Source organism: Magnolia sinica, chromosome 4, assembly GCF_029962835.1.
Source record: "Magnolia sinica isolate HGM2019 chromosome 4, MsV1, whole genome shotgun sequence".
In the NCBI taxonomy this organism is placed as follows: Eukaryota; Viridiplantae; Streptophyta; class Magnoliopsida; order Magnoliales; family Magnoliaceae; genus Magnolia; species Magnolia sinica.
In genome coordinates, this window is record NC_080576.1 from 107965777 (window position 1) to 108091880 (window position 126104).

Genomic DNA, 126104 nt, shown 5'->3' on the forward strand with positions numbered 1-126104 from the left:
TGTCAATCTAACACAACCCCTCCTCAATCCTTCAGAGACCAAGAACTATGAGATTTGAATACGTTTCATGGTTTATAGAGCTAAAAATAAAAATAAAAAATTAAAATTGAGGCACCATACAATTGCCTGGACAAAGGGTTAAAATAGCATGCTAGCATTCAATCCATGCAAGTGCAGCCATTTTTTTTATTTTTTATTTAATGACGATAGGGTGTCCCCTTAATAAGGGGCGACTATTCCCTGCAGAAGGCAATCACCTGCAAACCATGTGCATCAGGTAAAGCAAGTGCAACCATTGTTAAAATCCTTGTGGCAAATATTGGCAATATCTTGAAAATATTGCAACATTATAATGACGAATAATATTATCGCAACAATATTGCAAAATTTTCAAAATATAAGCAGTTTTGAATTTTTTGTATTTTTTTCAAAATTATCTTGATATTAATGTAAAAAATATTTAAATTTTGGATTTCTACCACCAAATCCCCGAGGAATCTATTTTTTACCAAATAATTCCTCTACATTTAGAAATTGCGAGGAAGTGCTTTTTGAGATAAGAAATTACAAAAATACTATCATTTTTTTTTCTTTCAATCAATAGTTAAACTCGATGGTTGTGGGGCCAACTCACTATGCATATAACACCAAGTTCATCAAACATACACACCACATTATGGTGATAACATTACCAAAATATCAAGTCAATCAGATCAACAAATGTACTAAACTTGATTTGGAATATTTTGAATGGTGTACATTATTTTTTATGGATTGGCCCACCTTATGATTGGAACCGTTGTATTTTTTTGTTCGCCTAATAATAATTGGATGGGTTGGATGTGAGATACATACCACGCGAGCCACACAACTTACCATTCTCCGCTTTGTGGTAGAGAAAATGTAATTGCCCCTTTAAAAAGGCATTACCAGGTAATAACAGTTCCTAGAAGCACTATTTGGTAAAATCCCTTCAAATTTTAATTAGCTCATTATATAATTTATATAAAATTTAAATTTATTGTATTAACTTAAAATAAAAGAATTTTACCGCAAAATTCCTCCACCAATTGGTTTTTACCAAATAGTGGCTCGAGGAACCTACATTTCTAGGTAAGGCTTTTCAAGATGAGAAATTATATTATTGCCTTCCTGTATTTTATTTTTTTCTTTACAATAATGTGGAGAATTGAAAATTGTGATGCCCCTGTGGCACGTCTCACATCTAACTTATCCAATAGATGCACACCAACATTATTATTATAGTGGATCGAATTATACGGTAGGCCAATCCATAAAAAATAGTATACACTATTCAAAACATCCCAATTCAAGTGTAGCCCATCTGATGATTAGATCGGCCTAATGTTTGGTTTGTGTTATCAGCGTGGTGGATGCATACACTGGAGGTGTTGGATGTTATACACATACCACGTGGGCCCCACAAGTCTAGACTTTTACTACTTTTTAAAGAAAAAATGAAGATATTTTTGTAATTTCATTCCTCAAAAAGCACCTCCATGTCATGTCAAATCGGCAAGCATTACTTGGTAAAATATAGGCTCTTGAGGAATTTTGCCATAAAAATTCATAAATTTAATATCTTTAATTTTTTAAAGCAAGCCTTTCTCCATAATATCCCAAGAAAAAACTCAAATCCAAAGATCTCCCAACAAATTCCAAAGAACAAGGTTTTTTTAAATAACCAAATCATGTATATCATGTACTGTGCTATAGACATTCAGTGCATAAAAATCTCCCAGAATGGAAAGTGCAAACCATTAACCCTTTTTTTTTTCTTTTTCTTGAGAGAGAGATACAAACCCTTATTTTTGTTGCCTGTAATATATATTTAAGAAAGGAAACATAGTAACAATCCACATTCTTTGGATAACATTGGATGATTAAGATCTTCCAATCAGGAAGATTTTTGGCAGCATGGGTCATCAATGGGTGGGCCATCATACAACTGTTTGGACCATTGAACCATAGACCCCATATCTTAAAAATGAGAAACGTGCCTACTGTAGAAACTCTCGCCCCCAGCATTGTATAACACATCATTCCCAATGGTAGAGAGTAGAGGCTCCTCAAAGTGACAGCATGCTAGACAGTTATAACAAATAAGTGAATTTTTGGGGGCATTACAAGTGTCCTAGAAGTAATTTATTCTACATAAGACTAAGAGAGAGGGCTGTATCCCAATTTTCCTAGTGAATACTCACTGCCATCGCTGCCACCAACTTAAAATTGGTTTTTTTTACTCAGCGACTTGGGACCCACCCAAATCAGGGGTCAAATCTGCCCAACTCCCCCGAGTCAGGGGGCGAGTGGGAGGGACTTGTAGTGCCATCCCATACCCATCCAAATCAAGCCCAAGGCAACTCATCTGAATTGGCAATGGAACACTCCTAATTAGCATAGAAGACTCCCCTACAGTGGGCCTGGCAATGGGCCAGGCCTATTCAAAATTGGGATTTTTACAGCAAAATTCCTGCTGGGTATGAATTTTACCAAATGGTGCCTGGCGGAATATTCCCGAGCAGTGGTTTCTCAGGGGAGAAACAGCATTACTGGCCTCCTTTATTTTTTCTTTACAACAAAGTGGAGAATCGAGAACTGTGGGGCCTACATGGTATGTACCTCACATCCAACCCGTCCAACGGATGCACACCAACATTATTATTAGGTGAACCAAACATATGGCAGATCCAATCATAAGGTAGGCTAATCCATAAAAAACAATATAAACCATTCAAAATATCCCAATTCAAGCGTAGCCCATCTGATGATCTAATCAGCCTGATGTTTTGTTTTACCACCGTGGTGGGGCATAAATTGGACAGGTTGGATGATATACACATACCACGTAGGCCCCGCAAGTGTCGCTTTCATTACTTTTTAAAGAAAAATTAAATGAGAGCATTTTTTGTAATTTTATCCCTCAAAAAACACCTATTTCTGAACTTTCAGACATTATTTGGTAAAAATATAGATTCCTCGGGAATTGTGGTAAAAATCCCTTCACAATTTTGGTTGTGGGCCCAGGCCGAGGCCAGGTCCATTGCCAGCCTTACTCTAAAGACATTACATACATTGTTAGAAACGTTGCATGGAAAGCCCAATGTGATCCACCAATCATCTTTGCTAAGCCCGCACATATGTATCAGGCAGACCCACATGCAACTGCATCTGTCAGCATGGCATATACCAGTATGAGACCAAAGCTGTGCATCCCACTGCGTGGTCCCCTGCCCCAAAAAATCACATCAGTCTGTGGATCATGATATTAGATAGCAGATGGCATATAAGAACTTGGCTACATTCTTTTCAGCCATCAATTCGTTTAGCAAACCATGTCCCGCCTAATGAGTGGACAGGTATGGTTTTCAGGCTAGTTAATCTATACAGTCGAACCAGCAAGAGCGATGGAATCAATCTCACACCAGTGCAGCATGTTCACACATGTGGTGGCTTGCAGATTGGAAGCCTCATAGATGCAGCCTTGGCAAACCTCTCCACCAAGTGGTAAGCTCCATTCCTCAAAAGTCATCACCTTAGCAAATCATCCTTCCCAGTATACATATAGCCAGTTTACCTAAGCATAGGAATCGAACACAAGCGAAGATCGGCCATTTTTTATTTTTGGGGATACAGCGAAGATTGCCCGTTACCCTCCAAAAACCCAAATTCACAAGATACTGGTACAAAGATTTTCTACAACTCATAAGCTCCATTCCTCAAAAGTCATCACCTTAGCAAATCATCCTTCCCAGTATACATATAGCCAGTTTACCTAAGCATAGGAATCGAACACAAGCGAAGATCGGCCATTTTTTATTTTTGGGGATACAGCGAAGATTGGCCGTTTCCCTCCAAAACCCCAAATTCACAAGATACTGGTACAAAGATTTTCTACAACTCATAAGCTTATTGTGTAAAAATATTTCCCCACAATCCACAAGACTCGGGATTATAGGTGCACCAAACATGACATAAAATGGTAACATATTGGGGTGCAGGAGCAGGGAAATGTTAGCAAGTATAAATAGCTAGGAAGTGGAAGTGGAAGTGGAAGTGGGAGTGGGAGTCTAAAGAACGATTCAAACTACAAGTGCACCCGGTTAGAAGGATCGTGCAGCTAACGTCGGGATTCTAACCCAATTCCAAATAACTGGTAGGTCCACAGTTGGAATGTGGGTCGATCTAACGTTCTAAAGTTAGTCTTACGAAGGAGGATACCTTATTAAGTATCTAGACTCTAGTGATCAAGTCTTTCAGACATAAATATAGTAACCCTAAGTGTTAGTCACAAATTCATTGTGATCTCCTATTCTCCTATAGGTACCTGGTCTTGACCTTGCATAACGGTAGAACCTGCCAAAAAAAAAAAAATATTCTTACAAAGGAAAATACATTGATTGGGATAGATCGTCTCCCATGCGCAACTGCACATCTGTGATCGGTCTAATAAACTGCATCAGCATACAAATATGTGATATTGTACATCTCCAGTGACCTAGCTTAGTGCCATGGCGCTTGCAAGCTAACATGCAAGAACTGATACCATAGTCACCACTTGTAAAAATGATATGTTATTCCTTCTCACAGTTTTCTTTTTTCTTTTCTTTTGGATATTTTTCGTGAATTGTGTTAATTGCTAACCAATTTACCAAGAAAATGAAAGAAGGAATACGAACCTTTTAAATGCTGATCTCCTGTAACTGAGCACAAACGTTGTGAATGAGATTCCATTAGCTCAAACATCCTCAAGATTCATCCAGACACATCTGCTTTAAGAGGCTTGAAATCATCCTCCAATTCATGTTAAGCATCTCCAATCTGTACCTTCAGACTGAACAAGGACTCTGCCATGTGGATATGTCTGTAATAAGATCACGAAGCTGGTCTATGAGAAGCTTGAGATATTTGTTCTTATTTGCAAGTTCCTGCATTCAAATATGATATAAATGGATCAGATATTCAGCACTGATTGAAAAAAGGAAAAAATAAAAAATAAAAATCAACAACAACCACACATGTTATTTTTGCAGGAAACAACGTAGGGCTAACAATGTTACTGTCAAAGACTCCAAATCATATTCAGATATGCTACTTATTTATGGATTACTTTCAGAATGATATTATGATGCACGCTTCATAGAAATTCTATGAAGTGCCAGTTTTGCAATACAATGGAATATGGGTGATCAGAAGTCAGGACCGCCAGAATATTGAGTCCTTCCTGTTCCATGTAAAAAAATTTCTTTTTTCTTTCTTTCTTTCTTTTCTTTTGGAATCAAAAGTAGCAGGGGGTTTAGACAGTGGAACACATTTTGAGATAATCGTATGAAAAGTAGCACATTGCTCGAGATAACCGTCCATTTTGCAGGCCACTGATGGGATGTCTACCATAGTCTGATCACTTTGCTTTTTAAGCAATGGCCCATCACAAAATTAACAGTCCGGAGTCCTGATCACCAAAAAGTGTTACATAGACATGCAGATGCTTTGCATGCTTCATGGAACACATGCTTTTTGTAGTAGCATTCCCCTTCTTAATTCTGAACGGGTTAATCAATGGTAGAATTTTATATGTGTGACTATAACAGTTCTAACTTTCAAGCCAATGAAGGACAGAAGATCAAGTGAAACTGTAGAAGCCAAAGAAGCTGCCATCAACTGTGGCTGGAGAAAACAGAGCTGGAATCAAAAGTAGCAGGGGGTTTAGACAGTGGAACACATTTTGAGATAATCGTATGAAAAGTAGCACATTGCTCGAGATAACCGTCCATTTTGCAGGCCACTGATGGGATGTCTACCATAGTCTGATCACTTTGCTTTTTAAGCAATGGCCCATCACAAAATTAACAATCCGGAGTCCTGATCACCAAAAAGCGTTACATAGACATGCAGATGCTTTGCATGCTTCATGGAACACATGCCTTTTGTAGTAGCATTCCCCTTCTTAATTCTGAACAGGTTAATCAATGGTATAATTTTATATGTGTGACTATAACAGTTCTAACTTTCAAGCCAATGAAGGACAGAAGATCAAGCGAAACTGTAGAAGCCAAAGAAGCAGCCATCAACCGTGGCTGGAGAAAACAGAGCTGGAATCAAAAGATGTCGCACAATAGAGGTCTAACTCAATGAGGCCGCATTGGAGTGATAAATTTGATTGTAGGTAGTAGGTACTCTGTGTTGCAGAGAATGGCCACTCAAAGAATGTGCATTTGGCATAATGGGCCTGCAAGCTTGCCCCGAGGACTTTATTGGCAATTTTTTCTGACATCTACGATAATTAGGGGTGTCAGTGGGGCAGGCCTGGGCCAAGAAAAATGAAGATTTTGAGTAGGCCCAGCCCAAACAGTTCAAAATCAGGGCCAAAGACAGCCCCTAGCCTGGCCTGTTGACAGCCCTATTGATAATTGTATGTGGGTAGAGATTCCAAGCGCGGCAATCCTCCATGCTCCAGAATTTAAGGAAATGGTATGGCAAGGACCCAGGTGGGTTCTAAATAAGAATATATTTGTAATATCAACAAACATAAGTGGGATTTTAGATAAAAATATATTTGTAATATCACCAAAATAAGGGCTATAATCCTCTAATCAATATGATATGAGGGATTGTTCCATCCACAGCAGAGCCACCAATTGGATGGTTCGGATTTTGGTAATTATGCACCACATTTATATCTAAAATCCACAAGCATTGGGATTGTCCCATGGTATCCACGTGTACAGGATTGTCCAAAAGGAAAGAATCGGTTCTCCCTCCCTCCCTACCCCCCAACGCAGGATTCGTCCTGCCTGACCGATGCAAATATCAGACTTCAATATATGTTTTCTCACCTTCTTGGTGATGAACTTGTGCATGCACATACAGGGTACTGCAGAATCATCTCATGGTGTTGACTGTTGCATATCAGATCAATGCATGGGCATGACCTTGGGTATGTGACCTTTTTTCCTTTGAGAGGTAACAATAATTTATTGAAACGCCACAAAAGCAGACTAAGAATACAACCCCCAACAGAAAAATCAGAAAAGAGCACCGCCCATGGCGGCCTTAACATAAACCACCCAACTATACACCAAACTTTTAAGTTTGTAGATACCCTCTTCTAAACCCACATCCTTTAAAGCAACAGAAATTCTGGGCTCCCCGTAAGACCAAAATAACAGCCATTAGGAGCAATCTCCAAATCGCCTTCCCTGATTTACTAACTCCTCCGCCATGCCACGCCCAAATTAATTTTCCAACCATTTTTGGCGTCGTCCAAGCCACTAGCAAACCATTCAAGAAGTGATCCCAAACTCAGCGGGCAAAGGAGCAATGGATGAAGAGATGATCTACGGACTCCCCATTTGCCATACCGCGTATGTAACCATCATCTGGAGCAAAAGTTGCAAGAACCTTCCACCCAAGGTTATGCTCCCATTCCCATTAGTGCTCCAGGAACACATTAACACTCTTATTGCTTCATAGGCTTTTTTTTTTTTTTTTGAAAGATCACGACGATTGTATTAAAATCGAAAAGGGAATACAGGAAAAGGAAAAACAGAAAAAAGGGAAAACAGAAAAAGGAAAGAGAGTCTGCTGAGGAAGCAGACTCGACTAAGTTCCAAGAAACAGAAGGTCATAACCCTTCAGAAAATCGACATGAACAGCCCACTCTAAAATTAGACACTTGCCTTAGAGATAACAGCCTGAACATAATTTGAAATATCCCTGAAACATCTCCCATTTCTTTCTACCCAAACTGACCACCAAACGGCTAGGATAGCCATTCTCCATATCCGGGATCTTTGCTTACCTATGCTGACCCCATGCCAAGCCTTGAAAAGTTGACCCGCCGATTGAGGAGTGCACCAACAAATACTGAAATGCACACAGAATTCTGACCAGATTGAGGCAATGAAAGGGCAATGCACTAGCAGTTGATCGACCAATTCTTCTAGCCAACTAACTAGCCAAAGGCAGCTATCTTGGGGGGACCGAATATTTCCAAGTATGTTTAAACATGTAGTCATCATTTCGGACCGGGATGTCTAGCTGATTATAAAGCGACTTAACCGAAAACTTGCTGGATTTATCTATCGTCCGAATCAATCTGTCTTCGGAAAATTGGTTTGGCAAAAATCTGTAGATGCATTCAAGAAGATCCGCATACTCCTTGATCTCCAAATCTTGGAGATTCCTCCTACATTCCAGATTCCATTCTAGTTTCCCCATTGAAACAGAATAGCAGTCGGCAACAGAAATAGCTTGATTTGGGGTGAGAAGGAAAATGTTCGGAAACACATATTTCAAAGGAGAATCACCCACCATTTGCTTCATAGGCATTTACACTTGCATTTGGAATAAATGTTTCCCCACCCACATAGGAATGACAATGTACAAAAAAGCTATTCATGAGAAATGCTATTGTTTCAAAGCCTGGCAAGGGAGTAGAAAGAATGAAAATTTTAAACAATATAAAAATACCAAAAAAAGACTGCTAAGAAAGTAATGAGGCTAAACGTAAGGCTATGATGAACTCCCGCCCGAATCTGCTCCTGCTCATCCTGCAAGCAGGCTGCAGCTAAGGTCACAAAAAGCACACACTCCGCTTTCTTAGTGAGTCATTTGACCTAGAATGGATGTTTCTAAATATAGCCAGTCCAAGGCTACAATGAGGATGGGTAGGAGCTTATGCACTTAGACGTGCACAAATCCACAAACCCACCATCTGTTTCTTACTTCCACCCACCACTGAGATTAACCATTCAAATCAACTACAAAGGTTGCTTCTAGTTCATACCAGAAAAATGAACTGCAACAATGACAAGGGGCAAAGAGGAAAAAGGAAAAAAGCTACCAGAACCATCCCTAAAAAAAAGGAAACCATATAAACAAAGTCAATTGCAAAACTTGAGCAGTTAACCTGCTCAACAAATTGGCTGTTTTAGCAGCAGTAATGCCAATCTATATCATCACTTTATCCTTTGTTAATGTTTCAGCATAAAAAACATTGCTAGGCTGTACCATTGGCTATAGCTAAATCAAGGAGAAAGCCTGCTGGATGCTTCTGAGTCTGATATGACTCGTCTGAGTCGACTTGGATTTGGTATTACCCAATCTGGTTTCGTACCGCAAGTGCACCCCCCAAGTCACCCTGCCTCAAGTGGGTCGGGCCGATACACCGCGACTCGACTCAAGACTGAACGAGTCAATCCGAGTTGCCGAGTCTAAAAAACATGGTCAAAAGACTCAAAAACATAGAAATCTCTTTTACTGGATTAAATTTTCTAGATGCATTATATAGTACCTTCTTTAAATTAGCAGTGCGCTCTTCTAGTCTCTCAATTTCAGCTGGATCTGTTTTTGAATCCAGTGCACCGGCTGCAGCACCCAAGTCATGTGGTTTTCCCTGCATTAAGAAAATTTGCCCATTAATTACCCAATCATAATTTATTCTGCTATGAGAAGTGAAATGATTTGGTGTACAAGAACTACAACATAGGTTTTCTAGGGGTAACTCTGTTGGCTGTTGAGGTATCGACTGCTGCTGTGAAGTGGGATCAACTTCATCTATCACCTCCTGGAATATCAAAGCAAGCAGGAACCACTTCTAAGTACCATATGATTGCAACCGGCTCATGATAAGACTACCCCATCAAATCTCCAAAATGGATACTTTACACCAGATCATTCCCCTCATACAAAAGTAGCAATGAGATGAAAATAGATGTAATGGTATGATAAGTGAAATGAGTGCAGCAGTGCTGGTCTAATTTAATCAAAACTCACACAGTACAAAGAAAATTAATAAATGGTGGTGGAGAATTTCTTCCATCTAAAATTTGGTGATGGTATATAGAGGTAGAAAGTCATTAGATGCCAAGCTTTGCCAGGTGGGAACTCGTCAGAACTCACCGTTAATACATTTGGATCATTTTCTATTGATGGGTAGTCGAATACCCTGAATTTTTACTTCAAACAGAAATGCACCTACAGGTAAACCGCCTCTACTCACCTTACCTGTACAGCAGCAAGTCATGACAGAGCTGCTTTCATTAATTCATTCTGCCAAAATTAACAAAGACAAAAACAATACCAGTGCAAATTTCCATTTTTCCTGACAGGTAACCACAAAAAATCTGGAAAAAAAAAAAAAAAAAAGGCCACCTTTTTTCTATAGGTAAGCTGGGCTAGAACCCAAGACCCCGACGTTGAAACACCATCTACCAATGAGCTATGAGCTCATCTAGGTCTTTTGTTTTCATTTTTACATCAGGGTTTGCAAACTGATTCTTGCCTATCAAATCATTCACCACCAATATAGGGTTGTGTCGCCCTGTATCAAGCTGTTTTGAGCTGATACAGCCGTATCGAACAATATATCAAACCTCGTTCCACATTCTGAGAACGTGACATGGTAATGTGTTTCAATCCACTCATCTCTCCAAAAAGGGCTAGACTGGTATGCATATGTGTTTTTCACCATTTCTCAAATGGTAGTGAAAACATGTCGTAATTGTACACCAATCCAGACCTGCCGCCTTCTTGGCCCATTGAAGATGGTGCATACCCTGAAAACATATTAATTGCACGATTCTAACCATCAGAATGGTGTCCTTAAGATGGAGGGCTAGTAAAAAGATGGCCAATGATCCAAATTCAAGCCAATATCTGATGGTTATGAGAATCTGATCAATGTAATTTTGGGCTGTGCTCCATCAATAATGTGAGTGGTCTGGTTTGAGGAAGGTGCCACATCAGTCTCCAGTCCCCGCCATTCAAAAAACAGTGGGAAAAAAAAAAAAAAAAAAGACAAGCTTTTCGAAATGACCACAGAACACAAGAACCACCCAATTATCCTTCTCACCAAATTAACAAACAGAAAAACAATCCACAAATTCAAATCGTCTAGGTTTTCTCCTTAACCACTAAGAATGGGGGCATGGTCATTTATAAAGGTGTTCCGATCAACTCAATCTGCCAAAGAACAACAATGACAAAACAAAAACAACCCAATCCGTCAATCCTCCTGATGGATAAGAGCGAAGAAAATCTAAAAGAAAAGAAAAAAAAATTATGAACGTCAAGGTTTTCATTTTGCCATTTTGGGGATTGGGACAGTCATTTTCTGGAGGCATTCAATCAGTTCAATCTGGGGGGGGAGGGGGGGAGAGGATCTATGTATGAGATGCTAACCACATTTGGGAAATATTCTCTCCTAAGATTGTTTCTTTGGATGGTTGGTTGGTAAGAAGAAGATTCTCACGGTTGATAATCTGAGAAAAGGGGGGATGATTATAGTTAATGTCTGTCTTTGTTGCATGTTGGATGAAGAATCGGTTGATCATCTTCTTGTACACTATCCTTTTATCAACCTTATTTGGTCAGAATTCTTAACTCGGTTCAGAGTCAAGTGGTGCCTCCCTGATTCAGCGGGTCAACTGCTAAAAGCATGACATGGGGTCAGGTTAGGCAAGCAGAGGACTCGATTATGGAGAATGGCTATTCCAGTTTGGTGGTCCGTTTGGAAAGAAAGAAATGGGAGATGCTTTAGGCATGTCTCAAATTCTGCTGAGTCTGTAACTAGTAAGGCTAAGCGTCTAACGATAGAACGGGTTGCTCATGTAGACTGCCTTAAGGGCTGTGATTTCCTTTTTCTTGGAGTTTAGTTGGGTTTGCTTTCTCAGCGGCCTTTCCATTCTATTTCTGTAATTGTTTTTTTTCCTTTTATACAATTATCGTGACCTTTCCGCCATGCATGTACGTCAATCCAGACCATCCAAATCATGGGGCATCATGGACAAATCATATCCTAAAAATTAACCTAATTGAAGAGAAAAGCCTAACTGTCCAATTATTGCCACCAAATGAAGCCTAAATAATAATGAGGCTGGTCCACTGCAAAGCTTTGTAGGTTAAGCTTGACAAATAGCGCAATGTGTGGGGGCAAAGTGTGATGTACGTATGGCATCCAATCCATTCATCAAGCACATTGTGATGCATGCATGACATCCAATCCGTCCATCATGCCCCTCATGTTCTCATTGGGCCCAAAAAACAGGCCAATCCAAAATCCAGTTGGCCACACCACAAGGAACAGTTGGTATGGGGCACCCACCATTAAAAACTTTGCAAATTATGCAACACCCACCATGCTCTTCATATTCCATCCAATCCATTTAGAAGATGTGCCCCACTAGGATGAATAGACAGACCAAAAATAGGCCATTCCCAAACTCAGGTGGGCCACACCACATGATTTTAGGCATGACTAGACATTAAAAACTTTCCAGATTATGCAGCACCCACCATGCTCTTCATATTCCATCTAATCCATTTTGAAGATGTGCACCACTATGATGAATAGAAAAACCAAAAATAGGCCATTCCCAAACTCAGGTAGGCTACACCACATGATTTTAAAGGCTTTGGGCATGACTTCACATAGTGTGGCTGACCCGAATTTCCTATCTACCTCATTTTTGGGTGCCAAGGAAAACATGAGTGGGCACAAATGATGGATGGATTGGATGCCACACACGCATCACGTTGGGCCCCACACACCACATTGTAGGTAACAGGTCGTTTGGATACCTATAAGTGTTTAAGTTGTAAGTGACTTTCACTTGTTGCCTGTTTGGATGTAAATTGTTAGTCATATATAGATAAGTAGTTTTTAGGTGTTTAAGCAGCATGTAAGTCACTTACAGTTAAAGAGTTTTTTTTTTTTTTTTTTTTTTTAAAGCCAAAATGTCAGTCACTTACAGGTAAGATGTTTTATATTCACACCGAATAGAGCTTGGAAAAGGGAATTGTTCTAAAATCTTATAATCACATAAGAAAGTTTGGCATAAAATACCCCATTAAATTTAGCCCATTGAGATGAATCATTACGCTGATTCTTAGTCTAAACCAATCATCTGGTAGGTGAGGGAAATGTGGGCTGCGAAGGGGCGGAACAACCTTGAGTGCCCAAAATGCCAGAGTTCGTTTGCAAAATAGAAGGCAAAAGGACTGGGCACCACCGAGGGGATTTGGTAGCCCTGACGGGACCATCTTTCAAAAATACAAGCTACGATAAACAAAAAAGATTACAAATCAAACTAAAATCACATATATTTCCAATTGGCAACACCGGATCCAAATTGCACAGCAAGGCCAACAATGCTAGGCATCTCTCACTCAGTCCGACAGGCATTTCACTCACATCCTAGAATTTTACTCATTCCCAGGAACGGACAAATGTCAGCTATCAATTTTCCAAATCTTCTCTGTCTAATTTCCCAGAAAACCTCTCACAGATCAAATGCCATTTTTGCAGACTTTCATATGAAACCTTTTCCAACAGTTCGAGAATGTTACATCTGATCTCCGATCTTACACAACGGAAAAAAATTCTATCCTCTGACATACTTAGCTCAAATGCAAGCAAAAGAGAAAGAAAAATCATTTCCCCCAAAATCAAAGCAATTGAACTCAAACAAAATATGACCAAGATAGCTACAACGAGATCCATGGAACAAAAACCCATCAATCACACCATAATTTGAGAAATTAGAGCTGAAACTCAACAATCCGAAGCTTGGGAGAAGCAAGATTTCTAGGGTTTTGAGTCAAGATTGAAGAGTTTACTGGCAACAGGAATAGAGTGTCTCGCAAACTTGTCAAAAATCAAACAAGTATTAGGGCATCCTATGAGGCATAGGATTTGTTTGCCTATATCAAGATAGAGGAAACAAAAAACTTTCAGCGGGCCATAACACCTATTACAGGAAAAATTGCCTATAACGGTCTGTAATGGCGACAACATCTTCGACAAACTGTGATCCTGAAGGTGACGACATCTGTGATCCTGAAGGTGTCGATACTTGTGATGGCAAGGACATCTCCGACGTTAGGGCTGAAGGTCACAAAGCGATCAGCAAGGAAGCAGGTGAATGGACGCATGTGCTCCACAGAAAAGGAAAACGACCCCTAAAAGTTAGTAGTGGAAGGAAATACGACTCATTTCCTACGCTTTTTGTCAAGGGATATCCAATAGGACGGTTTCCTCTCAACCTGGAGAGAATATTTGGCCAGGCAAGAGCTGTCATAGACGTAGTTATGCCCAGGAATAGGGATGATGGCTCTTACAGAGGTTTTGCGCTTGTTCGCATGAGCTGCGAGGAAGAGCTTGCAAGGGCGGTGGCGATGCTTCACGGTATCAAATTCGGGGGGAAGATGATGTTGGTCCAACGGGCATAATTTGGGCTCGAGCGGGGTAATAACGTTTTTCCCTCTGCTCGGGCCTCCCAGAAGCAGGGTCCCTCCTTCAAGGAAACACCCACAGTTAATCACCACTGTCGTCTCCATACAGCCTCCGGACCCTCATTTAAAGAAGCCCTAATAGAATCCGGTGCTCCATCAAGGTCGCTGCAGACTAAGGACCAGCCGCAGAAGTCAGATACAGAAGAGGTTGGAAAGAAAGATTCAGACCCCAAATATTTACAGGACCCCTATTCGATGCGATCCAGTGACGAGCAACCAGAGCAACCAAAACAAGCTATGCGGGACTCGATGGTGACTAAATCAAAAGAAGGCGTTTTATCCCCTGTTCCTCAATCGGATCCCTTTTCTCTGCACATCCCCCAGGAAAGGTTCGATATTTCTAAGGAATGGCTCAGGGAGTCGGTGGTTATTCACACCAGGGAGGGGGCCTCCATCCCTCAAGTTCGTTCCTGGATTGACAGTGTTTGTCGTATCTGTCCGGGTCAATACACCATTAAGCCTATCAGATATAATGTTCTCTGGGTGAAGCTTTGTTTGGGATTGAGCTCTGACATTCTGATCATGGCAGGCTCGATTCATAGTGAGGGACCTGTCGTTAGCATTCAAAGCTAGGACGGATTTTCGATTTTTGGATGGGAGGAGGCTTGGTTCCTTATCTGGGATATCCCTTTAGAGCTTTGGGATGATTGGTTTTTCATTCAGGCAGCTAAGCTTTTGGGACCCTTGATCGAATTAAACAGCAAGATAAAATTAGGGGAGGAGATAGGTGTAGCCAGGTTGCTTATCCGCAAGAAGAAAGGAGATCCTCTCCCGTAGCATCTTCTGGTCTCCGTCGACGGCCGACAAATTTCTCTGCCTTTGCAGAAGGAAGATAGGAGTTCCCCCTCGCCTAGATGGGGGGATTATTGGCGCGCCAAGGAGCAGTCCTCTCCTCCTATTCCAGCGGTTGTGAACATCGATAAGGATGACGGAGCACGGCCTCCATCCTCCAGGGGACTACCGTTTCGCTTACCTTGGCATGAGTCTCCTCCATCGCGTGTGCAACAGCTCAGTCCAACACGTGGCGATTTTAATTTTGAATCTCGCCCTTTCCTCGATCGAGGAGAGCAGCGTTCCCATGCCTGTTTGACGAGTGTCCCTCAAGTGCCTCCCTGTGTCAGTCCGCTTGGCACACATATCTCGAGGCCGACGCGCATATCTTCTCTCGCCTCCCATTGCTTGACACTTTCTCTCTCGCCTCACTCCTTTCCTCCACGTGGCCAGCCTACCTCGTTTCCGGCCATCGCGGCAGTCGAGAGGTCTAACAGCATGCAGTTCCAGGGACATCCGATGCATCCAGGGTAGATGAGTGGCTCCGTTCGTCGCGCACCCGATCGTGATGGGAATCCAGTTGTCCCTCATTCGGCTAGGATGCAGCCACGTATTCTCCAGCGTTTCAGTGGCAGAGATCTCCCAGCGGATTCATCTCGTGTCTCCTCAGATTTTCAGCCTCCGCTCTTCGATTTCGATTTCGGGTCCCAGGTTCAGCTCGGGGACTCCAGGTCTCGAGCTCTGGTGGGTCCCCAACTTTCGGAGTCTTCTTCTTCGTCTCTAGGGCCGGGGCAGTGTACCGAATTCGATCAAGGTTCCTTCAGATCCAACAATCCTCCTCCTCTCTTCGATAGGCCATCTTCCCCAGATCCTTCCAAGGATTGGTCTGATCGCTGTCTCCTGACTTTATTCCCTGATCAGCCGGATCTCGATGTCATAGAAGTTGAACCTCTCCAGATGCGTTTTGGAGATTCTTTCTCCCCAGAGCCAGCTTCTGTGCGACATATTGCCGATGACTCGCATCGGGCCAACCTCTTACATACCATTCAAAAGAAGAAGTGGATCTACGACGCGGTAGGTCATGTGGGCAGATCCTTGGGTCTCACTTTTGGGGACTATCCCAAAGATTTACTCGCGCTCTTTCAATGTGTTGAGACATGTGACAAGCCTCTCTCATCGTCGAAATCGCCTAGAGGCAGATATGGCCCTGCCAGATCGCTAAGCACCAAGGAAGTGCGTCGGTGTGCTACGGGTGGAACAGAGCCTGGTGACTCTTTAGCTGCTGTGATGGGTCTGGATATTCGGTGTAGCGAGGTTGCCCAATGAAGATTATTTCATGGAATGTCAGAAGTGTGGGGTCCAAACAGAAACGTTGTTTGATTAAAGATTCCTGTGATAGATACCGTCCAGATATTGTTTCCTTTCAGGAATCCAAGGTCAGGGGTTGTGACGTTAAATTGATGGGTACTCTTTGGAAGGCTAGGGATATCAAATGGATCGCTTTAGACGCAGTGGGCAGTTTGAGTGGTATTACTCTCGCTTGGAGATCGTCTCTTTGGGCAGTCCAAGATAGTTGGACTGGGTCGTTTTCAGTGACGGCCAAGCTTCAGCATATTTCTTCGGGCCTTGCTTATTCTGTGCGGTGTATGGTCCTAACCAAGACGCGCAGAGACCTCTATTCTGGGAAGAATTGTCGACATCCATCCAGGCTTTCGACGGCCCCTGTTGCCTCATGGGGGACTTTAACATCATTCGTTTCTTGGAGGAGAAGTCTCACGGGAATTCGTTGTCCACTGCTATGTCCTCTTTCTCCCAGTGGATTGAAGATCACGAACTTGTGGATCTCCCCTTAAACAATTCCCGATTCACGTGGTCTAACGGACGCGCCATTCCTTTTATGTCTAGACTCGACAGATTTCTTATTTCCTCTTCTTGGCTTGATCTTTTTCCGTTGTCTTCCCAATCCGCTCTTCCCAGGGTCACGTTAGATCACTGCCCTATCCTGCTGGAGGTGGAGGAACAAAATTGGGGCCCAAAGCCTTTTCGCTTCGATGTTTCTTGGTTGAAGATTACGAGATTTCATCAGATGGTTTCAGACTGGTGGGCAGGGTATTCAGTTGAGGGTCACGCCGATTTCAAGTTGAGCTTCAAACTAAAACGCCTTAAGCAAGATTTGAAGAAGTGGAGCAAAAGTCTGTACCTTGACAGGGAGAAGGAAACGGATTCCCTCTTATTTGAGCTACTTCATATTGATTCTATGGCAGAGGAGACTCTGATGTCTCCTAACATTATGTCCCGTAGGATCCTTATAATTCAGGACTTGGCGAACAGGGTGCTAGAGAAGGAGATTTCTTGGAAACAGAAAGCTTGCATCAGCTGGTTGAAAGAAGGTGACCGTAATACTAGATTTTTCCACAAGATGGCAAGCATTCACACTTCCTCCAACAGACTTAGCTCTCTTATAGTGGATGAGGTCCGGATTGATGACAGACATTCCATTGCGGTTGAAGTTGTCTCTTATTTTTCCAATCAGTTCGCCGCAGAAAATTGGCAGAGGCCGCTCCTGGACGATCTGCACTTTGAAGGCCTCTCGGAAGAAGACGTGAACCTGCTTGAAGCCACTTTCTCTTTGGAGGAGGTTAAGTAAGCCATTGACAACATGGAAGGAGACAAGGCTCCTGGGCCGGATGGTTTTCCTATTCTGTTTTTTCAGCATTTCTGGGAGATAGTCCACGATGATGTGCTAAATTTTCTTGTTGGATTCTATGGCAATGGTAAGATCTCTAAAAGTTTTGGTGCGTCATTCATTGCTCTTATTCCTAAGGTCCCTGGCGTTGCCTCTTTGAAGGAGTTCAGGCCAATTAGCTTCTTGGGTAGCCCTTATAAAATCCTAGCAAAAATTCTCGCTATTCGGTTGAGCAGAGTGATGGATAAGATCATCTCTGGTAGTCAGTGTGCGTTCATCGCCGGTAGACAGATTGTGGACACTACCCTTATTGGGAATGAATGTTTGGATTCTGCCTCCTCTTCCGGGACAAAGTCAGTCATGTGTAAACTAGACATTGAAAAGGCGTACGATCATGTTGATTGGTCTTTTCTGCTATATATTATGAAGCGTATGGGTTTTGGGTCGAAGTGGTGTCTCTGGATCAAGGAATGCATAGGGTCGGCCTCCTTCTCGGTGCTTTTAAATGGCTCTCTTAAAGGCTTTTTTCAAAGTTCGAGGGGGCTCAGGCAGGGAGACCCCCTCTCCCCTTTGTCGTTTCTCATTGTTATGGAATCTCTCTCTAAGATGCTCCACAGAGGTCAGTTGGAAGGTGTGGTGAGTGGTATAAGGATTAAAGGGATGAGGAGTCCGATTTCGATAATGCAGTATGTTGACGATTCCCTTCTTTTCTCGGACGCCGAGGTTGACAAGGTGCTTAATTTGCATACTGACATTCACTGTTTTGAGGCAGTTTCGGGTTTAAGAATAAATCTGAATAAATCTCATATGTTTGGCATTAATTGGAACAGTGATGAGCTCGCGGTCCTTTCTGGTCACTTCGGATGTGCTCCTGCCTCCCTTCCCTGCTCGTTTGTTGGTCTCCCCCTTTGTATTGGAAGACCTCGTAAACGTATGTGGGAAAAAGTGGTTTCCAGGGTTGAGAAATTATTGGCTAGATGGAAGTGTCGATACCTGTCTCTTGGAGGTCGCCTAACCTTAATTAAAGCTTCCCTCTCCAACCTCCCTATCTACTTCATGTCGCTCCTCAGATGTCCCAGCTCAGTGTTGGTGTCTATCGAAAAATGCAGGCGCGATTTTCTCTGGCACGGGAATGATAGTGGCAATAAATTTCATCTCCTCAAATGGAAGGATGTTTGTAGGCGGACTCTAGACGGAGGATCTAGTTTAAGGGATCTAAAGTCTATGAACCAGGCTTTATTAGGCAAATGGATCTGGAGATTGGGGACGGAAAGGGGCAGATTCTGGAATGTTGTTGTTTAGCACAAATATGGGGAATCCATCGGGGTTTGGTGGACTAATCAGTCTTCTACCTATAGGGCTTTTGCTATTTGGAAGGACATTCTTAAATCCAAAAGAGAGGTTCTAAGCGGCATCTGCTTCGACCTCGGCGACGTGGCTAACATTCGGTTTTGGGAAGACAACTGGGTGGGGGGTTGTTCTCTCAAAGTCAGATTTCCTCACATATTCTCTCTCGCCCCTGCCAAATCTGTATTTGTGAAGGATTGTTATGAGTTAGTGGGTAATAGCGCTGTCTGGAACATTGCTTGCAGGCGCAATCTTCAAGATTGGGAGGTTAATGAATTCACTGAGTTACTGGATTGTATTTCTCTGAGCATCCCCTCCACTTCGTCTTCTGACAGGCCGATCTGGATCCATTGCAAATCAAGCAGATTCTCGGTTCCCTCTCTGTATTCTCTCATTTCTTCCTCCATATCTCAAAATCAGGCCAGAGGGGTTGGTTTTCTTTGGAAATATGCGGTTCCTCCCAGAGTTTCGGTCTTCGGCTGGTTAGTGGGGCATAGGAAAATCCTGACCATCAACAATCTTCAAAAAGAGGGATGCCTATTCCTAACATCTGCTTGTGTTGTATGCGCCACGAGGAATCAGTGGATCATCTGCTGGAGCATTGCTCTTTTATTTCCAAGATTTGGGCTGATTTCTTAGGCTGTTTTAACATCAGTTTCTGCTTCCCCGAGAAGGTGGACCTTCTCTTGCAAGCGTGGCATGGGGTCTATATCGGCAAAGTTAAAACCAAGATTTGGAGGATGTCGGTGCTTGCTATTTAGTGGTTAGTTTGGGAGGAACGTAACAATAGATGTTTCAGGGACAAAGCCCATTCCACTTAATTCGTTGCTTCCAAAGCCAAGAAGGCCCTGATTGAGTGGGCTTCTCAGGTTGCAGTGCTGAAGGGTGCTGATTTGCGGTTTTTAGGGTCCTGACCTGAGTTTGTTTGATCTGTTATCTCAGCGGATCTTCTTTCTCAGCTTGTTCTGTCTTGTTTTGGCTTCTGTTTTGCTGTTTCGCTGTTTTTTCTTTCTGTTTTTCTTTCTTTTGTTTCTGCTTTCTCAGTTAATGCATTTTCAGTTCATCTTTCAAAAAAAAAAAAAAAAAAAAACAGGAATAGAGTGTCTCCCCCTCTAGTGTTTAATTTCAAGCATTCGAACGTTGCCTGAAAGTCACTTAGGGGTCATTTGGATGCCTGTAAATTCTATAAGTGGGAAGAGACTTACAAGTAAGTCCCTTACAGGTAGTGTTTCGGGGAGAAAATTCACCTGAAGGTCACTTACACTTACATTCAAAACTGCCAGGAAACTTCATAGGGCTGGGGGTGAGAAGTCACGTCTGTGACTTGAGCTGAAAATCACTTATAAGTGAAATTCACTTACAAGTGCCCAAGGGGTCATTTTGATGCCTTTAAGTTTTGTAAAAGTGGGAACTGACTACAACTAAAAGTCACTGTCATGTAATAAAAGTCATAACTTAAAAACGTACAGGCATCCAAATGAGCCTTTAGTAAGGTAAGTGACTTCCTACTTCCTACCTCCTCCCTCCTGTTTTCAAATGAGACTGGCAGCTGAGTGACTTACAGGTAAAAATCCCCCTCCCAAACATGATGCAATCGGCCCACATCCCACACATGCATGCTCTGCATGTGTGTACAAGAAAAGAATCTCTTTCCCTTTTTAGCCCTTCACTACTCTCCTTTTCTTTAAAATCTCCACATTAGGAAATTTCATTTTTCTTTCATATCTTTATATTAAGCAAATAATAATTTTAAAATTTTCTTATTTAAGTACTTTCTTACATAGGTGCTTTCTTATTCAAGTAGTTTCCTATTTTCTCAAATCTTGGCTGGCTAGAAATTCTATTTTTAGATTCAATAACTTTTATTACAGATTGTAAGGACTGATTATAAATAAGGCGTATGCCATATGGCCTATAGAATAAGACAAGTTGAATAATATTCTTTTTTATGAAAATTCTCTTATTTTCCCTGCGGTAGTTGTTGAAGGGGAAGTGATCTTTGGATTAAGACTAGAGGACTGTTGAACTTGTTCACAGTCTTGCATTCGCATTTTCTAGCATTCAGCTAAAGGATTGTTGGGTCCTTTCCCACAATCTCCTTCTGATTTTCTTTAACCTATCTGCTTCCGCTTTCGGTGTTTGCATTAAAACACCCCTTGCAAGTGACTTATACAACTAACCTAACTTTTTGGCATCCAAACAATCCCTAAGCTTAGCCTACAAAGCTTTGTAGTGGATCCGACTTCAAAATAAACTTGAGAGCGGTCCAAATTCAACAGATCAAAATCAGACGGTTAATATCAGTTGGCTTTTGGGCTATACACGATTTACGAGGGGCCCACAATTTTGGCAGTATGATTAATGTACACGCATGTCTAATGAATCACCACCATTTTAAAATGAAGTAATCTCGATCTTTAATTTACTATCCTTTTCTCTCTTTTACCTTCTGAGAATTTGGAATCGCCGTGAGAACGGCACGAAGAGCAGCAACAGCAGATTTATACCGAAGCCGAGCGTCTTCGAGAGCTCCACCTCCCAAGTCCATCTGATGCGACAAATCCGAGCCGTCCGTGCCGTTAGAAGTCTGAGCCCCAGACGAGCCGGGCGTGGATCAGAGAGCAGGATTGCAGAGCTCGTCGTTCATAGAAGAAAGGATCTGGAATGCAGCTTCGATCGTGTCTTCCAAATGCTTTTGCCCCTCTACCGCCAGTTCCTGCGCGCTTTTGCCCCCTCTTTCTTCCATCACTGTAGAATCAGAAACCCTAGCTCTGCAAAGCTCTTCAAAACCCAAATGGATTTGGTTTGCTGGCGAAGGGAACGGATTGACAGTGACCCCTGACACAAAGATATCTCTGTGCCAGGGGCTGTGTGGGGTCCACATAAATGTTGGTGACAAATCCACTCCGTCCATCTGTCTTGAAAGACCACAATATGACAGGATTCTAAAAATCAGACAGACCCAAAACTCAGGTGGGCCATAACAACAAAACAGTGGAAACAGCAACGTCCACCGTTGAAACCTTACTGGAGCTAACCATTATGTGTATATGTCATCCAAACCGATCATAGAATTATTACCACTTAAAAAACTGTAGGAACAAATGTCATCATGATACAAAACTTCTGTCACTGACAAGTGTTCAATTCTCACTGTTTGGTATGACCCAAATGAGTTTTGTATCCGCCTATTTTTAAAATCCTATCCTTTTATGATCTTTCAAAAACTATATACGGATTGGATTGGTCAGGGACATCTCTATGGCTACGCTGCAGGTAATCCGCTCCCGCTGGGAGTCATTTCCCTTGTTTTATGACACGATGGTCCGTGGCTTTGGACAATACGAATAGGTTCTCAATTCTTAGTATTGGGCCACCCTTTTTTTAATCCAGACAGTTGATCCATTGATTCCCATGATAGATGGAGCAGTAATTTTTTTTTAAAAAAATAAGTAAATTGGATTGTAAGATCACATTGACCAATGATTGGAAGTTTCTAAGTTGAATGTAAACCGTCGTTATTTTTTTCTTCTTAACCGTCTATTTTTAGGCTACAAATCGGATTGAAAAGAATGTGGATATGCTAAAAAAATAATAAGGGCATCATTATCATATAACTCGCAAGCATTGTCAACGAAATGTCGATAATATCAGTGTCGCTACACTAGCAACACCGAAACCCCAATCATCGATATTTTTGAATTCTTTGCGATAAATTAGGAAAAAAAAAAAACCTTTGATTTCTACAATACCTGTTTGATGGTTGATCGAAACTCGAAAGAAAAGAATCTCGTGGGCAGCAATCGACAGCTCTCGTCTTTGATAGAGGTAAAGAAATCTAAAATTTTCCTTTTTCTTTGTTCGATTGGAATATTGATGTCACAAATACATGATTTCGGCGAAAAATCAAGGATTTTGGAAGATTACCTTCTTATTTTTATTGGAGATCAGATTTTGAAACCCTCAATCAAAAATCCCCCCACTTCACCGAAAACCCCTCTTTGCAGTCGAAATCCCCTCTTTTATTTTATTTTTTCTTTTATTTTTTTCTTTTATGCTTCAGAACTATAGAAGCAGATTGCGCGCTTGGTGCGCTTCAACGTACTGAGTAAACTCTCCGAGCCCACTGTGAATGCATGTGATTTATCCACGCCATCCATTCATTTTTCTAGTTTATTTTAGGGGTAAATCCCAAAATTAAAGCATATCCACAGCTCCAGTGGACCACACCACAAGAAACAATGAGAATAATGATTTTCACCGTTGAAACCTTCTTAGGGCTCACAGTGATGTTTATTTGTCATCAAACCTTTTTGTAAATATAAAAAGGCATGGATGAAGAGTTAAAACAAATATCAATTTGATTCAAAATTTCTGTGGCCACCAAGAAGTTTTTAATGATATGCGTTCAATTAACACAATTTCCTGTGGTGTGGTCCACTGAAAATTTGAATGTGATTCATTTTTCGAATCACACACTAAAATAAGCTATCATATATGATGGACGGTGCAGATATAAGGTACATGCTTCATAATTGGTGCCACAGTTAGGTATCCACCCGAAGCAGATTGGTCAGTGTACCTCACAACAGCTATATAGCTGCCGTAGGTATGTGTCGTGCGAAGACGAATACTGACGCTGATCAAGCTCCGAGTTATACGAACGGTTCAAAGGAGATCAAAATTACATTGGACCCAGAGTGATGTATTTATTATATTTACACCGTTCATCTGTTTTTAGAGTTCATTTTAGAGCATTAACCAAAAAATGAATCATATCCAAAGATTATATGGACCACATCATAGATAGCAGCGGAGATAATGATTTTCACTGTTAAACAATTTGTAGGGCCCACCATAACGTTTATTTTGCATCCAATTTGTTTATAAAAACACAAATATCTAAATGAAGAGGAAAAACAATTTTCATATTGATCCAAAACTTCTGTGACCCCAAAAAGGGTTTCAATGGTAGACATTCAATACCCCACTAGTTTTTGCAGTGTGGTCCACTTGATAGTTATATCTGGCTTATTTTCCGTCTCAAGCCTTGAGACGAGCTCATCAAATGGATGGACGGTTGGGGCATAACACATATCTCATGATCAGACCCACAAAACTTGTTGACATCAATATAGCAGCTATATAGCTGGTGTGAGGTACACCAGCCAATAGGGGTGCACATCGAACCGGTAGAACCGTTGAACTGGACCGGAATCAAGACCGTTTGGTTTGGTTATAGAGTGTACTAGTTCCGGTTCCGGTTCCAAAAATCAAAGAACCGTTTAGTTCGGTTTGGTTCTGGTTTAGGGGTATGTAGAATCGAACCGAACCGTGAATCGAGCCGTGGAATCGAACTGTGAACCAAACCTGGAACTACTTTATGAGTTTACAATATATTTTCGTTGTATATTTGACTCATGATTTATGGTTTACAATGCACCATTTGATCGTTTTCATAAATGTATTTTTTCACACCATACACAATATCTAAACCATTCATCAAATGGATCACAACACGAATATACATGAACTAAATTATAAAATAAAAATATGCAATTGGGCTAGATTTTAAAAAGCCCAGAACCGTGAAACCGATCCGGAACCGAACTGGTATTCACGGTTCGGTTCCAGTTCCGAAAATCCTAGAACCATATGGAGCGGTTCGGTTCCTGTTTCACCTTAGAACCGGACCGAACCAACCTATGTGCACCCCTACCAACCAATTTGTTTCTGGATCCATCGTAATTTACATATTTGATCCACTATGTCCATCCATTTTATTAGATGATTTTAAGGCACAAACCAAAAAATGAAGCATATCCGAAGCTTAGGTGGACAACACCACATGAAACTGTGTGAATTGAATGTTTACCATTGAAAATTTCTTGGGGGCCACAAAAGTTTGGTATCAACCTGATATTTCTGTTTTTTATTCATCCGTGTCCGTGTGATCTTATGAACAGTTTGGATGACAAATAAACATCACTGGGCCTAAGAATCTTTCAATGGTGGAAATCATTATTCCCATTGTTTCATATGGTGTGGTCAACCTGAGACTTAGATATACTTTAATTTTAGGCTCAAGTCATAAAATAAGATAAACAGACGCACGACATGGATAAACTAATCACATTCGGGATGGGCCTAATAGAGTTTACTTGAAATGATATACTACTTACATTTTCCTGTACATGGATGGGGGATTAGCTGTTACCCGGTAACAGCTCCGTGGGTGTTACTCTAACCGTGTCGGGCCCACCTTGATATATTTTCTGTGTATCCATGTCGTTCATCTATTTTTACATCTCATTTTAGGAGGCGATCCCAAATTGTGACGCCCACTTGATGGATGGGGTGGATTTAATGTTTGTCCCAACTCCCAGGTAGGATCAACATTCTACATTACCGTTAAGAAAAATACATTTAATTTTTTAATTCATTTACTTTTACATGTATTACTTATTATATGCTAGCTGCATTATATAAACTTATTTTGGTTATTATTAAAGTAATTTCTTATGACAACGTATGTTTTTTTGGGCCCCATTAAATGAAAACTTATTATTTAATACATTTTTTTACAAATTTTTAATTCCTAAATATGCAAATACATGTATTTAGGAATGTCCTGAAGTTTCATTTAAAAATTTCACCATTATCCCCATGTTTTCATATTTTTTCTCCGCATTTCCGGTTATCGGCGATAACGATATTATATCTTTATCTCTGGCCAACGAAACTTGTACCGATATCGACATATCAAATACTGCAAGCATCATTAAATAACCATAGGTCACCAAGTCATTTCTTACCTCTAAATATGGAAGGGAAGGTTGGGTACTACCTGCCCATTCCTAGGTCCAAACGGACAGGAGCTCTAGGGCCACTGTCATATTTGAGTTTTAAGTACATGGTACATTCATTTTGGCATATTATTTTAATATACAAGCTAAAAAAATAACGCAGTTCTAAAGCTCATGTGGACCACATGGTAGAGATTAAACACATGTTGAAATTTTTCGAGACCCACAGAAGTTTTGAATCAAGCTATATTTTTGTTTTCCCTTCACCAAGGTCTGTGACCTTATAAATGGGTTGGATGGCAATTAACCATCACAGTGGGCCCCAGGAATGTTTCAATGATAAGTGTCCTTATCATTGTTGTTTCTAGTGGTGCAGTCCACTTGAGCCTTGGATCTACCTCTTTTTCTTTCTTTTTTTGTTCATGTACCCTAAAATGACATGCCAAGATGGTTGGACATTGTGGATAAAGCGTAGCCCATGTCTGTTCCTAACTAGGGACGGGAGGGTAGTACCCAATCTACATATGTCATTTTTAACTTAGTATTCTAAGTTAACCCACAACATTTTTATTTATGTCGTGATATGACTTGTCATGCTTGTGTAACATCTAATCCCATTAAAAGACGCACCATCGCGTAAAAGATCATTTGGGATGAAAACTAGATGATATTGTAGACACCCCGCCCAGGTTAGCATCTTGAGAAGGCAAAGACAACCGGGAAACCCTGACCATATCCTAAACCCTATCCCAACCAAACCCTGATACGAACCAAACTCTAATCTGAACCAAACCCCAATCCCAGCCTAACCCTAACCCAAACCCCAGCCTAACCCTAACCTAAATCTCAGCCTAAACCTTAAATCCAGCCAACCCTAACCCAAACCTCAGCCTAAACCTTAAACTCAGCCTAACTCTAGCTTAAACCCTAATCTGAACCTTAAATCAATACCCAAGCCGAAACGTACATACAAATCAGTACAAAATACACCCATTTGAGCCCAAAAGTCCGAAAGAAGACTTCCGAACGAGCCAGAGCACCAAACAAAGCCCAATGACTAAAGCCCGGACCAAACCAGGCCCGAGCAGTAATCCGTCCAAGCATGGCTCTATGGGGCCCATCGTGATGTAAGTGTTTTATCCACGCCGTTCATCGTTTTTCTCAGATCATTTTAAGGTAAGTTTGTAAAATTGAAGCATGTCCATAGCTCCGGTGGACCACACCAAAGGAAGCTGCAGTGATAATGATAATGACACCCACCGTTGAAACCTTTCTAAGGGTCACTGTGATGTTTTTTTTTTTTTTTAAAATCATCCAACCTATTAATAGGTCATGTAGACGTGGATGAAGTGAAAAAACGAATATTTGCTTGATCCAAAACTTCTCCAGCTCCCAAGAAGTTTTTAATGGTGGACATTAAATCCCCACTTTGTGGTCCACCTAAGTCCTATACCTTACTCAGTGTTTGGCCCATACCTTAAAATGATATGAGAAAAGCGATTAACAACTTGGATAAAACACTTACATCACAGTGAACCCCACAGAACCCTGGTGGGACGCAATCGGCATCCACCAAATACAAGCTGCATCATTAAATGGATTCCAATTCATACCAAATGCAAGCGCTACCATAAATGAGCCCTTAAAGGTGCATCATTAGCCGATCCCCATAGGGTAATCAGCTAGGGTTGGGCCTTGTTAAAAGTAAATTTTACAAAATCTAGGCCAGAGAGAGAGAGAGAGAGAGAGAAAGAGAGAGAGAGAGAGAGAGAGCTGGTTAGTCCATTTATCATATCGAGAGAGTTGGACATGCACGAATAAATGGACAGCTTTAAGGAAAATGGTAACTAATGATCTACAATCAACCGTCATGAGCGGCCACTCTAAATTTTCAATAGGATCGACATGCAACAACCGGAGCCCACGGATGAAATTTCCAAGTGCTGGTGGGTTTGTGGGGACATAGATATTTGACCAGCTTTTCTTTACGAATGACCAAAGTTCAACCCAACGGACGGAGTGGCTTATCGAGCACAGGGCTTAGGTGTCTAATGTAGTGCTTGAAACAAGTGTAGTAGAGGACTACAGTCCTTACTATTCTCTTCCTGCTGGATCTCCATGTGCGTCGGCTATGGTTAGAGAAATTCAATCTTTTCTATTCCATACAAACCAGAATTAAAGGAATATATTTGATATTTTCTGATTAAAAAGAGTACAATATAACAGAAGCAATTTTCCCTATCAATATTTATCACATTCCTGTTTGTATGCTCCTCATCTCCTCCGTTCATTCCTACAAGGCCCCTCTCGCTCTCTTGATCCTTGAGAAATCCGAGGAAAGCAAGCAGCCAAAGAAAAAGAACCCACCTGACCATCCATGGCCGCCGCCATCGTCACGTGGGGGGAACCCGGTTCCACCATCATCAAGGTCGGGTGACTTTTCCTTGCCTGAAAACCAACACATGAGGCGCATCCAGAACATGGAAGAGATGTTCACATAGAAGATTCATTTCTACTGAACAACATGCAAATGATATGATATGCTGCACCATAAGATCTCATCTAGGGTGAATCAGACCAATCCACTTGTTATGTGGGCCACACTCGTACAATTGAGTCAATCATCGTCCGTCTATTCATGTTGATGGTGTAGCTTTCCTGATGAATGGATCACCTTGGTTACTGCCCCAGGTGATCTTTATAACGAGACCCACCTTTTGCATGGATTGGATGTTATACACAACTCAGTGAAACATTGAGAAGAAAGAAGAAAGCTTTGCATGTGAATGTTCACATACACTGTGTTATGGGAACATTTCTCAAGATGAAATTAAATTACATGGTTTCTGTTGCCATGAAAATAATACAAAACAAAGATTCAAAAAAGAAAAGGGAATAATACAAAATAAAAATATTCATAATCACAGATAGGAAAAAAAAATGATTTATGAGACTCCACACTAAGACTCATGGTTAGTGGGTGCACACGCATGTTTTGAAAGCAACTGATTTACGGAGATCAGAAAACATCGAATAAAGACAACCATATTCGGCCAAGTCTTTTTAGCATTTTGACTTCTTGGGTGCAGAGGCCTGTGATCTGCTTGATTCTTGGGCCAGGTTAGAAGGTGAAACCTACTGATGGATGGCCTGGATCGCATGTGTGCCATGATGCCACGTGGCGGCAGACCAACACATGACTCAGATTAGCAAAACTCCAGCTCACACTATATTATCCCAGCCAGTAATAACTGGTTTCAACTTCAAGAAAATAAGACAGGAATATATATGCTCTTTTATCCATGCTTTATGCCGAGGATAATGCTCTTTTAATTAGCTTTTTATATATTTATTTTTTTAAGAGGGGTGCACCAGGCCCATGTAGCAGCGTGTGGGTCCCAACACCAGCCAGCCAGCTGGTGTCAAAGCTCCGTGGGTCCCACCATGATGTATTTGTTTCATCAACGCCCGTCCATTCATTTTGACAGGTCATTTTGGATATGTGCCCAAAAATGAAGCTGAACGAAAGCTCAGGTGGACCACACAATAAGAAACAGTGGGGATTGATCATGCCGTAAAATGATATGGCAAAATGGACAGAGCGTAGATACTCGCCCGGACTCAGCTAACCGGCCATGGTGGACCATCCCCCACAATAAATTAATTTAATATCATCGGACCTGATGGGGCTAGGTATCAATTTTTTAATTATTTAATTATTTATTTTTAATGTCATTTTTCTCTTCTTTTTTTTTTTTAAAAAAAAAACAAGCACCCCAAACTTGATCAGATCCGAGACCGAGTCCAGCAGGGCTGACTTGATCCGATCTGAATCCTTGTTGGCCTAACCTGAACCGAGTCCAACTCCGCTTGGAAAACTGAATCGAGTTTGAGGAGATGTGGGAAACATGGAGAGAGAAGGAAGGAGAGGAGAGGTTAGGGTTCGTTCGGATTTCAGATCAAATCGGTCCGAATTGACAACGATCCAAACTCGATCCGATGCATGATCGGATTTGAGTGGTCCTATTCGATCCGCACCGATCTAAGCCTTCGGTTCGGTTCGAATCGAGTTGGATTCGCCAGATTGGGTCGGATTCTGCCCAGCTCTACCCGACACACATACACACCCACGGACGCCATAGTGGGGTTTCACCACCTATGGGTAGCGAACCCAAGACCTTGTGTTGAAACTCCTCAGAGTCTACCACTGAGGTAAGGACTAAAACCTCACGTGTCAAATATTAAAGTATGTACCTAAGTTAGTAACTAGGCAGTCATATCTACATCGTTGTGGCACACGTGCAAGATCCAAACCATTCAGCCTCTGCCATTATTATAGATCCATCATGCCTAGAAATAAGAGGGACATCGGGATAATTACGCAGGATGAATGATGGGTTGATGCCTTGTACAAGTCTAGTGTCACTCACCCAAGAGGACTCATACTTAGGGGTGTACACGAAGCGAGCTAGCTCGGTTAGCTTGCTCGACTCAACTCGAAAAAGCTCGATTCGACTCGGTTCAAAGCTGAGTTCAAGCCGAGTCAAGCTGATTTTTTGAGCTCGAAAATGAGTTCGAGCCGAGTTCGAGCAGGCCCCAGCTCGACTCGACTCGGATCGAATCCAGCTCGAATTGAACTCGGATCGAACTAGTTCAGTGACTCGGTTACTTTGCCATTGATGTTGCTCACCAACTGTTTGATAAAATGACTCAACGAAATGTGGCCGGTGGTAAGGAAGGTATGTACATGAAACAAATACCTTTTTTCTCTTTGTTTTTTGTTTTTTTTTTTTATAAATGTTATTTAGAAGGTGTTTGAGAAAATACTTGTAAAACCATTGCATCTGGTTGTAAAACAGTGAGATTTTGAAGTTGCAGTTAAGGTGTTTGTAGAAATGCCTCAATGGCAAACTTGGCTCGAACTCGACCCGAGCTGGCCCAAGCTGCTGATCGAATCGAGCCGAGCAGGCCAGTCAGGCTCGAGGACCGAGCCGAGCCGAGTTTGAGCTGAGGTCAGCCACTGTTCGAGCTGAGTCGAGCTGAGGCCAACTCAACTCGGTTCGACTCGATGTACACCCCTACTCATACTCGATCAAATCTGGGAAGCCGATTGCATATTGACTAAACGCTATTAGGCCCACTTTGAATGTATGTGGATTATCCACGGCATGCATCTATTTTTTTAGCTCATTTTAAGGGTTTGAAATCAAAATTGAAGCATATCCAAAGCACAAGTGGACTACACCATAGAAACAGTGGGGATAATGATGTCCATCGTCGAAACCTTCTTAAGGCCCACAATGATGTTTATTTGTCATCTAACCTGTTTATAATGTCATGGATGAAGGGAAAACATACATATAAGCTTGATCTAAAACCTTTGTGGGCCCGTTAAGATTTTAATGGTAGGTGTTCAATTCACAGTCTCCTGTGGTGTGGTCCACTTGACCTTTGGATATGCTTCAATTTTGGGCTTGTATCATAAAATAAGCTGGTAAAATGGATGGATAGGGTGGATAAGACATAACTCATGGTAAGCCCCACAGATTTAATCAGCTTTCCTATTGGTTTGCACTATGGGTCCTCTTTGCACTTGCAAGCCAGATACTTTACTCCTAGTTTGTACATGAGTCAAGCTTAGCCCAGCTCAGCTCGGCTCGGCTCGGCTCGACTCAGCCAGCAGACTATCTTAGCTCAAATTTGGCTTGACTCAAGCCTGACTATGCAAATCGGCTCGGCTTGGTCAGTAGTTTAGGCCAACTCAAGACGAGCTCAAGCTTGAGCTCAATCTTCCAAGCCCAATTCGAGTTTAGGTTTTATGATTTTATATATATATATATATATATATATATATATAAAATACATATTATATGTAATTTATTTAAATATATAAATATATACAAAATATTTATACTAAGTGAACCCGATATGAGTCCAATCAATTCGAACCGAGTCAAGTCAAGTTTCGAGATGAGTTGAGTCAAGTTCAATCTAGCTCAGACTCGGCTCGAAATTTTTTCGAGCTCAAAAAATCAGCTTGACTCGGCTCGAATTCAATTTCGAGTCGAGTCAAGCTTTTTCGAGTCTAGTCTAGCGAGTTAATTGAGCTAATTCAATTTGTGTATAGCTCTAACTCTATATGGCTTAAACTTCCAAGAAAAAAAGATGTCAATCTTTTTCAGTGCTCCTCATATCTAGGGTTGTCAATGGGTCAAGTAGTCTTGATTGGCTTTCGGGTTTGGCCCGTATTGGGCTAGGTTTGGGGTGGTGTATCAGGCCCGATGATTAGGCTTGGGTTTAAATCAAGAGCCCGATTGTAATTTGGGCTGGACTCGGACTTAGCACCCTAAAAGCTTATAAATCCGGCCTGGCCCAATAAGTCTTTTTCTAAACCTAATTTTTCCCTCTTCTTTCATTCCCTCTCCCTCTCTCTCACACATGAGGCACATCAAAATGTCATTTATCCACATACATATTCAGGGCTCGGGCATAGGTCAAGTTTTGTGTAAATGTATTGGGCCAGACTCGAACTGGACTATTTCAGCCCGTCACAAGCCCAGGTTAGATTTGGGCTTAGGTTCAGAACCGCAAGTCGGACTTGAACAGAGCTTGGCCCAGCACTACCCCTGCCCATTGACAGCCCTCCTCATTTCTTATAAACATTTCATGTGGGAGACCAAACTTTTAAAAGTGCTTATAAAAATTTTTTAAAAGGGCTGCAAAAGGCTTGCTTGACTAGTAAAAAAAAAAAAAGAACCTTAGCTTTAAAGAATTTATTTGGCTCATATGGTAGGCCAAGATCACTAGCATGCCCTATTTGGGCCCACATGTGATATTTTCTGATGATTGAAACTGACCATATTCCTGATACTACGTGGGCCTTAATAAATTTATTCTAAATGGATAACTTTGGCCGCCACATTGTGCAAATGAACGTAGAATACTGACAAGATGATTTTTAATGGCTCACACTCAACTCCATTGAAGAAGTTGAGGATCATCAACAAAAGTGTAACCTTGGGAGCTTAGCTTATGGTAGCATAAAGAGAAGAAGACCGATGGTTCTAATCATGAAGCTGTATCTGCATGTGGACTAGGGATAGCAATGGGCCAAGTATACGCAATGGGTCCTAAGCCCGACCCTAAATGGGCTGGTTATGGATATGATTAAATAGGTGTGGGTGCAGGTTATTAATTTGAACTTGATTAATAATTGAGTGTGGGTATTCCTCTATCCATACCCAAACTTGGCCCAAATCATATATATATATATATAGTAATGGTCTTCTGCGAACCATACCGCAAGGAATTTATATGCGAGCCTTCATGTAAGCCGTAAGATGAGGAGAGCAACTGGGATTCAACTACATTGAGAGAGGGAGAGTCTTAAAAAAAAGACTCTCTCCTACACTCACGGAGACACTCTTGGAATTGATTTCACGCAAAAGCCTTTGCTTGGAAGATCATGTGCAAGGATTCTATGTGGGGCCCACTATGATATTTGTGATAAAATGAAATTAGGTTTTTGTCGGAAAATAATTTTTTACTTTTCTTTCGGAAAATAAATAAGTGCAAATAATTTATTCTTGTCGGCATTTGCTAGAGTGACATATATCCATGCGATTTAATCCATCCATCAAGTGGGCCCTACCCTATAAATGCTCTTATTCATCCTAATCCTATCTAAATTCAAAGACCCTATGGTGCCTCATCGTAGAGGTTCAAATGAGTTAAGTTCCATCAAGATGAGCTTGGACTTGAATCATTCATGAATCGTAGCAGGATTATGGGTCTAGATCTAACACATTAAAGTTCAGGATGGGTCTAAGTCATGTCCAAGTAAAAAATAATTGACTTATTTCTTTAATGTGTGAAGCATAAATATTAGAGTTTACCGTATTTCCTTTTATTTAATAGGTCGGTCTAAGTTGAGTGAAGAAATTCAATAAATTTTCATACAAATAATGTTTTAAACAATATAAATGATGACAATTATTAATTTTAATGGTAAAGAATAAAATACAATATATCTAAACAACCAATAAAATTAGATAAATTATTATATTTTTTTTATTAACAATGAGACCTACAATTTGTATAATTTAGATTGTCGTGATTATTAGATAGGTAAGGTATTTTACACAAAGGAGGTGAATCATTGTTGTAGTTTATCCTAGTAGAAAAAGGCTCCACGTGCTTAATAAACTTATTTTCTTTGGGCATAGGTTGGGTCCATTTTATCATGATCCAAAATAGACCTATAAAAAGGGGTCCAGTCTAGGTCAAGTTGGTTGACTTTGACAAAGTCCCAACTCCCAACCATTTAAGGGGCATTTGGCGCACGGTATTGGATGGGATTAGGCAGGATAGAATTGCATTTGGTTCTGTGTAAATTCCATTTGGAGAGGATGAGAAAGGTTGGGATTAGGTGTGATGGAATTGCATTTGGTCTCATGCATAATTTATGTGGATTTTGAAATCCACTACACATGTGTGCCCCATATCGATGCATGCGTTTATTCATGTCGTTCATCCATATAAACTATTTACACATGACATTCTAGTTATATATGTGTATAAGTGAATGACATCCGTGTGAATTTGGTCCGTTAATTACAATTTCATGGTCCACCAAACAAAATTTTATCCCAAATATGGAATTGAATGGCTAAAATATCATGGAATTTCTAGAAATGCAATCATTATGCAATAACAATGTTAATCCCATTTAATAAAATTCAATACCATTTTATTCCACATACTCACTAATTATTAGGGGTGTACATCAAGTCAAACCGAGTCGAGCTGGCCTCAGCTCGACTCGACTCAGCCACTGGCTGACCTCAGCTCGAACTCGGCTCGACTCGGTCCTCAAGCTTGACTAGCCAGCTCGGCTCAGTTTGGTCAATAGTTCGAGCCGAGTTCACCATTGAGGCATTTCCACAAACACCTGAACTAAAACTTCAAAATCCCATTATTTTACAAACAGAGGCAATGGTTTTACAGGTACTTTATCAAACACCTTATAAACAACATAAAAACCAAGAAAAACAAAAAGAAAAGGAGTATTTGTTTCATGTACATATCTTCCTTGCCACTAGCCACATTTCGTTGAGTCATTTTATCAAATAGTTAGTGAGCAACATCAATGGCAAAGTAACCGAGTCACTGAACTGGTTCGATCCGAGTTCGATTCGAGCTGGATTCAATCCAAGTCGAGTCGAGCTAGGGCTGCTCAAACTCATTTTCAAGCTCAAAATATCAGCTCGACTCGGCTTGAACTCAGCTTCAAACCGAGTTGAATCGAGCTTTTTCGAGTCGAATCGAGCGAGCCAACCGAGCTAGCTCGGTTCATGTACACCCCTATTGATTATTATTTGTGGGTCGGGTCCAATGAGCTTTTGGGCCAACTCGACCCATCTGCACCCTTACTGATGGGTACCCGAAACCTGATAACTTCCTGCTCTTCAAAGAACAAGATCTGGACCCGAAAGGTCATGGACCTGGCAAGACTCAAACCCGGGTATGGGTAGTACAGGGCCGGACCCGTTCACCGTCCTAGCGAAACGGGCCTAAGAAGCCCATTGAGACGTGCTCTCGCGCGTGTTGCAAAACCAGACTAGAAAATCCGAGTCGGACCAAAGCTGGTGGGGTCTCGCCTTCCTACTAGGGTTTTGAAGCTCTTCGCCAAAACCCTAACCGTAATTTCGCATTCAGATCGCGGAAGATGGACAAGAGCATGCTTGGAGACCTCGATTCTCTTCCTGAAGAAGACAAGATCAGAATGTCCGCCATGATCGATCAGCTCCAGATCCGCGACAGGTTTTCTCTCTTTTTCTTTTGGGATTTTCCTGATTTATCTTTGATCTTTGGTTTTTTAAAAAAAAAATTTTGACTTGAGATTTCTGATTTCTCTATTTCCATGCGCTAAATTTGTAAATCGTAGCATTTCTGCTGTTTTTGCTATCTAATCAACGAATTCTTCTTTCTTTCGTTGAAAGTTTCATTCACAATCGAAAAACTAATTAATTTTTTGGATAAGATTTTGATTCGAGATTGGAGTTCTTGATAAACCGGTTTATTTTTCTTGGGAACTCGTCCGGTTCGACTCGGACGAGTCGACTCGGATGCTAGCGAGTTGTGAGTTGTGCTCGATCCGATGCCAATAGTGAGAAAAGAGCTGAACTCGGATTCGAGGAGTTATCAAGGAAAGAGCAAAATGGCTACTCGAATCTCGACGTTTGCTCGATGGATTGTTTCAGTGAGCTTGGACTGAGCACCTATTGACTCGGTCTTGTGAGTCACTGAGTCCGATCCTTCGGGTTTTTTTTTTTTAGTCCAAGCATATGCGGTGATTCCCTTTGTAGGAATATCTGTTGGTTTTTTAGAAGGGTTTTTTAGGGTATGGGGGGCGGGTTTTCACCCACAGTTTGCATTTTAAATAATGATTTGAACCATTCATGTTCTGGATTCTATGCTATCCGGGACAAGGCAAGAAAATTTTGTTGGATGGGTGATTGTGTATGAAGATGAATGTTTAATGGCTTATATTCAAATCCAAGATCTTGAGGTCAAGATGATCAATGAAGCACGATTATGAGACTGTAGCTTCTATACCGGGTATTGTCAAATGAGCGGTTTGGATCAATCTAAGGATGCAATTTGGGAGTGGAAACCAGCCACCTTACCCTAGCGAAAACCTTTTGAGAGACTGGGTGTTTCAGTTTTTGCAACTATTAAAGGCCACCAGCTAATGACAGTTAACTAAGGACTTTGACTTTAATGTTATAATGGTTAAAACCAAGGTTCGGAAACTCGAGGATTCAACTCAAATGTTATAATGCTTAAAACCAAGGTTGGGAAACTCGGGACCTCAACTCGGCTTGGTCCACGTACCAAATTTGACTCAGGACCTTCTATAGTTCTTGATCCATGTATATAATTTGTATGTGATATAAATTGAGCTGTGTAAGTATGAATGACATAATTTTTAGAATAAACCGCGAGGAGTAGAGGGCCCATGTGTGCCAATGCATGCAAGATCTATGACATTTATCAAGCGGGCCATGAGCATATGTGTGATGTGTCTTATACCAAAAACTAGGTGAGTCCCTGGTCGTTTGCCATTCCTTGCTGCGAGTCTATGGTTGCTCATAAATTTTTTGTCTGATCATGTCAGAACTATAGTTGCTGATGGAAAGTTGCAAGCCCAAATCATAAAAGACATAATGCGATAAATGGAATGAGATGCAGATACTCACTCTAAGAGCTTTTTAAATCATCATACAATTATAAATCATAATATTATATTTTAATAATTATAACTCAATATTAGCATATGACTCGTTGAGTAACTTTCATGTGCGAAGTGAGTGGGGTGTTGTAATGGATGTATGGTGTGTGGCGAAGGACCTGTGTGAAGACCGTAAGAGGGTGATGCCGTACATTGGGTGTTGCCCTTGGCGATAAAAGATCAAATCCTCTTTATCATGCACGCTAGTCCATTGGCAGTGGGTGGTTGAGAAGCTTTCCTCTGTCAGAGAAATCTCATACAAGAAATAAATCGATACAAGTTTGTAATGTAAGACTTCTTGGTGGGATAATTAGTCAGTTGCTCTGCGACGGCCTGCAGTTTTGCATGTTGCCATACCTGGCATCTGATTTCTGTGACTGACAGTCTGACACCAACATTTGCCCAAGTTCCATGGCATGTGACCATTTAGCAATTCTCTGGCAGATCTTGATTTTATCGTCGTGTTTGGTTTCGAGTCATCTGTCATAAGCTTGTAGAAGATATGCAAGAATTTAAATTGCGTGCACTGTCATTCAAGGGTATGATTGAGTGGGATCCACTCTACTCCTTTCTCCATCTGCTAACTTCTAGTTGGATTAGATGTCACTCAGATGCTGAGGAGAAACCCACCTTTTCTGGATGCAAATAGCTAATGTAAGTTATGATGCTAACCCGTGGCTGAAAACCCACGCCATTTCGGTGCAAATACGAGAAAAGGCACCCACCCAAGATACACCCCCAAATAGATATGTATCTGAACCACCATGGATATCTGATCTGATGGTGATTTGGGACACATCCAAATGCTCACCTAATTAGGCGTCTCAATATGAATCAACTAGCAACTGCATCTAAGATAATATTCTCATAAAATTATGTCTTCAACTGAAAATTTTATCATAAAAATGGCGGAACGGCAACCCTTTTGAAATCACAGATTGGTGGCAGCTTGTCTTATTTCCTGTTAAATCAAGACGAATTTTAAATGATACCATCTACTAGCGTTTCGGACAGATATTGTGGTTTTTCCTTTAGTTGTTTTTCTTTTTTGTATGGATTACTTTAGTTGCACTACAATTGCATACAATGTATTTTATTTTATTTTTCTTTATTTTTCTTTTTTTTCATTTTTTTTAAAAAACTTAAAACTACTGAGATGATAGAAATCTTAGTCACAAAGCACTTTGTTCTTTAATAAATCTGCAGCCTAAGGATGTATAATTCACTGGTGGAGAGATGTTTCTCTGACTGTGTGGACACCTTCCGCCGGAAGTCCCTAGACAAGCAAGAGGAGAAGTGTGTTCGTCACTGCGCTGAGAAGTTCTTGAAACACTCCATGCGGGTTGGCATGAGATTTGCAGAGCTTAATCAAGGTGCTGCAACACCTGATTAACTTCCCTTGATTTTAGAGGAACTTGGGTAGCTGATCTTTTGCTACCAAAGCATAATTAGTTTGGATAAGAAAGCAGTGGTCATTCTTGTTTTGTTCTCTCCCCTGCTAGAATGTTTCAGCAAGGAGCGATTCTAAGATCCTTAGCTGAGTGTATGCACCGTATATTTGGGTTTTCATTTTGTACTGAGGCCTATGGTCCTGTGTCAATGGACTGCCCCAAAATGTCTCCTTGAGTGGAAGATCCTATCCATCAATCCTTGGCCTTTCATCAGTTGAATGTGGACTTTTGCTGTATTTCATTCTCGACTGTTGATTTGTAGGCCTCAAAATGGAAAGTCGTGGTTGTCCTATTGTGGAGATTTTTAGGGGACCACCCATACATATTGTGGCCCAAACAAACTGATGGCTGGACCATTGAACCATAGGCCCCACTTTGACAGAGCAACAACCAGTATATACTGTGCATGCCATTGATCAAAGATTTTATATATATTTGAGAGATAGATCAAAGATTATATAATTCTGTTCCAGCAAGAAGGGACATGGGATTTTTGTTTCAAACCCACGGAATATCAACCATGAATTGTTCTGGTAAGTTGTTGAAATTAAAGAAACTTGGGAGCTTGGGTCATTGGCTTCAACAAAGGTCTTTTGTAATTCCAATTTATATGCCAGTTTAAGTATTTTATTTAGTCCTTTTTCTAGAATATCTACTGAAACGATTCATTTTCTATAGGTGGATGTGGTATACATCTGGTGATTGTGCCTGTTGATCTGGTGGGCCATGTGTTGATGGTCTGTAGGCCAAAAATCGCAGCGGATGGACCGCTCTGACCACCCAGCTGTTGCGACTTGCCCAGTGTTAATGCCTTAATGGCTTAGCGTGGATTGCTGCTATGACCGAGCCTTGTGCAGGCCACTTATTGGAGGAATGGCTACACAGTTCACTCCCTTGATTTCTACCACCTATCCACGTGATGGCCCATCAGAACGGTATTGTTCAACACATGCTCCGCCAGTGCACACTGGTGCTGTTTCTTCAAGCCATGAAGCTAGCCTAGCTGCCATGAGAGAGAGAGAGAGAGAGAGAGAGAGAGAGAGAGAGAGAGGTTAGGTTCTACATGCAATCCATTTCACCAAATTTCTGGGCATGGCATGTATGAGCGACAGCTTAGACAGTCTGAATTGTGGCCTATCCAGTCTGTTTGAACTTGTGGCTCCTGCGTCATAATATTTCTTTAGACTCTACGTGCATTTCGGTTAGGTGGTTTGACTCCTTCCTAGAACCATTTTTCTATTACAAGTTTACGGGTCTCAAAGGAAAGTTTGAAACAAAACCATCTTTAGGCAAGAAAGAAAAATATGGTAGACTACAACCTGCCATTGTTCCAGGAAAAAAAGGGCCTGTGGTATACGAAAGCACCGTTTTTGGGAAGAGCTGTTTTCCTTGATTGTTCTTCAACAAGATTTTCTTGAAAAATAAAAAATAAAAAATCTTCATTTATAAATCTGTTGTTTGGAAAAAGGAAATTTTCATGAAATTTTTACTCAAGAGGAAGGTGAAAAGTATGTGTTGAAATGGATTGTGTCACGTGTCATACTGTCACACGCAACACATTCACGTGTGATGTTGGCATGATTGGGATGCTTGAAGATGAGGGTGGTGCATGTTGTACATGTGGCTTGTTAGGGCACATGGCACGCTGACACGCTTGACGATGAGAGGTTTTAGATGGCACACATGTGGCACATTGCATATGTATGGTGGCGCTTTAAGATGGATTGTGGCACATTGCCATATGTGAGGTATTTGAATGGGTGTTTGCACACACGGGACACTTGAAAGTGATTGTGACACATTTTGCGTATGTAGAGCGCTTAAAGATGGACGAGGGCGATTTTTCATATTTTTCTCAATTTCTTGAAAATGATATTTTTTTGGTCCATGCAAAAAAAAAAAAAAAAAAAAAAAAAAAAAAAAAAAAAAACAAGAAGTTTTTCAGGAAATGAGAAATGTAAATAGCGTTTTCAAAAAAATTACAAAAATAAGTAATAAAAAATTCACAAACAAAAATACTATTTTTATGGAAATTATGTTTCCTCAATTTATATTTCAACAAATACATACAAGCCCTAAAAGAAAATGAGCTAAATTTTAAGTTGAAATCACCAGAGAATTTCTAGTAGCCTTTGACCCTTTAAACCATTGAGTAGTTGCATAAACTATTGGAATTTTGGCAATTCTGCTGCAAATTTTCCGTCTTTCTTGTTTAAATTAGCTAGAACAAATGTCAAGTATTTAGCATTAAATTCGCTAGCTTATCTTTATTTTAGCCGGTCTCTATTGATATTGTTAAGGAAATAAGCAAATTATGATTCCTACAATGTAGTCTCTTGTGATTTGGTAGCTTCAATATTTTATTCTTTGATTAAAGCAAACATAGTTAGTGGGGGTATGGAAACTATCAGCGACTGACATACATTTCGGGTAGGATTTGTCAGCCTTAAAAACTGCTAGAAGATGTTATTGTTATGTGAAATTATCTATATGAATAGTGGGTGGAAATTGTTATGGCATTCTCCTGAAGGATGCTGTGGGAGGGCATTTTTCTAATGACAGAAGTATCCTTTCAACTATAGTTTCTCGATCTCTGAGATTTAAGGCATGTAATAAATTGTAAATAGATGTCTTCTATTGGGAGCCTTGAAGTGTTTTTCCTTCTGCGAACAAAGCAAGATGAAGCGGGGAGAGCGTCTATTGCAGCAAGAGTTTCCCCACATGCGAACGTGTATGTGTTCTAAAAAAAATTTCTCATGTCTTAGCAAGGTGGGATACAAGATATGGGATTGTTTCCTACAGGTTCTCTTAGTTGCATAGTGAGGTTCCCTTTCCTGTTTATGTAGTCATGCTGTGACAAATCAAATTATCTCGTCTCCTTCCATGCATTCTCAATCCATGGTGATGGTTATCTCAGATTATCTTTGCACAACCAAACATGCACACGGTGGAAGAGCTTCCTCAAAAAGAAACCTGGTTCATTTCTTGATTTGATGATGGTTAGCTCATGAATTTATCTCAACAATCAATTAATTTGCAAAAAAAAAAGGTGAGTTTGATTTATTTCAAGCTTTTTTGAGCTCAGAATACCAGTCCAGGGATCTTAAGAAACATGGATGATCCAGCAAAAGACCCATAGTTGGATTTCACCAATGAAATATTTCAACTGCTTGATGCAAAACCCAATTGGGCCCATAACATCCTGAAGGCAAATGAAGCAGGCCCCACCAGCTTGCCATATTCAAGTCACGATTGATACACATGCCATACCGATGACATGCTAAAAGAAAAATACACATGCATAAAATGTACTGATCAATGCATGCAATATACTCCTGCTGCTCTCTTTCTTCCCGCCTGGCCTCTCTTTTGTTTGGTTTTTCTGCTCTGGGTATATGATAGTGAGGGCCGATTTCTCTTTTTGTCCATCGTGGCCCCACCCGAATGGTTGTAAATTCATCTTCATCAATACAATGCTGGTGGCAAGTGCTCCCCTTCTTTTTTTAAAAAATAATTTAAATAAAAAATAAAAATGCATGCAATATACTGATGACATGCTACAACCTTACCACATTCGGGTCACAAAGAATGCATAGCCTCACCAAGCAAACAAGTACAGGGTAGAAATATCGGCCAGCACATGACATGTAAAGACTATGCACATGCACGAAAAGTACCGATCAGTGCATAGTGAAATGCAACACTCATCTGATCTCATCGATGAAAAAAAAATAAAATAAAATCCCCCATAAGATCACATAAGCAGACTTGCTATGAATTGAAACAACATCCGACCAAAAACTAATAATGGGCATTCTTAGAAGAAGATATCCAACCAGGAATATGTACTCGAGGCTCCTTTCTCTTCATTCTTCCAACCAGTATAGCTCTTGCCTATATCCTACTTATCAATCCCTCTCTACAATAGCCTGCTAAGTGACTTGATAAGCAACTTCAAGTTCTGCCTCGTAGCATTATCGCCTGTGAAACCTGAGACGTGGAAGCTGATACGCTGCCATGGTGAAATCGAGAAAGACCATTTAGAGAAGAGTACACATGTAGCATGCTTGGTCCAGTCATATATGAGGTAATATACAATGATGGACCCGGAGTTTGTTTCTTAGGTAAGCTCGGGTTGCCAGTTCGTACAAGTGGGGCTTATGGTTCAGTTATTCAACTGGCGGCCCAATTGCCCAACTCTTGGATGACACACATTAAAAAAATATCCCAGTTGGTAAAAATCTTAACTCTTCAACTGTGACCAGCAAATAGATGGTAAAGAATAAAATGCAGCAGCGGTCCACATTTGACCAAAATAAGGCCAATTATTTAATGGTTGGGATCTTTAATATGGAGGATTTTTTGGTACATGAGCCATCCACAGCAGGGTCCACCATTTCAACAATATGGATCACTGAACCGCGGGTTGTCCATTGTAGAGACTGAAACCCCAAGTGGGTTGTAGAGACACAGGCTGAGCATTCTATTATCAACTCTTACATAAGTATGATAACATCAAAGAAAATCACCTCGACGTTCTTCAGAGTGAATATGAGGTGGTAGACAGACTGATGGATGAGCTCGGCATTCTCCGGGGTCAGAATGGATGAATGCACACTTCTGCAGAAAGCAAGAAAATGGAAATATACATAGTTTTTCATGAGACCTGAAGAAGGGGTGTCATAATGCATTTGTGGAAGTTGGCCCATTAAAAAAATATGCACGACATGGTGGCCCACATAATGGACATTTGCACGCACGGATAAGTGCATGTTGTGCTGTGTCAGAGGGAGCTGTAAGAAAAGGAGTAAGTGATGACAGGAGGACATGAGTCTGAGATGAATACAATAGTGAGCCTGGATGAAAATGATAATTGATTTTCAGAGATTTGGAGCATCAATGGAAAGGCAGTGGCAGTTATTCTTTTGCGAAGCGACCATGAGAACTCCTGTTTCAGATCTTGATGATTGACTAAACAGGGCTCCTAAAGCCAACCCCAAACAGCTGGGGCAAGGCTATTTGATGATGACAACAGCAATGGTGATTGATGTTTAGAAAACTGGACCAAATCCTGATCCAATTTTGTGGGCGGTTTGGTCCAACTGTTCACATCCGTTCCGGCCAGGAAATGTACCTAGGCAAAATGTTTAGAATAAAGGTATTAACAAATCATCTGTCTATCAGCATGGTTATTTAGTGATGTTGCGCTTTTCAGAAAACAGTAGACCACCTACTTTACCCAGGTAAATGGTAACGTGGTCCCTTTCATTCCAGTCCAAACCGATCTGATCAAATACGGTATCTTATACTGCTTGGGCTGAAAGTTTGCACATCTGTTTGGTTTTAAGTTTGTACAAGTGGGGCACATGGTTTAGAGATGCAAACCATTCATATCATGGGCCCATTGTTGATGACTCGAGCACCAACTGAGAAACTGAGAAAGAGCCAAATTGTATAGCTAAAATGTTCCAATGTGGCGGCGGATTTTTTTTTCATGGGATATCCAAGGCTAGATTAGTCCTGTCATATCAATGGTTTGGGACCCCACTTTTACAAGTTGAAAACCTGAACGTAGTGTTCAAAGTCTCACCCAAGAAGAGTATAGTACCCCATGACAGCACGTGGCAGCAGATCTCATTTGGTCAATGTTTGGGGGTGCTAAAATGCATCAAGCAATGTATAAAGTATATGCAGGACAATTAAACACTTGTTCTAAAAGCTCGAACTGATAGAGCATGACCAATTAATACTTTTATCTCATAGCCCAGGCCCCACATCGCATGAGTTAGGACCTCGGCCGAACTCCCCTCACGAGCCCCACATGGGTACCGCCTCACACGAGCCACCTACCTCACACGGGTGGGGTCCACCTCCCACGAGCCACCTATCTCATACGGGCCACCCACCCCAAGTGTGCCCCTACATCCCACAGGCAACCCTACTCGAGTCCGGTGTGAAAATGCCCCTACATTAAAGTACCTCATGACAAAATGTGCAGCAGATCTCATTTAGTTGATATTTGGGGTTTGATAATGAATCACAACCTCATTCACACTTTCTAGGCATGTACACCTGCTACCATTTTAAAACAGCACTCAAATGCATTCTCAATTCCCCTCATTGAGTTATGCAAATAAAATCATGACAATTCTATTCACTCCACCTTCTCTAATCTAGTATATAACAACCGGTGAAGAGAACATTGCGGTGATATCGAAAGAAGGTCATATCATAGATAGCTGCCTATGCCCACCTCTACATGCGGACTAGCACACGAGAGATCTGATTTGTGTATCACATGCAAGATTGTTACATGACAGTATCAGCCAGTTTGCTAGCTGATACGATAGAGCCTGTACCGGAGCTGATACGGTCTTATAATTGGGTTGGGCAGCTGGGGATGGGAGGATAAAAAATTGTTGGTAAAATTCTAAGAAATGTGAAGATCCCGAATATGGTTTCTTTTTTTCTTTTCTTTTCTTTTCCTTTAAAAAAAAAAAAAAGTTTTGGCCATGTCCATGATGGCGTGATGGTATAACAAGCCATTCTTGGTAAGAATGTGGTTTGTTGGGCAATATCAGCTTACCTGCTGAAAGTTGACCAAATAGACCCTAATTGAATACCAATCAAGCATGATTTGGTGGATTATGGCCTGTTCTATATAAATACAAATAAAAATAAAAATTGATGATTTACTCTCTTTTTTAATATGACTATTTATTAAAAGGGCCCAAAGGCCAAAGGCCAAAGAATTACACCGCAACCCAAGGAGTACAAGAAAGATCACTGTCACCAAGACCGACCAAGATTGAAGCCCATTCCATAATGTCCACCTTAACCTTCTTCAAAATTCCCGAAGATTTCCCGCAAAGATTGTGGAAGCACCAATTGTTTCTTTCCCCCCGTAAGGCCCACAAGCCAGCCAAAAGAGTCATTCTCCACAACCTCCGCCCTCTCTTGCCACCCTTGCGTCCGTGCCACGATCGGAGGAGATCCTCAACGGACTTTGGTAACACCCATGACGCCCCAAATAGACCCAACACTCCTTCCCATTCCTCCCTACTGAACGCACAAGGAATGAAGAGGTGATCGACCAATTTCTCGCCCTGCCAGCAAAGCAAGTGGATGTTCATAATCACAAGTTCCCTCTTTTGAAGATTATTGACCATTAACACCTTTTTTTCCATTCCACCAGCCAAGCCAGGCCATAACCTTGGAGGGGGGCCCATAGGACCAGAGGGCATAGGTGTGCAAGCCTTCTCTACGCAAGGGAGCCCTGGTGAGCAACCTATAGAATGAGAAGACAGAGAATTTCCTAGCGTTGTATTTGAGCCACACAATGGAGCCCAGATCCTATGGGAGCAAGATGCCTGAAAGCCTCCTGGATAAATTGAACTCTTCCTCTCCTCTTACCCAACCACACATCCTTCTAAAATCGAACCCTTAACCCATCACCTACCGAGGACCCCACCCCCTCCTCAAATATATCCCTCGCGCTCAAAATAGCCTTCCACACCCCCATTACCCTATATAAGGACTTCTTAGTATACCAGCCCCTTTCATTCAAAGCATACTTGCTACCACTTCCAAAGATTTTCCATCCTCCAAACCGAACCTCCAATGCCTTTTTTCCCAAAAGCACCATATTCATTGCTTCCAGCTTCCTAATACCAGCACCCCCATCCTTTATTCAGTCTACACACCACATCCCACCTCATGAGGTGAAATTTGTTTTGCCCCTTGCCATAAGAACTCACGTTTGAGATTCTCCAAATTCTTCAAAACACCTTTCAGACATTTGAATAGGGCTAAGACTTAGAGCGGGAGATTTGAAAACGTTGCTTTAGTAAGGGTGAGACTTCGCCTTAAAGAAAGGTGTTTGCGCTTCCAAGCCAAGAATTTCTTAACTTTCTCAATGACCCTATCCCAAAAATGCTTCGTGGGCTTTCCAATGCAAAGCAAGACACCCAAACAAGAAGAAGGAAATGAACCAGCCCTACATCCGCACATGTCCGCCAGCTTTTTAACCTCCTCTTCGGGAATGCCAATATCTAGCATCTCATTCTATTTGATGTTTACCTTTACACTTGAAACCTTTTTGAAGCACCATAGGATCTTCCTCAACTTATCCACCTTTGACTCTCAACATCGCAGAAAAGGATTGTGTCATCCACATACCAAAGGTAGGAGACGAAATTCCCCTTGCCCACCTTGAACCCATTGATAAGCCCTGTCATCTCCCCCTTTGTCATGCATTCTGGTGAAAGCTTCAGCTACCATAACGAACAAAAAAGGAGATAACAGATCCCCTTGTCTAAGCCCTGTTGAAGACTTGAAAAATCCTTTGGACAACCCATTGACATGGAGAACTTGGCCCAATTGACACACGCCCCAATCCATCTCCTCCACTTTTATCTGCACCCAAACACCTTAACATGCAATCCAACAAATCCCAATCAACATGGTCATGCACCTTTTATAGATCAAGCTTACACACAATACCACTCTTTCCTTCCCTATGGCAATAATTAATACACTCATGGGCGATCAAAGTGTTGTCCAAAATCTGCCTCCCTTCGACAAAAGCACCTTGAACTTTAGAGATAACTTGCTCGAGGATCGACCTAAACCTTGTGTGACAATGCCTTTGTTAAAATTTTATATGGGGCACCAATCAAACTAATAGGTATGAAATCCCGTACACCTTTAGAATTAGCACTATGAACAAAGCGCCGAACTCGACAGGAAGCCGATTGTTTTAAAATTCAAAGATGGATGTGAGCACTTCTTTTTTTACCAACTCTCAAAATACCCGGAAGAATAAAGGGGGAATCCATCTAGCCCTGGCACTTCTTCCAATATTTTCCAAAATGGTTTACTTCACTTCGATTCATTGAATCCTACTCAAATGTTATATTTTGATCCTCAAAGTAGGTCTAGATCTTAGTTTAAAATTAGTTTCTAAGCTTCCTTCAATCATGGCTAAAGTGAAGAAAAATGCAGGGGAAATGAAAGAAATTTGAATAAAAAAATAAATTCAAAATGGGCGGCGACAGAGAACATGCAAACGATTATGGAAGCCGATAAAGGTAAAAGGATAACGGAAGAATCAAACAGGGGCATCGGCGATAAGGAGTGGAGTGTCGTCTATTCCAGGAACAGGATTAGAAAATTGGTGGTTGAAGGTCGTAGGAAATACTCTTCATTCCCCACCTTATACGTGAAAGGCTATCCCTATGGGTGGTTACCCCTCAATCTGGAGTGGATTTTCGGGCGCGCGGGTGCTGTTATGGATGTTATCATGCCGCGCGATAGGGAAACAGAAGCGTATCGCGGTTTTGCCCTAATTCGCATGGGCAGCGAAGCAGAACTGGCAAGGGCGGTGAGAATGTTACATGGAGTTAGCTACGATGGTAAAAAAATGCTCGTCCAGAGGGCACGATATGGCCTAGAATCTCTAACCGCCAAAAACTCTCAGAAGCGCTCCTCCCTCTCATCGACCGCTCCGCTGGAGCATCAGGCTGCTGGTATAGCTACCCGCCCTCCATCTCACTCCCAAGGAATCTCGTTCTGTGATGCCCTGCTCAACGGTCCTAAGGATTCCGTCTTGCACGCTAAGGAGTCAGAAGAGCCTCCTAAAGATCAACGCAACCCTAGTTGTTCTGATCATGCCAACGATCACTCGGACCACACGATCGTGGTAGACCAGGTCATCTTTGAGAAGAACCGAGCGGAGTTGGCTAAATTGGAGGTCATCATCACTGAAGTCGACGTGACTATATCAAACGTGAAGAACTGGATTAGAGATTGCAGGCTCCTCTGACTTCAAGCCTCTAAGCCACGACGCTTTATGGGTAAGGGTATGCCCTGACCTTAACCCTGATATTCTAACAATGTCGGACCGGTTGCATATTGATGGTCCGATCAAAAAAATCATGTCCTGGGAAGAATTTTCTATTTTTGGGAAAGAAAATATATGGATCCTCATTTGGGAAATCCCTATGGAATGCTGGTATGACAAGTTCCTCATCAAAGCGGCTTCTTGTTTAGGTTTCCTCCTCGAAATCGGTCCCAAGACTCAGCTTGGGACGGAACTTGGGGTCATTGGGGCAAGGATTAAACGAAAGAAAGGCTATCCTCTCCCGACTCACTTGCAGGTGCAGGTTGACAACCGGACCATCTCGCTTCCGGTGCAGAAAGAACCCCCCCAATCCATGCAACCCAGATGGGGAGATGTATGGAGAGCAAAGGAGTCGAGGATGCAGCCATTATTACACCTTCAAACAACAAGTTGGGAAGAAGGAGCTCAAGCTGCATCCTCCAGCGGACCACCAGAACACGGGCCTGTCAGACCTCCTGCCAACACAATACACGAAGTCGGCGTCTGGCCTCATCAGAAGACGTGTGGCTCCCCCTCCTCTTCTCCTGGTCATTATCTATCAGAAAATATCGGCGACTCTGGCGTGAAGCAAGGTGTCCCGTATCCGTTATGATACGGCCGTATCGGCCGATACGTAACGGTAACGGCCGACACCGTTATGCGATACAGGGTCGGAACGGCCGTTAAAGAATTATGTGACCGTAACGGCCGTTACGGGCCATAATGGCTGTTACAGACCCGCAACGGCTATTACGGGCCTTTTTAAAAAAAAAAAACTTACCTCTTTTCCTTTCTTTTCTTTTTCTTCTCTTTCTTCTTCTTCTTCTTCTCGGGCAGCTGCGGCTGCGGCTGCAACCTTCTTTTTCTTTTTCTTCTTCTTCCTCTCTCTCTCTCTCTCACTCTCTCTCTCTCTCTGTGTGTTCTTTCCCTCTTTCCCTCTTTTTTCTTCTCTCTTCTTTCCCTCTTTTTTCTTTTCGGTTTCCCTCTCTCCTTTTTTATTTTTTATTTGCAGGTGTACACCATACCAGCTAGCTGTTGTAGGTACGTGTCACGCTAAGACGAGCGCTGACAATCCTCGAGCTCCGAGTTGTACGAACGGTTCAAAGGAGATCAAAGTTACATGGGCTCCACAGTGATGTATTTATTATATCTACACCGTTCATCTATTTTTAAATATCATTTTAGAGCATTACTCAAAAAATGAACCATATCTAAAGATCGTCTGGACCACACCAAAAATAGCAGCGAAGATGATGATTTTCACCGTTAAACAATTCGTTAGCTCACCATAACATTTATTTTCCATCCAATCTATTCATAAGGTCAAAAAGACCCGAATGAAAAGGAAAAACAAATTTCATATTGATCCAAAAGTTCTGTGATCCCAAAAAGGGTTTCAATGGTAGACGTTCAATCCCCCACTACTTTTTGCAGTGTGGTCCACTTGATAATTAGATCTGTATTATTTTTCGTGTCAAGCCTTAAGAGGATCTCGTCAAATGAATGGACGGTTTAGATATAACACATACCTCATGATCAGACCCACAGGACTTACTGATGTCAATACACACAGGTACACCAAGCGGACTCTATGGAGTTACGCAACACGTTTTGTACACGTGCAGCGTGGCCCCACCATAATGTATATATTTTATCCATGCTGTCCATCCATTTTGCCATATCATTTTAGGTCATGATCCAAAAAATTAGTAAGATCCAAATCTCAGGTAGACCACACTATAGGAAACAGTGGTTATATAATGCTCACCATTAAAATTTTCTTAGGGTCCACAGTAATGTTTATTTTTCATCTAACCTGTTAATTGGGTCACATTAACGTGGATGAAGGGAAAACACACATGTCAGCTTAATTTAAAACTTTTGTAGCCCCTAATAGATTTTTAATGGTGGACGTTTAATTATTGTTATTTCTTATGGTGCAGTCCACCTAAGCTTTGGATGTGCCTCATTTTTGGGCTCATGCCCTAAAATTATTTGGCAAAATGGATGGATGGGGTGGATATAACACATTCATCACGGGTGGGGCCCAAAAAACTTTGACATGTGTGCTACACTTCACGATCCGAGTCCCGCCTAATTCAGGCCCTTAAAAAATTGTACACGAGACATATATTAACTTAAAATTTACCAATTAAATTATGGACTGCAATTGCTAACTCACAATGCCAAAATCAAATTGTTTGAATAGTTTTAATTGTTAATTTGTGGACTTTTATTTTTTAAAATAAGGCCTTTTGATTTTATTTTTTTTTCATGATTCACTATCCAATAAATGTCCACCAATTCATAAGTGGGATAATGGCAATAAATTGCATGAATTTGATGTTGATTTGGAGCATAGATTGGTCCTCCAAGTCAACCCCAAATTGGCAACGCCATCTACCTAAATTTAATTTCATTTTTTTAAAGAACTATTAGGAGAAATGATATCAAGTTGTTAAGTATATAAATTAGATATTTAGAAAATTAAATATATGAATTTTGTAGTCAAATTCGGGTTACTTGGTTAAAAAATTAATCAGACAGTTCGATACAACTTCTCACCAAAGAGTGGACCGTTACACTATCATAAATATGTTCCAATTTATAAATGAATGCACATTTGGAATGCTTAGAATATTCCGGATTTAATCCATATTTTTTCATATTTTTTTTGCAAAAAAAAAAAAAAACACCGTTACGGGCCGTTATGCCCCCGCATCGCCGTTACACCCCCGTATCCGTATCAATATCGGAGGGCACCGTTACGCCAACCAATACCGATACGGGATACCTTGGCACAAAGAGATCCGATGCATTCGATATCTCGACACGTATACACAAGTCTGATCTATCTCCTCGGCCAGCAGACCCCCTATCTCCTCAGGCAACTCCGATATCGACACGTGGCTTCTCCCTACTTCGTCGAGCGCGCAACATTAATTGCGATGACACTTCCACATCAGGATCGCGACGCGTGTCGCCTGATCAACCTCTCAACAGCTGTTAGGATGCCCAGATTGATGACCGAACGTCAGATCCCAAATTGACGTCTCTCCTTGATGTCAGGTCCTTCGAATCGGGTCCGTATTCATCCCATATCCGGCTCTACCCTGCTAAATGGGGCTCGTTGAAGGTATCCGATTCTATCCCTATCAACCCCAATCTTCTCCCTGCCTCACACCCGACTTCCAGACTCGATAGGCCCGGCGGTCTTCATTCTTCCGATTGCTCCCTACATGCCCGTCTTGGTCCTCCACCCCACCCTCCTCCCATCTCCACTCTGTCTGATGATATTTCAGGAGAATATATGTCAGATAATCCCACTATCGACTCCAGGTCTGCTTCATCAATCCCCTCTTCTCCCATTAACTCCGCTTCCAAAAACTGGGCGGACCTTGGCCCCCTTATGCTGTTCCATGAGGGAACTTCTACGGACATCATTATTGCAAAACCGCTTCAGATGTGTTCAGAGTTTCCCATCCAACAACAGGGTAACGAATTAATGGCCTATATGGAGGGCAAAAGCAAAGAGGAAACTTACAAGAAAATCCAAGATAAAAAATGGATTAGAGATGTTGTGGGGAATGTGGGGCGATCGCTGGGCCTATCCTTCGATAACCGGATTGAAGATTACACGGCCCTTTTCCAATTCATTGAGCACAGGGGAATACCCCTACCTCCCCCTAAGACTCCTGTTAAACTAGTGGCTCGCTCTCCTTCTAACAGGGAGCTCCTCAGACTTCAATCTTCGCCGGCAATTTCCTCCATGTCTTCGGCTAGATGTGGGATGAAGGGTACTCGGGGCAGTTCGGTTTTCCAATGATTGTTCTCTCTTGGAATGTAAGGGGGGTTGGCTCCAAGCAGAAGTGGAGCCTCATTAAATGGTATATTTCTAGAAAAGACCCGGATGTTATCTGCTTACAAGAAAGTAAAGTTCTGGTCTTCTCTTCCAGTCTTCTGAATACGTTATGGGGAGCTCAGGATACTAACTATGTCACTTTGGACGCATGCGGATCTTCAGGGGGGATCCTAATTACGTGGAAATCCTCGAGATGGGATCTTATGTTTTCTCTAAAGCTATCGTTCTCCAAGATAAGTGTTCTTCCTTTCATTGTATTCTCATTTTCGTTTACGGTCCTAATGATGACTCTCTAAGACCCTCATTCTGGGATGAGTTGACTGTCATCAGACAGTCTTTCTCAGGTCCTTGCTGTTATGCGGGTGATTTCAACGTGATCCGTTTTGCGAGGAACATTCTCGCACTAGGAGATCCTCTCTCGCCATGCAGCTATTTTCTGAATGGATTCAAGCTTAAGAGCTTGTGGACCTGTCTCTTTTGGGTGCCAAATATACTTGGTCCGACGGCCGCAGATCCCCCACTCAGTCGCGTTTAGACAGATTCCTCCTACCTACGGACTGGATCGAGGAATTCCCGACGATGTCTCAAATCGCTCTTCCCAGATTGACCTTTGATCATTGTCCCATCCTCCTCTCAATCATAATCGACGATAGGGGTCCCAAACCTTTCAAATTCAACCCTGCTTGGCTGAACATCGAAGGTTTCAAATAGCAAGTTGTTGATTGGTGGGTCTCATTTTAGGTTGCTGGGTTCATTGGGCACCGGCTAATGTGTAAGCTTCGCATGCTAAAGGAAAAATTAAAAGCCTGGAACTACGATCACTTTAAGAAAAGAAACTGCGACATAGAGGCATTATTTTCTGAATTGCAGATGATCGATAATGGCCTTGATGGCCATGATATCCCTCTAGAGGCCCTTGCCAGACGTATCCAGATCATCCAGTCCCTTTCTTCCAGATCCTTGGAGGATGACATATATTGGAGGGTTAAATCGAGAACCAAGTGGATAGCTGCGGGTGACAAGAATTCTAAGTATTTCCACAACCTCGCCAATATGCGAGCCCGGGCTAAGGTTATCCACAACATCTCTATGGACGGTAGACAGATTGATGACAAAGATGATATTTCGGAAGCTGCGGTGTCCCATTTCAGAACTCTCCTCTCTTCTGAAGGTTGGTCCAGGCCTAGGCTTGATGGGATCCATTTCCATCCTCTTCCTTCATCTGAAGCTGATCGGCTAGAAACAAGGTGTTTCGTAACGGTAACGATGGCCGTAACGACCACCGCCATTACAGCCCCCATATCGGCTGTTACGGCCATTTTTTATTTTTTGAAAAATGTTCTTCCTGGACCATTACGGGGCCGTTACGGCGCGTTTTTCTGTAACGGCCGTTACGGCCGTTTCGACCCCATAACGCGTAACGGTTATGACCGTTACCGTTACGTAACCGATTTGGAATACCATGGCTGGAAACCCCCCCCCCCCCCCTCGACGAGATCAAAGCTACCATAGATGCTATGGATGGGGATAAATCCCCTGGGCCTGATGGCTTTCCCATGAGTTTCTTCCATTCTTTTTGGGACACCGTTCAATCGGACGTGGTTGATTTCCTTAATGAATTTCACGCCAGGGGAAAACTCTCTAAGGGTATAAAAGCTTCCTTCATCGCTCTCATTCCTAAAGTGTCAGGGGTTAACTCTTTCTCTGAATTCAAACTCATTAGTTTGATTGGCAGCCTGTATAAAATTCTGGCTAAAATCTTATCCATTAGGCTTGCTTCAGTGTTGTAAGCTGATATCCAAGCATCAAAATGCCTTCATCAAGGGACGACAGACCGTGGATGCAGCGCTTATTGCCAAAGAAATCCTTCACACCTGTCATACTTCTGGGACTAAATCAGTTTTTTGCAAACTTGACATCGAAAAGGCTTATGACCATGTGGACTGGAATTTTCTTCACTACATACTTTCCCGATTTGGTTTTGGTCAGAAATGGAGAATGTGGATGAAGACCTGCGTTGAATCTCCCCATTTCTCGGTTCTCCTCAACGGTGTCCCTAAGGGTTTCTTCACCAGCTCAAGGGGCTTGCATCAGGGTGATTCTCTATTGCCCCTGCTTTTCCTCTTGATTTCTGAAGCTCTTTCCCAGATGTTGAATATGGGCCAATGCGCTAGTCTATTCAGAGGCATTTCCATGCCAAGGGTCCCTGCACCGATCTCTCATATTCAATTTGCAGATGACACATTGATCACTTGTGAAGCCGATTCTGAAGCCATTGCCAATCTGCTCACGTCGCTGCGCTACTTTGAGGCTGTCTCGGGTTTGCGCATCAATATGGCTAAATCAAAAATCTTCGGGATCCACATTGCCGACCAGGAACTTAATTCTTTCGCTCAAATCTTCGGCTGCTCCACTGCTTCCCTGCCAACTTCTTTCGTGGGTTTACTGCTAGCCATTGGCCCCCCTCCCCTTTCCATGTGGGACAGGGTGGTGGAGAAATTTCAAAAATCGTTGGCTAGGTGGAAATGCAGGTATTTGTCTATGGGGGGCAAGCTTACGCTTATCAAAGCTACTTTGTCTTACATCCCCATCTATTTCATGTCCCTTTTCATCTGTCCCCCAACTACTCGACGTCGGACCGACAATCTGAGAAGAGATTTTTTGTGGAGCGGCAAGGAAAATCAGAACAAATTCCATCTTCTGGACTGGGAGGAGGTCTATACTCACTTTAAAGAGGACAGCGCAAGCGTAAAAAATCTGAGGGTGATGAACAAGGCTCTCCTGGACAAGTGGACTTGGAGACTGGGAACAGAACCAGAAGCTTTATGGAACCGCATCATTAAAGGGAATTACGAGGCCTCTTCAAGAGGCTGGTGGACTAGGGACTCTTCTGCTTACAGAGCTTCTTATATCTGGAAAGGAATCCTTCGCTCCAAAAATCCGGTTTTGGAAAATATTTATTTTCAGTTGGGAGATGGGTTGGCAATTCGCTTTTAGGAAGACCACTGGATTGGGGACAGATCTTTGAGGGAGAGCTATCCCTCTATATTTCGTATTGCAATCTGGAAGGATAGGCCCATCAATAGTTTCTTCTCGCCCTGAATTTGGTATAGTATGGGACATCAGTTGCCGCAGAAATCTTTACGATTGGGAGCTCACTCAGTTTGCTGATCTTCTGGAGTGCTTATCCAGGGCCACCCCTTCCCTCACTGATCCGGATCAAATCATCTGGACCAGGGATAAAACTTCCCAGTTTTCAGTGAAATATCTCTACTCTATCCTTCTCCAATCCCTTCCCCCTTCTGCGTCGGTCTCCCTGTTTACCTGGAAATACCCCGTCCCCCTAAATATATCCGCTTCACTTGGTTGGCCTCTAGGAATCAAATTTTAACTGTTGACAACCTCATGAAGAGGGGTTTGCAGCTCGTCAACATATGTCTATGTCGTATGGCTTCGGAAGAATCGGTTGATCATCTTCTTGTGCACTATCCTTTTGTATCTCAGATACGGTTGGATTTTTGCTCAAGATTCAGCGTCAGCGGATGTGTGCCTGCTTCAGCTTCCTCCCTCCTTGCGTATTGGCACGGGCTCAAGTTGGGTAAAATTAGATCTAAGGTATGGAAAATGGCAATCATGGCCATCTGGTGGGCGGTTTGGAAGGAGCGCAATGACAGGTGCTTCAACACTGTGCACGCTTCGGCTCAAGTTGTCGGCTCGAGAGCCAAGCAGCTGCTTATTGAATGGGCTTCTGTTGTGCCTTCTCTTAAAGATTTTAATTTTCTCTTTTTAGGTTTCTAGTTCCTTCTGTTGTTTCGGCTCCTGCTATGTCAGCAGCCCCCTTGTATTTTCGTTTGTTTTTAATATAATCTCGTTGCTTAAAATTTAAAAAAAATAATAATAATAAATAAATAAAAATGGGCTTTCTATCACTGTAGTGGCCCTGCAATTGTGCTGATACAGCTCATTTTTTTTCATAACAGACTGCTTCAACCCCCGTATAGCACAACGGGGTGACAATTTCCTTCATGTATTGGCTAACACGCAACCGTTTTTTAATACCATGATCAGGCGTAGCCCACCTTGCAGATGAACTTGCCCAAAAGTCAGGCCTGTCAACCTATCAGGTTGGCAATACATGAACCGAATGCAATGGCAATTAAAAAGAAATTGCCGATGATCAGAATAAAATGTGGGCGTTTGGTCCATATGAATATCAGCCTGATTCTTGGGCCAGGTCACACCAACAATGGGACTGGCTTCATACAATGTTCAGATGTCGCAAAAACATTTGGCAGGCAAGGCTGTAGCCATCACAAAACTAAACAGACAGCATGTCAAAAGTATGCCTCCTTTTCATAAAATCCTCAAAGCGAAACCTGACATAAAAGACTTGGCAAGTTTACCTCAACTCATTAGTTGCTTCTGTCAGGCTTTTGGTTAAACTCTCAAACTCCTGCAGCAGACCACTACTGCGAACCTCAGCCAGCAATGGTTGAACGTCTTCAGCCATGGCTTCAATCTGTGACATCACTACATCGAAGACATCTTTTTCATATGAGAATGCATAAAATTGTTGAGTAAACACAGCACCAAGAAGACTTTGCCTGTCCAAAGCCAGAGCTACAATAATTGTATGTCCTGGATAACAAGTGCCTGAAATTCGGAACCATAGGCTAGATGAAATAAAGAGGAACAGTGCCCCGATTCATCAGAACAGGAAGTTTCCCGATGCACCCATTTCATACATGTACGCCGATGTTCTGTGGTGAAGGTGGATGAGATGGAGGGCCCACATCGCTGGGGGATGCCCTGAAAAACTTCCAGCTTGAAGATCTTTTGCCTGAACTTGGCCTTTTTTTCTGGACCAGTTCTATATTTTATCCAATAACATCTATGTTTTTAGGGCACAGTTGGAAGCATCATGATCTTACAAGCACAAGTTTTTGGATAATTCTCCATCCACAGTAAGCCCATTGGATCAATGGTCTGGATCACCAGAACATGCACCCCAACTGTATGGAGGGATGCATCAGCAAACCATTCATGTACTGACATAACAGTATAAACAATTTCTCAAAGTACAACGACAGAGAATGCCAAGAGGCAGGAGGATAATGTAAAGTGCATAATGCCAGCTAAACATGCAAAAGGTAAACTGTTCATACCTTTGCGAGCAGTGGCTTTGCTTCTTGTAAAACAGATGCAACCTTTTCAGCCAAGATATAGCTTTTGGAAACACCGATCTCCTCCACTTCTCGTCCAAGCCGAGCGAGTATTCCCACCAATGCATCCAAGCTTACCCCCTGATGGCCTGTCATCTTCTCCCTATCACACACAATCAGACCTTCTTTAACACAATCTGGGTCGAGAGGGCCCACTGAAGGTGCTGGAAGGGGAAGTTGTGGTGTAATGTCGATCATAGTCTCCATAAGAAGGCCAGACTGATTCACCTCAATCAATGAATTTCTAGGTATTATTATCTTATCATCATCCACCTGCAAAAGGAAAGAATTATGCAGGTACAAGCCAAATTCCAACAATAAATTTAAATGCCAAAAGTATCATCATCCACCTGTTTGGGTGCCACCTAAAAATGAGTCCATCTCATCTTAGTTAATCAAAAATGTGTTAGAGGTCATATTTCATTTTGGTAAGGATTAAAAATGATCTTGATAATCAACAATCATGATTTCTAATAGAAAATTACAATTAAATAAAATGAGATGAACTCGTTTTTAAGTGGCACCCAAACAAGCCCTAGGATTATTATTTTTAATGACGCCAGGGTGTCCCCATCCCATTTTAAGGCGAGACTATTCCCTGCAGATGCACGCAATCACCCGCAAACCACGTGCATCAGGTAATCCCAAGGAGGGGAATCGAACTCTCTCGTTTGTGGGGAGCACACCCACAACACTTGTCGTTCGCCCAAACCCCATGCGGGTAAACAAGCCCTAAGATATGTGAAGGGTTGTATACTAATCCATTTTAGGGTTGTTCAGGTGAAGAGTTGAACACAAACCAAGCCAGCTCGCTCGGTTTGGCCCGATTTAGCTCGGGCCAGAAATCCCAACTTGTTTCATTGGGCTGAGCCCGAGTTGTATGCCAGCCCGGTTTGTTTCGGCTCGGCCTAGTATGAATGTAGTATAAATACAAAAAATAATAATAATAATAATAATAAAATCCTAACTTGAATGTTTGAACAAGGTATTGCCTTAACTTTTGTTTAGTTGATAATAGATTCTGATTCATAAGCTTTGGGCTTTATTGTTCATTTATTCTCCACTTTACTTCTTTTGTCTACAGTTACAAAATCAAACCAATCAAACGAGCTAAACTCGATCCGGCCCAAAAAATAGAACTCGAATCAGCTCGAAACTGGCTCAAACCTAGCTCGATTCAATTACCAAACTAGGCCGAGACCAGGTCGTCTCGGTGATCAAGCCGAGCCAAACTCGAGCCAGGCCCCTTGGCTGAACGAGCCGAGTTGAGCTGGGGCAGAATTCGGCCCGGATCGGCTCGTGTATAGTTCTATTCAGGTGCCACTTAAAATGACTTCATCTCATTTTTGTTAATAGTGTTTGTATATTAGAGACTATAGTTTAAACATTGTTGGTCATCATCATTATTTTTAATCCTCAAAAAAAATCTCTAACACATAATTACTATTAACTAAGATGAGATGATCTCATTTTTAAGTGGCACCTAAACAGGCCCTAAAAGAAGAGTGAACTGTGTACTTATTTTTCTTAAAAAATTCTATTTGCTTCCACACGAGCTGCCTGTCCAATATCCCATTCCTTTCATAATTGATGAACAAAAACATATCATGATCTCTAATTAGTTCATTTTCATAAGCAATGACTTCCAAATAACCATTCAGTCTCAATAGGGCAGTCAACAGGCCAGGCATGGGTGGGGCTAGGGTCAGCCCAAGGCTGATATCCTTATCAAGCCTGAACCTGCCCGTAGACCTGACAGTCATGTCCAATCTGCACATGGCTGCCAAAAACTGGCCTATATTTGAGATTGGGCAGGTTTTAATTTCATAGAGAACGTAGTTAAATCTGAGCCAAGGATTGGTTCACATATATGTTGGGCAAGAGATCAGGCCAACGCTGGCACATGGAGCTGAAAGCTAAATCAGGACCAAGCCTATAGTAGGCTTAGCCTGGGAGCTCGACGAACCAACCCAGACAAAAGGTATGCAAATCCAAGAAAACTGATGTCCTATAAAATGCCATGGACAAACTACAATCATATGAAAGAATGATTTCCATGAAATAACATTCATGTTCGATGTCATGTCCAGATAGCCCTGTAAAGTGCCTGCAACATCTGAGACACCCAAGCAAAAGCCATTGTTACAGAGCAAGAAACAGAAGCAAGCACTCACCTCAACAACTGCATTGATACTCCTCAAAGTAGGAATAATGCGAACCACGCCACCAACAGTCACTCCTCTGATCCTCACTGGCGTTCCTTTGCTAATACCACAAGCCTGGGTGAACTCTAACACCGCCTCATATTTCCTCAACCGGGACCTCAGATGGAATCCCCTCAGCCAAACCAAAGTCAGTGCAAATAGAACAGCTCCTGACACAAAAAAAAGCCCGACACCTCCTTCCCAAATGCTGCTCTTACCAAACCCAAAATTACTAAGCGGTTGCAACGTTTGCTTCCAGATACTTCCGGGGATACCCCAAATAACTGCAAGAGGATTCTTCCTTTTTGCTGAGGGCGGTGGAATTTGCTCAGAACTTGCAGAACTCGCTCGTAACGGAACAAGCTTTCTCAAAGGTCTAATTGGGAGATGTGGAACAAAATTCCGAGACTCGAGCACAGTTTTGCAACTACAGACCTGAACCAATGGAATCCCCACCATCTTGCAAAAGCCAAACGCTCCAAAACTCAAAGCAAACCCCTAGAAAGCCCACGAAGGTTAATACTTTTGATTTTTCACCCGCATTATACACTACGCACTTCTTGATACAAAACCCTATGTACAAAACATGGAGATGTCTCAAATCTTCAAGACCTAACTACGAAAAAACTTGAAACAAGATCCAGGATAGCTAAATTGGGATATCTACAGCTTTTTATTTTTCCTCGGAATCTGAAAGAGATCCAATTAACTAATCCTAAAGCAAAACCCTAGAAATCAAGCATGGGCTTCTATTCCGCAATCTCTTGCAAATTGCAATCGTGGTTGAAACTCAAATGAAAACCCAGACAGTGAATTTCAACTGTATATGAGTTTTTTACTTTTTTGTGTAGGAAAAAAAGGGACCCGATCCAATTGAGTAAACCTCATATCCAAACCCTCGAAATGAAAACTAGGTTTTATCTCTTGCAATCTCTTGCAATTGAAATCAGGTATATTAACTAGAACCAAAGAAACCAAACTAGGTTTTTTTTTTTTTCGCGAGGAAAGAACAAAATGTGCCCAATTTAGAAAAGCTCAAATCAAAACCCTAGAAATTGAACTTGAGTTGCACCTCTACAATCTCTTGCAACTCAAAGCAGACCAAATTGAGTAAAACATAGAACCGATTCGGGTTTTCTACAATGATCTTTGAAAAGAACAAAAGGACCCAATTGAGCAAATGTTGCCCAAAACTGACAATCTTCAGCAAGCAAAGGCAGACCAAATAGATTAAAAGCCTAAAGACCCTCATCGATGAAACTGACAATGCATCAAGGCAAAACCTTCGATATCCTATCATAAGTTTTCCCCAGAATCCCTACGAAAAGAAGAACAGATACCCAATTGAATTGAAAATAACCACACAAACAAGAACCACGTTGGGGAGAACATGCATGAGATGCGTGCCGTCCATTAGGCGCTGTCTCCTGTTCATATTTGAAACAAAAAATTGGGCTGCTTTAAAACTCAGGTAGGCCACGCTATAAGGAATAGGGATGGGACGCCAACAGTTAGTTGTGTATGGGGCCCACTGCAGTTCATATAGGCCATCAAATCCATTCATATGACTCTTCTCACCAAGATGAAGGTAGTCTCCAAAATCTTGCTATTCTGAAACTCAGGTGGACCACACCACGTGAATTTCGAGATTTTAGGCAGATTTTATACTGTTTCCAATGGTGTGGTCCACCTGAGTTCTGTATCAGTGCGACATTCGGGATCAAGGCCTAACATGGGGTGGCGCACCTGACGGACGGTGAGAATCTCATGAAGTCTTCCATCCACGTCAGTGAATTGTCGCGCCCCTCGCATGACTCGTCGTAGTCACGCAAGCGTTTTCGAATTGGGAAAAAACTAAAATCAAAATCCTAAAGCCGTCTCTCTATATATTAGGATGTTCTTCAGAAAACAGAAAGAACAAAATCAAAACGTGATAAAATAAAATCAAAGATGGCCAATTGAGCAAGCAAAATCTCTGACGAAAACCCTAGAAATATCTGAAGAAAACCCTAGAAATCGATCCGCAAATGCAAAGAAATGCATACCTGGAGATGTTTTTTTTTCCCCCCTATTTATGGAGCGGGAGGAACTTCAGATGGTTTCATATGGCAATTCGATGCCATATTGGGGCATTCTCGGAAGCAGAAAAATGTTTCGCGGCTTATTTGATACTCTGGCAGCGTACGATGCTTCATACGCAGGCACTGTACCGTTGCACGCATCAACTCAAACTAAACCGGCGCCATGGGGGTGACCGTGATGCATGTATTTTATCCGCACTCTCCATTCGTTTTTTAAGATAATTTTAGGGCATAACCTTAAAAATAAACAGATATAAAGCCCAAGTGGACCACACCACACGAAACAATAGTGATTGACCGCCCACAATTAAAAACTTCTTGTGGCCACAAGAGTCTTGGATCAACCTGATATTTGGTATTTCCCTTCATCCAGTCTTTTTGATCTTATGAACAGGTTGGATGGCAAATAAACATCATGGTAGGCCCTAGGAAGGCTTCAACGGTAGGTGTCATTATCACATGTGGACCACTTAAGCTTTGGATTATTTTTTTTTTCATTTTTGGGTTAATGCACTAAAATGAGCTGGCAGAACCGATGGACGGCGTGGATACAAAACACATGCATCACAGTGGGCCCTACAGCGCCTTCCACCAGGGATATCGCCGGTGCCACCCGATAATCCGCTTATAGAACCCCATTCCCTCTGACGATCCGAAGCTCGCATTCATGGACGCGGATTAGCTACTGACAGGTTGAGTAGCGAGACTGGTTACTGAAGTGACGTCACCGAGTTCTGTGGGCCCCACAATGATGTATGTATTGTATCCCACCGTCTATCCATTCGGAGAAATCATTTTAGGGCATGACCCAAAGAACCCAAAGAACAATGCAGATCCAAAGCTGTAGTGGACCCACCACAGAAAATAGTGGGGAGAGTGACACCCACCGTTGAAACTTTACTAAGGCCCACCATTATGTTTATTTGAGATCTAACCTGTTCATATGTTAACAAGAAAGAAGGGAAAACACAAATATCAGCTTGATCGAAAACTTTCGTAGACCTTTGAATTCTTTAATGGTTGCCGTCACTCTCTCCACTGTTTTTTTGGTGGGGTCCACTGGAGCTTTGCATCTGACTCATTCTTTGGCTAATGCCCTAAAATGATCTCTCCAAATGGATGGACGGTGTGGATATAAAACATATATCATGGCGGGGCCCACAGAACTTGATGACGTCAGTTCAATAGCGACTCAACCTGTCAGTAGCTAATCCGCGTCTCCGATTCATGGGCACTTGTTTGTTGAAGCACGCCCATTGCATATTTTTCATTTTCATAAAGGCCCACCAATCCGATGGCCAGATAATTAAGCTGGGCATTGGATTGGATATCAGGCTCGGGTCAAGCTTATTCACACATCCTAATCAAAGATTTATTAGATCCAACCGTCCAGATCATGATCCGAACCAGCTACCGGCAGTGTTATTCGCTAGGACTTCATCAAGCGGTCTCAATCGTCTTAGTTGGGAGATCTTGACCAATAGGATAGCCCTGGTTGATCAAGCACGAGGGAAAATGCAGGCAAGAATTGTGGGTCATGCAACAAGTAACATAGACATGGAGCGGATTAGGTCAGGCCATGGCCTCACACAAGATGGTGGGGCCCACATTGACGTATGTATTCTATATAGATGCCTTCCATCCGTTTTGCCATATCATTTTAGGGGCATGAGCCCAAAAATGAAGCAGATCAGGTGGACCATGCCACAGGAAACAGTGGTAATTGAATGTCCCACCATTAAAAACTTCCTAAGGCCCACCGTAACCCGTAATGTTTATTTGCCATCCAACTGTTGATCAGGTCACAAATACCTGTATTAAGGACAAAAATAAATATAAACTTGTGGCCCTGCAAGAAAGTTTTTAATGGTCAATCACCACGGTTTCATATGGTATGTTCCACCTGAGATTTGGATCCGCTTCAATTTTTGGGCTGCCCTAAAATGACCTGGAAAAACAGATGGACAGTGGATATAGAATACATACATCAAAGTGGGCCACAATGTAGGGATTGCACATTCTTTGGGGAGGCAGGCCACACCTAATCCACTCCCAAGGAGAAAGGAAGAAGAGCAGTTTATAGAAGAATAATAAGATACATGAAGCAAGTCATAGTAAGGGCAAACAGTAATATGAAAAGATGAAGAGTTCTATATCAAATTCATTCAACTCTTTAAAAACAGATATTCATTTGCCTTCCATTAAAAAAATCACCACTTGCTGTCAAACTCTTACAATTTAAAATCCATTGCACCCCCAATTGGATCATTCAAGCAAAATCCGATCTTGCACTATGATCCATCTACGCTGGTCGATGATTTTGGGACAGCTTTTTATTGCCATAGGTATATGATTGATGTATAGTTAACACCACATGTACACAGAGGCTGATGTTGATTTTTCAAGTTATAGCTGCAGTTTGTCATTGCCAAACACACCCACAACACCATCCACCAGCGGCTCTCACAAGTTCTCCAATCAGACAATTATGATCACCCACATTGTAGTTTTGGACTATGGCCCATCCATAAAGGAGCCAACTAGATGAATGGTCCACAATGACTCCTGCATAGGATGATGAAATTGAAGCACCAAGAACTATTAGGGAGGGAAGAAAAATGCTTCCAAATGCACACCTTTCCTGCTAGCAAAGATATGGAGTGCTAGCATCCATATAGAATTCAATTCGCTTGTCCATCCAAACACAGCCTTAAGGTTTGAAATGGAGAAAATTATCAAAGACCCTGGATGTGTTTGGCTGCACCACATATCATGAAATTTCATGATATTTTACACCAGATTAGACTGCTTAATCATAAAATATTGTGAAATTTCATGATAATTGGTCCAACTGAACGCACTCCCCAGGAAGTTCATCATATAAAAGAAATCTCACATTATTAAAGAAAAGTTCATTACAAAGAATAGCCAAAGATCAACCCGGCCGAAGATTCCTTACACAATAACCATCCTTTTTGAACCGTTGATTATTCTATTAATAACACATCCACACTCACAAAAAATGGCATAGCAATCAGGCACATTTCAAATGTTTCCAAAGCTTTAACAACTCAATGGCATTGATTTTTCATTTCATTTCATTTCTTTCTTTCTTTCCTCTTCTTTTTTTTTTTTTTTTTTGTCTTTACTTACAGAGCTGTGCTTGGAAAGGAACCCATTAGGATAACAGGGTTAGTCTTTCTGGGCCTCCACAGATCAGAGAAAAAACCAACGGCTGACTTCGAACCAGGCTTCCCTGCTGACGTATCCAAAAACCCACCAAGCTCATTGCTGTCTTCGTGCTTCCCACATTCTATGGAATCACGTTTATCACCGACCTCGGCAGTACTGCACGGGCAGCCTGCAAGCTTTCCAAAGCAAGGCTTGTGAAAGACCGCGTCGCACGAACTGCATCTTGTTATTTCCAATTCCTGCTGATTAGTGGCAAGACCAGGAAGTCATGAATCATCATCGACTAGTATCTTAAGAAAGGAACACCAGCATTCAATATTTCCACCCCACAACATTGTTAGTTTTACACAGTTTATGGCAAGTTCGGCATTTCCTGAATTAATAAAAGCATGGTTTTCAGACTCTGACTAGTCCTGTGAGACTCGCCCGAGACAACTTGGCCTTGGTAGGACTTGATCCGGTTCAATACAATTGAGTCACCCCAATGAGCCACCCCCAGCTCGGCGAAGTTGGACAGATTCATTCCTGAATCAGGCGAGTCACGACTTAACTCGAGACCAGATGAGCTGGTCCGAATAGCTGCGTCTTTTAACCATGCATAAAAGCCACCCAGAGAAAAGCCTATTATGAGCAAACAAGAACTGAACACCGGCAAGGTGATAGCTGTTTTTTACAAGCATTTCAACCTGGAAAATATACAACATTTTCATGGACAAATTCGGAAGCCAAAATACTGAAGGCACAAATCAGTCATAGATTCCAACCGGCTATAGGTGATCTATCCTTGAAACAAATTACCCCATAGCTGGGTGGAAATAGCAATATCAGTGGGTGGAAAAAAAAACATTCACCTAAAAGAAATGCCCACCTGAAAAGGGAAAATGAGAGAAGACGGATCTTCACAGGCTTGTCGAGCTCCGCATGGGATGCCAACATCACAACAAACAAGACACCGCTGTGCTATATGCTCTAGGATTTTCCTTGATACAGTTTCCACCATAAATGGGAGTGCTGCCAAGCAAGAAAATGCAACAGTTAGAATGTAAAAGACAGCATGCATATACATAAGGGTTCATCCATGCAAAAGATGTGCATGCATGGTGATATGTCATACACATGATACTTGAGTGGGCTTGACAGATGTCAATGAACTGATAAGGTTGAGCTGGAATAGCTTTAGATGGGTACTTGGGCAGGTTGGGTCGGGTAGAAGGTCAACCCGAACCCGGCCCACACTCAAGAGGACCCAACCTGTGACCCGACCCGACCCTAATTCAAACCCGAGGTGCCCAACCTGAATTTGTTCTATCCTGCCAGACCAGACCCAAGGACATTTGACCACCTGACCTAAACTCAGCCTGAACCCGAGTTGCAGCCCTAGCTTTAGATGAGACAGATTGAGTCTCTTCTAACAAGGGGGGAGGGGGTTATATGGGCAGCTCAAAGTGAGTTGCCAAAGGTCCCCTACTCCTCTCTTATCTTGACCATGTAAAGGTATGTACGCATATTCCCACATGCACCATAAACATTCAGCATCATGTGTGTGCATGGAAGAACATGTAATATATGTCTAGCAGCCCAAGAGCACTACAGGCTTGCAAGTCAAAACCACCTTGTTTAGCTCCTACTTCAATTGGATACAAAGAGATGCTCAGGCAATAAGTCTGAGGATAGGCGCTGTGGCACACATGCAAGATCCAGGGACCCCATCATGAACCTTTCATGATCCCAAAGTCAGGATGGTCCACTCATAGATCAAATATAGACCATTGATTGTTGTTTACTAAACATGAATATTCTAAAACGTGGGCCAAGAAGTGTTCATGGAGGAGCCACCCAAAGAATTCCCATATTCTTGCATGCACGACAGGTTGGCACAAGTGGCATGAGATGCCTCTCCAACATACCCTTGTGCATATCGCCTTAGCATTGCCCTTGGATACAATTATTTTGGTTGTTTGTTGCAAAAACAGGTGGTGCGCTGATACTGCCTGATGACATTGTCCTTAGGCGAGACTCAAGAATTTGATCACTGAAAGACTGATTGACATAAAAATCAGAAAGAAGAACTGGATAGCCCTAAAATAAGGCAAAAGAAGACTAGGTGCTTTAAGGCATCCAGGGAAGAATGGCACGTGAATGAAATATGCCTCCAGTCTTAAAGGAACCATTGAAAAATAAGGCATTAAGATATCATAAATGATGTTCCTGAACTCATCAAAGAGCCTATAAAAGCTAGGATGCATTCTAGACAGTTATTGCATGAACCCAAGAGTTCATTTGAGGTATCTAAGCAATGGTTTGTGTCAAAACACAAGTCAGGAAAACTATGCTAAATTTTCACAAGAGATTTTTTTCATGAGACATTATTGATTTCTGGGGGGGAGAAGGGAAGAGAATTAGATTTTGGGTAGATCCCTGGATAGGCGATCAGCCCTTAATCTACTCTTTTCTGGATTTAGCATATTTGAGCTCCGATATCAATATTCCTGTGGCCTCTTGTTTCTCCCCTAGTGGGGAAGAAAAATCCGGCTTCCCACATTTGGAAGAGATCTGCACAATAGTGAAATTGAATCCTTTGCGTCACCCTAACTCTTTTGCTGGGTCAGGTCTTTTCCCTTCTCCAGCAAGACTCTATATCTTGGAATTTATCAGCCTCAGGATCCTTTTCGGCATGATCTTTTTACAAGGATTTGGTGCATTCTGGTCTCTATCATCATCTCAGTCCTTCTCATGAAGTTTGGGACTGCCGAGCTCCCTAAAAAGTTGCAGCTTTTGGATGGCTGGTGGGCAGGAACAAAGTGTTAACAATAGATAATCTGTGCAAACGGGGAATGGTTCTGCCCAACATCTGTCTGCTTTGCTAGAGTCAATCGGAGTCAGTAGACCACATGTTCTTGCATTGTCCTTTTTCAACTGGAGTCTGGGTTTGGGTCCTCACTCTAGCATCTGTCTATTGCGTTATGCTTCACTCCATTGAAGATCTTTTCCTTGTGTGGCACTCAGCAGATGGAGGGTCTCTGGGAAGGAAAAGATGGAGGCTTGCCATGCTAGCAGTTTTGTGGTTGATTTGGGGAGAAAGAAATGAGTGATGTCTCCAGAATAAAAACATTGCGATTGCCGGGGGTTTTAGTAGAGTTTTTCAGCTTTTCAGGGATTGGGCGCCTTAAGGGGTATTTACTGTCTGTGTTTCCAGCTGGGGAGCTGGCTGTTGTTGTACTCTTTGTAGCCTAGGTTTTTTTCTGTTTGTTTTGGTTTGCTGTTTCAGGTTTTGTCTTTTTTTCCTTTTTGGCTTTGGCCTAATAAAATATCACCTTTCAAAAAAAAATTTAAAAAAATGGTATTCAATGCTCAAAAGAAAGAAACGGCTTTTCTTTTTGCTCAACCCAGCAATGGTATGGGTTGGCCCACCTTTCAATAGTCTACTTCTTCCACCCCGTGGATTTCATCATGGGATGGGCCCTCAGTTGCAGGATCTTTCTACAAGGTGCTGCTCCCACTTCTAGTCGCATTTTGGATTCTTGCTCCTGCTTCCTCCCTATTTATACTTGTTTACATTTTGAAACAGAAGTTTCATCGCTCCCAAGCTCAAATCTATTGCTGCTTCAATTCATACTTTGTACGACTATAGATGGGTCATGTGCCAAGATCTCCCCTGTCAGATGTTCCTAGCCAGTCGACGAAAGTGGATGATTAGGTACAATATTCCACATTTAACAGGGGCCCATTGGATGGTGAGGATAAGCTGGAGGTGGAAATTTTGTGGTATTTCCTGTCCGCCGCCATATGAATTATGTGGATGATCAAAAGGTGGGTCCAACATAATGATCAATGAAATTTTCAGTTAAAATTGAATATTTCTTCTTTATCCATTGATAAAAGCCACGCTTCTCCCATTCTGCAAACAAAATCCTCTCATTTCTTAAAGGATTGGCAGCATGAAATGTCACGCAGAAAGATACTTCCATGACACAAGTAAAAAAAAAGAAATGAGTGCATGTATTAAAATGCTCACCTGCAAATGCTCCTTTTGAGAGATCAACAAGGTCACGAAGTGCAAAAAATTCATTGCTTTCAAGAAGATATCTGCGAGTTCCAAGGCTCCTCTGGATGGACCTTCGAAATGGACATCGAAGGTATGGAAGCATAGCTCCTATTTTCTTACGGATACCCATAACATGAAGCAGGGCCGGGACTTTTGAAAATAGAAAAGGATTGACCGCACTGACACACAGCATGGGCTGCAACAGGAAAAAAATTTTAGGGTTAAGATATAGTGATGATGACCAGGAACAAGGATATTCAGTGGAAGTTGTTAGCATGCTTGACTGTAGGGGAAAACATCATCATCATCTAAGCCTATCCCAACTAATTGGGGTCGGCTAGATAAAAAACAAAAGGATCAATATTCTAAAACCTAGACCAGACAGCCCGGCCTGAATGCACCCTGGATGAGCCAAATCCAAAAAATGAGTCCAACAATGGTCTGGCCCAGGAAGGCCACTGGTTCTGGTCCAAATGACCGGTCAGGCCAGTTTGGACCAGAACCAGTGGCCTTCCAGGACAAGGCACCTTAGGGCAAATCTTTCTGGATTTGGATCTTGCAGGTCGCACAGTTTTTTTTTTCCTGTCAAACTGCTGCTATTAGAACTAGATCGTCTAAACCCAAACCATCAGCCTACTTTTAATGCAATTACCTTTGACATCATGATGATGCCACAGGTTGACCGGGTTAAACAAGCAGATCGGTTTGAAGCGGGCCATGTGGAAATAGGTCGGCCTGCAGCCTGGGTTTAAAACATTGATAATGCACCTCTATATGCAATGTAGGACATCCACGCCATGCATCAGATGGGCCTACCATGTTAGATGACCTCGCCCAAGATTCAGTCTAGTCCAATCATTGGCAGGGGCCATACGTTTTTGAATGTAGACCATAGAAAATTTTAACAGGTCCATCATTTTCACTTTTGCAGCCACCTGATGAATCAACCAGCCTGATGTTGGAGCCAAGTCATCTATATGGCAGGGTCCATTTGATGCACAGCTTGGACATCCCAAAAGTGTGCCGGTCTAGAGAGAGAGAGAGAGATTTGTTCAAGGCATGCATAGTCTAAAGAGGAGTTATATGATGCTCAGGCATGCTTGATTCGCAGGCACCCAGAAATTGTACGTGTTACGTGGTATAACTCAAATAAAACTGACTACATTGTGCCACCCACTATCACCACATCACAATCCCAAGATCAGATGGGTTGAACAAACTAACCTCTGATTCTCGAACACCTGTTTATGGAATGGCACCATTGGAGGGTTAAGACAAGGTGATCCTCTATCGTCGCTTCTCTTTGTTACTGTTGCAGACGCCTTAAGTATAATGTTGGGGAAGGGTGTATCATTGGGGCGTGTTTGGACGGACGGATTGGAAGGGATTGGAGGGGATAGAATGGTAAAATCCCGGGATATGCCAAACGTGCCAAACAGACCCAGTGAACTTGTCCCGGGATATAGCAAACCCATGGATCTTAAACCAATCCACTGACATCACCATCATTACCTTAAAATTGATCCCATCCCTCCTAATCCCGTTCAATCCGGCCGGCCAAACAGGCCCTTAGAAGTTATTAGTGGCTTTAGAGTGGACAGGAGCAATCTTTAAGTTTCACGTCTCCGGTTTGCAGACAACACTGTTGCTGTGCGATGCGAATGAATCCCATGTTGATAATTTGAGGAAGATTATCTGTTGTTTTGAACGGGTATCAGGTCTAACGGTTAATCTTCTAAAGTGTGACATGTTGGGTATTGGTGTATCAAATGAAGAACTAGAAAAGTTGGCAACAATTTTGGGTGTCAAGTGGGGTCTTCCCGTCCACTTATCCCGGGCTTCCATTATGCGTTGGGAAGGCCCCTAAACATCTGTGGGATTGGATAATTGAAAGATTTGAGAGGAAACTGTCATCCTGGAGGCGACACCACCTAAAGTGTGACATGTTGGGTATTGGTGTATCAAAGGAAGAACTAGAAAAGTTGGCAACAATTTTGGGTGTCAAGTGGGGTCTTCCCGTCCACTTATCCCGGGCTTCCATTATGCGTTGGGAAGGCCCCTAAACATCTGTGGGATTGGATAATTGAAAGATTTGAGAGGAAACTGTCATCCTGGAGGCGACACCACCTATTGTTGGATGGTAGGCTGATGTTGATTAATGCTGCTCTCTCAAACCCTCCACTCTATTTCTTCTCCCTATTTAAATGTCCATCGGCTGTATTGAGGAAATTGGAGAAACTTAGAAGAGATTTTCTTTGGAAAGGAGCAGAGGACAAGAGGACGTTTCACCTTATGAATTGCGATGATGTCTGCCGACCGAAAGAAAGAGGTGGAGCATGAATTAGAAAACTGGCCTCAATGAACAAGGCATTGCTAGGCAAATGGCTATGGAGGTTTGGAACCGAAATCAACAGCTCAAGGAAGGAAATTATTATTTTAAAACAATATATGGGTCAAATATATCAGCTTGGTAGCCTCAGAAATCTTCCTTGTATAAGGCTACGGGTCTTTGGAAGGCAGTTGTGAAGTAGACAGCTTTAAGGTTATTGTGAACTTTTCAGTAGGAAATGGGGAACGCATAAAGTTTTGGGAAGATACATGGCTGGTAACTCGTCTGTTGAAAGAAGTCTTCCTAGGAATAGCCTTGGTATCCATGGAAACTGATATTTCGGTTGCAGAATGCTTTTCTCAGCTAGGCCGGTCTGGGGAATGGACACTGCCTTGTAGAAGACACTTGACACCAGAAGAGGAGAATGAATTTCTTGCTTTGCCAAATTATCTTTCGCTTGTAGCATTAAGTGCAGAAATGGGTGTGATGACATGGGCCCCAGATAAATCTGGCTCATTCACAGTGCGATCTTTCTATAATATGTTGAGTCATTGAAGGGCTCCCATTTGGATGTAGACCTAGCGCATTCCTATTTCTTATGGTCTTGTGCTGCTCCATGGAAAATGGTGGCTTTTGCCTGGCTGGCGGATTGGAAGAAGATCCTTACCATTGATAGTCTCCGTAAGCAAGGCTTAATATTAGTCAATGCATGCCCCCTCTGCTGGTTGGATAGCGAGACGGTTGATCATTTATTTTTGCTTTGTCCTTCTGCAAGGGGAATTTGGGACAATTTTTTCCTCTTATTTGGTGTTTCATGGTTCCTCCCAAAATCCATTTCTGATTTCTACTGAGCATGGAAAGGAAGAGAAGAGGGTAAAACCAGGAAGAAAGTGTGGAGACTCTCTACTTGCAGGATTATGGTCGATATGGCTAGAGGGGAATTCTCGTTGTTTTAACAACAAATCTGGTACTATAGTGGGAGTCTTTGCTAAGGCGAAATACTTGGTCATCAAATGGGCTACGTTTGTCCTGCAATGGAGGACAACCATTTTGTTATAGAGTGTTGGGAAAATTTGTAAGTATGCATATACTAGGAATGCCGGTAGGGAGTTTTATATAGTGTATCTAGCTCTTGCTTTGCCTTTTTTTGTTTTCCCTGTTCTTTAGCTGGCTGCTTCTGCCTCTTCAATCAATTTTCTGTTATCTCTCCAAAAAAAGAAAAAATAAATAAATAAATAAAAATGATTAAGATATAAGATGGATGAGTTTATAAGATAGCTACAAGACCAGCCATGCTTTATGGGACAAAATGTTGGCCAGTTAAGGAACAACATCTTCGTTGGATAAGTGTAGCTGAAATGAGGATGTTGAGATGAATGAGTGCAAAGACAAGGATGGATAAAATTAGAAATGAATGCATTCTAAGGAACTTGGGAGTAGCACCAATATGTAATAAGACGACGGAAAGTAGATTTAGTTTGATCGTGTGCAATAGACACCAAGAACTGTGCCAATTGGGAGTGAGTTGGTGCAAGTTGAAAGCTCTAACAGAGCAAGGGGAAGGCCCAAAAGGATGTGAATGGAGGTAGTAAGAAAAGACTTGACCGAAGGTCTAATTGAAGTTATGGTCCTTGATAGAGTGGAATGATAGAAAAGGATTCATGTCACTGACCGCAATTAGTTGGGACAAGGAGGTGATGATGATAATGGAATTTTTGGTTCATGATACATCTACAATGTAAAAAGTAATTTGGACAGTTTAATTTGACCACCCATATGCCAATGTGCGATTTCTTTGTAATTTCAAAGCGCCTCCATATCATCCATCATGCTCTACAGAGAGTCAAAGTTCTTCTCCAATCTAAAATATAACGTGAATACAAACAGCCAACAGCAACTATGGTCATACCAAGGTTCCTTCAATTGAAAATAAAGTGAATTTGAGGAAATACCCGATCCTCCATTTAGAGCATTTCTTTTTTCTTTTCTTTTTTTTTTTGAAGGTTGAAATCCAGTGAGCCGGCACGCTAGAGTGCTGCAACTCATCGACTGTGCATGTTGCACACGTGTATGCCAATTTGGACTGTCGAAATTACAGGCCACTTTGGATAGAGTATAGCCCCAAAACCACAATGATCGGAAAATCCCGTGTCCCATTAATGGGTGGTTAAATGTTAAAACATGGTAATCAGTCCAAAATCAATGGGGGAATCCATCTCCATATACAACTTGGATGGTCTGGATTGGTATGCATGCATGATAATCATGGCTAAAAGAACAAAGCATTCTAGCTTCAGTCGTACACGAGAAGAGGAGAAAAAGAAGATTACCTGATCATATATAGATTCCAAATATGCTTTAGCCAGCTGAGAAACTGGATACAGAGAAAAATCCCAATGATGCAAGACTCTAGCCGGCAGAACGGAAGTCTCATTCGTATGGCAGGAAGCACAAAACAACTGACCAGTGTATTCACAAAGTCGAGGTTTTCCCCACCCAAATGTCTGTACGAGTCCCCGCATCAGTGTTTTTCCAACATCCAAGGGTTTGTGGCACCCCGCACATGTATAATATTGCGCTTCGAGCAGCTGTTTCACAGACTTACGAGGCTGTACTTCGACCAGCAGCGATATAGTCTTCCCCAACGTGAAAGAACCACCTTCTGTAGACGCATCTCCACGAAACAAAGTCGGTTTTCCATCATCCGCCAATAGAGGCAACCTAGTTTTCATGACTGAGGAACTAAAAGGGTCTTTGCAAGGGGATAAAAACCAACCCAGAGAAGTTGGTGTTCCTAGAGGAGGTCTAGAATGCAGAACGGATCGGATACATTCTTGAATAAGAGCACTCCTCTCGCTGATAACACTGGGAGAAGCGTTCCCGAAAATCTTTAAGGATTCACGTTCGACACTGGACCAGGAAGTGGGAAGATTCCAACCATGATCGGCAAACAAAGCTTTCAGCTGGCGGTAAAGGGTAAAGAAATCACGATATCGGCGCTCGACCTCCCATTGATCTTTGCCACTCCACACTCTTAGTACATATACTGTATATTCCTTGACACCAACCAGTCTTTCCCCAAGGGAAACATCACCCCTTTTCTGCTTTGCTCCAATTACTTCGACCCAATCAATTTTCTGAGGATATGGGATTGGTAAGCATGCATAATCTGTACTGGATGTAGAAGCAGTTGAGCTACCATCTCTGAAAGTCTGAGACTGCTGTGATGAAGATCCGCGATTACTCTGAGGGAACCTCACTCCATGAGATGCCTCTGAATCGAGTAAAATTTCCTCCATTTCATGAACCATGTCATCATAGAATTCATCTCCATTGAGTTTCTCGACCTGCAAAAATATGGTGAAAATGACATGTTCTAGTTGTATTCTCCAAAGCCACAAAATTTATTCATATAGGGGCACCGACTTTCCTCAAAGAAAACAAAGAGAATTGCAAAAAAATAAATAAATAAATAAATAAAAATAAATAAATAAATAAAATTCAAATATAAGATGATGGAGTTGAATACCTTATACATATGCAGCACATGTGAATTAAAAGATAATAATGGAAGATCCTTACCTCTCAATCAATGGCCTATGAATCGATAATCAAGGAAAAAAATCCAGCAATGATCTGGGAGAAAGGCCAAAGATAGTATGGGTGGGATCTTCCAAATCTTGAATATTGGGGGCCCATAAGATCGATGTCTATATCACTGAACAATGGGCCCCACTATTGAAGATAACAAGCACCAGGACTATATACGCCAATGGTCTGGAAGAAAAGCAAAATATAGGATGGGTAGGATCTTCCAATTCTAATATTGAATATGGGGACCCATATGATCATGTCTGGATCACTAAACCATGGACCAGCCTAGTAAAGACAACAAGCACCATGATCATATACATCAATGGTCTGGAAGAAAAGCCGAAGATGGGATGGGTAAGACCTTCCAAATTCCAATCTTGAATATGAGGGATCCATAGGATCCATGTCTGGATCACGAAACCATGGGCCACACTAACAAAGAAAACAAGCACCGGGACTATATACGTGTCATCGTGCATCAGGATCCTATAGTTCCTCATGAACAAGTGTGCATAAGAGAATCGAACTGACCTCATCCGGTGCAAGGCACTCTTTGCCCAAGTCAGCAGTAGCAGCTGATTCCTTCTCAGCCAGTGGCGGGAATGCATCCAGCTCATGGTCTTCACCAGACCCCACTTTCTCTATACCTTGAAATGCTTTGGAATGAAACTCATCAATGATAACATCAGAAAGAGGGTCCAGACAAAGCTCTGATCCACCCAATATATCTTTTTCTAGAACATTGGCTTTCGTAGGACCGATGACTTCCTCACTAGATACACATCGAAGTTCCCTTTCAGCAGCATTGTCTTCGACATTCAAATGACTGTCGACTACATCCATGTCTTCCATAGAGTAAGTCTCCGCCTGAGGCTTTCTTGAGCGTGAATCCTTCTTGTCTTCCCGATAGTTCCCGTCTGAACAGCCTTTTAGATCCTCAACAGCTTCTTTGATATCTTGGACTTGGAAGCTAGCAACGGGTATATCACGCACATCCTCTTCTTGCTCGGTTCCTTCAAGAATTAAAGAATTGGCAGGAGCCATATCAGCAGAATCTGTCATCGCCACAAGGTTATGTTTGGTTTCTAAATGCACATGCTGTCGTTCAAAAGGTTTAACTGAAAATACATGTGCTAAGCTGTTTTCCTCAGTTTCTTGCATGAACTCATCCCAATCATCCGAACCGAAGGCCACAGATGAGTTGATGAGCAATGGATTCTCATTCTTGGTTTTTATTTCCTTCAAATATTGTAAGTTTCTTCTTTCAAACAAACGGGTCCTATCTTCATCATCTGTGCCATAGTCGAGCATCGAATCGTCACCATCCGAATGTTCATATCTGGATGAGGTTTCCTCATCCAACTCTGGCACTGTCCCAATTTCCCTTCCATCAGCTTGAACACCATGCACAGAAGTTGACACTTCCAAGCAACCACCCGAATTTCCAGAAACTTGTTCAGTGAAACTTTCAATGTCTTTCTCAGTGCAACCATCTGCACCTAATTGAGAATTTCCATCACAGCTTGGCAAGAACGCTGGCGCATTTCGAGTCCTGAATGGCATCAAATTCCCAACATAACTTTCTATCTGAACGGCCTTATGTGATTGATAATTTTGGGAAGGGCTTGGGAATGACTTGGAATTTACGTCAGAACCTAGAACCGATTCCGACCCATTCTTAGCCTCTCCTAACAAAATCCCATTCTCGGAATTTTCATTATCATGTTCTTCGCAAACACCCCTATATGGATCAGTATTTTCATCAAGACCATATAAAAACTTCAACCCACTTCCAATCCTCGTCTGTATCAAACCATCCTCGCTGTTCTCTCCATAATTACCCCCAATTGATGAAGAATTTGCATCTGAATCTGACAACAACTTCGACTCATTTCCAATCGCCTCTTTTAACAGAAAGCCATTTTCCAAATCCCCATTTTCTCTACAAAAACCAATCCTACCGTCGGCTACACAATCAAAACCACCTGAAACTGCAACCCCGCCTCTTTTTCTATTATTCCTCCCAAACTGCCCCCGGAACCCAAAACTTTCCGAAACACAGTCTTCTGCCCCAAAACTCAAATTCCTAATAGATCCGAAATCCGATCCCAAAAACTCGCTATAGTTTCCGACCGAACTACACACACTCGGCGTCCCGACAACCGAGTTAGCACTGCAGTACCTCTCAAACTCCGATTCCTCGCAAGAAGAGTAATTCGACGGGGCTGGTGAATCGTCACTGTCCGATTTCTGACCAATCCAGGATGAATGCCCATCAAACGGATCGATGGAGGTGGCGGCCGTGGCATCGGAGGAGTTTGAATTCTTCTGGATGTTCCTCTCCATCGATCATCCGATGTTCAAAAGGATCGCATTTTTTCCTCGGTTCAAAGAATTCAAACGAAAATTGGAAATATTTGATGGAATTTAACGGCAAAAAATGGAAATTTTCTGGGTTTATGGGTTTATTGAGATAGGGTTTTGCGCGATTTTTCAGATATAGAAATGGAAAAGAAATTTGAGAAATTCAACAGATTTCAGAGGAAAAAAAAAAAAGAAAGATAAGAAAATTGCATAGGGTCAAAATGGTAATAATAGAAAATCACAGAGGGTAAATTTGGAAATATCCGACCTTGGAAATTTGTGTCTGAAAATGAGAGAGATTGAAGAGTTCTGCTGGGAATTTTCTTCTGTTTTGGGGGAAGAAAGACGATCTTCCATCCATCGGTATATGGACGGAGCAATGTCCGTACACTCCTCCCGTGTCCATGTACCTTGCATATGACCACGCATGGACGTCCCTGACCGTCTATCTGATGATCCTTACCGTGAAGGACCACCGTTATTACTTATCAAATTATTCTAACCGTTCGATTGACGGTTAAAAATGGAAGGTTAGGATCATTAACATATTTTAGAGACCAACGGTACATATTAAATTGGCAAAAGGCCCATTGGTTGGATGATATGGGTTGGAATCTTTATGTCGGAATAATCTTTAGGTCTTCATGGATCCGTTGTGCATCCAACCTGATATGGATCCTGCACACGTGGCCATTGTCTGCGGAGCGGGAGGAGCGTATAGCTTGAGTACCATCCAATCTCGATGTATAGGAACCCAGGTTATACCTGGCATGGGAGCTAACTTCGCCCAGTGCGTAAATTCTCTTTTTAAAGGTTTTGTCATGGTAAGGCTACTCGTGCAAGCATGATTGCTAGCACACGTGCTAGTGTGGCAAAGGTGTGCTACTTCAAGGCCGTTCATCCTCTGTGCAGGAGCCGTATATGAGCGTTGGCTCGAAAACTAGGGTGGTCCGTCCGTCGGGTGGGCCTCACATAGATGAAGATCCACACTCACCCAAAGGATAAATGGACGGTTGAGAATGATTGACCAACTGTCCACGTTACAATCGCGAACCTTTTCTTGCTCAACCATGGTTGTTGCCACTTGCCAATATTCATTTCCACCGTCCATCTTGCAAATCTGTGATCAGACGGTGACGAATGCTCGATAGGAGAGGCATTTTCTTAGCAGCTGGCCATTGAAAGTTAGGTTATGGTTTGTACGGGTTTTAAACACGAGATTCTTAAGTATTGCGGACGACTGCTGTGTTAGTTTTACGCGTATTTGAAATGATGGTGGCTCATCCTCCTCTCACGTGTCACTTAATTACAGCTATCCAGACCGTCTAAAATGTGGGTTCCACTGTGGATGGATCATATACCTGGAATTACACGTTTCAGAAAAAAATCATATATATGGCCATGCCAAGCGTGCGGCTGAAGAGTTAGTACCATCTTAGGTGGTGTGGGAACTAACAACATAACATAACGCTCATAAAAGCGGGGGAGGACACGGTTTCGGTGTATACATGACTGTGGCACCTGCCGTGATGTATTTAACTTAAATCCACTCCGTCCATCCGTTTTGAAAGACCCTTTTAGATCATTATACGAAAAATTAAGTAGATCCAAAAACTCAGGTGGACCATACCACAGGAAACGATGGTGATTGAATACCCACCGTTACAAACTTCTTGGAGGCTAACAGAATGTTTATTTGCCATCAAACCTGATGATAAGGTCACAAGGACCTGGATGAAAGGACCACACAAATATCATCTCGATCCAAAGTGTCGATGACCCACAATAAGTTTTTAATGGTCAATCAATGCTGTTTCTCGTGATATGGTCCACCTGAGATTTTGAACGGATTTATTTTTTGAATCATTCCCTGAAATGAGATGTCTCGGACTGATGGACGGCGTGGATTTAAGGTACATGCATTAGAGAGCAGCTGACGGTTATGATCCACCAACCTCGGTGGATGGTTGGTGGATCCAGAGATTACTCGTGCTGGGTACCTGTGGCGAGTGATCCCTGAATGAATGGGATTAAAATAATAATAATAATAATAATAATCATAATAAACTAAGACTGTGTGGCCCCTACTGCGGGCCTACGTTGACGTAGATATCATGTATCCATCTACCCATCTATTTTTCCATATCATTTTACGGCATATCTAAAAAATGAAGGTCTAATGTCAACTACACCCTACCTTTATAAGCTTCTTAGAGTGCACCTTGATATTTCTGCAGTTTTTATTTGCCTTCCCATCCATGATATTTCTGCAGTTTTTATTTGCCATCCAATCCATTGATAAGGTCACATAAGCATGGATGAAAAAAAAAAAAAAACAAATACCAACGTACTCCAAGACTTTTGTAGTCCATTCATGGTTTCCCATGGTATGGTTCACTTGATATTTGGATCTTTTTCATTTTTCGTGATCATTCAATGGAATAATTTGGAAAAAATGGACAACTTGGATACATAATAAATATATCAAGGTGGGCTCCATGGTAAGGGTTGCACCGTTTTATAGACAATTTACATAAACTATTAAATATCACTTGACTGTAACCAACTTATACACTAGAATACTACATTGTGCCTATGGTAAAGTTGGGCATCGAGTCAGGCGAACTGAGTTAGGGTTGACCTGACTTGACTTGATTTTGAAATAAATTTGACCTTGACTTGAATCGACTCGATATGGAGTCTAGCATGCTTGACCCGTTATGGGGGTCTGGCCGACTAATACAAACCAAGTTTGACCCGATCAAAGGTATCGAGTCGAGTCTAATGGGTATTCGTGGATTGAAATCACAACTCATAACCTAGGTGCAAATGCTGAAATTACAACCTCTTCATCAAGTATATGGCATCTCAGATCTGAAGTATTGAATTTAGAGTTTTTTTTAAATGCATGAGTCGAGTTTTGAATTGAGTTGAGTCAGTATCGAGTTGAATTTCGGGTAAAGTCAAGTCAAGTTACGGAGTGACCAAACTCGACTTGGTTTTAGCTCGGACGAAGTCTACTAAGTTTGGAGCGACTCACCCACTTAATTCGAGTCAAGTCAAGTTTGAATGAGTTGAGTCGTCCCGTGCCCAACTCTAGCCTACTAGAACATTATGCCTCGAGAAGGTTTTAATTGTGGAGGTTTACCTCCCTACTGTTTTGAATGGTGCGACCCCACTAAGGCATTGGATCTACCTCAAATTTTGTCTCCCATCTTTATATTAGACACTCTTATATTAGATGGAGAAATTAATTGATAGATGGATGGATGTTGTGCATACATCATAGTGGATCTCATGGAGCTTTAGATCATAAGACCGAACATGTGTAATGCACACAACCCAACCCTTAATGGCTATATATGACAATCAACTTGCGCATGATGCTTATCAGCACTCAAAAATTGCACACGTGGCATTTATCAATGGATAGACCTGACAAGATTGCACAACTCATTTCGCCCAGTTCACCGGACCACGATTGAACAATCCTAACCTCATATTTGGGGACACTTGTTTGTGGAAATGGGACCGTTGGATCTATTCACCTTTATATGTCTAGTAGATGTCCTCCAATCCAACAATGAGATGATTAAATGAGTAATATCTGAGTAATTTATAATACACACCTTTTTTTCTTTCTTTTTTTTTTAAACACGCACACACGCACAATCACACACTCATGCTTTAGTGGGATTTCACCACCTATCATACTCAAAACCCTTGACCAGGTGTTGAAACTCCTAAGAGTCTACCACCGAGCAAGAGTCTGCGACATCGTATTAAGTCATGCATATTTCTTAAATTTATGGGCTCACCTTTTGTCACCTACATGATGATTAGTTTAACTTAAAAATCAGCTCAAAATTTTATATGGATAAGCTTAACCTAATAACACATCTTATGTCAAGTTTTTTAGTGTAATTTGACAATTTTAAACTAATTGTTTGCTCCAAACTCTATTTGTCATGGATACTTACACTTTCACTTCTAAATACTTTGTAAGTTATCCCAAAATATATATATATATATATATATATATATATATATATATATATGTGTGTGTGTGTGTGTGTGTGTGTGTGTGTGTGTGTGTGTGTGGAAAAGGTATTATACGCTCAACCTCACAAGTCCACAAGTCCGTCCCATGAGGTTGAGTTGTGTGGGCCCTACCGTGATGCGCTTCGAACATCTAACCCATCAATCAGATGCACCATTCCATCATGGGCCTAGGTCTCAAAAATGAAGTCAATCCCTGACTTGTGTGGGCCACACCACATACAGAAGTGGAGAGGGGCCATGCACCATTAAAACATTCATAATCCATTTTTTGGGCCCACCGAGATGTGGTTTTCAAATCCAGCCCATCCATTATGTGTGTCCCACTTGCATGAGGGTTCAGACCAAGTTTCAGCAACATTCAAAACTCAGGTGGGCCCCACCAAGTGTTTTATATGTTTTAACGGTGTTTCACATGATTTTAGATGGTATGGTCCACCTGAGTTCTGTATACGGCTGATTTTTGGGATAGCCCATAATTTAGAGGGTACCCATCAAATGCACGGTGTTGATGGTCGACACACATCACAGTGGGGCCCACACAACTCAATCTCACGGGAGCTAATCGTGGGGTCGAGTGCACGGTACCTTTTCCTATATATGTATATATACAAGTGACTTACAAAACTTATATTTAGGGATTGTTTGATTTTTCACTTACCTTGATAAATAAAATAAGCATGTAATAATGACTTACTCCATTGTATGCAAGAGATGGGAACTGACAATGATTTTCACCTCAAAACTAGTGTGATGTTGTTAATATTGATTTAAATTTGTGACCCTGCCATGATGCATGTGACTTATCTATATCATCCATATATTTTACTAGCATATTTTAGAATAATATTATCTGAAAAATGAGGTAAATCCAAGGCTTAGGTGGACCACACTTTAAAAAGTATTGGTCCTAAAGACACCCACATAGATATTTACTTGTTATCCAACCAGTTCACGGGGTCGCACATCCGCTGTCACCCATAAAGAAAAAAGAAACAAACTGCAATCATTCAATACCCATTCTTTCCTTTGGTGTGGTCCTCCAAAGCTTTTGATCTACCTCATTTTTGGACTCATGCCATAAAATGAGGGGGGCAACATAGATAAAGACACATGCATCATGGAAGGCCTTATTTTTTTAGGTTTTCCTCCTAGGCGATGTTCAGGAATGCAAGTGGTGCGTCACATTCAGAATCGGTCAGAAATGACAAAAGTAAATAATAATTATTTATTTATTATGAATTATAATAGAAATCAGAAAATCAAACGGCCCCCTTAAACAGCCATATGAACTTGGTATTAAGTAGGCATAAGAATCACATACTCTACAGTGGTGAACGCTGCCTTATATGCTACACCCCATTTCAAATACTGCAAGCTGTCCACCGTTTTAAATGCCGTCATCCCTGTAATTATCGCTGATCGCATCTACAGAGCGGGACCCACCCGGGGAACGGCTTGGATCATGTACCCACGCGCTACACGTGTGCATGTGGTGGCGTCTAGAGGGTCCGCTGACTCACCAAACACAAGACAGAGAGAGAAATTGTAATACTCCTCCGGCCAGAGAGAGTGAGAGTGGGAACCCCCGATTCGATTCTCCCGATACAGAAAACCTCTGGAGACGAAAATCAAGGGATTGATGGGCCTTGTGAAAAGAGTCTAGTGCTAAATTTTCACGGGAGTTTGATCGGACAATTTCGAGATTTCCTCATTTCACGTACGCACGGCCGTAGATCTCAAGATTCGGGGTTTTTTTTGTTGAATTAAAGCCAAATATAGGTATTTTTCTAACTTTCAATCTCACTTAATTAGTTTTATTTTAGTCTGACAGATTTAGGTTTTTTCTCTCGACATTTTTTTTTTCTACTGCAGAATTAGCTTGTTTTACAGCCATTTGTTGTGTAGGGCTACTGTGGTGTGTGTTTGTCGGGCATGGCATCCCACCCGTCCAGTCCGTCATGCAGGCCACCATGTTACAGTGGTGGTTTTTGAGTGGCTGTGTATTGTTTTCTATAGTGTGGCCGACGCGATGATTGTATATGCCTGATTTCTTATTCTCTATGGCGACTGCCTATCGTTTCTATCATGTGACCTGATATCCAATTCATACAGTCCAACACAGTTGATCCAACCATCGTGTGGGTCACCATGCGACAATCGAGGTGACTGTCCATTGTTTTCTTGGTGTGGCCCACCTGATATTCGATAGGCCTAATTTTTGCGGCATCCCATCATTACAGCTGGGCTCACTAGATGCACAGGTTGGATGACATCCCAACAATGCCATCTGCTTTTACATGTGGTGGGCCCCATAGTTAGTTTCATAAAATTTACATGTTTTTTGAACAAGCTTTCTAGGCCATTTTTCTTTTCTTTTTGCTAATATCTGTATGTATTTTCACTATTTTGCCATATTTTTACCTATTATTTTAATTTAAAACCAAACTCATTGATTGTAATAAGTTTGTGTAATAGATTATTAGATAACAGTCAACTGTAATCAACCATGTAATAGTATATTACATTGCGCCTGTGGGAGTTTTGTGCTCTCATTGCCGGTCCCCAGTCCAGATAAAGGGAGGCTGCTTCAGGTTGGTGGCCTGTCATAACTTTCATCGTGAATCCAAACAATAGAATGCCGGAACGGAATGCATGTTGCCAGCCCCAATTAATTAGGATAAGGCTTAGATGATGACAGTGATTTTAATTTTAAAATATAAGTATCATGTACCTCATGATACATGCAATTTAGCCTACACTATAGAAGGGTAAACACTATGGTATACCTTACCTGCTACAGAGGGGTGAAAACTATGTTATATGCTGCACGCTATTTAAAACAATTTAGCCTACACTATAGAAGGGTGAACACTATGGTATACCTTACATGCTATAGAGGGGTGAAAACTATGTTATATGCTACACGCTAATTAAAACATTGCTAAGCTGTCCACCTGTTTCAAATGCCGTGGCCCATGCAATGAATGGCCCATTCTGAATTATAGCTCATGGCATCTACAGAGTAGGACCACCTGATGAATGACCATTATGCTTTTGTTCCTCTGTATCTTGGATGATGTCTGTTATCCTTATATATAATTTTCTTTTCTCAATAAGATTTTGGTATCCTTCGAACGAAAAAGATTTACCACTTGTCGATTTTATTGGCATCCAAATGACCCTAAATGATGGATCCATCTGATAATTCTAAAAAAAAGATAGGACCCACCTGATTGACCGCTTAGATCTCTCTCTCTCTCTCTCTAACTATTCTCTAGTTACGCAACACTCCTGCAGAAATGGAGCAATGGATACAAGTGGAGCCATGGATAGATCAATCGAAGCAGCAACTAGATCGACTGATGGAATGGGTTCAGCGGCAACCAGCAGCACAATTCTATGCTACTTTTGCTATTCTGTTCCTATCATCCATTTTTTTCGTGTTGGGTAAGCTGCTATCTCCTTGTTGCTGTTAATAAAAAGGGGCCAAATGCATGCTTGATGAAATGACTGATCTGCTACCATTGCATTCTGTTATTGTTGCATTTTCCAGATGTTCCAAAGAGGCTGTAAACTTTGTAACATGTTTTAAGTTGCAGTGCATCATCAATTGTACATGCTAGATATATGTATGGCAATCCAAAGTGCCCAAAATTGCAGGCTCCATTGTCAGTGGAGCATACCTTGAATTCACGGTGATAAGGTGATCATGACAATCTGATTTTGCTCACTAAATCAGGACAGCTGACCATTTTATTTTTGGAACCACCGAGCAATTGGATGGTTCCGGTGCCTGCCTTATACCCTGAATATGTGGCGTCCATGTATTGCAGTCCAGACTACCCAGCCTGTAGGGTTGCATTGTGCAAGGAGAATAGTTTGGAATTTACATCGATGGAATGGTGTTAACCATCTGATTTTGCTTGTTGAATCTGGACTGCTAGTTAAGGAAGCAGCTTAAACTTTATTTCAGCATGTAACTAATTGGATGATAAAGTTATCATTCAACTAGCTTGTAATTAAAAACATGTCATGTGTGAATGATGTCCAACCTGTGCAAAAGGTTGGCCCCCTATGAGCATCACTTACCTGGCTAAAAAATCAGGCTGATCCACTCATGAGGTGTGCCACGTGTTTGCTTTGGATCACGTCCGTTGCCATCCATCGTTTGTTTTGTATAGTGTGACCCAAATGATGTGTGGATTGGCATGATTTTTGCTTCATGTGTTCCTCATGGTGGAGCCAACCTTTTGGACTGGTTGGATGTTGTCCGCACTTGACACAACCTTTTTGGACCGGTTGGATGTTGTGCGTGTGCGTTCATACATATTCTAAGAGGGTTGAATGTGTGGGGAGCTCCCGTGCATTTTTGCTGTAGGGCCCAGCATGATTTTGTGTGCCATCCAACTGCCCATCAATTGTGCCATCCAATGTTAGGCTTAGATTAAAAAAGTCCGATGCAAAGCTCAATTGGGCGACACAATGGTGAACAACGCTAACCATTTGGGGGCATCCACCACAGAAACTTCCAGATTCTTGCTCAAGCCCAAGATTTTATCCGATCCACTCATCCAATGTAACCCACCAGGATATGTTGGGACACCCCAAAAATCATGTCTTTGCAAAATTCAGGTGGCCACACTACATGAATTTAGAGGTTTCATGCATGATTTTATGTTGCTCCACATGGTGCGTCCTGCTTGAGTTTTGGATCTACCTGATTTTGGGCCATACAATGAACATGAGGGGCCACAATTGATGGATGGAGTGGATGTCTGACTCACATCATGGTGGCCCCCACAAGAGGTCGAACATACTGTTAAGTTACGGTACAATCGACCTGATTGGAATATTGCCCTATATATGTTTTTGTGCGTGTAGGTTAATGATCACATGGTAAAGTTGCCACCATGATTGTGGTGGTAATGACATGATTCAGCCCCTTCGTAATGTGTTCCTGACATCCACATCGATCATTAGATTTGCCTCCCATTTTGGGCGTCGAGCTAGAAAATTAGGTCATTCCATGGCTTTGGTGGGCTAGGGGCCATAGCATGGGGAACATATGAAGGGGATGCCCACCATTGGTTGTGTGGAGAGCCCACCATATTATGTATATGCATCCAATCTATTCATTTGACACATCCGCCCCATGTGAATGAACACCTCAAAAATCAGGCTACTCGGAAACTGTCTGGCCCAGGCAAACAACAGTGGGAGTCCCCTCACAACAACTATTGGTGTAGCCCACCTGATTTTGGAGTTTGACTTGGTTTTTGGGTCCTGACCAAACATAATGGGGCACACCTGATGGTAGGAGTGGATGTCCTGAAAGCACCACAGTGGGGCCCGCAATAACCATCACCAGTGGTGGTAATGCTACCACGTGATCATTACCCATACACACACGTGCACACACACAAGCAATGGGGCACACTCCGTGGTACCGGTATCCCTGTGAGCTATGGCAGTACCAAGCCGATGTGGGCTCACATGGTTTGTGAATGAGATGCAACCCCTCCTTCAGATGCCACCTCAATTTACCCCCAGAGACTGAAAATCAGCTTGATCCAAAACTCGGTTGGGCCACAACACAAGGAACAAGCTGGGAGGGGAGGCCTACCCTGATTTTCAATGGGGCTCACAGGAGTTGCAAGAATGCTTTGCTGTACCCTTAATCTAGGGCAGATGAAGGTCTAAATGGCCTGGATTTTGCATACACAACACGGTGGGCCCCTCATTGAGCTTATTTTTGAGGAATGGTCAACTTGTTCCTCTACTTGTTCCCTGTTTTTTGGATCAAGCATTGGGGGTAACTTGAGGTGATGCATTAACAGATGGGTTGGATGCTATATGTACATCACTTGGGCCCCACTTCAAACCTTTACTGCTAGAGCGCACCCCTAGATATATGTAGGTATGCATGCATATAAACTGGTAAGTACTTATCCTTGCATACTTGTACATAGGTATAAGAGACTATTCCTTATATTCTCTGATTATCTTCCATGCCAACACCAAATTACTAGGAAGTCTAAGATGATGATGATGAATCTGAACCATTTTATTTTTAAACTGTTTGATTGATAGCTACCAATTGTATGGTTGGAATAGCTCGATCGGTTTATTTTGGATCTATGCATTGCTCAATCCACTATGGCCTATGATTTGGACATTATGGATTAACATGCATGTGTGCAACATGTAGATTGAGCTATTAAGGCTACGCTCCATCCACTCAGGCCCTACAACTTGGACATTTTGGATTGACATGTATGTGCCACGTGAAGGGTGAACCCACCATATTCTTGTCTGCTTTTGAATAATTACTAATATTTCATCTGTTGCTTTACCATTTGCAGTCCGTGTTCTCAAACGCACAAAGTCTAACACCATAGTGCTTGCGGGTTTAAGTGGCAGTGGAAAGACAATTCTTTTCTACCAGGTAGGTTTCTAAATTAGTGATTCTCTTCTTTTGAAGTGCTTGTGATTGTATCAATCTATTTATGGATGTTTCAGTACCTCTGAAAGCTCTGCAAGTAACTGCAGAAACCTCTCTTCCATGCCTCTTTTGGACTGATCTAACTAAACTGTGATGAGAGAGAGAGAGAGAGGATAACCTTTGTCACCTTTGTCTTCCATAAATGTGATTAGTGGATGCCAAGAAGGTCACAAGTGGGTCCATCATAGTGAGAAGGATGGGCCATCAACGGTGTGCCCCACATGATGGATGATCCATAACAATGATTAGACCTTTTCTATTTCAATAAATACATTTTCATCCACTGATTGGATGGTTTGGGTCATTCGTTCAAAGTGAATTGAGAGGGATGGGCCATCAAGTGTGGGCCTCGCACAATGGAATGGTCCATAGAAAGTATAAACAATTGATCAAACTTTTTTGTTAATATCAATATGGATTATTTGTCTCCATAGCCATTGATCAATAGTTAAGATCATCCTATCAAAGTGATTTGAGCATGGGTGGGTGATAAGGGTGAGAGGATAGAGGGAGTTGGAGTCTGGGTATGGAGAGCGAGGAGAGAAACAACATGTAGATGGGGGCATTTGATGCTCTTGTGTATATGAATCTTGATACGCAGGCTACTCAGTAAAACCTCCACACACCTTTTGCATGTAGTGCACATTAAATCGGATTAAACCGACTAAATCGTGTGACCTCCAAAATCTAGTTGATCAAACAATCCTAGCCTCTGGCTTGTGGACGCTTGTTTTCTTAAACAAGATTGGATATTTGTGTGCTGCCACTTAATGTGTTAGCATAGATCAAGGAGTGTGATCTTGGATTATGGCTCATTCACCATTTGGCCCATCAAATGAACACTTTTGATCGAGTATATTCATGCCACATGCTCAACAATAGCATGGAGAAGGAATTAGATTTGATCCAGTCAACCTGAGCTTTTACACGGCATTAACTCATACAATTCTTTACTTGGAAAGGAGTTAGGTTTGGTGAAATCTACTTGAGCTTGTTGTATGCAGCACGTGCAACACCCAAGGTCTATGGGGCCAACCATGTTGTAGCATGGCATCCACTTTGTACATCAGGCATGCCTCTCAACATTAGGTGGTGAGAACAAAACTCAACCTGATCTACAAATTAGGTAGGCCACACCACAAGGAACGACAGGTATTGCATAATGTATTAGAAGAGATCAAAGGCCCCCCAAATTTGACATGTGTCTGCCAGCTGGTTATTAGATCGGCCTGATTTTTCAGATAAAGCATCTGCTTGGTGGGATTCCCCTGATGAGTGGCATAGATCTTACATATGTATGCTATGTTTGTATGTGTGAGAGTTGAGAGACACAAATTAGTGAACTACAAGCTCTTGGCCCAAGGAATGATAATTCTCATGTGATTCTTTAGTCGGAAAGGAATTGGGTTTGGTTAAATCTACTCGAGTATGCAGCGGGTGCCACCTCCACATGCCGTCGCATGTAAACAATTTGACATGTGTGTGTGATATGAGCTTTCCATGAAGTAATCTATACTATTTAGATCTTCTAGCATAAAAACCCAGGCCATTTCACACCTCAGGTGGCCCACATGTTAACAAATGAATGGCTAGGAAAAAGTTTTAACTGTCAATTTAGTTTGTACACCTTGGCCTACCTTGCAAGTGGAATTTTTTGTTTTCTTGGGTGTAGGATCTAAGTATTATTTCCAACCTTGCGGAAAGTTCAAATCTCACACGTGTTTCATATTTGCCCATGTGCATGTGCAAATGTGTACAACTTTATACTCGTTAGGGATAAGCAAACCTTCGAAGGAGGAAAGAGTGATTTTCGTAATACAGAGAGATACGGAGAATGATCTTCATGAGTCCATAGAAACGGAAACACCTCTCAGAAATGGGGGCTAAGCACTTCAGGAAAAAGAGTGATCTTCGTGAGTCCATAGAAACGGAGACACCTCTCAGCAATGGGGGCTAAGCACTTCTGGAAAAAGTGGAAATCTGGGTGCTAACCAAACACACTTAGGGTTTGTTTGGCTTTGCTAAAATAAGTGCTTCGAAGCGTTTTTAATTGGTATAAGTTACTTATTATCAATTAAACAACTTTGGTTAACAACCAGATTAATTGCTTATTGAGAAATGATTAACAAAAATAATAATCATTATTTTCAAAAAAGGCCCAGGGATGTTTCCAAGAATTGCTTCAGCCCTGAGCAGGTGGAACATTGGGTGAGGGATGGAATAGATTTCACAAACCTGTTTGCACTTAACACTTGTCATAGATATGAGCCATTCATCAGGGTGTTTATATATATATATATAAGATGAAGAATTTTATTAGGCAGAGCTGGAAACAGAAAATGGACACAAGAAAAACAGCAAGAACACACAAAAATAAGAAACAAAACAAGAAACAACAAAGGCTAAAAATACAACAAAATTAGTCCCATGACTAACGAAAAACCCAAAAACCTAGAAGAATTCAAGACACCTAGTCTCTGAATAACAGGAGAACCTATTAAACACCCCGGCTGAGGAGACCTTCAAGTTCTGAAAGCACCGATCATTCCTCTCTGCTCACACAACCCAGATAATGGTAAGGAGGATTCTCCACTTTTTTCTCCTCTTCCCTCCAGAATCCACATGCCAGGAACAAAGAAGCCCATCTTATTGAGGAAGGCATAAACCAAACAACTTCGGCAAAAACCAAAAATTCTCCTGATATCAGAAGAGAATGAGTAATGGAGGAAAAGGTGATTGACAGATTCGGCATCTTCCAAGCATAGCAAGCACACCTTAGTCAGGGGTAAACCTCTCTTCCTTAGATTGTCAATCGTAAGCACCCGGTTCCTGCCAGCCAGCCACGTAAAGGCAACTACTTTAGGAGGGGCCCCATAGAACCTTACAACACCCAAATGATAACAATGCGTTGAAGGGCCTGAAGACGAAAGGGAACCATAGAAAGACCAAACTGTGAAAGAAGCCGAAATAGCTTGATTTCAGAACAGCGAATCTTTCGAATCTGGAGAGGGAATATAACCCTACAATCGAGAGAAGAGAGCCTTGCTTTTTTTAAAATTCAGAGTCCGAAGGTTCCCCCTGAAAGGATGGGAGCCAAACACTACTCTCACCCTCTCCAGAAAAGCATTTTGCTACTGTAATGTCCAAAAAAGGACAAAAAGCGGCAAGAGCAGGGAAATCAATAGAGGGGTGACTAACACACCAAGGATCAAACCAAAATCTAATCCTCGATCTGTCACCCAGAGCAAAACACAATCCTTCGAAGACTTTGGGAGCCATCATCCATCTTAGTTATGCTGCTCCAAAGGCTGGAAGCGCGGTACAGAGAGGAGGGTTTAGTCCACCATCAAGGTGTACTTTGAACATGCAATATACCAAATCTCAAAGTATCATGCGTATCAATTGATCCGCACGTATGTTGAATCTGGACTGCTGGACTTCTTTAACTGCCTCATTTTTTCTTTTTTTCGTACAAATTTGACTTTCTTAAGCAACAGACTGACATCTTTTTTGGTCCATGACATGTTCACGGTGCAGCTTGCCTAATGAATGGCTTAGATCTCTCATACATTATACATATGCCTTCCTCACAGTATCTAACCCATGTTCTGCTCCCATACAAAATTATACGTTTGTGTACGTTACTGAAGGATGCCAATGTGATCGACTACAAATTGGGGGAGGCAGTATTTGATACTCTAGGCGGACACCTATTCGGCAAGTGCTACATGTGGGGCCTACTGGGGCACATGCATGACATCCAACCTGTCCATCAGGAAAGGCCCACCATGAAAATTGGATGCTCTAAAAACTATGCAGATGCAACCATCATGTGGCACACCGTGTGAATTTGCAGGTTTGGATGGTTGTCCTTTTTTCAATTGTAAGGCCTACCATGTTGTGTGTATGTCATCCAAACCCGTGCATAGTGTGAGCCCAACCATGATGATGGGATGACCTAAGAATCACGACTACAAAGATCATTAGGTGGACCACAACATAGAAAACAATGGACAACCATACAAAAAACTGCAAATTCACGTGGGGGATCACATGCTGGTTGGACGGCCTGATTTTTGGGGCATCCAACTTTCACGGTGGGTCTACTCTGATGGACAGTTGGATGCCATACACAAGAGTTGTGAGCCCTACCCACACATCACTTGTAGGGGACTTGTTGAGGAATCAATCTCCCTTCTCCGATTCATTTGGTTACAAAGTGGGGGGAGTTAATTTGATACTCTATAAGCTTATCAAGCTTGATTGACGGAAGCACCCTTGACCGATACATGCACCATACATTAAGTCAAAGTAAACTGTCTAAACTGTGGATCACATTGCCTCTAAGTAACAGTCTCAAAATCACACCCAGATCCATAGCTCAACTGGCAGACTGAGTGGAGATACCTCATTTCAACACTTGAGGTCTCGGTATCGATCCCTAGCGGGGTTGGCTAACATGGAGTGTGTGTACTGACATGGTTGTGTACTAACAAGCTAACCCCGAAAAACACACACACACAAAAAAAAGTCAGTCTCAAAAGCAGATTGGTTAATCAATCCTAACCTCTGATTCATGGGTACTTATTTAACTAGTATTTATCATTTTAAACTATCCAATAAATGTCCAGTAATTCAGTAACCAGATAATTAAAAAAATGTAATTTTTGGTTCACGACACATCTGAACTCTGAACATAATTTGGACAGTTTAATTTGATTTAATTTACACATGTATGATACATTGGGCCACACCAGCAGCAGGTTTGGCTATGGGACCCACCGTGGTGGGTATATTCTTTATAAACCATTAATCATGTTTCCCTCACTAGTGTGAGCGAAATATTAAAAAATAAATCAGCATGATCCAAAACTCATGCCAGTCAAATCGTGTGAGGCGTTAATGTGATTTTACACTATTCCCGACGATGTGGCTTGGTTGAGTGTGAAACTGGTTTATATGTACAGTGAAAATGTGGAGACGCTAATGCTAGCCTTAGCTAGCCAGACGCCTGAGCGACTCTGGAAAAGAACATGAAAAACTTCAATGCCATTTTTTCATAGTGGATATCAAAAACGCAAATGGTGGTCTCACAAAGCTCGAATGCTGTACGTTGTATAGTTGTCCTATACTTGTTGTAGAGGATTCCAATCCTTTCCTAGAAAAGGTTCGATCATTGATATCAACTGTCTATCATGTCATGGGCACCATTCATGACCCTTCACTCTCAGGTCACTTTGATATCTATGATCTTAACCATCCTGCAAGAAATTGTTTAAATCTTATGCTTGCTTACCAAACATGTTTATTGAGAATCATTCAACATGCAATTATCAATAAACAATTCTAGAGAATTGTTTGTTGGGAATCACTTTTGTCATTGCTATAAGCAACCCAGATGGGCCCCTAGTGGTTAAAAAAGTGATTTTTGAGATTAAAAATCAGAACAAAGGGAAGCCAAATAGGCCCTAAGAAAAATTAGTTTTTATTTTAGGATATTTATGTCTTGAGGGATCTTTAAATGGATATTCAGTGAATAACGGTTTTAAATTTTGAGAGATTTGTCATAGAAGAAGAGGTGGAGACTAGCCCTGCTTGCGGCTCTGTGGTTAATCTGGTTGGAGAGGAACTCTTGTTTGCTTCGATAACTAAAAAAGGTTCGGTCAGGGGTAGTGTTATGTAGAGTGCCTCAAAGTTTAAGGGAGTGTTGCCCTTGATCTCTTAGGGCTGGGTTTTTTATTTTTTAATTTTTTCAAAGATAACGAGATTTTTTTAGGGCTGGGTTTGAGTTCTGCTCCTGTATTTTCTTTTAGCTGTTTTTTCTCTTTCCGTCTCTTCTTGTTCTCATTCTGGTTCTCTTTCTTTCTTATTCTTCTTCTTCTTCTTCTTCTTTTTGAGAAATTTGTCATAGAAGATTGTTAATAAGATATATTAATATCTTGGGGATCTTCAATTGGATGGGAAAGAGATAGGCACGAGAATAAAAGGAAGGGACTAGGGAGGGATCTAGGATGAGGGTAGCTGAAATGAGGATGTTGAAATGGATGAGTGGCAAGATGTGGAAGGATAAAATTAGAAATGAATGCATTCAAGGGAACTTGGGAGTAGCACTGATAGGTGATAGGTAGTAAGCCGAGAGAAAGTAGACTTGGATGGTTTGGTCACGTATGTTTTTGTTTTTGTCTGAAGTAAGGGGAAAACAAATAAGGGTGTGTGTGTCTGTGTGTGTAGGTGTGGGTGTTTGGGTGTGAGAGTGGGTGTGTGAGTGCACATAGGTGGGTGGGTGGATGATGCATGCATGCATGGATGGATGTAGGTATGTATGTAGATGGATGGATGGATGTGTGCGTGTGCTTGTGGCTTTTGGATGGATGAATGTCTGCGCGCGTATGCATGTGGCTTTTGCTATTGTCCTCACCTTCCGCAAAGCTATTGACTCATGGGATTCCCAATCATCAGCCAGGGACAAAGCCATGGTGCAAAAATAATGCCACTAGGATGTTCCTAAGCATCCAATCAATTGCATGGAAAATGTGCATTCAAGATTGAGCTTAGGAACAAAATAGGTCCAATTATCATCTTGAACCATCTATCCAATAGATCTCACATTGTGTTGCTTATGATGCCAAAGTAGCACTTTGGGTTGATGATTCTAACCATGTGATCTCTGTCTCATAAAGAACAGATGGCCTTATTCATCAGAATGAAAGGAAGTGGATCAAAAGATAAATGATCAAAAGCAACATTTGGGTACTGTTCCTTTTGAGTGTTTGGAAAATGAAATTCAAATACAAAATTCAGTTAATGGAGAATAAGAAAGTTGAATGTTACAAACAAAAGCTAGATTGAGGTAGTGATGGAGAGGTGATCAGGGAGGATTCTGTAATGGGGATGGAATGTCAAATCTCCTCATATGACACATTCTGCTGTCTCGAAAAGTCTTCAGCAGGAAAAAAATGAAGTACCATTGTCTTCATAACAACTTGGCACAGTGCAATGCGGAGCGTGCAAGTGCGTTATTGACAATGGTAGTTGCAGAAATTATATCAAAGATGATGTGGAAAATTGAAGATAAATGTCAAGAGGCTTTGTCAACCTCACTGAGTGGCATGGTTTCAGTATGAGAACAAAATCAACTTGAATCAATCAGATTTCAAGCCAAGTCACTAGGAAACTCGTTCATGAGTGTGATTAGGTTCCTTCCACAGTTGTCTTTCTGTTCTGGTATTTAGTGTTTATTAATGAGATCGTCCTCTTAAAAGAAAAAAGAAAAAGGAAAAAAAAGAGTGTGCGACTAGGTCCCTGGCCGACATGACTCAATTGAGTCAGCTAACTGTTGTGGTCTGCTCATTGCAACTTGCGGTCGCTCAAATTGAGTCACATGCTACATCAGCTGATTTTTTCTTTGTAGAAGCTAGTAGCAAGTTCCAAACTCATGACCTGTGCTGAGGGTGCAAAAATCTGTAACCAGCAAATAAGGGGATGTACCTCATGTTCCTCATTTGCTCTCTTTTATCCGTTTGCACATGTAGGCCATTAATCAGGAATTGCTTGTCAGATTTTATTTATTTATTTATTTTTAAGTTGCTTGTCGGCCATATGATGCCTCAACCTACAATCTGAATTTTTCCCATGTGTTTTTTTCAATATAATCTTTTTCTTTTCTTTCTTTTGCTAGCTTCGAGATGGCTCGTCACATCAGGGTACTGTTACGTCAATGGACCCAAATGAGGGGAGTTTTGTGCTGCATTCTGAATCTGAAAAGGTAAAATATGATAGCTAATATTCATCTTCTGTCTGTACTATTTTAGTCAACAAAATGTATGTTGTTGGGATTGTTGTCCTGCTGCATACGCAAATGTCAGTCACAGACGCATGTGTGTGTGTGTGTGTTCTTTACGATGCTGAACTTTTTCTTCGTACGATCTGCACAGAAGGGCAAAATAAAGCCAGTCCATGTTGTCGATGTTCCTGGGCACTATCGGCTTCGACCCAAGCTTGACGAGTTCTTGCCACAAGCAGCTGGCCTTGTTTTTGTTGTGGATGCCTTGGACTTCTTGCCAAACTGTCGAGCAGCTGCAGAGTAACTAATATACCAATGCGTACTCATTTCTCATTTTTATTTAACAAGTAGACTGATTTTGTGATCTTTTATTGGTTTGCGATTTGAAAGGTATTTGTATGATATTTTGACAAAGGCAGCTGTTGTTAAGAGGAAAATCCCACTACTAATTGTATGCAACAAGACTGATAAAGTGAGTGCTCACTCCAAGGACTTCATCAGGAAGCAACTGGAAAAGGAAATGTAAGGCTTAGAACTCTTCTATTCATTTCCATTTTATTAGATAGATTGAACTACGGCTGCAGCTTGGGTTCGGGTCAACCAAACCGATTGACCCAACCTGAGTTTGGGTCAGGTTTCAGGGTCCTTGGGTTGGAAAAGGCAACCCGATTTGGGTTTGGGTTGGGAATAATCTCATGTATTTGGGTCAAATCAGGTCAGGTTAGGTTGAGTTAAGAGGAATTGGGGTTGAGTCGGGTTGGGCACCTCAGGTTGTAATTCGGATTGGGTTGGGTTGCAGGTTGGGTCCTCTTGAGGTTGGGTTGGGCTCGGGGTGACTCTCAACCCAACCCAATCCCCACTTGAGGTGCACCCCTAGATTGAACTCCTTGACCATCCTAGCCTTTATTTCCATCCTATTACCATTTGGGCATTCAATCCTATGCATTAACCTTAAGGCGACGAATCCAGCCTCATCCCAGCATTTATTTTCACTTGTGGAGAGTTCTTATTGTTGTGGGGAAATAGGATTGTGATTCTCACACGAGTATACCTTTGACATCCGAGTGCCTCTTTGGATGTGAGGCAGGTGACACTATGTAGATGACCTTGTCCAAAAGTCAGGCTGGCACAATCATCAGGTGGGTCAGGCCTAAAGAATAATTGTTAATGAAAAAGTGCTAAAGATCCATGATCAACGCACACATTGGATCACCTGATAAGTGGACCAGGTTTTTTGGGCCAGATTGTCAATGCAGTGGGCCCCACCTGAAGATTGTCTTGGATGATTCCATGTTGGCACATGCACCTCCATGCAGGGTCGTGCATGTGGGATCGCAAACCTTGATAACTGGTTAGGCCTTGTTTGGTAGATGCCTAAGAATGAGTTCCTCTCATCCTAGTTAACAGTAAATTTGTATTAGAGATCTTAATCTCTATTACTTCATGAGTTCATGTTAACAGTAATTATGTATTAGAGATGAAGTCTGTAATAAATAATTATTTGTTAACTAAAATGAGAGGAACTCATTTTTAGGCATCTATCAAACATGGACTTGGCATGTTTATTTTATTTTATTTTATCATTGAAGGCTAAGTCTTTGGTGATTGGTTTGATGCCCGAAAAGGCATGTTTTTTTGTGGAGTTTCATTTGCATTGCCTATCGATCTTGATTTTCTTTATGATGTTGCAGAGACAAGCTACGGGTGTCAAGAACCGGTGCTTCAGCAGCTGATATAGCTGATGAATTTACCCTTGGTGTGTCCGGGGAGCCCTTTGTGTTCTCTCAGTGTCTTAACAAGGTGATGCTCGCAGAGTCCTCAGGTTTGACAGGGGAGATATCTCAGGTTGAGCAGTTCATTAGGGAATATGTTAGATGTTAGCGTCCTCACAGCTCATTTGCAGCTCTTTCGGAATCAGCATCTTGTCTTCCATTACTGAGGGTAACAACCATTTTCCTTCCGTGACTAATGAAGGATTCCAGGTTTTGCATCGCTTTTTCCTCCAAAGCTCATGTAACCCCCACCCCCCCCCAAAAAAAAAAAAAAAAGAAAAAAAAAGAAAAAAAAGAAGGAGATTCTGGGTCATTCATCAGGCGGGGCCACGTTGGTTGTAGCAGCATGTCAAAATCTACTTGGATTTTTGTATGAAAGATCAAAATCCATTGGAACTGTGGATGATGGTTGGGATGTGTTTGTATGGTAGTTTTACTAGGATGCTATGTCATCGACAATTTCCAAGATGTTATCAGATTATTACAGGTGGAAGTAGAGCTCTGGCTGCAGTTCGCATGTGGCCTTTCAGTCGTAGGCCCAGCCTGATATCAATTATGCTTAAATAATGCACTGGCCGGCCTGGCCCCAGGAGGAACCACATGCACCCTGCCTAGCAATTATGCCTAGATCATTGCGCTGGCTCAGGCCTTATGGCCTCAGGAAGAACCCAATGTGGACTGGGTGGGTGTCAATCTGGCCCACTTTCACTCCTATAATATTCCAATGCAGTTCAATCTGAAAGCTTCCCCGCTACAGGCATTTAAAGAGTTTGATCATCCGTCTTGGCTAACCGTTTGTTTGAGTTCAGTTCATTGGCTGGGCCATGTGATCAGGTCCTGCCCGACCCCAAACCAAAATGGACCAAAATCTTCTGGCCTGACCCAATACTGGTTAAAAATTTGCCTGTTTCTACCAAGGCTGTATTAGCAATATCTACATGCTAGTAATGAAATGCAATATGCAGATTGATGAGTCTGATCAGGAAGGCCTGAAGTCTATGGGCATTGCACCACAGACTTACGAGTCTTGATACCCAGAGCAGCTGATTAATTTACAAAATGGGTGGCCTGGATTTTGTTGTAGCGAAGGAGAAAATGCCAATTCAAATCACCCTGTCCATCTTGTGGGAATTGGCGGCCGGTAAAATACGTCATCAATGGTTAGGGTTGGCTCTATTGGTGTGCCGAGAAACTAACTGGCAGACCAAATGACAAGGTCATGCCAATAGTCGGTGCATCCTCTGCCATTGTATACTACAAATTCTCCAGCCATGGTTTTCAGCATGGCTTGCCCCCACCTATTGATCTAGACTCTTCATTCATTCTTGCGATTCAGCGCAGGCCATGGTGAAAAGAAAAATCACTGCATATTTGAAGTTTAATACTCCATGAATTTCACAAGGAAATTTTGTTTTATGTTTTTTTATTAAAATGCCTAATATACAGAAATACAAATACAAATTTTGTTTTGTTTTTTTTTAAGGCCAAATATACAAAAATACAAATACAACTACACCCAACAAAAGTCCCCCAAAGGACAGAAGAAAAATTGAAAAATAAGCAGACCAATTTAAGTTCTCCTTTCGAAAGAATGGGCTATTTTAATTCAGAAGAAAAATGTGGTTGATTTTAAGGATGGATTGATAATTGGCATCCATTGATGCGGTGAACCAATTTAAATGAGGCAAAGAGTGCCCATTTGATTACCTGCTCACATTACCAAGTCATGTAAAAACTCTTAACCAATTCAATCATATGATTGCAGTTTAACCTTTATTCATATACACCCACCCCCCGTACACAACATTCCAACATTTTGGCATTTTCACCTTCAATCGAAATTTTTTAACTATGCTAATGAACAAACCGAATCATCTCAAGCAGAGCATCTTTCCTGGATCCAAATCTCATGACTACAATGATTAAAAAATTGCTCCCTCATTCTCTACCTTGAGTTAGAGTTTAGCAAGTAGAAGTGGATCGCCTCCAAGATGCTGGAGGTACCAGCAGCCCACTCATTAGGTGGTCCACACCGTTGGAATCAATGGACAACCGACCATCAATTTACAAGTGTGGCCCAAACAATGAGGGGATCAGCCAGATTTTTTAGACTGAGTGATCTTCTTTTGCAAACTACCATTTGGGATGTTCTACGCATGGTGCATATTGGCAGGAATGAGAGCTGCATGACAAGTAGGTGATCCTGGGCTAAGTATGATCTAGAACCATGGTTTTTAGACACGTTCCTTCTCGAGTCAAGGCACGCAAGTCTTAAAACCCTGTCCAGAACAGTTACTTAAAGCCCAGCAGTTACTGGTTTTGTCCATAAACCATACCGCTGTGTTATACAGCTCATTACAGGCCCAGATAACCCAACATGGAGCATACAAGTTTTGGTAGTGACTGATACAGTGCCCAAAAACCGATTTTCAATCCCTGAGTTAGTCTACCACGGTAGCTATTAACATAACAACATATTCCTCAATAAGTTCCAAGTTCTTCTGCACTGATAAACTTAATCAACGGCCAAACACAAAGGTCCCTGTTTTGACCATTGAACTCGCATACAAAGTGGGTCACCAAGACCACACAAACCGCATAAGCTTCCAAAAACTTTCAATAAGCACGCCGCCATTTCAATTGGGTTCACTTTTCTCCAGAGCTGTAATAAAATAACATGCATTAGTGAAACAAATCCATATAGAAGTGAGAAAAGGGAAACAAGCTGCTTGGAGTTGACAAGAATAGCACAAAATAGCTATTGGTGAACCTTGAGACCGTTGGATCAAGATAGAGTGGTGGGAAGAGGCAGGATGCACTAAGATTTTTTAAGTAGGTGCTTGCTTGACCAAGTGTGCCTGCTCTTGTCACTAGCTCAACGTGATCAACGGTTACAAGCTCTTGACTTAGTGAGCAGGAAGGGAGAGATTTACTGTTGTAATTGAGGAGCTTCTCGATGAGGTCGACGTGGGTCATGAGCATCCGTCTGCAACAATAGCGGACCAAGCCCAAAGCATCAAGAGCATCTCTGCATGCATCACGGGGAATTTATTACCAACCACTGAACTCCATAACCTTTTATATAAGCAAGATTGAGGGTGAATTTGGAAGTTATTATATTCACATTGAGCAGAATGGCATGGTTGCCTACTTGCTGCATTGAGCGGGTTGATAGACATCCTCCATTCTGCTCAACGGACAGTGGGATTTCCGTGCTTTCCCAACAAGGTGCACTTCTGATTTAAAACCAGTGTTCATTAAAATATATGGTGCAATGCCATTTGCATCCTTCTCCAAAGGAGCCACCTTAATGGAAGATGAAAATGTGCAAGTGTCTCTGTACATGGTGTACATACCAGTATACTACACTATTAGAAGTTAAAATGTATACTCAGATTTCATTTTTAAAATCATTTATTTTATTAGAACTTTTACTAGACCAAAATAACCCTTAATTTATATGACAAAACCACCACCACCACCACCACCACCATCATCGAAGCCATATACCAACTAGTTGGAGATCGGCTACAAGAATTCAAGGCTGGCAATGGCCTGGGCCCAGTCCTGGCATAATAATTTTTTTTAATAGGGCCAACCTGGCCAGTTCAAAATCCAGGCCCAGCCTGGCCACGTAATTCCACACTATCAACAACGACATCCTCAATTAAACCATAAGTCATCAAATCTTTTCTCACTGCCTCAATCCATATCCTTTTAAGCCTTCCCTGACCATTTCAGAGCCTTCAACTTGAACCAACTCACTCCTAGTCAGTTCAATTCTTGTTCTCCACAGCAAATTTCCAAACAATCCAACCATATTCTTATTACACCTATTTGAGCTACCCTAAATTCCCCTAATGCGTTCATTTCTAATTCTATCCTTTCTCATCTTGCCCCTCAACCATCTAAACATCCTCATATGAGCTACACTCGTCCTATGAACATCCTTCACCCCCCTACATTTTGTCCCACAAACTATGGCCTGTCTTACAAGTACTATCTTATAAAATCTCCCATTCAGTTTTAATTGCTATCCGGTTATCACATAAAACTCCAAGGACACATCTCACTTCCATCTACCTAGCTATAATTCTGTGAGTAATATGACAAAACCATGCCCACAAAAATTGTGCCTTCTTACTTTTCTCTAGCCTATGAAAAAATGCATATTACCCTATTGAAAGAATCCCCTCTCTAAGCTACAACTTTACCAAGCTCTGGTTTATCCACAGACTCACATTTACAAGGGAGCCATATATATGCATGGCCAACATGTGGTTCAATCCAACCATCATATTAATTCTAGACAGTATATTCTCTTCCAAAAAAATTGGGGCACTCTACTAATCAGTGAGCTACAGTTTGCAAATAAAATGGATGTATAGGAAAATTTTAGGCTAACATTGTGGACCATTGGATGTGCAGACATGGGACTGGCCTACTTTTTACAGAGGCATTAGACAGTGAGAGACAACTGATGGACTGGCCTAGTTTTGTACAATGGCATTACAGTGAGAGACAACTGATGGACTGGCCTCTTTTTGTACAATGTGGGAGTGCAGAGGTGTTTCTTTCAAATGTAAATTAGTATAAATAGTTAGGAAGCGGGAGTAGGAATAGGAGCAAAATTTTGAAGCGGGAATTCAAAGCAAGAGCAACACCTACTTGGAAGAATCCTGCAACTAATGTTCAAACACCAAATGTTATGCACCAACCCCACTACGATGCAAGAGAGACACGAGAACTTTTTCCTGCTTTCGCTTTCCTTATTTTACAAACTCTCTTCTTATTGATAGATAGTTTTAAAGTCTTTAAAAAATTACAATTGATTGTTACGGGATTGAAGTCTTTTTGTGATTGGGTAAGATTTGTAGAAAAGACCTTATTGGTTGGTTTATCAATAAAAGGCTCCGCTCCATACATGAGCAAGCCCTAGCTTTGTTTTGTTTTTTTTTTATTCCCTACTTCGTTTCTACTCTTATGAGTGAGAGAGGAGAAAGAGGGCCATGAAGCCTTTGATTTCCTGGTATTTGAACTTCTATCACTAAGTCCTTCATGGGATCCTGAAACCAAAAAGCCGATCTCTATCAATTTATAGCCAAGTTGCTCAACTAATCATGGAGTTTGTTTATCAATTGGCAATTTCCATCGTCAATATTCACCGTCATCATGGACATGCGCATGTCGTGCCTAGGATACGAATTGCCATAAGCATTTTCACAACCTGCTGCCTCAACATGGCGAGGATCTCCAACACCATGGCCTTAAAGGCTTCCCTCTCTTGACACTGATGCTTAGAGAACCCAACATCTCCCCCTTGAGTTGCTCAAGCCCACTCTCAAGTCCCTATATGATGTTGCCCATCTGCTCAAACTGATCCTAACCATTAATAATGGCAATATCCAACCGCACAAGTCAAAACTCCATTTTCGCCACCACATCCATGGATTTCTCCCACCTAGGATTGATTAGACAAATCCCCTCATTCCCATGTGCATGCTTGTTAAGCACCCTAGACAACTCTACATCTCTCTTGTCTGGTGATTTAAATATCAATAAATATCAGCCTCGTCCCATTATTTGGCATGGCCTCTATTTGCCCTTACAGTAATAAATCGAATCTAATGTTCTATCCTCAGGAAGTAAATGTGTGTTAGGGAGAAAATTCAGTGCCTTTGGACTCTGGAGGCATAGTATTTTTGTGCCTCCATATCATTTTTGTACAAATGACATATATGGGCAAAATCGAAGACATTCACTCGGTAATTTCAATAATGAATGGACCTTGAACAAAACTGAAGATGTTCACTTGGTTATTTCATAGTGAATGGACCTTGAACAAAACCACAATGTTTAAATGATCTTAGCATTCTAATCAGTGGTATACCAATGAATCCTAATATATATATATATACCAATTGCTCACATTCAGTGAGAAAAAAGTCCAGTCATTCACACAAATATGTGTTTGATGATGATCACATTCAGTGATAAAAAAAGTCCATTTATTGGACGGTTAAGATAATAAAATTGAAGCATTTTTTAGTCATGGGCTACTCAATGGTGGAGCTTGTAGGATGTCTGGATTAGACCATCATACAAATGTGCCACATGTACAGTATATAATTTGGAGGCACGGGCTTGTAGGATGTTTGGTTTAGGTCATCATACACATGGGCCATGTGACTAATACACAATTAGGAGGTACAATTTAGCTTGCGGGATGTTCGGTTTAGATCATACACACGTGCCACATGTCTGGTTCATAATTTGGAGACATGAAACTGTCGTGCCTCCAGACGTATAGAACCCGCCATACATACATCCACACCCACACATGCAAATGTGTGTATGCAGGCAAGCATACAGACAAACACACACAGCAGGTCCCACACGTGACCAGTTGGACCATAGTTATAAATGTCGGCATGTCAAGTGAGTACCACATTCAACCAGTCAGGAAGGTAGGCTCCACCGTGAAGAATCTGATGCAAGAACCAAACCAACCCGCTCATCATGAGGGCCACACCATAGAAAATAATTGACAACCACCTTCAGCATGGTAAAAAATACGTGTCCGCCACCTGACAAGTAGATTGGTCTGATTTGCGTGCTCGGTTATTTCCATGGTGGAGCCAACCCGTTGTACGGCTGAAAGTCATCCACGTAACACAAGCAGTTATGCAATGGTTGGATGTTAACAATATCCTCCAACCAGTTGTACATGCTAAGGATTAGACTACCGTCCAAAACCAACACGTCTTCTGATATGAACTGGTTTTGTCCAAAGACAATCCAGCTATATCGACGTGAAATTAACAGAAACCACGCGATAGTGGTGGCCGGTACGGGGCACAAATACCCATTTGCAAAACCTTGGTGTGTGAGACTTTTACACACGTGTGATCCTGCAGAGAAATGGTACTCACCCTTCAGTGTAATCGGCTTGGAGAAGGTCAAGGTAAGTGTCCCATTTGTTACCAATCACCTGAAAAAGAAACCATTTGCAATAAAAAGAAAACCCTAGAAAAGATCAGATACCGATATGAAAACCCTAGAAAGGGAAAGAGAACGTCCGAACAAGAACAGAGATGCAACAAACACTACAGACTACAATCAAAACCCTATTGGTTACCTTTCCACATGTGAAGCAGCGAACGGGGATGATCATCCTCTCCTCTCTCTCTCTCTCGCTCGCTCGCGTTCGCTCGGACTGGGATGCCTTGCTTGCTTCGAAAAATAAATAGTCGGAGAAGCTGTTTGTGCACGAAATTACTATAAATAACCCTGGATGTCCCCTGATGGACCCGATCGCTCGTAGATGGTCCGGGTCCGGGTCCGGGTCCACTTCCAATTTATTTTATTTTTTAAAATTTCTTTAGAAGTAACAGTCACTTTCATTAGAATAAAAGACAAAATTATAAAAAAGGAGACGGACCGCTGAGATAGCGGAGCTTAGTCACCAATAAATAAACAGATTACAATACTGTGGGATGGAAAATAAAAACGCCCCAGGCAATCATGAAATAGCAGATGGTCCACTTCCAATTTTTGACAACTGAGAAATCGACTGTGTTTTGACTCACACTTTTAGACCCGGATAAAATCTGGTATGGTATGGTCTGGTCTGGTCAGGTGAAAGTGTGTTTTGACTCAACACTTTTGGCTCGAAAGTGTGTTCTGACTCAGACTTTCGAGCCAAGATCAAATTGAATTCGCCTATGTAGCATTTTCACAAACACATGAATTACACCTTCAAATTCTCACTTTAGGTAAAATAGCAGTAGTAATTTTACAGGTATATAATAAAAAACTTCGTAGGCAGCATCAAAATCGAGAAAAAATGGTATTTATTTCATATGCATACATTCCTTGCCACTAGCTGACACTTCGTTGGGGCATTTCATCAAACACTTGGTGAGCAACATCAATATCAAAGTAACTCAGTCACCGAAGTGGTTTGATTCGAGTTGGGGTTCAATCAGAGTCGAGTCAAGCTAAGCTCGGCCAAGCTCGAACTCAGTTTGAAATTTTTTCGAGCTAAAAAATTCAGTTCGACTCAGCTCGAACTCAATTTCAAATCAAGTTATTTCGAGTCGAGTTGAGCGAGCTAACCGAGCTAACTCGGTTCATGTACAGCCCTAGTTTTCCTTGGTATGGCTTACTTGAATCATACATGCACTTGTTTTCAAGTTCTTCGGCTTAAAGTGGATTTTTAATAATTATAACAGTGGGCCTTGTAAAAATCAAAAGTGAATGGCTCTCTCTTAACTCTAATTGTATTCCTTTGTTGGGGCCCTCTTTAATCATTAGTTAGCCTGGTCCTTTGGACATGAGCTAACTTGTGATTGCACATCCATTGGACCAAAGTGGATTTGACATGCATGTGGTGGTGGGAACCTTATAAAAATCAAGGGTGTGCGCCCCTTGAGCTGATGTACTAAAAATAATGGAATTTTAGGAGATACAAGCCTTGAGTTACACCAGCCAATTTGGTTCCGGTAGGAAGCGGATTGCTTACTGAGTTGTTCAGTACCCTTAGGGCGTGTTTGGGCACTGGGATTAGAAAGGATTAGGTGGGATGGAATTGCATCTGGTCCCGTGCCAATTCCACTCCATGTTTGGGGAGGATGGAAAAGCTGTCGATGGAATTGCATTGGGTCCCATGCCAATTTCACTCAATGTTAGCAAGTTGTGTAGGTCCCACTATGATGTGCAGGTTAGATCCACACCGTCCACCCATTTTTTGAGATTAGTTTAGAGCATGGACCAAAAAATCAAGTTAATCTAAAGCTCAGGTGGACCCCACCATAGAAAGCAACAGGGATTGAATACTTACCATTGAAAACTTCAATGGGGCTATATAAGTTTTGGATCTACCTCATTTTTAGGACCATGCCATAAAATGAGGTTACAAAACAAATGAACGGTCTAGATATAACACATGTATGTTATTCTCAATAACTTCGAATGATGGTTAGTATATCCATTCAATGTACCACCGGATTACCAACAAAGCATGGAATTATTCTTATCCCATGGCAACGGGGTAATTATGTATTTTGAATCCCATCCCACCGAATCCCTTCCAATCCCAACGCCCAAACACGCCCTTAGTGTACTGAGTAAACACCGTAGAGTTCACCATTATTTATTTATTTTATTTACTCTGTTCAACCATTTTAATATATAATTTGATGGCTTTACCACAAAACAAAATGAAAGAATATAAACCGCTCAGGTAGATCACATTATAGGAAATGATGTGATTGAACCTTTAGCATTGAAAAATTCATGGAGGCCACGAAAGCTTTTCCTCAAACTGATATTCGTGTTTTCGCTTCATCGAGGTCCGTTCAACCTTATGAACAGGTTGGATGACAAATAAACATAACCCTAGGCCCTAACAAGGTTTCAACAGTGGAAATCATTATTCCACAATGTTTCCCATGGTATGGTCCATTTGAAATTTGGATTTACTTAAATTTTGGGATCAACCACTAAAATTAGCAGAAAAATTGGATAGAAGGTACGGATAAATCACATACATTAACAATGGGCCCAAATGAGTTGACTCACTACCATAAAAGCGTACTGAGTAGCTCAGTACGTGGTCTGATTTAAAGCCTCGCCACTGGTCCATGCTCTGTGGTCCCACCATGATGCATATGTTTAATCCATTCCATCGGTCCATTTTTATAGATTATTTTATGATAATAGTCAAAAATGAGATGGATCAAAATCTCAAGTGGACCACACAATGTTGATTGAACGTATACGGTCTACCATTAAAAACTTCCGGTGGGCTACGAAAGTTTTGGATCAACCTGATATTTCTTTTTTCCCTTCATCCAGGTATTTAAGACCTAAGCAACAGCTTGGATATCAAATAAACATTACAGTGGGCCCCAGGAGTTTTTAAATGGTGGACATTTAATGACTACATTTTTCCCGTGGTGTGGTTCACCTGAGTATTAGATCTACTATTTTTTTTTTATCAAGCTCTAAAATTATATTTAGAAATTGATGGACAGAATGGATACAACAAATGCATCATTGTGGGGCCCACGGAGCACCAACCTGCACCGTCAAAACCCAAACCCCCGTTTAAAATGAAATCCCGTCCCCAATTTCCGTAAAAACCTGAAAATCCTCTCCTTCCCACCAAAACTCTGGATTTTCAACTCGAAAATCCCTCTCCCTCATCCCAAAATTTAAAAAAAAAACCCTTTATTTTCCAATAAAATTTCGAGATTTTCATAGCCCGCAAGCCGATTTTTTCTTGAGAAGCTGCCGGAGGATTTTTCGACGGAAAAGCTGATTTTTTTGGGTTGAATCTTACCGGAAAGTTGCCGATCCGCACTCAATAGCCGTGAAGCTCTTGAAATTCGTGTTTTCAACCAGATCCGGGCGAAAAAAAGGTATTTTCTTGCGTTTTTTGTTTTTGATTTCGACGATTTTATCGCTGAAAACATCTCTTGTTGGCTACAGTTCCCACCCTTCGAAAATATCGGCAATATTTCGAAAATATCGACGACATTATCGACGATATCTGGCAGCGATTCGAACAAATGGGTTTTCGGTATCGCTGAGCCCGATATTATCGGCGACAATTCGATATTGTCGCCAATAATTTAAACACTGGTCCTATCAATGAGATTTTTTGGGCAGGGTCCATCCATGGTGGAGTGCAACAGCTAGTGGTCTAGACTAGAAAGCCATGGGCCCTACTTGTCAAAATGGAGAATCTGTGTTAATCTCATTTTTAAAAAGGTAATGATTTTATTAGAATGGCCAAAATGGCCGTAAAAGACTACAAAACCACCCAAAGGGGAGACAAAAGGGGACACTCAACAAGGGCGTTAACATTCGAGGCCGACTCAATTACATCTAATTTAGCCCTCCCAAAAACCTTTGAGACTAACCCACTATGGTTTCTAAGCACCGGTTATTTCTCTCTCCATAAAACCCCCCCTAGATGGAGACTGGTATCACCCACGACACACTGAACTCTACTAAGAATCTCAACCAGAGCTCATTAGCAAAAAGACAATGCATGAAGAGATGTATAACTGATTCCACATTCTGCATACACGTCACACAAATATTGGTAATCACCATCTTCCTCTTCTGAAGATCGCACGTCACACAAATATTGGTAATCACCATCTTCCTCTTCTGAAGATCGTCAGCCATAAGGACCGTATTCTTGCCCACTGACCATGCTAAAGCTCCTAATGCCACGCGAAAAAGAGGTGTGCCCTTTGCACTCTCTTGAAGATATCCACGAATCATCCTGTAGAATGAAATAACCAAGAAGACCCTGCCTGACTTACTGTTATTCCATTTCAACTCATTCTTAATGCCTTAATTGAGATTAATGCCTTGGAGCTGCACTAATAGACAGATTAGCTCTTCCTCTTCCCCTTCCAATAGGTTCCACCAACAAGGAGTAGACCATACCACCACATTATCTGAAATTGAATAGTACTGAGCAATGGGTATGTTCGGTTCCGAAGATAATCTAGCTAACCTTGAAAATACATCGCAGAGCGACCTCCACTTGTCCAAACATCCTTCCAAAACCAAATCCCCTTTCCATCTCCTAAAGAGAATCCAATCCCTTTCCTTGAACCTGCTCCCCAACCTGATAACTAACTACCATATTGTCAAGGTTCTGTAAAGAGATTACTCTTTCGTCCACCACTCTCTCTCCTTAACTTCATCCTTCCTAGCCAACCCTCTTTCGCACCAAATCTTCATAACCATTTCTTAATCAACGCCTTATTCATATGCTCCAATTTCTTTATGCCTGCACCCCTTCCTCATATAGATTGGAAAATCACATGCGCAGGTGCGTATAAGTGAGAGTGCCTTATTGAGTAACGTCATGCCACTACCGTTTTCAAAGAGGAAAAAAGGGTTGATGAAACCCTACCGTTCCAGGAGGAGAAGAGACGGAAGGCGGTAATTGCAAAGAGAGATTGCAGAGAGGGAGGAGGAGAGAGCCTGGGACGGAGAGACGAAACCTTCAATCCCCTTTGGTGCGTTTCTCCCTCTTCCCCTCCTTTTAAAAATCCGACCGTTGAGCCTGTAAGTGGCTTACAGGGAAGTGACTTCTCACCCCCACCCCCCTGCAGTTTTTTGGTAGATTTGCCTGTAAGTGACTTACAGGTGATTTTTCTCCCCCAAACACCACCTGTAGGTGACTTCCCTGTAAGTTACTTCCGACTTACCCAACTTACGGGCATCCAAACAGGAATGCTAGGATGGATGGTACTACCGTTTGCTTTCAGTTTGTACAAGTAGGGAACCATCGACGTGTTGGGCCAATGTGATTCCCTGGATTGGAAGATCCTAGCTGTAGAATCTGTAGCTGTTTTTCCTTTTTTCTTTTTCAGTTGAATGTGATCCATTGCTGGTTTTTTTTTTTTTTTTTTTTTTTTTAAATTTTTTTTTAAATTTTAAATTTTAAATTTTAAATTTTTAAAATTAAAATATTGTTGAAGGGTTAGTACTTTTCAATCTAGGAGTTTTTTTTCCCTTCTTCTTCTGATTTTCTCGTGATTTTTCTGTACTTGCAATTAATTTAAATACGACCATCATGTGGTTTGATGGGTTCAAGAGTTGAACTGGTGGTTGGCCAGTTTGGCCATAACTGCCCACAAGAAATTGGATTGGGCTCTGGTCCAGGTTGAAGGTGCAGTTGAACTGGCAGTTGGTTGGTTTGGAGTGATCCACCTGCAGAGGGGTTGAATGCGGTCTGGGTTTTAAAACACTGATTGAAACTAAGGTTGATTGAAGGTGCCAAAGAGAGTTGAACTGATGGTTGGCTCGATTATATGGATTGGGATTTTCTTGATTATATGATGGGTCGGACAAGTTGCAGGCAAAGATGAAGAAGGTGAATTCAAGAATGCATTCGGTCGGTTAAATTTTCGATTTTGGAAAATGGATTTCCAAAAGGCTTTTTAGAGCATTAAGATGGCTTGGCCAAGGGGACCTGTTGCCCTCCTTTTTGTTTTGTGGTGGCAGCAGAACTTCTCAGCAAGATATTGGATAAAGGGTTGGTGGCGAGCCTTATAAGCGGTTTAAAATGGATAAAACAATGCTCCAAGTGTTCCATCTCCAATTTGCCGATGATACCATCCTTTTTTGTGATGTAGAAGAGGCTGAAATGGATAACCTTAGTAATATTATTAGGTGCTTCAAGGCGGTGTCAAGCCTGAAGGCAACATCCTCAAAAGCAAGATGTCGAGTGTTGGTATTTCGAAAGAGGTGAAGTTTGCGGGAGTGTTTGGCTGTAGGGTAAGGTCATTTCCTTCATGTACCTTGGTCTTCCTTTATGTATCAATAAGCCTGTGAAGCATTTGTGAGATAAGGTTGTTGAAAGAGTTGAGAGGAAGTTGTCGAGGTGGAAGAATCGACATCTCACTTTGGAAGGTAGGCTAATATTAACTAAAGTAGCATTCTCGAATCTCGTTTTTTTTTTTAAAAAAAAAATTTTAAAATTTTTTAAAACTTCATGTCCTTGTTCAGGTGCTTGAAGAATGTGCTAGACAAAGGTCGGAGAAGTTAAGACAATATTTCATATGGCATGGAGCGTAAGAGTCATAAGTTTCATCAGTTGAAGTGGGACAGAGTTTCCAATCTGTATGAGGAAGGGGTGCAGGTATAAAGAAGTTGGAGCCTATGTACAAGGCGTTGATTGGGAAATGGTTGTGGAGATTTGGTGCGAAAGAGGGTTGGCTAGGAAGGATGAAGTTAAGGAGAGAGAGTGGTGGGCGAAGAGTAATCTCTTTACAGTACCTTGACACTATGGTAGTTTGTTATCAGGTTGGGGAGCAGGTTCAAGGAAGGGATTGGATTCTCTTTAGGAGATGGAAAGAGGATTTGGTTTTTGGAGGTCGTTGGACAAGTGAAGGTCACTCTGCGATGTGTTTTCAAGGCTAGCTTGATTATCTTCGGAACCGAACATACCCATTGCTCGGTGCTATTCAATTTCAGGTAATGTGGTGGTATGGTCTACTCCCTGTCGGCGGAACTTGTTGGATGGGGAAGAGGAAGAGCTAATTTGTCTATTGGTGCGGCTCCAAAGCATCAATCCCAATTAAGGCATTAAGGATGAGTTGAAATGGAATATCAGTAAGTCAGGCAGGGTCTTCTTGGTTATTTCATTATACGGGATGATTTGTGGATATTTTCAAGAGGGTGCAAAGGGCACACCTCTTTTTCGCGTGGCATTATCAGCTTTGGCATGGTAAGTGGGCAAGAATACGGTGCTTATGGCTGACAATCTTCAGAAGAGGAAGATGGTGATTACCAATATTTGTGTGACATGTATGCAGAATGTGGAATCGGTTATACATCTCTTCATGCATTTTCTTTTTACTAACAAGCTCTGGTTGAGGTTCTTAGTAGAGTTTAGTGTGTCGTGGGTGATGCCGGTCTCCATCTAGGGGGGCTTTATGGAGAGAGAAATAACCGGTGCTTAGGAACCACAGCGGGAGGGCTAAATTAGATGTAATTGAGTGGGCCTCGTATGTTAACGCCCTTGTTGAGTGTCCCCTTTTGTCTCCCCTTTGGGTGGTTTTGTTGTCTTTTACAGCCATTTTGGCCTTTCTAATAAAATCATTACCTTTTAAAAAATAAGATTAACACAGATTCTCGATTTTGACAAGTAGGGCCCATGGCTTTCTAGTCTAGACCACTAGTTGTTGCACTCCACCATGGATGGACCTTGCCCAAAAAATCTCATTGATAGGACGGTGGTTACATATCTATCTGTTGCCCGCAATTAGATGGTTAAGAATAACAGAACAGCTTTCCATGTCCCATTGAAAGTAGCCGCTTTTTCTAATGATAAAAGAGTCCCAAGCATTGGTTGCTATGATCTTCCAATCTGCAAGATTTTGGGGCATGGTCTGTCCATGGCAGGACTAAAGAGATCAATAGTCAAGATTACAGGACCATTACCCCAACTTTTACAATGGGACCCTGTATACTGTGCAAAGACACGGGTCAAGTATCATATAATTCCTTCCTCAGCCCTGAGGATATGTATGTTGTCCTTGATGCAGCGAGTTCCTAGAAATGGGGCGCACCATCTGGTGATTTAGAGCTGCACTGATATGATGGTGTCCTGCTGTGGATGGTGCATGCCCCGAAAATCTCCCAGAGCAGCTGGTGGTAGCCATTTAGTTCTTAGCCTTCTTCTCCAGTGTTTGTCTGTGGATCATGACTATATATTTCTAAACTGTATATTTGTAGGACATGTGTGTTAGTGTTCGCTTAATCCCTTCAGGGAGTTTTTTCAGAGATGGCTTGTCCATGTTAGATCCCATCAGATCATCACTGGACACGTGCCCCACTTGTACAGACTCAATGCCCAAGGACACTATACATGTACACCCAGGCAGATGCTGTTTTCAACGGCTACCATATAACATGAATACCTGAGTCAATCACATTTTCTTTCTGGCAATTACATTTTGCATGAGTTAGTTGACATAGATACCCACCTTGACTAATAAATACACTTGGGCTTCTTTCAGTAATACAATAGCATGGCCTTGTATTGTTGTATTACCGAAAGTAGAAAAGATGAGTGTATTTATCCATGTGGATGGGTATAAAGAGTGGCCTCATTTCATAATTCTATTATGCATGTTCATTTTCCAACTGCTAACAAAATTTATTTGTGGCAGCTAAAAGTGCATTGGAGTCATATTATATTGTGCATCTATTTTCATGATGTTACCCATCGATCCTGCAAAGAAGAATTCTTTCCAGCGTCGCATCTCCGATGGTGACCTCATTATTGTGTATGAGAGACATGACAACATGAAGGCCATCAAAGTATGCCAAGGTTCAGAGCTTCAGAACCGATTTGGCATTTTCAAACATTCCGACTGGATAGGAAGGTCTTTTGGGTCGAAGGTGCTGAGCAATAAAGGCGGATTTGTTTATCTTTTAGCTCCTACTCCAGAGCTGTGGACACTGGTTTTAAGCCATAGGACCCAGATTCTATATATTGCGGATATCAGCTTTGTCATTTCCTACTTAGAAATTGTACCTGGGTGTTTGGTTCTTGAGTCAGGCACCGGCAGTGGCTCCCTCACTACCTCTCTTGCAAGGGCTGTTGCGCCTTCCGGTCATGTTTACACGTTTGACTTTCATGAACAAAGGGCTGCCTCAGCTAGGTAAGGCATCAAATTCCTGGATGATGTCAAGAGTATATGGTTGATATCTCATGGAACTATAGATAGGAGGTATTATGCATTGCCTAACCAGGGAATATGTATTGAGTTGTTTGGTTGTTCAGGTGGGGCCCATGGTTCAGCAATCCAACCCAATGCCTGATAACACCAAAAATCTTCAAGATTGGAAGTTCCTAGCCATTTTGAGTTTTGGCATTGTTTTTATTATTTTACTTGACCTTCTTAATCTATTTTTTGGTTACCAATTGAAGGGTTTGGATTTTTGTCTAGGAGATTTTTGGTGCATGAGCCCCACTTGTATGAACCATAGTTCAAAAACCTGAAAACTCAACCCGAGACAGTGTCCAGCCAGATTGGGTCGAGTTGACTCAACTTTATATTTAACTATTAAATTAATGACTATTAAGTAGTAATACCTATTTAGTAGGCATGAATATAAAAATTGACATAAATTATCATAGATGAACTGCATAGCCTGTTGGTAGAGTCGTTCAACTCTTTAAAGAAGGTCAGGGTTCAAATCTCACACTATGCACTTTTTATATTTTATTATGAAAGCAATCACCCTGCGACTGACTCAGCTGTGTCAATTCAATTGAGTGAGCAAACCGACTTGACCCGTCTATCCAAGTCTTGACTGAGTTGTGTTTGCTCGCGATGACTCTGCTTGAAATCTTGTTGAGCAGAGTTGACTCAGCTGAGTTTTGAGTCAAGTCACTGAGTTTTAGAACTATGGTACAGACTGGAAACTAAGCAAACAATGTGTATTCCTGGGTCGAGCACCGTACAATGCCTCATTTAGATATATTAGGACATGCCCAGTTTCTTTTTTTGAGTCATAGATTTGGGTTGTATTCTTTTGCTTTTAATTGGCGTGCTTTTAAGAAAATTCAGTTCTCTCTCTTTCTCTCTCTCTCTCTCAAGAAAAAAATAAATAATAAAATCAATTTCTTAGTTCTGCCTATTTCTTATTGCGCGTGGCATGATGGCATGGTTGGAAAGATGGGAAGAGGATATTCTTGTGATTTGTGGAAGTTAGGTTGTTATTATAATTTTCGTTGGAATCAATGCTAGATTTATTTGACTAGTCTGGCCAAGTCACTGAGTCAAGCTCGCCTCCGAGTTTCACAATGAGTCATCTCGAAATCTCATCAAGTTGACTTGGCAAGTTTCAAGTCGAGTCACACCCTGATCCATAGCTCAAGTGGTAGACTGAGTGAAATATACCTCGTTTCAACACTGGGGTCTTGGTATCGATCCCTAGTGGGGGTGGCTAACAGTGAAGTGTGAACTGACAGTGGGGTGTGCTAACAAGCTGACAGAAAAAAAAAAAAAAAAAGTTTCAAGTCGAGTCACCGAGTTTTAGAACTATGGAACAAACTGGAAACTAAGCAAACAACGCGTATTCCCAGGTTCAGCATTGTACAATACCTCCTGGGCTCCTATAGATATATTAGGATGCGATGAATTTCTTAGTTTTGCATATTTCTTATTGCGTGTAGCATGATGGCATGGTTGGAAAGGTGGGAAGTGGATATTCTTTTGATTTATGGAAATTAGGATGCCATTATAATTTTCTTTGGAATCAGTGCTAGATTTATTTGCTTCAATGTAATGCAAATGACTACATTGTTTCAATTATCAAAAAGTAAAGAAAAAAAAAAATATTGTTTCCTAAATATTATGGCGATGATGAAGCATTACTAGAAGAAAAGGAAAGGATCTTTATTTAAAAAAAAAAAAAAAAATTTTAAACCATGGTTGTGATCATTCGTTTTCTTTACCCAAAATCCCTCCAATAAAATGGATAGAATTGTCTGATTGACATGATTTTTGGGGTGTGTGGCCCATCCGGGTAGAGGCTACCTTTTTTAATGATGATAAATGGAGGCTACCTGATAATTAATTAGGATTGTGTACATGTTTGCCACATGTTCAAGAATTGAGTCCCTTATAAGCAGAAAACGTGACAAACACTGTTCAGCCTATTAGGTCTTATATTATTTGTCCAAATTTCTTAGACTTTTCATTTGAGAATATTAGAGTTGATCTAAAGTGGAGGATTGTCTAATTGGTCTGAGAGGCCTATGATAGGTTCAAGGTTGAACTACATAAGCTCACGCATATTCACACAAAGAAGGGTATGGCTTCAATGTAATCTTTAAGCATAAAGTGCCATGATTGATCAACTCCACTGCACAACTCTTTCTGCAGTATTTTCCTGAAGTTTTGGATCTGCATAAAAGATCCAAAACAGCCATCTTTCTAGATAGACTCTATCTCCCACCACACACATCCTGATTGCATGGATGAACTTGCTAGGCATACAGAATTGATTGTTTAGTGCTCCAAAATGCATACCCTCCCTTGTTGGGTGCATGTGCACATATTCCATTTTGACACCTTGCTGTCAGGAGGGGAAGTGATTTTTAAGGCATGTTTGGATTGGAGAATCCTTGGTGTGGGATTGGAAATCTCAATCCTCATGTAACAATTTTAAGGCATGTTTGGATTGGAGAATCCTTGGTGTGGGATTGGAAATCTCAATCCATATGTAAGGATTTCAAGGCATGTTTGGATTGGAGAATCCTTGGTGTGGTATTGGAAATCTCAATCCTCATGTAACGATTATTTCCTGATTAATGATTATTTCCTAATGCACTATGCGAACATGGATTCTATTTTTAGGAGTCTTGTTGGGATAGCAAGTGGAAATCTCATATTCGTCCCACAATTGTCGCCCTGTGACTTGTGTTTGAGAATCCAAACTATGGAAATGGCTAACTATTGCCTTGTGGGATCCACCATCTTCTTTGCTATCCAAACAACACAAAAGGTCACATCAACGGAAAACCTTTCTATTTCACCAGATTTCCATGGTTTTCCTCGTATCCGAGCATCCTGTTAGGGGTTGTTTGGATTGGTGGAAATCAAAAAGTAACTTGCAAAATGAAATAGATTTCCTCAAATGTGATGGTTTCCATCGTTTTCATTGTTTGTGAAAGACATGAAGATTGAGGAAACCGATTTCCTTTTCCTTAGATTTCCTCTATAAAGGTCATTTTCTTTTCCACTTTCGGCTTAAAGAAAAGGAAACCGTTTACTTTCCCACGGTTTTCCTCAGATGTAATGTCTTCCCTTCCTCATCTACTCTTTGGTTTCCACCAATCCAAACAGGCTCTTAGTGAATTCTCATGGGGAATAGAAAAATCTTAATCATCCCAGACTATGTTGAGGGTTTCTAAACCTGCCGTGTATATGGTAGTCCAGCTACATGCAACCATGTGTGCCAGTGTGGCTGTGCCTTAGGTGGATGCCCTTGCCCAAATGAGGCTTGTCCAATCATCAGGTGGCAGTTTATGAAACAAACGAACAGTTAGCAAAAAAAAAAAAAAAAACTTGCCGAGTTCTTCCACATTCTTTTCTAAAATTGTGGCCCACCGAAATAGTGGACTGGTCTGATTCTTATTCTTATTCTTCCCTCCTCGTCCTCCTTTTTGGTTGGAAATGATCGGACAATAATTTTTTGGTCAAGGGCATCCACAAGGTGTGACCCACCTGGTGGATTGATTGAGTCTTGCACCCTGGTGCCATGCTGGGATGTGAAGGCATGCCTTGAATACATGTGGGATTAGCAAAACTGAATTATCTGTTTGTGCAAAACTAGGTTATGTTAGTATGTTTTTAACTATAATTTTGTTTTATCTTTCAATAGGGAGGATTTTGAGAGAATTGGATTGAGCAGCTTAATTACGGTAGATGTTCGAGATATTCAAGGTGAAGGATTTCCTGCTGAATATTGTGGGGTAGCAGATTCAGTTTTCCTTGACCTCCCCCAACCTTGGTTGGCCATACCATCTGCTGTGAAGATGTTGAAGCAGGATGGGGTTTTGTGCTCGTTCTCACCATGCATCGAACAAGTGCAGCGCTCCTCCGAGACAATGAGATCTGATTTTACAGGTTGGTTTGTCCACAGCTATGTCATAATTTTTGTAATTGGTAACTAGTTTTCTGTATTGAAAATATGGGCTTTGCTAAGCGCAGGTGCATGTGCAATAAAGCTCATGTACACGCCACACATGTGCCAGCATGGCACTTACATGCAAGATACATCCATCAGGTTGGTCTGATCATACATCCGTGGCACATGTGCAGCGTGTACATGAGCTTTGTTGCATGCACATGCGGGCTCAGAAAAGCTCTGAAAATATAAACAAATTACTATTTCCTAGTTATTTGTTGAAAAACAATGACTCACAAAATTTTACCCTTGTGGGTGGAGAGGCAGTGGTGTTAACAGATTGGCCCTTTGTATCAAGAATTTGTCCACTGTCTTTTGATTTTTCCTTTTAGTGAGGTCTCTTTGTCTTTCCATGATTAGCAATTGTTCAACAAAGACTGATTCTTTTTTCATTTTTAAGTAAGAGTATCAATAAACACTTGACAATGCTAATTGTATCCAATGCTCAAGTCCATAGTCTCAGTTGACTCAGTGTTGGCTCAGCTTTGGGTGGCAAATTTGAATGCCAGGATTTTAGAGGATTAGCTTTGTTGAGGACTGATCCCGGCAAGCATTCATACAATCGATGAAATTCTCATTGACTCAGTTGAACTGAACTCAAAACTTGAAAGCCTGACTCAATCCCGAGTTGGGCGTTTTGAATATTGGTCAGTGGCTTTTCATACAATCAACGAAGTTCTCATCATCGCCATCTAGAGTCGTCTGTACAAATCTTGTTCTGCCATTCCACTTAATCAACGTCTATATCCTCAGTTAAACCATAGGTCATCAAATCTATTCCTACTACCTCCACCCACGTCTTTTTGGGCCTTCTACTTGCCCTTTTAGAGCCTTCAACTTGAATAAACTCATGCATAACTAGTGCAGTACCTGGTCTCTGTTGCCAAACCATCTAAGTCTACTTTCTATCATCTTGTTACCTATCGGTGATCAGGGAGGATCGATTAACCTGATGGTGCAGATTTGGTGTCTATGGAGGCTGCTAAGAGTTTATTTTGTTGGGGGGCTGGTCGCTAAAGGAAAATTCCTCACCATCGATCCTCCGGAAAAGAAGAATGACTGTCGCAAACTTTTCCAAAAAGAAGAAAAAGGAAAAAAAAAGAATGACTACCACGAATGCGTGTGTTTTCTGTAAGAAGATGGGGCAATTCAAAAAAGAATGACTGCCATGAATGCGTGCGTTTTCTGTCACAAACTTTTCAAAAAAGGAGGAGAACAAAAAAAAAAGAATGACTACCATGAATGCGTGCGTTTTCTGTAAGAAGATGGGGCAATTCAAGATCTTCTTATCCATTGCGACTTTGCCTCAGATATGAGAAGGATATTAGACCTCTTTGGAATTCAATGGGTTATGGCAGCATCGGTTCAGCCTTGTTCCAAAATTGGAGTGGACTTTGGAAAAAAAAAGAAGGAACGGTGCTATGGAGATCGGCTATTCTGGCGACACTGTTCAATATAGAAAGGATGCAACAACAAAGCCTTTGACAATAGATCAGAAGGGACTAAGTTTGTCTTCCATAGAGTGAGAGGAAGAATCATTTATTGGGCTAGGGAATCGCACATGTCCATGTGCTCACACGCACACACCCATGCAAACATGCACACCCAGCCACACACGCGCTTGCATGCACAAATGCACCCACCCACCCACGCACACACACATGCACTTACTCTCAAAGGCTAAAATGGGTCTTGAGGAGTAAAACAGTGTTACTTGCCCTCATTTTGCTACCTATCCATTGCGTGATCAACGACCACCTCATTGATTCAGTTGAATTGGACTTGTAAATTAAAAGCATGATTAGAGAGTTGGGAGTTTTGAACATGGGTCTCTCTCTCTCTCTCTCTCTCTCTCTTTCTCTCTCTCTCTCTCGTCAATGAGATCTCGATACCCACATTGCAAAGAAGTTAAAAAAATATACTCACAAGAACAATGGAGTAGAGAGGGTGAGAACCTTCATTGATATCAACCTTTTTTTCTTACAAAATTTAAAGAAAAACTGCACTCAGAAAATTATTTGAATGAATAAGTCCTACACCACTCCCTTTTATAGATCCTAAATGAATCTTTAATTGAAATCCTTCCAACTATGAGATTGATTTCAAATCAATTATAATTTATTTCAAACCAATCTAATCCTCCTTGATATGATAAAAGCCTAATAATAAAAAGCGAACAAGGAAAGTAATTATATCTTTAAAACCAGCCCATATCGTCAATCATATCAATCGCATCTTCAAATCAGCCCCTTGTATATCCCTAAAATTGTAAAATCCAATCCTTGATTTAGGCCCCTAAATCTGTAAATAATCAGCATACGTCGGTGGGCTATGGGCCTATGTTTTGCTGAGCCCTACGGTGGGCCAAGATTGGTTGTGGGTCCATGACCTGCATCAGCAATGTGTTTGGGTCTCTTCTGTTTTATTGATAGAAACTGAAGATTGGGGTTGAAAAATCGGTTGGTTTTACCTGCCTTATTCCAGCGAGAGCCCCACTATGGCTACTTGCAATGATAAGATTCCAATCCGTACTTTCCCCACCAGCCAATGTGTCGCATGATGCAAGATCCAGGCAGTTCATCAAGTGGTCCAATGCCTTGTTTGGTTATTGTGTGGGCCACACTTGTACATCAATTGCATCATTGATCAATTTCTTTAACTGCCCATTTTATCGATACTCGCCGTGCACCACCTGGTGGCAGACTCATTTTTCGCCCACAGAGCATGCACAGTAGAGCCCACCAGATGAATGACCTGGATCTTACACATTCCACAGTCACACATGGGGAGAGTGGGATCCGATGTCCTCTTATGAGTAGCCATTGCATTTCTCTTCCTCCTGGATTTTGTAGAACACGATACCTTTTGGCCTTTTAGTTATAGAGGCTTGGGCATGTTATAGCCACTTAAAATTCGTGTAATATTTCTTTATTTATCAAATAACTCCTAGTAATATTTTTTGTGCCCGTGTATAGATATAAGGACATTTGAGGTTCTCCTCCGCACATATGAAGTCCGAGAGGAGAGGATGAAGTTGAGTGGAGGTGACAAAAGTGGCTCGTTGGGGTCCCGGCCTTGCAAGAGAAGGCAGCCTTCTTCAGGTGAAGCAATCGACGGAAGGGAGACAGCATGTAGTTCTATAATGGCCAGGCCATGCAGCGAGTCAAGAGGTCACACAGGTTACTTAACATTCGCAAGGCTCAAATGCTTCTGATTAGCCGGTTCTCATCCCTTGGTGGTTTTGATGGATCACTGGCTGCTTTTTTTTGGTCATGGGTCGATGCTTATTTGATCTGTGATGTTCTGGTGTAAAAGAACTTGAAAGAGGGGAGCTCTTTCCATGGTTCAAAAACTTGAAAGCTTGACTTGATTGGATTTCTAGCTGTTGTAGCTCCCTCCTAATCCCGTCACATGCAACTTTTTTTCTTTTTTTCCTGTGAAACAAGAGCCAGCAGCAGAGTGGGAAAGTGTCTCAGTCGAGCAATGTCGAGTTGCTGAGTTTTCAAGCTGACTTGATGAGTCTCAACCGAGTCAAACTTGCCACTGAGTTTCCAAGAGACTCGTTGAAAATTTTGGGTCCAACCACTGAGTTTTTGAACCATGGGGCAATCTTCTTGTTTTCTTCTTCTCATTGAATTGTTGCGAAATGTGAAGTTTTGGAAGGTGTTTCAAGCCTCAAACATTCACAGCATTGGTCGATTGATTCCTTTGAGCATGCTATCTTCAAAAACATCCCTCTTTGAAGGCTTTGCTTTTAAATGAGTTTTCTGTTGTATTCTCCCATTTGATTATAGGTCTGTTAATCATAGCTCAAAAACTTGAAAACTTGTCGGGTGGACTTGAATAGCTTTTAAATGAGTTGTCTTCTGTTGTATTCTCCCATTTGATTATAGGTCTGTTAATCATAGCTCAAAAACTTGAAAACTTGTCGGGTGGACTTGAATAGACTCGAGAGACTTGAAATTTAATTAGTTAAGATGTATTTCAAGTAATTAATAAATATTACTAATACTTCCAGAGGAATTTGTTCATGTTCACATAAGCAAGCTTAAACAACAACGAATTCTTTACCGAAAATGCTGCCCAAAGAAGGAACTGATTTGATTTTAGGTAGGCTCCCCAACATGTCATTTGATGATGGGGTTGTTCTCGCTGCAGGAGTGAGGGTGGGTGTCATTCATTCATCGAAGGGTGGGAGAGGTTGGCCGATCTCTAAGATGTGATTTGGAGGCGGGTGACTACTGGTGCGGGGTTTGCCTTTCTTTCTTAGCCAAAAACCGGGACGGATGATTGTTGGTGGGATGGAAAGAAAGCAGAACTAGCGCTGCAACTATCAGGCACGAGGGATGATCAATCAATCAATCCAATGAGAGAACCATTCCGCTTTTGCTTCCTCACTCGGTTCTTCTGCTCTGCTCCGGTGTAGGGCCTCCCTTATTTATTTATTAAGGGGCCTGTTCTTATTTATTTATTAAGGGGCTTGTCAGAGTCTTTAGTGGTATATTAGGCTTGTTAGAGTCCATCAGTTTGTACAACGATCCAGCTATAGAAAGCTACCGACTTGCTGGTCTTATCGGTCGATGAATCGGCCTCCAATAAGTCCAATGTCAGAGACTCCATAAAGCTCACAACTTAGTTATGACACATTAAGATGTCTATTGGTGATAGAACCCTCTAATTCTTGGAGCTATATGTCAAGCTTTTATAGCAATTGTGTGATACTATAGAAGAAACACACCTCAACCAAATGAATCAAAGTGCACTAAGTATCTCTAATTCCCCCTCGACGATGAGACTCTAGGATAATCATCACTTGAGGAACTTCACTATCAGACCCTTAGGAACAAGACCAAAGAAAACCCCAGTCCCAACTCTAAAGGGAGTGAAGTCTGCCCTCTTATTGGTGGTACGGTAGATTTTTATCTGATTGTATCATAGCTCCTATGAAAGAAAGCACAATTGATGATATCAAACAGATGATATTCATACTAGAGGGTCTTTTACAAAATCTTAGTCTCGACACTAAGCTGATCTTTTCGCTAAAAGGAAAATGAGTAAAAAACATAGTGCATGGCAAATTGGTAAAGTGGCGAATCTTACATTCTGTTATGATTTTTTATTTTTATTTTTTTCAAAATTATTAAAAGAAGCAACCAATCAGCATGTGATTGAGTCTGTTGAGTCCACATTGAATTTCTTACTGGTTCAGTTCAAAATCTGGTCGGGTTAATTCGTTCAAGTTGTGTCTAGTTGTTGAGTTTTATAACTATGCTATCACTCTCTCAAAATATCACCGATGTTAATCCTCCAACATAAGTCTCTTCCTAATCTATCTCAAATGGAAGGAGAGTGAGAGCCCCATGTTAATCTTAGGGTAGGGCCGAGTAATGTACACAAATCTACTTGAGTAGACTCCACATGCAAGTGCGTAAGGAGATGGGTGAGGGAGGGAGAAGTGATCTCCTCTTCCTCACACTCTCCTCTCTCTTACTCATGCCTAAGGAGGTGCATCTGAGCTCTCTCTAGTTGTCTATGCTCTCATGTTTTTGTGATAAGATCTAATTTATTAGGAGTGGTTTCGGGAGTGTACCACTTATAGTACTCTATTACCTTTTAGTTTTCTAGCCCCTACATAGGAATGAGAACCTATGACTGCCTTATTTATACATGTACACGTGATCAAATTCTTTCACTGTCGTGGTGAACCAAAGACTTATATCCATACTGAGAAAATAAAACTTTAAAGGCTGAAAGCTTTTGCAAAATATGTTAAAACTTTTCAAGTGCTAAGACCAGTGGAAAACTACTTGATGAGTTCTTAATCTATTAAATCTCGTCATAAACACATCCCTATAAAAATCGGTGGTCTCTTATTAGCCCGTATAAGAATCAATGGTTTCTAACGCATGTAATTAGCTGCACCTTCTTTTATTGGCTATATAGTAGCCTTGTAAAGTGGGCCAAAGCCGTGCAACTAAGATCTTGACTTCCTATGTATGTATCCACAATACTCACTTTTATTGCCACGCAGTAACCTCGTAAAGCAAGCTAAAGCCTTACAATCAAGATCTTAACCCTTACATGTCCTTAGGTCTATGGAGCATTCAACATTTCATATATCATCAAGTTTGTTCATAGTCTAAGCAAATAGGTCCCTGAACCAGTGACTTGATCTCAATCCACTGAAGCAAATATCTAAAAAAATCCAACAAGATCATGTAACCATGACATATCCACACACCCAAGTGGAGTTGGGCGAAGGTATACCAACACCAAGTTGGTATCCAATGGTGGAATAATTCCATCTTGACCCAAGTCAATCTCCTCAAATTGGATTTACATATATCTCATCATATGATGACTACTATACGTCCATCCTAAAACCTATGAATGCATTGAGATCAATGGACCGCGACTCTCTTAGTCTCTCGAGTTTTTAAGAACAAGCAGAAGAATCACTTCTTTACTTGACATGTATTATGTATGTATGTTTAAGCGACATCATATATTAATTAAGGCACAATATTCTTTTCACCTAGTACACTTGATCATCATGATCTAAAATCATTACTATCACATTTATATGGAAAGTTCATATTGATTTTCCAAAGCACAATTCGAACAATAAGCTTAAACAAGAGGAAGATCCACAACTCGGATTAAGCACTTACAATTGAATCCTTCGTGATGGGCCACAGAAGTTTTAGATAAGGCCGACATTTGACAATGGGCATTTCCATCTCTATTGTTTCCTATGGTGTGGCCCACCTGAGTTTGGATCTCCCACGTGTCTGGTGCCACATTGAAACAAATGTAAGGCTAGCATTGATTGGGACTGATCACGACGAAATTAAATTCTTGAAAAGGGCCAGCTTGAAGGCCTGACCCAACCAGTTCAAGATCCTAGCCTTAGGTCTGACCCATTGTCAGGCCTAAACGGATGCAGGGAGTGGATATGACACAAACGTTATGGTGAGGCCCATAGAGCTTGGAATTACAGGCAATGGCAGCGACTTGCCAGTAACCTAGGGTTATAGAATTTGCTTGTAACCCTAACTTCTGTGGGGTCCACCTTGATGTCTGGATTATATCCACTCTGTTCATATGTTGCGCTGGACCATGTTAAAAAGCACATGTACAAAATGCAAGTGGGCAACACCACAAGAAATAATGGACTTCACCTCAAAATTCTTGAAGAGCTTTGCAGTAAAAATCCTTGATTATTTTTTATATACACTTGAGCCTTGGATCTGCCAATTTTTTGGGGTTAGTATTCTAAAATGATATGGGAACATGGATGAACGGTGTGGATAAAACCCATACATCATACATCACGGTGGCCCGTCAGATCCTAGTCAGGGACGGCGGCAGTACCCAATCCGCGTCCTGGTTAATGCGACACCTACCCTACTCAACTCTATTAATACGCTCATTTAAACATTGGAATACGATGAGACAAGGATTGCCTGCCAAATGGGCCCAGGATGTTTGTGGAAAATCTACCCTGTCCATCCATTTCGCCAGCTCTTGTTAGAACCTGACTCCAAAAATGAGGTAGATCCAAAATTCAACTGGGCCACATAACGGGAAAAAGCAGGGAGTAAATGTCTACCGTTGAAATCTTCCTTTAATGAAAATACAGAACTAGTAGCCAGATCCAAAACTTCCGTGGCCCCACGAATGTAACAACTATAGAAGCGGATTGGCTGGTGTGTGTACGTGTCGTGCGAAGACGAGCGCGGACGCTCCTCGAGTTCCAGGTTGTACGAACGGTTCAAAGGAGATCAAAGTTACATGGTCCCATAATGATGTATTTATTATATCCACACCGTTCATCCATTTGGAGAGATCATTTTAGAGCATGGGCCCAAAAATTAATCATATCCAAAGCTCAAGTGGACCACACCAAAAATAGCATGAGGACAATGATTCTCACCGTTAAAATATTCGTAGGGCCCACCGTAACGTTTATTTTCCATCAAATCTGTTCATAAGGTCAAACAGACCTGGATGAAGAGGAAAAACAAATATAATATTAATTCAAAACTTCTGTGATACCCAAAAAGGCTTCAATGGTGAATGTTCAATCCCCACTGCTTTTTGCAGTGTGGGCCACTTGATCTTTGGATCTGTCTTATTTTCCAACTCAAGCCTTATGATGAGATCGCCAAATGGACGGACGGTTTAGATATGACACATAGATCATGATTGGACCCACATAACTTATGACGTCAACACACCAGCCAGGTCGGTGATGTGCGGTACACCAGCCAATCCGCTTCCGTATTTCTCACAAAC

The 126104-nt window shown here is 41.5% G+C and overlaps 6 protein-coding genes and 1 pseudogene across 16 annotated transcripts; 3 read left to right on the top strand and 4 right to left on the bottom strand.

Annotated features, from left to right (window-relative positions):
* Positions 1-4397: 4397 nt before the first annotated feature.
* On the bottom strand, positions 4398-22049 carry LOC131243717 (mediator of RNA polymerase II transcription subunit 30-like; annotated as a pseudogene).
* Positions 22050-35454: 13405 nt separating this feature from the next.
* LOC131243719 (mitochondrial import inner membrane translocase subunit Tim9-like) lies at positions 35455-39875 on the top strand. 2 transcript variants are annotated; one of them, XM_058243242.1, is made up of 3 exons: positions 35455-35748; positions 38426-38592; positions 39349-39875. In XM_058243242.1, exons 1-3 carry the CDS (start codon positions 35654-35656, stop codon positions 39444-39446), a joined length of 360 nt encoding a protein of 119 aa, XP_058099225.1. In that variant the 5' UTR covers positions 35455-35653; the 3' UTR covers positions 39447-39875. The 2 variants fall into 2 exon arrangements, with proteins under 2 accessions (XP_058099225.1, XP_058099226.1); XM_058243243.1 differs by lacking the exon at positions 39349-39875 and having other exon boundaries at positions 35468-35748; positions 38426-39319.
* A 1912-nt stretch (positions 39876-41787) lies between these two features.
* On the bottom strand, positions 41788-62063 carry LOC131243718 (protein TRIGALACTOSYLDIACYLGLYCEROL 2, chloroplastic-like). 3 transcript variants are annotated; one of them, XR_009170177.1, is made up of 7 exons: positions 61585-61875; positions 59809-60336; positions 57578-57907; positions 56816-56931; positions 43410-43463; positions 43200-43290; positions 42647-42682 (listed from the first exon to the last, which is right to left on the bottom strand). XR_009170177.1 is itself a non-coding variant. In XM_058243241.1 (6 exons), exons 2-6 carry the CDS (start codon positions 60295-60297, stop codon positions 42590-42592), a joined length of 1119 nt encoding a protein of 372 aa, XP_058099224.1. In that variant the 5' UTR covers positions 60298-60336; positions 61884-62063; the 3' UTR covers positions 41788-42589. The 3 variants fall into 3 exon arrangements, 2 of the variants coding, with proteins under 2 accessions (XP_058099224.1, XP_058099223.1); XM_058243241.1 differs by lacking the exons at positions 43410-43463; positions 61585-61875 and adding an exon at positions 61884-62063 and having other exon boundaries at positions 41788-42682; XM_058243240.1 differs by lacking the exon at positions 43410-43463 and having other exon boundaries at positions 41788-42682.
* A 2728-nt stretch (positions 62064-64791) lies between these two features.
* Positions 64792-77825, bottom strand: LOC131243720 (uncharacterized). 7 transcript variants are annotated; one of them, XM_058243244.1, is made up of 5 exons: positions 75611-77819; positions 73816-74832; positions 69127-69352; positions 65980-66122; positions 64792-65353 (listed from the first exon to the last, which is right to left on the bottom strand). In XM_058243244.1, exons 1-5 carry the CDS (start codon positions 77423-77425, stop codon positions 65069-65071), a joined length of 3486 nt encoding a protein of 1161 aa, XP_058099227.1. In that variant the 5' UTR covers positions 77426-77819; the 3' UTR covers positions 64792-65068. The 7 variants fall into 7 exon arrangements, 4 of the variants coding, with proteins under 4 accessions (XP_058099227.1, XP_058099228.1, XP_058099229.1 ...); XM_058243245.1 differs by having other exon boundaries at positions 64792-65350; positions 75611-77817; XM_058243246.1 differs by lacking the exon at positions 64792-65353 and adding an exon at positions 65362-65797 and having other exon boundaries at positions 75611-77822.
* A 5065-nt stretch (positions 77826-82890) lies between these two features.
* LOC131243721 (uncharacterized) lies at positions 82891-98093 on the top strand. 2 transcript variants are annotated; one of them, XM_058243248.1, is made up of 7 exons: positions 82891-83219; positions 84792-84952; positions 87868-87950; positions 95686-95772; positions 95942-96090; positions 96181-96312; positions 97482-98093. In XM_058243248.1, the coding sequence occupies exons 2-7, from the start codon at positions 84805-84807 to the stop codon at positions 97669-97671; spliced, it is 789 nt and encodes a 262-aa protein (XP_058099231.1). In that variant the 5' UTR covers positions 82891-83219; positions 84792-84804; the 3' UTR covers positions 97672-98093. The 2 variants fall into 2 exon arrangements, with proteins under 2 accessions (XP_058099231.1, XP_058099232.1); XM_058243249.1 differs by lacking the exon at positions 82891-83219 and having other exon boundaries at positions 84256-84952; positions 95945-96090.
* A 2018-nt stretch (positions 98094-100111) lies between these two features.
* On the bottom strand, positions 100112-104857 carry LOC131243722 (DNA-directed RNA polymerase subunit 10-like protein). The gene is made up of 4 exons (XM_058243250.1): positions 104701-104857; positions 104495-104553; positions 100496-100590; positions 100112-100224 (listed from the first exon to the last, which is right to left on the bottom strand). The coding sequence occupies exons 1-4, from the start codon at positions 104734-104736 to the stop codon at positions 100199-100201; spliced, it is 216 nt and encodes a 71-aa protein (XP_058099233.1). The 5' UTR covers positions 104737-104857; the 3' UTR covers positions 100112-100198.
* A 7420-nt stretch (positions 104858-112277) lies between these two features.
* LOC131243723 (uncharacterized) lies at positions 112278-121486 on the top strand. The gene is made up of 3 exons (XM_058243251.1): positions 112278-113767; positions 117501-117745; positions 120782-121486. Exons 1-3 carry the CDS (start codon positions 113316-113318, stop codon positions 121018-121020), a joined length of 936 nt encoding a protein of 311 aa, XP_058099234.1. The 5' UTR covers positions 112278-113315; the 3' UTR covers positions 121021-121486.
* Positions 121487-126104: the final 4618 nt, after the last annotated feature.

Excerpts from the sequence above, each read along its gene's own strand:
- LOC131243723 (XM_058243251.1), top strand. The coding sequence starts at position 113,316 with ATGATGTTACCCATCGATCCTGCAAAGAAGAATTCTTTCCAGCGTCGC. Across the intron at positions 113,768-117,500 it reads CAAAGGGCTGCCTCAGCTAG|GGAGGATTTTGAGAGAATTG; the intron begins GTAAGGCATCAA and ends ATCTTTCAATAG. Across the intron at positions 117,746-120,781 it reads AATGAGATCTGATTTTACAG|ATATAAGGACATTTGAGGTT; the intron begins GTTGGTTTGTCC and ends GCCCGTGTATAG.
- LOC131243719 (XM_058243242.1), top strand. The coding sequence starts at position 35,654 with ATGGACAAGAGCATGCTTGGAGACCTCGATTCTCTTCCTGAAGAAGAC. Across the intron at positions 35,749-38,425 it reads CAGCTCCAGATCCGCGACAG|CCTAAGGATGTATAATTCAC; the intron begins GTTTTCTCTCTT and ends ATAAATCTGCAG. Across the intron at positions 38,593-39,348 it reads ATTTGCAGAGCTTAATCAAG|GTGGATGTGGTATACATCTG; the intron begins GTGCTGCAACAC and ends CATTTTCTATAG.
- LOC131243722 (XM_058243250.1), bottom strand. The coding sequence starts at position 104,736 with ATGATCATCCCCGTTCGCTGCTTCACATGTGGAAAG. Across the intron at positions 104,554-104,700 it reads GCTGCTTCACATGTGGAAAG|GTGATTGGTAACAAATGGGA; the intron begins GTAACCAATAGG and ends TTTCTTTTTCAG. Across the intron at positions 100,225-100,495 it reads GAAGCTCCTCAATTACAACA|CTCTGGAGAAAAGTGAACCC; the intron begins GTAAATCTCTCC and ends ATTTTATTACAG.
- LOC131243720 (XM_058243244.1), bottom strand. The coding sequence starts at position 77,425 with ATGGAGAGGAACATCCAGAAGAATTCAAACTCCTCCGATGCCACGGCC. Across the intron at positions 69,353-73,815 it reads TGGAATCTATATATGATCAG|CCCATGCTGTGTGTCAGTGC; the intron begins GTAATCTTCTTT and ends TTCCTGTTGCAG. Across the intron at positions 66,123-69,126 it reads CTCAAAAGGAGCATTTGCAG|CACTCCCATTTATGGTGGAA; the intron begins GTGAGCATTTTA and ends CTTGCTTGGCAG.
- LOC131243718 (XM_058243240.1), bottom strand. The coding sequence starts at position 61,650 with ATGCGAGGGGCGCGACAATTCACTGACGTGGATGGAAGACTTCATGAG. Across the intron at positions 43,291-56,815 it reads GAAGCAACTAATGAGTTGAG|AAGTGTGCATTCATCCATTC; the intron begins GTAAACTTGCCA and ends TGCTTTCTGCAG. Across the intron at positions 42,683-43,199 it reads TCACTCTGAAGAACGTCGAG|CGTATCAGCTTCCACGTCTC; the intron begins GTGATTTTCTTT and ends TCACCATGGCAG.
- LOC131243721 (XM_058243248.1), top strand. The coding sequence starts at position 84,805 with ATGGAGCAATGGATACAAGTGGAGCCATGGATAGATCAATCGAAGCAG. Across the intron at positions 87,951-95,685 it reads AGACAATTCTTTTCTACCAG|CTTCGAGATGGCTCGTCACA; the intron begins GTAGGTTTCTAA and ends TTCTTTTGCTAG. Across the intron at positions 96,313-97,481 it reads AAGCAACTGGAAAAGGAAAT|AGACAAGCTACGGGTGTCAA; the intron begins GTAAGGCTTAGA and ends ATGATGTTGCAG.